The 121896-nt window shown below is 40.1% G+C and overlaps 7 protein-coding genes and 1 pseudogene across 11 annotated transcripts; 3 read left to right on the forward strand and 5 right to left on the reverse strand.

Annotated features, from left to right (window-relative positions):
* Positions 1–14078: 14078 nt before the first annotated feature.
* LOC109203649 (tripartite motif-containing protein 29-like) lies at positions 14079–15254 on the reverse strand (annotated as a pseudogene).
* Positions 15255–18377: 3123 nt separating this feature from the next.
* LOC100702844 (type II inositol 3,4-bisphosphate 4-phosphatase) lies at positions 18378–51762 on the reverse strand. 3 transcript variants are annotated; one of them, XM_003456463.5, is made up of 26 exons: positions 51615–51762; positions 51076–51269; positions 50371–50429; positions 50200–50281; positions 49920–50117; positions 49576–49623; positions 49347–49453; positions 49055–49165; positions 43826–43905; positions 41252–41345; positions 40938–41007; positions 40700–40847; positions 39525–39655; positions 39325–39432; positions 37288–37396; positions 35243–35408; positions 34965–35153; positions 34731–34881; positions 33678–33889; positions 33439–33562; positions 31682–31808; positions 31458–31598; positions 30557–30654; positions 30317–30414; positions 29820–29974; positions 18378–18673 (listed from the first exon to the last, which is right to left on the reverse strand). In XM_003456463.5, exons 2-26 carry the CDS (start codon positions 51194–51196, stop codon positions 18553–18555), a joined length of 3048 nt encoding a protein of 1015 aa, XP_003456511.2. In that variant the 5' UTR covers positions 51197–51269; positions 51615–51762; the 3' UTR covers positions 18378–18552. The 3 variants fall into 3 exon arrangements, with proteins under 3 accessions (XP_003456511.2, XP_025761771.1, XP_025761770.1); XM_025905986.1 differs by having other exon boundaries at positions 34737–34881; positions 41252–41366; XM_025905985.1 differs by having other exon boundaries at positions 41252–41366.
* On the forward strand, positions 24730–28069 carry LOC109203650 (tripartite motif-containing protein 16-like). Its single transcript, XM_019363302.2, has one exon. The coding sequence runs from the start codon at positions 25033–25035 to the stop codon at positions 26704–26706; it is 1674 nt and encodes a 557-aa protein (XP_019218847.1). The 5' UTR covers positions 24730–25032; the 3' UTR covers positions 26707–28069.
* A 62-nt stretch (positions 51763–51824) lies between the features above and the next one.
* On the forward strand, positions 51825–65097 carry LOC100703110 (arfaptin-1). Of its 2 annotated transcripts, XM_005461203.4 has the most exons (9): positions 51825–51990; positions 52057–52147; positions 54124–54224; positions 59157–59253; positions 60095–60207; positions 60291–60512; positions 60952–61109; positions 61253–61427; positions 61962–65097. In XM_005461203.4, the coding sequence occupies exons 3-9, from the start codon at positions 54153–54155 to the stop codon at positions 62115–62117; spliced, it is 993 nt and encodes a 330-aa protein (XP_005461260.1). In that variant the 5' UTR covers positions 51825–51990; positions 52057–52147; positions 54124–54152; the 3' UTR covers positions 62118–65097. The 2 variants fall into 2 exon arrangements, with proteins under 2 accessions (XP_005461260.1, XP_003456512.1); XM_003456464.5 differs by lacking the exon at positions 52057–52147 and having other exon boundaries at positions 51834–51990.
* Positions 65098–69013: 3916 nt separating this feature from the next.
* On the forward strand, positions 69014–100499 carry LOC102077743 (FH2 domain-containing protein 1). Its single transcript, XM_005461205.3, has 14 exons — positions 69014–69168; positions 82088–82554; positions 82747–82917; positions 83050–83111; positions 87087–87189; positions 87557–87642; positions 88306–88406; positions 89707–89777; positions 93769–93876; positions 95233–95303; positions 95577–95694; positions 95804–95968; positions 96647–96742; positions 96824–100499. Exons 2-14 carry the CDS (start codon positions 82264–82266, stop codon positions 99227–99229), a joined length of 3849 nt encoding a protein of 1282 aa, XP_005461262.1. The 5' UTR covers positions 69014–69168; positions 82088–82263; the 3' UTR covers positions 99230–100499.
* Positions 90325–110425, reverse strand: LOC109203651 (tripartite motif-containing protein 16-like). The gene is made up of 2 exons (XM_019363305.2): positions 110163–110425; positions 90325–93163 (listed from the first exon to the last, which is right to left on the reverse strand). Exon 2 carries the CDS (start codon positions 93128–93130, stop codon positions 91457–91459), a length of 1674 nt encoding a protein of 557 aa, XP_019218850.1. The 5' UTR covers positions 93131–93163; positions 110163–110425; the 3' UTR covers positions 90325–91456.
* LOC100696044 (tripartite motif-containing protein 16) lies at positions 108248–110153 on the reverse strand. The gene has a single exon (XM_019363304.2). The coding sequence runs from the start codon at positions 110127–110129 to the stop codon at positions 108456–108458; it is 1674 nt and encodes a 557-aa protein (XP_019218849.1). The 5' UTR covers positions 110130–110153; the 3' UTR covers positions 108248–108455.
* Positions 110426–115607: 5182 nt separating the features above from the next.
* Positions 115608–121511, reverse strand: LOC112843054 (uncharacterized). 2 transcript variants are annotated; one of them, XR_003215169.1, is made up of 6 exons: positions 119563–121511; positions 117992–119026; positions 117707–117862; positions 116749–116841; positions 115821–116391; positions 115608–115762 (listed from the first exon to the last, which is right to left on the reverse strand). XR_003215169.1 is itself a non-coding variant. In XM_025900763.1 (5 exons), the coding sequence occupies exons 2-5, from the start codon at positions 118928–118930 to the stop codon at positions 116071–116073; spliced, it is 1509 nt and encodes a 502-aa protein (XP_025756548.1). In that variant the 5' UTR covers positions 118931–119026; positions 119563–121511; the 3' UTR covers positions 115608–116070. The 2 variants fall into 2 exon arrangements, 1 of the variants encoding a protein (XP_025756548.1); XM_025900763.1 differs by having other exon boundaries at positions 115608–116391.
* Between the last annotated feature and the right edge of the window lie 385 nt (positions 121512–121896).

Here is a 121896-nt window from a genome sequence, read left to right on the forward strand (position 1 = left end):
TGATGTCCCAAAGATGCTCCACTGGATTTAATTCAGGTCAGCACGTGGTCCACTCAGTGATATCAATTCCTTCGTCCTTCACAAATTGCCTGCATACTCTTGCCACACAAGGCCGGGCATTGTTGTGCAGCAGAAGGAACCCGGAACCCACGGCATTACCGTAGGGTCTGACAATGGGCCCAAGGATTTCATCCCAATACCTAATACCGGTCAGGGTGCAATTGCCTAGCTTTAGAAGTCTGTGCATCGCTCCATGGATATATCTTTCCAGACTATCACCGACCTCCACCAAACAGAACATACTGAATGATGTAACAGGCAGGACAACATTTTCTAAACCGTCTCCAGATCCTTTCACATTTGCGACATGTGCTCTGGGTGAACCTTATTTGCTGTTGTGTGGGGGAGGGAGATCTGTTGCCAATGTCGTGTCTATTGTTTTAGATGGTTAGAGATAATAAAAGTGTTCAAAAAATGTTGAATGAAACTTTGTTTTAGGAGGACAAAAGAGCTAATTCTGAAAACTAGTTAGGTATTTTGGAACAAAGATATCACAAGAAGAATTTACCACCTAAATACTGAGTTAAATATGACACTTTTTAATGTGCTCTGTTTTTTGAAAAAGGTTAAACATTCTTGTATGCTTCAAACCACTCCTTTTCTGTGAATGAGATAAAATCTGGCATTTGTCCTTTGCGTGAAACCTTAGCTGCTTTACTCTATCTGCATATTTCAGAAACTCACACAGTCACTGACACTGAGAGGAGAAATGGCACAAAAAGGAGTTCAGCTCGATCGAGAAACCTTCTCTTGTTCCATCTGTTTGGATCTACTGAAAATTCCAGTGGCTATTCCCTGTGGACACAGCTACTGCATGAACTGTATTCAAACCCACTTTGATGAAGAGGACAGGAAGGGAATCCACAGCTGCCCTCAGTGCAGGAAGACTTTCACACCGAGGCCTGTCCTGGAGAAAAACATCATGTTAGCAGCTTTAGTGGAGCAGCTGAAGAAGACTGGACTCCAAGCTGCTCCAGCTGATCACTGCTATGCTGGACCTGAAGATGTGGCCTGTGATGTCTGCACTGGGAGGAAGCTGAAAGCCATCAAGTCCTGTTTATCTTGTCCAGCCTCTTACTGTGAGAAACACCTCCAACCTCACTATGATGCAGCTCCATTAAAGAAACACAAGCTGGTGGCCCCCTCCAAGAAGCTCCAGGAGAACATCTGCTCTCGTCATGATGAGGTGATGAAGATTTTCTGTCGTACTGATCAGCAGAGTATCTGTTATCTCTGCACAGTGGATGAACATAAAGGCCATGAAACAGTCCCAGCTGCAGCAGAAAGAGACCCTGCAGTAAATGTTTTTCTGTCACAACCAGAGATCAGAGAAGGATTTTTAAAATATTCATGTGAAATCACATTGGATCCAAACACAGCATATAGACATCTGTTGTTGTCAGAGGGGAACAGAAAAGCAGCAATAATGAGGAAAGAAGAGTCTTATACCGATCATCCACATAGATTTACTTATTTTTATCAGGTCCTGAGTAGAGAGAGCCTGAGTAGACGTTGTTACTGGGAGGTGGAGTGGAGCGGAGAAGGAATTTGTGTTGCAGTTTCATACAAGAATATCAGCAGAGATGGGAAATTAAGTGAATGTAGACTTGGATTCAATGCCGAATCTTGGGCATTACGTTGCTACAAAAACTGTTATAAATTTTTCTACAACAGCATCCAAACTGACCTCTCAGGTCCTCGGTCCTCCAGAGTAGGAGTGTACCTGGATCACAGAGCAGGTATTCTGTCTTTCTACAGCGTCTCTGAAACCATGACTCTCCTCCACAGAGTCCAGACCACATTCACTCAGCCGCTCTATGCTGGACTTTCTCTTTTATATCATGGAGTCACTGCAGAGTTCCCTACACTAAAATAGACAGAAGTCATGGATGGGTTTTAGATTCCAGTTTCTTTGGTCTCCATCTTTGTTGCTGAGAGCTCATTGTTGTGCCGTTTCTTCTCTTGGCACCCTCCTCTAACCTGCTGCACATTCTTTCCAACTCGATCCCTCTGCCTAGCCAATTGGTCCAAGTCCTTTTCACTCCTTCCTTCTCTATTGACAAACTTTCATTTATCATTAATTTTTATTATGACTGTCTGAACTTGAAACAAGCTATATTAATAGCAAACTGTATGTAGCAAGCTGACATGTACTGTATGAGGAATATTGTGGTTTTTGTTTTAATCTAATAACTTTTTCACCTCAGATTTGCTAAAGTTTTGTTTATTTTGTTCTCGAATATTTTTGTTTTTGTAATTATTACTCATTAATTTATTTATTTATGCATAGTATGTAGTCACTTGTTCTTTATTTCTGTTATTGTTTACACAAACTATGTTTTGGAAGAACAGGTGAGCATTTAAAAAAAACAAAACAACTATGGCGTTACATAAAAACAAAAAGATTCCAACAAAAAAATTAACCACATAAAAACTGACCAACATTTGAAAATTTATTTGTTTAAAAAGGTAAAACACAGATTGTCTGTTTCAAATCCCTCAACTTCCTGTAATGACTCTGTGGCAGGGTGTGGTTTGTGGCTCAGCTGCAACAGAGGGGTGAAGCAGTGGGTTCAGAGTACCTAGACCAGGGGTCGGCAACCCGCGGCTCCGGAGCCGCATGAGGCTCTTTAGTCTTTATTTTGCGGCTCCACGTGGTTTGGGAAAATAAATTAGAAGTATTTAGCTGAAGTGTATTTTATTTGTGTTTAGTTCTTTTTTTAACTTGTAGTTCTAAATTGGAAGGTTATTGTGATATTGAAATGTAAAAATAAAATTATATTCTATTATTTTTTTCATCGCTCAAAATAAGCGTCACACTCGCGGAAGCCGGTATACCCGCCGAAACGCCGTGCATTTATCGAGACTTTCGACCCCAGATAGGCCAATTATGGATCTTCAGATCCACATTATGTCGGCAGCTGTTCTCCACCATGAACTATGTTAAAAACAAACACCGCTCACGCCTCACAGATGACAGCTTACAGTCCTGCGTAAAGATGAAAGCCCCGATTTGCAGACGCTGTGCGCAGAGGTTTGGGACCAGAAGTCTCATTGTAAACACATCACGGCAGACCCGACGATGTTTGCATGGACATGCTTTTCAGCATCTCTTTATTGAGCACTTTTCACACACGGTTGCTGTACGCATACAGCCGGCTGTAGCTTTTCAGCTCACAGCCCGACAACACAACAGCAGAGAGAGCACAGGCTTCAAGGCGGCGAGGCGCGATTGCGGGTGCCGCTCAGGTGCGTCTGACTCCCATGCAGCGGCGCTGCAGACCACGCCCCGCCACACACATTAACCAGGTAAAATACATATTTAGGCAGAATTTTGCAAATATCTATTTTTTTTTTTTTAGCAGCATAGAGCTTTTTTTCCAATTACTTTTTAAAAGTCAGGTCAAGGCTCCAACAGCCCAAAGGAGATATAAGGGTGGCGGCTCACAACTGTTTTTGTTTGCTACATGGATCATTTTAGTTCAGCTGGGTCTCTTTCCTTTTGTTATATTTCTTTAAGAGTTCAAAATGTGTTATTCACATAAATAAAATGTAATTTTCTCTGTAGCACTTCATGGATTACATAAGCAACACACCTTAGTTGCTCTGTGGATTCTTTTAAAAAGCAGTTAAAAACCTTTCTGTTCAAACAAGCCTGTTGTTGATCTACGTATTTTATATTCTTTACATTATTTACATTTGATCTTTTACATTGTGTATAATGTCTATTGATTGTATTGTTTATTTTAATATTTGTGTACAGTGCTTTGTGACTGCCTGTCTGTGAAAAGCGCTTAATAAATAAACTTTACTTACTTACTTTAGATGTTCGCACAAAGCACAAAAAACAATATATACAGTGTTATCTTCATTTTAGATTTCAAAAAGTATTTGCGGCTCCCAGTGTTTTCTTTTGCGTGGAAACCGGGTCCAAATGGCTCTTTGGGTGTTAAAGGTCGCTGACCCCTGACCTAGGCTGTGTCCCAATCCAGCGACCGCACGCTTCGTAGTACGTGCCGTTCGCAAACTACGTACAGCGGGTACTATGAAGTACGAGAAGGGCGGAAGTGAGAGGCTTGTGAAATGGGACGGTCTAGCCTTCGTCGCGCTAGGCTATATAAACAATTACAGCAATATGATGCAACAAACACAGCAGTGCTACTAATCCAAAATACTCAAAGCTTCATAGAACTGAAACAAACATTTATTTTTAGCTCCATTCTGCTGCTGATACATACTTTAGGTTTCTGAATATTAAACTTGTTGCTGCCTTTCATAGTGTGTAACTTGAAGGCCCTGAGTACTTTCTCCCACACTGAAAACACTGGAATGATAACATTATTTGAACATTACCTAATAAGACTGATTCAGGACAGACAATTAGTTATTTTAAACTTTCCTAGCAGTCCTTCACAAACAGGGAACAGTCTGTCTATTCTCTCCATCTGTCAGCTGCTGCTGGCTCTTCCTCCTCCTCTTCCTCACACACTGCTGAGTTTGTCCTGGTGGATCATCAGGGGTGCAAAGCCTCACAGATGATGTGCAGCAGTGGGTCCCTCAGTCTGTCCTCACTCTGGACACTTGCAGTTGTCACACATGGAAATCAAATGTGTGATAAGCTGCAGGATTCAAACACAAGTGTAACTTATAAATACATGTTCATACTTTTATTCCACAATCAGAGAGAAAGAAACAGAGAGAGAGTGCAGGACAGACAGACAGGTGACAGTCTCAGGTGTACACACTGCTACAAAACAGCACAAGAGAAGGAGGATTTAGTGTTTGTGTTATTACGAGTGCTAAACAAGAAGAGTTCCCAGATGGTCCAGTGGACACATGTGTGACTCCTGTGATTAAAGCATCTTTCTTTCAGCTTAACGAGTGAACCGTCAGCTCGTTCAAACACACGTTAAAGTCCGTTTGGCTCCACACCACCGAACAGAGGCAGCAATATAACATAGCTAACATTAACAGTGCAGTGAATCCTGCTTGTGCCGTCATATTCAGGACTGCAAACCGAGCAGCATCACTGACTTTCAGCTTGTTGTGTTTGTGGATATATGACTGACTTTAATTATCCATAAAATCATCACATTCTCTGTAAGATTAAGGTCGACTATATATGTATTTAGAAGTAGAGGCTTTAAAACCAAGTTACCGCTGAAAGTACAAACATCACCAATGTCACATAACTTTGCCGACATGTGGCCAACAGTAATGTTTTAATGTTCTTCGTTATTAAACATTTGCACATAAATAAGTGACATCATATTCAGTACTTACTTTTGACAGTTCACTCTTTGGCTGCTCCCTTTTGCCGTATTTTAGGGCAAAATTATCCACACCCACCGCCACGCTATGGATTGTGGGGGATATATGGGACCACGAAGCGTGCACCTGACCACGCTTGATATTTGGGGAAATCGACGGCACATTTGGAGTATGCATTTGAAGTACACTTCGAATTGGGACAGCCGTCGTCGCGTGGCGGTGACGTAATCACACTTAAAATGTGTACTTCAAGCGTGCGGTCTCTGAATTGGGACACAGCCTACAACGGACCAAACTTCAAATTTGGGGAAATGAAGGGCGCATTTGTAGACCGCACTTGGAGTACACTTCGAATTGGGACACCCTTCGTTGCGTCGCTGTGATGTAATCAGTCTCCAAATGCGCACTATGAACAGTGTTGCCAACTTAGCGACTTTGTCGCTATATTTAGCGAGTTTTCAGACCCCCTTAGCGACTTTTTTTCTAAAAAGCGAATAGCGACAAATCTGGCAACTTTTTCTGGTGTTATTGGAGACTTAGTTATGAAGACTTTTTGACGTGAAAGCGCGAATCGCTCTTACTCTCAACAAGCAGCGGGTGCTGCCGTGGGCACCTCGCCCATGCCAAAGCGCTCACAGGCGGAGGATAGTCCTCACGCAGCTGCTATCAGGGCAGGAGATGTTCACACCTATGCGTCCAAACGGCAAATGAATCGCGCATGAGCGAAGCCGCTGCTGCCGCACTGACTGTAACGCAGTCAGATATTCTTTTACTCTTATGCTGTTTTGTGGATCACAAGGTTTAAAACTACTAATAAACACAAACACACACACACACACACACACACACACACACACACAAAGTAACTCCACCAGAGTGCCAATTTCGGGTCACTTTTGCTGGTCCAAGGCCGGATAAAGGAGTAAGGTTGGAATTGTGACATTAAAAAACAATAATTGCTAAAAGAAATTTAATTTGTAGTTCTAAATAAATTCTAACTGCATTTAGGACGTTTTTTACCCACTTTATGTCTCCTCCACGATATTATTTCTCTCTCCAACAACGTAAGTTACAATTACATTAGCGTGACCAATTATGCAAATTAGGCGATGACATCATTTAGCGACTTCTAGCGACTTTTAGGACAGCCAATAGCGATTTTCCTTACTGAGGAGCAGTGTTGGTCAAGTTACTTGAAAAAAGTAATCAGTTACTAATTACTGATTACTTCCCCCAAAAAGTAATCCCATTACTTTACTGATTACTTATTTTCAAAAGTAATTAATTACTTAGTTACTTAGTTACTTTTAAAAAACACGATTTACAACCTGAATAGGTGATAAAGTGATAGATCTTTCAGCCCAATTCTACTTTTTCTGCATAATCCATCATACAAAATGTAATCAAATGGAAACATCTCTTTTTAAAACGTTAAATCTTTTAACTTCATGCATCAAGCAAAAACTTAATTATATGCAACATTCTCTGACCGGAAGAAATTTGTTTAACATTTAAACCTATTTTCTGCACATTCCAGCACATAAAATAAAATATTTTTTTGTGTTTACACTCACTCTTTCAAATAGATGAAAGTAAAACACAGCAGAAAATAAATAAAATCAAAGACTAGCGGTCCTGTTGCTCTATTTTCACCTATAAAGCAGGACTGGGGTAGGCGGAGGTTTACCCTGGTGCAGGTGTGCCGCGGCGGTCAGTGGAAGAATCCGCCAGTTTCGTAGTACACTCGGTGCTTGCTTGGAAGTTTAGGGGTTTTTTTCGCTGTAAAAAGAAGTTTTCTTCCCACGCACAACGGACACTAATGTTTTTGTCACTTTTTACAGAATCAAACTCAAAGTAAGGTCAGTACTTCCACGCTTTAAACGCTGCACGCTCATACTCTCTCCCGCACTCGATATATTGGCCGTTTATCAATGCCCAAGTACGCGAGTACGTACTCGCGTGCTCGGTGAGTACGTACTCGCCGAGAACGCACGGGAGTACGTACCTGCCGAGAACGCGAGCACGGACTCGTGGGATGCTTCTCAATTCTCAAGTACGCGAGCACGGACCTGTGATTTGTACAGTCGGAACACCTGCGTACGTGATGATGTCACAGGTCCGGAGTTTTTACTGCCGTCCCCTCCTAATTTAACTGTGAGTAACATGTTATGAAGCTTAACTTTAATCACAGCCAAACCGGTTTACTCAGGAACAAATAAAACACTGAAATGAACCAAACATTAACATTTAGAAGTGATCTAAGTGACTTATATATCATTTTTAACCTCAGTAGTGAAACCTCTATTAATAAAAATAGTGTACATGTACATACGTGTACATACCTTAATAAAAACAAGCAGGTGAGATGTTAGAACGCTTTTATTTCTATTCTAGTGGACACTCAATACTATAGACAGCTGCTGGGGTTTCTTTAACCTGAGTAGAGAGAAGTCCGCGAGCGGGGGGGGAGGATGTGCCGGGAGTCCGCTGTTGAGTTTTGGACGAAATGCATTCTGGGATATTTAGCTGTCCCAAGTCTACACCGATGCATGCTCGATAAAATGGGCGGATCGAGAACACATCCGGGACTTTTTCGCGTTCTCGGCGTGATGCGTACTTCGAATTGGAACAGTACTTGGTCTCCGACTGATGACGTTTCACGAGTACACGAGAACGCAAGTACGCACAAGTACGCATATTGATAAACGCCCATTATCCATTGTTGATCTGCACACAGCTGTTGTCACGAACGTCGCACTCGCTTACGTCACTGTCATGAGACATTCTCGCAAAAAATCACGGTTTTAGTAACGCAGCGTTCCTACGGGAAAGTAATGGTAATCTAATTACCGTTTTTGCAATAGTAATCCCTTACATTACTTGTTACTTGAAAAAAGTCCAAAAACCAATTCAGCAGTGCTAAAACCCACGGACTCTTGTTTTGCTTCACGAGCTGCAAAAAGTAGGAAAGGTAGCCCTTCATTCCAGTTCCTTTCAGTCTCAAGACAGTATTTTTGCATCATCACCTTTATAATCTGATGCCATCTTTCTAGTGCTCCTTGTGACTGAGGGTGGTAAGGGCTGAAGGGGATATATAAAATCCCAAATGTTTGTAAAGTCTGCTTAAACAGTTTTGACTGAAAATTGCTGCCTTGGTTGGTTTGAATAACTCTGGGCAGACCAAATGTTGAGAAGAGTCTAAGTAGGGCCTTAGTTATGGTGGGAGCAATGATTTTCTGAAGAGGAATGGCTTCAGGAAAACAGGTTCCAGCACACATGGTCGTCAAGAGAAACTGATTACCAGCTTTTGTTCTTGGTAGGGGACCCACACAATCCAGCAAGACACGCTCAAAAGGCTCACCAAGTCCTGGGATGGGTTAAGGGGAACAGGTTGTACTAACTGATTAGGTTTACCCACAATTTGGCAAACCCTGCTTCTTCTACAGAATCTGGCAACATCTTTCTTCAGACCTGGAATAAATGCTGAAGAATGCGTTCATAGGTTTTAGTGATTGTTAAATGACCTGACCATGGGTGTTCATGCGCAAGCTGCAATATGCCATCACGGAATCCCTTAGGAATGACTACTTGGTGCACCACCCCCCAATCTTCATCGATCCCCTTCTGCTGTGCAGCAGGTCTTGAGACCCATTTCCTCAGCAGTAACCCATTTGTTACCTCGCTTACCCCTTTAAAACATTTAGTGAGTGTCTCATCCTTTTTGCTCATCGAGCACTGATTTGAAAGGGCTAGCAGCTGGCAATCTGTCCTGAAACAAATGCAGGGCTACAGTGATTATCTACTCTTAACAATACCTGCAGCATATTAAAATTCAATCAAAATAGATCAATAAAAGCTTACCTTGTGTTTTACTTTTACTTTGATAAATGTGGCTAATTCATTATATTTTAACATATGGAGACTCTATGCATGTACATTTACAGTAACAGAAATAATTATTTGATCTCCTGTTTAATTTGAATGTTTACTCACATAGAAGTAAACAATCTCTATTTTTATGGTAGTGTCATTTTAATGGGGAAACACATCAACCAAAAAATCCAGAAAAAACATTACATCAAAGTGAGAAAACAAGAGTCACTGAGTGTCAAGCAGTATTTGATCACCTACAACTCAGCCAAAGTTCTAGGTCTCACAGAGTGGCTGTGTTCCCATGTGGGACAAATTACTATCAATTAATCACTTTCAGAGACTCCTTCTCCCAACTCATCCCAACTCATGAGGATGAGAAAGGTGCCGAATAGCCCAAAACTAAAGAGCAGGAACTTGTTAATAATGTGTGTTGGACTATAGTCACCTAGTCACTGTAGGTGTTCAGGGTCCCCCTACTCCAGATGGCACACGTACAGACCAACCTATGTTTGCCAGTGACATCTAAATGATTCAGTGAAAGCTTGATGGAAAGTGATGTGGTCAGATGAAAGCAAAATCAAGCACCGAGGGATCTTGCACCATGAAATCTTCAGTGTTCGTGAACTCAGTCAGAACACTGAAGATGAGTGATGGATGGGTCCAAAAACGTACCATCAAGCCAACAAAAGACTGGGTAAAGATGAAGCACATTAACATCATGGAGTGGCCCACGCAGTCCCCACACCTCAGTCCTATATGAAATCTGAGGAAGGAGCAAAAGCTCCTCCAAGTGGCAGCCAAGAAAACTACAGGATGTAGAAAGCTTCTGTAAAGAGGAGTGGGCTAATATCCCTCCTGAGATGTGCACAAATTGGGGGCATAGTGGAAGTGTCAAACATGCAGCCTACTGACCTTTGGAGAAAAGTGAAGTGATGGCAGCATTATTACTGAGGAGTAGATATGTTTGGAAAAAATTTCTAGATTAAATGTTTGGATCAATGTCAAGGGGTTGTTTGGCTGCATTTGATATTTTATTTTATTAATTAATTTTTTGCTTTTCCTGATTTCAGACGTCCCCAAAGGATTTGTACCTTCTCCCAGGATCAAGCTAGGGATATTTTGATTGTTTGGCACTGCTATGACTTATAGCCACTATTTCTTTTTCTTTGTTTAATCTTTTCTATCCATCATTTTTTTTCAAGCAGAATTATGGTCTAAACACTTTGTTGTCCCAAACACATTTCATTTGCCAAGAAGAGCACTGTAGATTCTCTATAGGTTCTTAGTGTTAGTCTTTTCTTCCCTTTTGCTTTCTCTTGTTTCTTTTCTTTTATCTTTCTTTCTTTCTTTTATCAAGCAGCAATGACCAGTGGGGAGTGGTAGGCTGTGGATTATTTTTCTAAATATACATTATTGTGGTTTTATTTCTTTAGCCTACTTGCAGTTAAATTGGGCTACATGTGGTTCACAAACTAAAATGAGTTTGACACATCTGCAATAAAACATGCAGTTTATATCACGTGAAACTTTATTTATCATTCTACTCTTTGATATTTTTTGATGAAAGAAAGATTATGGTGCATCCTTAACACTGTTCATAGGTAAATAGGTGAGAGATCTTTGAACAAAGGATTTAGGCGTGGAGTCCAAAATTATATGAATAAACTTAACCACACCTCAGGACAGCTCAGGCACCGCACCCTCTGCTGTTCTCATTACATTATATTTCTCATCTTACATGGGCACTTTAAATGCAGAAACTATTATACATGTACTCTTATGGTCTCAAACTCTCTCTTCCTGTGTGTTTATACTCAGTAGAAAAACTGAACAGGCAGACTGCAATTGTTAAACACATGATTAGATTTTGATCTGATGTAAGAAAATAATTAAACTAAACTCCAACAGTTTTTGTTTTGAGGATTTTTTTAAAATTATCAGCTGACAACTTCTGTGCTTGCAAAATCACATCAAAATAATTTGTTTGCTACAGCCAAAAAAACCCCACTCAGACCAAATGTTATGCACTGGATCAGAAAAACAATATCAAACTTACACAAGAAGAAAAAGATGTAATCTAAAGTACAAACAATTATATTTAAACATATTGAATCCATATTTGAAAATTTTAATTTTTCAGATCAGTCTGTTATAACAATAATCTGAAGTTTGAAGGTAAATAAGTGTTACCAAATTTACATCTGCTATGAACTACTGTAGTTGTTCACATGGAGCAAAGTGTTTCCTCCCAGTGCAATGATGGAGTTTTTCTTATATATGAATGAAACTATTTTTAGAAAATATGTGGACAGACTGGAGCTCCTGTATTTCTGGGAGATTAGAGAGGACTTAACAGGTATTTTGAAGCAGACACTGAGCTTAACCCTTTTTATACAGCAGAGCACATTTATAAAAGATCAGTCAGCAGATCAGTAGGTGGAAAAATTGCTTTAGGGACCATTTTTGAGTTTAGTGTCACGAACTTGTGTTGAGCAGGCAGGATTGGACTCAATTGCAGACCCAGGCAGGCAAAAAGTACCTCAAAAAGAGCTTTATTGCTGAACACAAGGAAAACCAACATTAACAAAACTGAGAATACAAAATATACTACGCCACACGGGAAGCAAAACCAGACACACCGAACATGGAAACACGACATCTTCACAATAAAACAGGAAACGGAGGGACATAACACAGGAGTGGAGGAAATGCAGACGAGAGGGAGCGAGGGAGTGAAAGAGGAGACAAGAAAAACATGACAGACTGGGGAAACATGGATACGCATGGCAAGCATTGGAGAACAAAGAATGAAACACAAGGAGGGAAACAAGACACAAGAACTCAACATATATAAATAGAGCACAAAGAGAGAGAGAGAGACACAGAGGGCAAAGACACAGGCGGGAGTCTAATAATCAAAAGCTAAACAGGGAATAAGAGAAACTCACAATAGAATAACTAAGACTATAAATGAACCTGAAAATAAACCATAATACAAAATATTACTAGAATACAAGAAACTCAAAATGCTGGATCAAAAGGACCCAGAACCATGACAATTAGGGTTAGGGTTTCCTGATTATGTCTTCTGTATTCTCAAAACCAAGTTTGATTAAACTATTTTGAAGTTAAGTTATTAAAAATTTAGTTACCGGCATAATAATTCTGAAAATGTTTGTCTCAAACTGGAAAAATCAACATTGCAACAAACGAATGTGTAAGTTGTACGAGCTAATGCATAATGTATAAATTGTTTGTCAATGTTGGGCACATGCAAAATGAATAGTTTGTGAAAAGTTTTTATTTGAAAATCTTCACTATTGTTTTCATTTTTTTTCAAACAATACTTTTAGATAACTCTTATTTATCTAAGTTAATTCATAAATGTAGCCTGTAGTTCTGTTTGTCCTTCTTTCTTGCAAAAGCTCTGATATCAATTGTATGATCCAGTGTAACTTTTGTCTGTGAAAACTTTGGTGGTCTGCTAAGTAAATTATTTTGATGAGCTTTTGCAAGCATATATGTTTTCAGCTTATTTTAAAACCAGTGTCTCCTTTGCATTAAATGTGTGTCTCTTTTCAAAGGACATAACTGCATCAATGTTTATTTTATAGTGTTAGTATTCATTTAATTGACTGAACAAAAGTAACAATACAAACAACAGTAATGACCAAGAGACAATTATACACAATAATAATACATGGTTACAGTTTTGCAGATTCCCTATTTAGAAGAGTAACGTGAAGTTTACTGACACAATATTCCTATTATATTACTGTGGACTTCTATATATAAATATATCAGAGGGAAAATGAATTCCAATATAACTATTGTATTAAACTATATCTATGAGAAAGAATAAGCTACACTTATGAAGTTCCATTTATTGAAGGTAAAATTACAAAAAAGCTGTTTACTGAACATCTTTTAAATGTAATCATGCTGGTTAAGAGTTGATCCAATGACTGTAGTCTTGTATCTATTTCCTTGCTGATAACATTGGAAATAAAAATAACACACTTAAGCATATATGGCAAAGACAGCAGCTTTAGACATCATTTCAGTTTGTCAAACACACAATCAGCAAAGTAGGGAAAAACAACTAAAAATCACGAGCAATGAGAGACTCTTTGGCTAAACAGACAGTAAGTAGTGCCAAATCAAACAAAGACAAGCATTACCTAGAAAACAATAAGATATAAAAATAGAATTCATAAAGAGTGAATGACAGGTAGTCTATGTGAAGATGAAACACCACAACAATGAAACTGGAAACTAAAAGACACATTTAGACTAACTGCCTCTACTGTCATTTACAGTTTAATAAATTCTGCAGTGGTTCTTTCAGAAAGTAAAACTCCAGCATAGAGCGGCTGAGTGAATGTGGTCTGGACTCTGTGGAGGAGAGTCATGGTTTCAGAGACGCTGTAGAAAGACAGAATACCTGCTCTGTGATCCAGGTACACTCCTACTCTGAAAGACACAGGACCACAGACAAGAGTTTGAACTCTAGTGTGCCAAAATTCATAACCATCTATGTCACAGCGTAGTGCCCAAGATTTATTATTATATCCAAATGATGTCCTTAATCCGGTGACATCCTTGTATGAGACTGCTATATCAATGTCTCCCCCTCTCCAATCTACCTCCCAGTAACAACGTCCAGTCAGACTCTCTCTACTCAGGACCTGACGCCATTTAGTGAATCTGTCTGGATGATCAGAATAAGACTGTTGTTGTTCAGTTGACTTTGCTTTTCTATTACCTTCCCATAATACCACATTTTGGTGCACTGTTTTTGGATCCAGTGTTATTTCACGTGAAGATCTTAAGAATCCAGCTCTGGTCTTTGGCTCTGTTTGTGTTGGTGACAGTAAAACATCCACTTCAGTCACTCTCAGTGAGATGTTTGTCCATTTGTGTCTGATAATGTCCTGTACTCTGTCTCTGGTCTCTGACACAGCTGTTGTGACATCCTCAAAGTACCTCAGAGGACGAATATTGATGCTGGATGAGTGTGTAGACTCACTGAGTGCTGACAGTGAGGGGTAGTTGTGTAGAAACTGGTTGTGATCCTCTGTGTGTGAGAGCTGCTCCAGCTCGCCGTCTTTCCTCTTCAGCTCAGCGATCTCCTGCTCCAGCTTCTCCTGAAGCTCTTTGACTCGACTCACTTCAGTTTCCTGCTGGGATCTGACCTGCTGCTTCACATCAGAGCTTCTTTTCTGGAGGAGACGGATCAGCTCAGTGAACATCTTCTCACTGTCCTCCACTGCTTTATCAGCAGAGCCATTGATGGCCTCCACCTCCTGTTGAAGCAGCTTCACATCTTTCTCTCGCTCCTGGATTCTCTGCTGGATGTTTAGTCGTCTCACCTCGAGCTCCTTCTGCTTCTCAGTCCTTTCTGCTGCAGCTGGGACTGTTTCATGGCCTTTATGTTCATCCATTGTGCAGAGATAACAGATATTCTGCTGATCAGTACGACAGAAAATCTTCATCACCTCATCATGACGAGAGCAGATGTTCTCCTGGAGCTTCTTGGAGGGGGCCACCAGCTTGTGTTTCTTTAATGGAGCTGCATCATAGTGAGGTTGGAGGTGTTTCTCACAGTAAGAGGCCAGACAGACTAAACAGGACTTGATGGCTTTCAGCTTCCTCCCAGTGCAGACATCACAGGCCACATCTTCAGGTCCAGCATAGCAGTGATCAGCTGGAGCAGCTTGGAGTCCAGTCTTTTTCAGCTGCTCCACTAAAGCGGCTAACATGATGTTTTTCTCCAGGACAGGCCTCGGTGTGAAAGTCTTCCTGCACTGAGGGCAGCTGTGGATTCCCTTCTCATCCTCTTCATCAAAGTGGGTTTGAATACAGTTCATGCAGTAGCTGTGTCCACAGGCTGTAGTCACCGGATCCTTCAGGAAATCCAAACAGATGGAACAACATATATTTTCTCCATCCAGCTGAACTTTTTTGTCTGCCATTTCTCCTCTCAGTATCAGTGACTGAGTGAGTTTCTCTACCTTATAACTGAAACTAGTCTGAGCTCTGATCTCACCACAAGTGAATGCAGTCTGTCAACTCTTACACGTCATACATTGGTTACACCCATCTTCAAACTGTAGATCTAAAAGGGAGGGAACAAAGATATACATTTAGTCTCGAGCTGCTGTGTTTTAAGAATAAAAGGGAGGCGTTATCAGCCTTTCACTTATTCCAGGAAGAAGAATGATTGGAAGTGGACTGTGTGTCTTTAACCTGAAAAACAAATTAAAGTTCAGTTTGAAGATGGTAAAAATATTATAGTTGGTGCCACAGTTATGAAAATTATCTTCTGTAATACAAAAGACAGTTTGACCAAATATTTTTGAACATCATTATTATCTTTAACAATCAGCAAAAAAAATGGAAACAAAAATGTTATTATCTGAAGGGAACAGAAAAATAACACTAATGAAACAACAACAGTCTTATTCTGATCATCCAGACCGATTCATTGTTTATTATCAGGTCCTGAGTAGAGAGAGTCTGACTGGACGTTGTTACTGGGAGGTGGAGTGGAGAAGGGGAGAGGTTGAAGTAGCAGCTACATCAAGGAATATTGGGAACTAATTTGGATACAATGACAAATCATGGGCACTACATTGCTACACAGACTGTTTTGGAAAAATGTGTAACAAAGTCCACACTGTCCTCTCTGGTCCTCAGGCCTCCAGAGTGAGTGTAAGCCCACTGAGAATCACTGATGTAGAGTTTGAAATTTGATGGTCACGACAGTGAAAATTGCATCCACATGTTTACTCTGCTGTTAACCTGTGTGGTCACTAGATGGTGATGTTTGATGTATTTGTGTATGTAAATGCTGCAATATCACTTCCTGAACTCACTCATCATCATTGTGGATTTAATTCCTTTTGTTATTGCCATATTAAATTTAAAACTTTGTAGTGTTACATTTTTACCTTTATTATTGATTCATGGTTGAAGATGTGCTATTCTGACCACCCACTGGTTCCAGATAAATGACTCCATCTATTCAGAATTTAGTTATTATGGTTTTCCTCCACTAAATTATTACAAACAATTCAAATATCCAGATTACTAATACTTGTCTATTTTAGTCAACATCATAAACATTAAATTGGCACAGTTTTGCAATTGAAACTAAAATATAGTACTGATGTTTGCTTATATAAAGAACTGCAGGGCCGTGCAGAGATGTTTAAAGGGGCGGGTACTACAAGTTAAAAAGGGGCACATAGAACAGCAACCCACATTCATCAAGAATCTGAGACTGTGTATAGATTTTTTTTTTTGTTACATTGTTACCCTACCAAGACCACCCATTTCTTTTGCCCTCATAATATTCCAGTTTCAGTTCATTTCCCACAGTTTTTGAAATTTGTTGCTGTATGATTCCAAGCACTGTCGTCAATCTTTGCATTTTATTATTATCTCATAACACCTGTTTAATCAGCTCCCATCTTTCCTATGGACTTTTTACAGTCTACAGTCTCAGATCAACACAGCACAGCCCTCCAGCACTATCAGCAGCAGGAGCAGCAGTAACCCCTCAACAGCAACATTGTACCCATCAGGTAAAACTTAGGCTACGTTTGGTTTGCATTGTCCCCACCTGTTGACAGTGATATAGTATGATGAGATCCCATATTAGATTCTTGATGAATGTAGGTTGTTGTTATTCAGCCTGGTTCCATGTGCCCGTTTTTAACTTTGAGCACCCGCCCCTTCAAACATCTCTGCACGGCCCTGATGTCATTCGTGCAACCCACCTTCTCCCCATCTCTACCTCAACTGAGTTACTCAGACCTCCATCCAAACCTCCATCATCAGCACCACCAGTCTCTAGACCCTGGAGGTTCATGTCATAAGTTACCAGTCTCAGTTTATGCTATTTATAAATTGATTCAAAACCACCCATAATAATAGACACCAAGAGTTTGCCACTTTTTACATTTTAGTCCTCTAGTGAAGTTAACCTCCTGAGACCCGAACTCTTTCATGGCATGCAGTTTTAATTTGTCCTTGCTATTTGGGCTCATTGGGACCTGATGAATGTAAAAACAAAGAATTATCTTCTTACCTGATTTTGCTCCTCAATGGCCTGATATCCACATATGAGGACGTTCATTTTAAATTCCGATAGAACAGTGGCAGAATAATGTCCTCCTAAGTGGATATCAGGCTCTTGTAGAGCAAAATTTAGTATTGTGGTCTAGACAACCCAAAATGTGAATTCCACATATGTGGACGCCAGGTCCTAGTAGGTTAAACAAATGTGGGAAAACAAAAACAGCAGGTGTGACTTATGCCATTTCCAAAATGTTTCACTCCATTTTGTTTACTCGAGAAAAAATGTTTCTTCCTCACAACAAAAGCTCAAAAAAAGCTTAACCAATCCTTAAACAGTCCGTGGGAATACCTAAGGCTACTTTAAATTCATAAAACAACAAAATATATCATCACTTTACACCAACCAAACCTGCCAGGCAGCATTTCACGTCCCCTCTTTTCAAAACTGAAGATGAGTACTTGTGCTTTGCACGCTATTCTGAAACTCAAGACAGTAAACACTGAAACACCCCACTGTTGGCCCTATGACAGGCAAGATAGACGCCATCTTCCACACAACACTGAACTGAATAAGCAATTTAAAATTGGGTGGATGGATTCAACATTATGACAGGGAATTAACTGCATATTAGTGGAAGTGAAAGCAGTGATTACATGGAAGTCTTTGTGTGCATAGAAATAAAACTACAAAAATATCGGCCCCAGCATGTTTCAATGGCTAAACTTGTATACAACAAACACTCCTGACCTACATGGCCAAATTGGAATTTATAAGATGAATATAATTCAGGGATTTACTTTAACACCAGTGTTGTATTCTGGTCAATGCAGGAAGAGTTTATGATCAATGATATAAGTTATTAAAAGCAGGGATGATTTTAGTAATTTTTTCACATTTGATCAGCTACTGAACTTTGATACTTATCAATATTTAATGTTTTCAGTTTACAGATTTGTTTCTGGGGTAAATGAAAAAGTGGGGACAATTTAGCAGATTCATGTGTTATTGGAGCCCCAGACTACAATGACTTGTGCTGCTGCATATATCATTACCCATTTGGTTTAATTTAACATTAGACAGAAATAAGTCGAGTGTTTAATTGTTTATTGTAGAAAAATGTTTGTCATTCAAATTTCTACACCCACAATCAACATTTTTATGAACACAGAAATAAAAATAACACTGTCGTCACATTATAAAACAAATTAATGATAAAAAAAATTATATACACATATATGTACATAGATAAAATTTATTCATTCTTATCCATAGCTGCCATCTGGAGGTCGGTAGAGTTTGGGGAAGGTGAGAAGCTGGACACTGCTGAAGGCGAACTTCCTGCTGCCAATGTTTTTCTCCACGTTCTCCATCCTGCAGCCATCCCTGCATACATACAGAGCAGGGCAGAAATAGACACAAATACACAAATTAACATTGAGGCATGGACATATAATGGTTTAACATTAGCATTTTTCATAAATATCTAAAACCAGTGGCAGTTTTGTTTAGCGCTGCTTGTTTAAAAGATTCAAAATCAAGAGGAAAAATAAAATAAAATGTAAATCGCTGACAGATAGGAAGAATAAATGAAATTAAAAAAGTAAATAATCACTCAACCATGAATACATTTTCAGGAGAGAATAGAAACAAAGACACTGGACCACATGAAGAACCACTTCTATTCATGTTTTGTAGGACATACAAGAGATTTAGGAGACTTTCACCACTTTTCTCATCCATCTTGGAGCAACTTTAACCTCATTATTTACTCAGGGATTATTAAACTATTTGTCATCAACAATTTTCATTTCATTTTAAACTTCAATAACAGAACTGAAAAATAAATACATAAATAAATAATTTAAAAAACAAAAAACACACACACAAAAAAACAAAGACAAAGGGAGGTTATGCTATTCTTTCTTTGCACACCAATCCCCACACCACCACTCTCTCATTACTCCTCTGTTCTTCAAGTTACAGAAAGCCAGCTTGTAAAGGGGGACCAAATACAATCAGATTGATGCAATTTATCTAATAAACCATAAGTCACTTTTTCGTAAAACGCCAACTTAGCCATCGTCATTAGCCACTCTTCATAGGGAGGGGGGTCGCCAATGTCCCGCCAATGTCTTAGCAGGACCCGTCTCCATCAGAAAGTTCTGTGGTTATACCAAGTATGGACAGTTTTGGTGAGATACCAAATCTCCTTTTCAAAACACTGAAAATTACCTCCATTATGTTTTCCCACCAACCCCGAAGTGCCGAACAGCTCCATACGATATGTAAAATCGAAGCGTTTTGACCATCACATCTCCAACAATCGTCTGTGGGGGCCAAGTTCCATTTATACAGTTGTTGTGGTGTTCGATGCCACCTATGGATCATCTTAAGTTGGATAAATCTACTGCCTGTTTCTTTATACACAGTGTTAACATTATGAAAACATGAATCCCATTCAACTGAAGATATGTCCAATGCCATGTCCTGGGCCCAATAGCCCTTAACTTTAAGGAGAGGGTCAGCTGACCGTTCTTGCAATAAATGATAAATCTTAGAAGTGATACCTTTACCCAAGGATGATCTTGAGAGCAGGACTTCCACAGGGCTGCCCACAGGAAAACTCAAAGGGGTTCCCAGCTACTTCGATAATGAACTATGTATTTGAACATATCTCCAGAATTGATTACGCTGCAACTTATATAACTCCACAACTTTATCAAAGCTTAAAAAACATTTGGTCCCACAGTCAAACAAATCTGATACATAAAGGATGCCTGCCTTGCGCCACTGTAACCAGTCAACTGATGTCCCTCCAATTAAAATTCTTTTATTCCCCCATAGGGTTGCTGAAGGAGATTTAATAAAGTCCCAACGACCCGCCCTATGTAATTTACACCACAATGTCTTCGCATTTGCAATTATAGGATGGGTAAGTTTGTGACTGGTATCAAACAGCTCCCTCCAAGGAGAAATACCGCCATTAACTTCCGTCTCTATTTGGGACCAAATGGGTTTAACTGGTGCAGTAGGTAACCAAGCTCTAAGTTGTTTCACATTCATCACCCCCCAATAATACCATTTGAAATTAGGCAATGAAAAACCTCACCTTGGGTCAACACACCTGAATCACATGATTAGTTCATTACCAGGCCTCTGGAGAACTTCAGGACATGTTGAGGAGCTAATTTAGCCATTTAAATCAGCTGTGTTGGTTCGAGGACACATCTAAAACCTGCAGGGACACCGGCCCTCGTGGACTGAGATTGCCCACCCCTGATCTAGATCTTTGAAATACTTATCTGGAATGTGTAATGGAATATTGGATAAAATATAAAAGATCATGGGTGCAGTCATCATCTTAATACAGCTAATTTTCCCCCATATTGTGAGATGTACTCTGGACCATCAACCAAATTCCATTTTTATTCGTTCAAGCATTGGCCCCATATTTGCTCTAACCATCCTAGTGGGGATTATTAAACTATTATGATTCTGATTCATAACGAGGTTCATACCTTGTACTCAAAGACATTCTTGGTTTTTTGTGGGGGGGTTTTTATTGTCAATGTAGAGGAGATACAGGAGACTCAAAATAGTGCTTCTCTCTCATGTTAATATAAAAGAATAACTAAGAAAATATAACGGACACTCCTGAGTATAAATATAAAAATCAAACCAATACAATACAACAGAGGTAAAAGATATAGAAAAAATAAATAAATAGAGCAGCTTGTAAAATGTACAAGGATAGAAGTGTAAGAGGCCAAGAGCAGCAGGTATGACAGAGGTGGAAATAACTGTGCCAAAGACAGTCGGCAGCATTAAAGATTTGAATCCAACTTGTGTGAGAGACAATCTAGGGATACGATCTTACAATGTAGGGGTAGGGGGCTGATGGGGAATGGTAATGAACAGAGTTCAGCCTTCTGACAACCTGGCGAATGAAGCTGTTCAACAGTCTAGTGGAGCGAGCCTGAACACTCTGGTACATCCTCTCCGAAGGCTGAAGAGGGAGTGTGAAGGGTGTATACTGATCATGTCTGAGTTAAGAAAAATAAATACATAAAATAATAAAATCACTTAAAAATAAAATTGTTTAAAAAACTTCCCCCCCAAAGATAAAGATAACATACATTGAGAAAAGAGGGGAAAACAAAATACATTTAAAAAAAATTTAGAACAACACTGGTTTAAAATACAAAAAATTGTTTTTCAAACTGTTTTAAAGATATCTAATGTTGACGACCTCCTGATGTGAAGAGGCATTTTGTTCCCTAATTCAGAAGCAGCCACTTCTACAAACCCATCTCCTCTTTTAATCTGGATCTTGGGAGACGGCCAGGAGCATTTTCTCAGCAGACCTTAGTGATCTAGCGAGAGTGTGTAGGTACAACAGCGAGTATCCACAGCAAAATTGCTGGAAATACAAATACCATCAGGTTTCGATTCACTGCACCCTGCGATACCATCAGCAAAGCATCTGATTGGCAACTCCTTCATTTTTCAAAATGACATTGATCCCAAACACACTACCAGCGCAGTAAAAGCATATCTGGATAAATTAACACACTTATCAGTCATGGAACTCAAATCCAATTTGGGATCACCCAGACAGAGAATAGAACAAAAGCCAACATCCAAAAAAGAGCTTTGAATGTCCTTCAAGTAACCTGGAGAACTATTCCTGAAGACTTTACAGAAATTACAAGAAAGTTGCCTAAGAGAGTTCAGATTGTGCTGGTCAAAAATATGGTTGTACCTATTATTCACTTTTAAGCTCATTACACTTGTATAAACTCTGTTTTTCCCCATCTCTACTGTAAATAGCTGCATTTGTTTCCCATTTTCCATGGTGTTCACAATAGTGCCGAAACCCAGCCGCCATGTTGGACTCCGAGCCTGCACAACCAGCACAGCTGCTCCAGCTGTTAGTCCAAATATTGGTGAATATCGTGGCCATGCACCATGAGGAGGTGGCGGTCTACAAAGTACAGCTGGACAGGCTGCAGAATCAAGTGAAGTGACAGACCAAGGTGCTGGAAAGGCACTGGCGGTGTTGATGCATTGGGGAGGGCGACGACCCGCAATCATTTCTGGAAACCTTCCGGGCCAAAGCAGAGGTATGCCAGTGGCCTGCCACGGAATGGGTACCATGGTTGCTGCCACTGCTGTCGGGGAAGGCTCAGACAGCACCTTTGAGCCTGTCACCTGCTTTACGGGGCAGTTTTGAGGACATCAGCCATGCGGGGCTCGATTACTTGGGCCTCTCCCCGGAGGATCACCGCCGGCGGTTCTGGGTTTGTCAGCTGGTGGGGGAGGATTGGCCGTTTGTGTGGGCCTATTAGCTCCACTATGCAGGGGCTATGTGGCTGCATAGCCACCTGGCCCGGGCCATCGGAGGGGGAGGCATGCATGCTGGCAAAGGTGGTCTTGGAGCAGTTTGTGGATGGTCTGCCAGGGAAACAGCGGTTTGATGCCTACCATGCACTGGGGCACCAGTCCAGGGAAAAGACGGCCTTCTGTTCGGCTTGTTTGGAGCCCCTGACACTTTCTAGCGTCACATGTACCAGGTAGGGGGACACACAGTGCACAGGCTGCCACCTACCTGGATGATGTTATCATTCACAGTAACACCTGGGTGGAGCATGTGCAGAAGGTGGGCGTGGTTCTGGAGTCTCTGAGCCAGGCAGGGCTCACAGCCAACAGTATCTGGGGTACCACTTGGGGGGTGGGCAGGTGCATCCACAGGCAGAGAAGACAGCCGCCATTACATCTGGCCTGTGCCCCAAGACCAAAAAAGAGGTGAGGAGGTTCCTGGGGCTGGTTGGGTACTGTCGCCGGTTTGTGCCTGGGTCTGCGGACCTGACCAGCCCCCCATCCCACGGGGGCTGGTCAGATCTGGTCTAGTGGACGAAGCGGTGCCAGGTGACGTCTTGCAGATGGATGCCTCAAACATAGAGCTGGAGCCAATTTGTCCCAGCAGGATTCAGCTGGAATTAACTGAGCTCCAGAGGGGGACCCATTCTCTCATGAATGTTTCCAGAAGCAGTTTGTATGGCTAGGTGCTCGATTTTACACACCTGTGGCAATGGAAGTGATTGGAATACCCAAATTCATTGATTTGGAAGGATGAAAAGAATACTTTTGGCAATACAGAATATCTTATAATAGTCAGGGCTATGAACTGCAATGTGACTGGTTGGCAGTGTTGGGGAGTAACGGAATATATGTACCGCCGTTACGTATTCAGAATACAAAATATGAGTAACTGTATTCCGTTACAGTTACCGTTTAAAAAGGTGGTATTCAGAATACAGTTACTTTGCTACTTACTTTGCACGGGGCGATCGTGGCTCAAGAGTTGGGAGTTCGCCTTGTAATCGGAAGGTTACCGGTTCGAGCCCCGGCTCGGACAGTCTCGGTCGTTGTGTCCTTGGGCAAGACACTTCACCCGTTGCCTACTGGTGGTGGTCAGAGGGCCCGGTGGCGCCAGTGTCCGGCAGCCTCGCCTCTGTCAGTGCGCCCCAGGGTGGCTGTGGCTACAATGTAGCTTGCCATCACCAGTGTGTGAATGGGTGAATGACTGGATATGTAAAGCGCTTTGGGGTCCTTAGGGACTAGAAAGCGCTATATAAATACAGGCCATTTACCATTTACCATTTGCTGAAATAAATGGATTACACGGCGGTACTTCCCTGTTTCATATTGTCGCGGGTCAGGACTGTTTGGGTTGGTTTGACAGCTACGTTCTGTTGTTTCAGGCGGCAGCGTTACGGTTGCCATGGTTACAGGGTGACGCTCTCTCTGCGTGTTTCCTGGGTGAGAGAGCACCTTTTTGTTGTTGTTGTTGTTGTTGTTGTGCTAAGCTAATAGACAGAATGCTACAGGCATAGCTCTAAAGCATGTAGCCTGATGGGCAGTGTAGTCCGTGCTGCAGGGAGAATGGACTGCCATACCCGTTATGTGTCTGTGAGCGAGGGAGGGAGAGAAAGGAAAAGTCCGAGCTGTCACGGAGCAAAAACGGGAGCTGGAAGCATGTAAATATAATAATAACCACTGCAGCCAAGTAGAGTGCCTGACGAGCCCAGCTGTAAGTAAGCTATTAAGACTCAACTGTACACTGTGTTTGTGTTTTCCTCCGGAAAAAATAAGTTCCGTTGGAGCAGCCTTTCAACGCCTCTCTCTGTCTCTGGCAAGCAAAGTTGACCCAGACAACAAAGTAAAGCTAGTTTTCGGCTACCAGCCCAACACGAACCCGACGTATTAGCCAGAGGTCCCTTTACTACGGTTCGGAGCCGCGGACCTTCAGTAACAGTAATAAATCACAGCAATAGTACATTCACGTAGTTGTAAACAGCATGATAATATATTAAGTAATCCAAAGTATTCAGAATACGTTACTCTCATTGAGTAACGTAACGGAATACGTTACAGAATACATTTTGGGGCATGTATTCAGTATTCTGTAATGGAATACATTTTAAAAGTAACCTTCCCAACACTGCTGGTTGGCAATCACAAATAGCTCCATAGGAGCATGATCACATGACCAAGCATCAGTCTTTTACAATTTGAAGGAGGGGTAAAACATTTCAGCAAAGTTCAAACTGATGATAATAAAAATATAAAGTCATAAATGCTGCTAAAGTCCAAACTGTACCCTGTTCTGTAGTCTAAATGAAACAACCTGTCTGACAGCTTCTTTCTTATTAAAATATCGTGTGTTGCTGAGAGGAGAAATGGAGCAGAAAGGATTTCAGCTGGATTCAGAGAAATTCTCTTGTTCCATCTGTTTGGATCTACTGATGGATCCGGTGACTATTCCCTGTGGACACAGCTACTGCATGAACTGTATTAAAACACACTTTGACGAAGAGGACAGGAAGGGAATCCACAGCTGCCCTCAGTGCAGGAAGACTTTCACACCGAGGCCTGTCCTGGAGAAAAACATCATGTTAGCAGAGTTGGTGGAGCAGCTGAAGAAGACTGGACTCCAAGCTGCTCCAGCTGATCACTGCTATGCTGGACCTGAAGATGTGGCCTGTGATGTCTGCACTGGGAGGAAGCTGAAAGCCATCAAGTCCTGTTTAGTCTGTCTGGCCTCTTACTGTGAGAAACACCTCCAACCTCACTATGATGCAGCTCCATTAAAGAAACACAAGCTGGTGGCCCCCTTCAAGAAGCCCCAGGAGAACATCTGCTCTCGTCATGATGAGGTGATGAAGATTTTCTGTCGTACTGATCAGCAGAGTATCTGTTATCTCTGCTTGATGGATGAACATAAAGGCCATGAAACAGTCCCAGCTGCAGCAGAAAGGACTGAGAAGCAGAAGGAGCTCGAGGTGAGACGACTAAACATCCAGCAGAGAATCCAGGAGCGAGAGAAAGATGTGAAGCTGCTTCAACAGGAGGTGGAGGCCATCAATGGCTCTGCTGATAAAGCAGTGGAGGACAGTGAGAAGATGTTCACTGAGCTGATCCGTCTCATCCAGAAAAGAAGCTCTGATGTGAAGCAGCAGGTCAGATCCCAGCAGGAAACTGAAGTGAGTCGAGTCAAAGAGCTTCAGGAGAAGCTGGAGCAGGAGATCGCTGAGCTGAAGAGGAAAGACGGCGAGCTGGAGCAGCTCTCACACACAGAGGATCACAACCAGTTTCTACACAACTACCCCTCACTGTCAGCACTCAGTGAGTCTACACACTCATCCAGCATCAATATTTGTCCTCTGAGGTACTTTGAGGATGTGACAGCAGCTGTGTCAGAGACCAGAGATAAACTACAGGACATTCTGAGAGAGGAATGGACAAACATCTCACTGACAGTCACTGAAGTGGATGTTTTACTGTCAGTACCAAAACCAAAGGCCAGAGCTGGATTCTTAAAATATTCACGTGAAATCACACTGGATCCAAACACAGCAAATATGCATCTGGTATTATCTGAGGGGAACAGAAAAGCAACATTAAAAAGACAAAAACAGTCCTATTCTAATCACCCAGACAGATTCACTTTCTATTATCAGGTAATTAGTAAAGAGAGTTTGACTGGGCGTTGTTACTGGGAGGTGGAGTGGACAGGGAGAGGAGTTTGTGTAGCAGTGGCATACAAGGATATCGGTAGATCATGGTACTCAGATGAATGCGTTTATGGAGGAAATGATCAATCCTGGGCATTACGTTGTGACACACATGGCTATGATTTTCACTTCAAGAATCTCTCAACTCCTGTCTCAGGTCCTCGGTCCTCCAGAGTAGGAGTGTACCTGGATCACAGAGCAGGTATTCTGTCTTTCTACAGCGTCTCTGGAACCATGACTCTCCTCCACAGAGTCCAGACCACATTCACTCAGCCACTCTATGCTGGACTTTGCCTTTTAGACTACAAAGTCACTGCAGAGTTTATTAAACTGAAATAGACAGAAGTCATTGAGGGACAGTTGGTTAAAATGTGTGATTTAGGTTCCAGTTTCTTTGGTCTCCATTGTTGTTGCTGTGAACTCGGTGTCGTGCTATTTCTTCTCTGCACAGAGATCATCTGTCAGTCACACTTCATGTGCGCTACTTTGATGCCTTACCATGTTTCATCTAGATAATGACTGAGTTTGTCTGGATGGCTCTACTTCCGGTGTCTCTAACCATTACGACTCTCAATGCTCATGGTGAGTTTTATTCAGCTAAACTTAATGAAACCGCATAAATATGTGAACCTCTCTCTGCTTGAAATGTTTGAGGAATATTTTTGCTAATGTATATTTTTTAAATTCAATTCAATTTATCCATGGACCGTAATAGAAAAACCGGCAGATTCATTAATTCATTGCACAGAATTTGTTCTCACTTTGTAAAACAAACAAACAAACAAACAAAAAAACATTTAGAATTACATTCACATTCATTTTTAGATTTTGTTGTTCACTGTAATCGTCATGATCATTCAGTACATTAATCATTACTTGATTGTTCACAGCTCATATTCTGAGTCACGATTGACATGACTGAGTCACTGATTGTGTGAATGTTGAAGTCTTGAAGTGACTGCTCTGATTTGGTGTTATATAAATAAAAACTGTTTTGAATTTAAACCAGATTGAATGATGCAAATCTAAAAGTTTACTCTACGTAAACATCACATGATGTCAGAGTGAACTGTAGGATACAGACGACTTCATGTTAAAGGATGATTCTGGTTGATTTCAGCCTGCTGTATTTCCCATTATGTGTCTGTTGTGATTTAATGAGTCATGAACTTCACCCTCCACCTGTGCTGTGCAGTTACATAAAAACAATGAAAGGCCAAGCAATAATAATAATTTTTAATATATATCATTTTAATGAATTTATTATGACCGAAAACACACACAAATAAAAGGGTTTAAAATATGGAGATGATAGGTGTCAGGCACTTGATTTATTGCATTCTGTGTATTTTTATGCATAGCTCAGGTGGGCCTGAGCTATGCATAACCTCCTCAGGGTTTCTTCTGATGTATTATGGGTAGTAATATACTTACTACCCGCAGGGGGCTTACAGGACTTTTTAAATAGAGTGAGGGGGGGACCCGCAGGACATCACAATATTTGATTAGTAAAGACAGATGTATTACAATGTGTTACATTGTTGCACAACAGAAATGTCTTTTCTATTAAATTATTGTTTTGCAAAATAAGTTCACACATAGATCCTTTACTTAACTACTTATTGGTCATCATACTCAAGTATGTGTACTGAGGTTTTAGGATCAAAATATAAACTATTCATTAGATTACAGTAACAGTAGATTACAGTAACTGATCATCAGTAAGTATAAAAGCAGAAGCTCTGGCAGTGTGCTGCTCAGGAGCATTCATGTCTGTGCTGAATGAAAACACAATGCCACAATCTTCCCAGCAGTGAATGTTTCAGTAAATTCACAGCAATGCCAGACCGTCCAAAAACTACAAAACTGCAAAAAACAGAGCTACATCTCAGACTCTACAGGCCTCAGTTAGCATGTTAAATCTCTGAGTTGCCAAGTAGCAGCCAAGAAACCTAAAGTATTTAGAGTATTTCTGTAAAGAGGAGTGGGCAAAAATCCCTGCTGAGATTTGTGCAAACCTGGTGACCAACTACAAACATCTTACTGCTGAACTTGCAACAAGGTTTTCTCCACCAAGTAGTAAGTCATGTTTTGCATGTTCTCAAACACTTGTTTCACTCAATGACATGAAAATTAATTTATAACTTTTATGTTGTGGTTGTTATGCTGCCTCTCTCCATTAAAATTACAGACTGTTCATTTCTTTGTACAAATGCACTTCAGTAAAGTACTAGAGTAAAAGTTGCTGCTACAAATTAATTGTATCCTAATCCTCGCTCTACATTTAAAGATAAAAAAAAAGCATTATCAACCTTGTCTCAGTCACAAACTGTGGTCTGGTAATAATAAAGTCAAAGGACAAATTTCAAAGCCATAACAAATAACCGGTCTGCTTTTAAACTTGTTCCTCTGTTGGTCTCTAAACAGAATGAGTAGCATAGCAGAGAAATGATGTGCGACAGGGAAGAAGAGTGGGGTGGACTTTGAGGAGTGGTGCACATTATTGAGTGAACACTTGAGCCCAATCTAAAAATGTTATTTTATTAAGATTTGTAACTTTCTATTTTATTAAAGTGAATCTAATTTACTCTTTTTTTGTAGACACATGGTTCCTATGACTGTATATATACATATACAGCTATAAATAAGCAAGAACATTTCCCTAAAAATGCAACTACCCATAACTACCCCCCCATCCCCCCACCCCAAACTGTAAAACACACCCAATGTGGGATGTACATTAGAGGATACTTACTGACTGACATATTGTTTGTTTTAGTCTTTGGCATCATTCTTGTGAATAAAACTTTCAAACAAATGAAAGAGAAAAATAAAGAAAGCAGCTCTCCTTAAACTGAGTTAAATCTCATGAACACACCTCGTCTGAACAAACCTGACAGAAAACAGTAAGATTAATAGTGATGCAGTCCACTTCCCAGTGTTCCAGTCTGTGCTGCTCTACTGGTATTTTGCCAGCAGTATAACGAGGCTGAGGATGAGCCAAAGAACCAGGAGGTGAGAGGTCACCAGTAGAAAGGCCACCGGGTAAAGGTGCCGTCTGGGGGCTTTGGGGGCCAAACACTGTGGGAGTTCTGAGGGAGTCTCCCCTGGATCTAACCCAGAGACAGGGAACCCTGACTGGGTGTAACAGCCCAGCATCTGCCCCCAGGACAGACGAGATCTGGAGGATGAGCAGGGGTGTTTGTGTGCAAGTGTGAATGAAAGCCGGGGGGGCAGAGAAGGAAGAGATGTGACGAGAAAGAGAGGGAATTGATGGCATGAAGTAAAAGAACAAAGAGAGAAAAAGATTAAACTGAAAAAGTTTTGCAACATTTACAATAAGCAGAGAACAAAACAGGAAAAAGGAAAGACAAACGAGGTGAAGAAACAGAAATAAAGGAAGGCAAGAGGAAGAGGATTGTTGTGTTTTTAAGGTGTAAACAAACACGCACCTTCTCATCCAGTCCAGCGCGATACTGAAGTGCTGCTGGCTGAGTGCGTGTCGCTCCCGCAGTAAGGCGCACTGCTCCAGCGTCACCGACATCGCAGTGCGGTCCTTCGCACTCTTACAGCTCGTCAGCCGCACGCCGTTCACCTTACGACACACCTGCACGTGACAAAAACACAAACACTTTGTTAAAAGGCCTGAAGCAGAAAAAACACATTAATATTATGTGAAGTGTTGTAGCAGAGGTCCTAGTGTAAATGCCCATTGAGTAAGTTCAATGTTCCCAGTCAGGTGAGCCCTTTCTGTGGGGCCTGGACATTCTTCCACTATACAAACATATTATTGCTTGTGAGGTTAACTAGTGGTTCTAAACTGGTTACATGGAGTAAAGCAGTCCCAGATCTGGAGCACTGCGGTATTTCCCGGTGGTTCCCACCAGGTGATCCCCACAGAGTCAGGTCTTAAAAATCTTACATGAGTAAGTCTGTTTCAGGTGCTTACCTTAGCAGCAATCCACAGAACCTCCACGTTCTTCCTCTTCTTGGCCTCAATGCTGCGTTCCAGAGAAGACAACAAGTCTGCCAGCGACTGGATACCAGCTGACAGAAGAAGAAGCAAGTTCAGTCATTGTTTCACTGTTTGCGATCAGACAACCCTCTGTGAGCAAGCAATTAGCAAGAGTGGGAAGGAAACGCACCCTTTTAACAGGAAGAAACCTCAGCAGTGATAAAAAAGCCTTACCCATGTCAGGCAGTCTGTCCCTCAGTGTGTTACAATAAGCTTTGAGACGCTCACAGCTCTGCTGGTTTATTCTCTCCTGCAGCGAACAGTCACCAAACCTGAAAACAAACATCAACTTCTGAGTAATTTTACCTAAAATGGAGAGAAATTTTGCAGCTTACATGAAGCAACCATCTAATTTTTGTTGTTGTGATATTATAATGTTTAATGTTCATAATAAAAGTTGGCTAAAGTTTCAAATAATGAGGGATATGTCAAAAACCAGGTATGAACAGTAAATGTTGCTTTCAAAACCTTTTCTCTACCTAAACCTGATCTCTACTTGCAGATTTCCTCACAAAATACAACCACTACATCTTGAAACTCCTCAGGGTTCTTATTTGGGCTTTTAATTTGAAGCATTCCAGAAGCTCACCAATCAGAAAAGAGTGGACTTTTGAGAAGGTGTGCCTTAAAAGGGCTGCTTGTTTCAAATGGAGGATGAGCTAAGGGGCTACAGAGAAGGACAAAGAAACCAAAGCTAGTCGAATCCTAAAAAACGAATGTGCAGCTTGAGATAGCTTAAAGTCATCTAATTAATAATCTCTAATGAAGATTAAACTGTTGATGAAGATGTGCACCAACAGCAGACACATTAATAAGTCTGAATTATTTTCCTATAAGACCTCTACTATCAGCAATTTTATTCGGAGTTAAATGCATATTTTTTAAAAATATGCATTTTTTAACTGTGACTCTTCTTATTAACCATAAACAAAACTTGTTTGTTTTTTCCACAGTGACGCAGAAAATACAAAACACTAAGGTCAATTTTTTTTTTTTACAGATGTTCACAGCAGTTTAAATTATGCACATTAAAAAGGCAACAGGAAAACAGTCGAGTGAAAAACGGTTTGTTTACCTCTCAGCATAACTCTGATGCTGGTTGATTCCAATGTTAAACAGAACAGGATCGACTCGAATCAACAGTCCATCTTTTAGTTCCTGTGGCAGTGAGCTGAAGGTCTCTGGAGGCAACGGGACTTCAACAATAAAACTGCCCCTGGTTGGAGATGAACGCACAAAGTGAGGAAGCTGCACACTCACTGCGTGTATAGATGTGTGTGTCTGTGTGTGTATTCCCACCATGTTCCACTGAGTGTCGGCAGCAGGTCGTCTGGTTGTTCCGTTTTGGCCTCGGTGATGGTGAACGATACTCCCTTTAGGTCAGCCACACCCACTTCCATGTCTTCCAGCATCCCAATCTCATCACCTGACACACAAACACACCTTAGATGTGTAAGCACTGCATGTAGAAGAAGTGTACATGCATGGCTCAGTCACACTAAAATAAAGGACAGCACCTTCCTTGGGATTGGCTGCCCCGTGATTGCACTAAAATTTTCACTTTCAGTGACCACTTTCCATCGCAAGGCCTGACACGGACCTTACTGCAATCACTTTCAGACTGAGTGGCGAAGATTTCCAAATCAGAGACAGACTGCCAACACACTGCCATCAGTCTCAGTCAGTCTGCACCAATAACTGCAACTTATTTGCAACACATCTTGCAATAAGAGACTTGAATGAACTGGTTGACAACTCTTTGTTTTTTGGTTACTTTCCCAAATAAATCTATGGAATTTTCCCAGATTAATCACAGTTAATCACTGTATTATCACAAACAGATTGTGTGTACCATATTTTTCAGACTATAAGGCGCACTTAAAATCCTTTCATTTTCTCAAAGATCGACTGTGTGCCTTATGTATGAATTCTGATTGTGCTTACTGACCTGGAACGGATTTTATGTGGCACACGGCGCTCAAAAATCTGTCAAAAAAATGTTTTAGTACGACTTTGGTAAGCTACGAAGCTGCACCGCTTGATGGATTATCACAGCATAATGGCTACCATAGTCAGGAGCCTCGCGGAGTAATCTGGGTCCAAAGCTCCATCCGCTTCAGGTCCCAAAGTCAAACGAACACTGCGGCATCACTGAGAGTTAAAAACTGTCTAAATTCTTTCATCTTTAATAAAATGTTTAGCGTTGCTGCTTTACCAGGTGTAACAATTAAGTTTAACATCCAGGCATCCATGAAAACAGAATTTATGAAATTTAACAGAGTTAGAAGTTAGCAGGAAGTTAGCTCATTAGCTTCCACCTAAACATGATATAGCATGTTCTGACTGAGAGATTTCTGAAAAAATTAAAACGTACAGCTCTGCTATCACTTCTGACATAAATGAAAACAGAAAACTAAACAGCAGTGAGTTTTGTCGGGTTACTGAAGTTGGGCTAGCTGGTATATAATGATGTGCTACGTGATTGCTAGCGACACAGCTATGTTAGCGTAATATAAACACAGTGAAGCTGGAGTATAAACGCTAACTTTTTTCCACTCGATAAAAGTTAACGGGAAGGGTTCGCGATGGTTATGGACAAATGTAATCACATGGCAGGATGCTGTAAACGGACCAAACTTCAGTCAGGAGAACAACTGAGAAAATCCATCCACAATACGAGGTTAGTCATTAATATACTGCAACAACATGGTAATAAAGCAGCTGCAAAAGAATTCAACATTAATGAATTAATGGTAAGGAAGTGGAGGAACCAAGAAGAATGAGTTGAATAAAGTTTGACTTATCTGACTGTTTTGTTTCGCTTAATGCGCCTTATGGTGTGAAAAATACAGTAATTGTCAACTTGACCCCTTTCAATTGCAGACTGATAGCCGAATAACTCCACAATTACCATTTTAACACATCATGAGACCTGGTCCCCGTCTTTAAAGCAACCATGTCAAAGGCAACAAGATCTTCAAACATGGTAACAATAATTTGGTCTCACCAATGACTGTTTTCCGTAGTGTGACTGTGTGTGACTAGTGTGTATTTACCGTGGGTGCTCAACAGGCTTTCAAATTGAGCCAATACTCCTACAGTGTGAAGTTGCCGTAGAAAGTCAGGATCCTCCAGGCCTCTGTAAAGCTTCAGCATGACGCCACAAACTACTGCTGAGAGCTGTTAGACAAACACAGTTTCTTTAATACAGAAAACTACAAACTTCCACTAAAATTACCCCCCCCCAAAAATCCAAACCAGAATATGTTTCCTTGTAAATCTCCATCATCCTCACCGCCTGGCTGAAGGCGGCGTGACGTCTCTGGGCTATGTGTACAGGGCCCTGAGCGACTGTCGCATCCACTGCCTCCTGCAGGACCACAAAGGTCATAGCCACTTGGGCCTTCATCACTGCCTCACGCACGCAGTCTCTGAGAGTGACCACCAGAGGGAGAAGGTGCTCTTCCCAGGTGCACCCAGAGAAGGAGGAGAAGGAGGAACGAGAGGCTGGAGGGACAGCGTGACAAAGTTTGGTGATTTAATCAGAAATTTTAAAAAAAGAAAACAAAAAACAGATATCCAAAAACGAGTTATCTAAGAAGAAGAAGAAGAACTAGCAAAACTAAGTTAACAGGAAATGCAGCACTGATGAGTGAGATGAAGTGATCTTTCAAACAGAAAGAAAGTAGTGAAGCATTAAAAATTGTTATTCAAACGTGCTCTGTGCATGTATTAAACCCTGTTCATTGTCAAAGTCTGATCAGAGTTTAAAAACTGAGGCGTTCTCCGACTGTCTCAGCACGTGGACTGATTTTGATTTGAAGGACTCGAGATGAAATAATCCCGAGGTTAAATTAACCATCACAAGATTCATGCATAGCCAAGATGCACATCGCTGGAAAACTGTTTCTAGCTTATTAACGTTATTGCAAGCATAATCTCAGTGAGAATGCTGGTTGGCAGCTAGCATAATCCATGATATTAACATTAATTATTTATTTACATTATTAATGTACAATGTCAAATAATACTTCAAGACTTCCTCCTCCAGAGTAATACACATGGACACACAGCATACTGACAGCCAAGGTAACTATCGACTGAACAGCTGAATCTACTAATGATGAACACCAGTCACAGCACTTGAGGTGACTTGGGTAAAACCTTATCAAAAACCTATTGCAAAATAAACAATTGACGAATCAGGGTTTTTTTTATCCCTAATTTAGTGCTAAATTTAGAATTTTTTCAAATATATTAAAACATAAAGTGTATAAAAATGATTTTATACGCAAACAGTAGCAGAAAAATGCACTTGTCTGAAGAAGTAGTCTGAAACGTGATTTACCGTCACCTGTGTTCTGAGAGTTTGTGTCCCCGGTGCCTTCCTGCGGCTCTGCTGACATCACTGTCTGAAGCGTCTCCTCTTGCTGCTGCAGTCGGTCGACCATGGCAACAATGCAGTTGATGCTCTTTCCGACATTCACCCACACCCTGTCCTACACAAAAACAAACGCATATAAAAACTGGAATCATACAATGCTATCGGAAACACGCAGACATCACACACACTCCAACTTGCCCACTCCTCCTCGTCGTACTCCGTGTCGCGTCGGCCACCGTCCTGCTCCTGATCGGCAGGACAGTTCTCACACAGCAGCCCGTTGCTGTGGACGTGGCTGCTGTTGGCATTTGCGATGCACTGGTTATGGATCTCCAACAAGGCACATTTTACCAACTCCTCTTTGAGCGCGTGCACAAACTGCTCGGTCTGGTGGACGACAAAGTAGGGGGAAACATCAGATTTCTTGGTGTCCAAGCGACTGCTGGTTAGCTGTATTCTTTTTCTTCCTTCCTCACCTGTTCCATCAGGCTGCCTAGGACCTGCCGCAGCCGGGCGGTGTTCAGCTCCTGCGCGACGGAGAGCAGCTCCTCTGCAAGTCCGAAGACCAACGGCTGCAGCTGGGCCATCCTTGTCAGCAGCTCCTTGGCTCTAGAGCTCTCCTCCTGGGAGTAAGACACACAGCTGGAGAGGAAAGAAAGGAGGACGAGGAAAACTTTACCAACAAGCTAAACTGAAAGAGACTGAACAGTTCAGCAGGTCCACCTGTGTAGATTACACACTCGGGATGTTTACAACAGATAACAACATGAATTTGTATTGAATCCTTGACTGCAACATTTTGGCTTTTTAAAACCAGATGTGAAGGACATGGGTTACATCCAAGACTACTGCACGCGCGTAGTCTAGCAGATTTAGCCTAGGCGATCTATTTAACTCTAGGTGGGGCCATTATTTCCAAACTAAACATGTTGTAATCAAAAAAGACGATTGATGCTATAAACTGATCACAGAGTTTACTGGGGTCAAAGTGAGAAGTAGGATTATTTTTGCATTCTATAAAATCGACTTCCCCAAAGCTCTGCCTGAAAACGTGCTCTGCCTGCGAGCACCGTGATGCACCCCTATGGTCAGGACATTTCTGTTCTTAAACCTCAAGCTGAGCATTTTTGAGTTAAAGTTCAACTTTAAGTATTCATCCTTCATGACGTGCTTGTTAGACTGATATCAAACCTCAATGCAGAAAAAACACAGCAAATTTGATTTGATTGGTTTGCACAGGCTGCAGTTTGCACATGTGGACACACAAAAATCAGTTTTTATCTCGAAGAATCAATAAAGACAGACCAGAGCTGGAGACGCCTCTTTATGCAATACAGTGATCGCTCACTGTAACGCAGTTCACATTTCACTGATTTTTTTTTTTTTGTGTGTAATTTTGCATGCTTTTTTTTTTTTGTTTTTTTATTAGCACATTGTGTTCTACATCCTGATTGGCTGTAGACCATTGTCAATCAATCTCGTGCCGTGTCTCCTGCACAGTACATAATGCATTCATCTTGTCAAATTTATCTAAATCGTCGATCGCTCGCAGTGTGACTCTGAAGTGCTGTACTCTATGTTTGTAAGTTTTCTCCCCAACAAACACAACAACGTCGACAAAACGTTTTGCACCGTCAAAGGCAGCTGCGGGTGCCTTTGGTTTCATTCTATCTGTGGACTTATTTTTCTACAAAGGTTTGAACTTTGAGAGTGTTTAAACAAGAGAGAAAAGTGTGAAAATGTTCAAGCCTGTCAGAGAAAAGTGTATAAAGTGTGTAGTGAGGGGTTTTACAGCCTTAAAACATCTATAATAATTATAAAAAATACAGTTGGCTACTTCGCAGATTTCACCTATCGCTGGTTATTTTTGGAACGCTACTCCCGTGATAAACGAGGGACCGCTGTATAACACTGACTAACACGTAGCAATGGACAAAGGTTTTGTTAGTGGCACAAATTTGGTGTTTCACACACTAAATCAGATTAAGATCTGGGGATGAATCCAAAATGTTCATTCGATGATCTCTGTGTCACTTGGTTGGACCTTCTGCCTCGTTACAATCTTACATTGTGCTGGAAAATGCACAGACCGTCCCCAACTTCCTCCTGGATCGCTTTTTAGTGTCCACAGTGTAATTTTCTTAATGCAGGAACGATCATCACCAATTATTTGTGATAAATTGTCACCAATTTGTGGCAATGAGAAAACTTTTGTCCATGAGTTCATGTTTAGAGATATTTAACTTGTGTTCAGTTCAATTTAATTTACAGCAAGCATTTACAATCTCTTTAACTCTAAACGTACATAACCGCCATTCATCCCTCTGCTGTGTGCAGACTGAGATAATTCCATAAAAATTAAAGCATCAGTGCGCCGACTCTACAATGCAGCAACGCTAATCCTGACAGAGTCGAGATTATAGAGATTAACCGACAGCAGCCAACAATATTATGTTTGAGTGTGACGCTGTTGGAGGAAGGAGGAGAAAGAGGAAATAAAGAGTGGAGGTGGAGACGTTACCTTTCCCTGAGGTTTGTATGTTTGCTGAGGAGTTTCTTCAGCCCTCCGTGTTTGAAGGCCTGGTGATGATCGGCTGGAGCACCAAAAGTTATAACGTCATACCAAACACCTGAGGACAGAGATGAGTGAGTGAGAGAGCGAGCTTTGTAGCATCTAAAGCACAGAGAGAGAGAGAGAAAGGTGAAGATGGGAAGCAACACTTTATAATAACCATCATCAGTAAATCATAATGTGGTGTTTACAGCTGCTACATGATACATGATAATGTTTACTAACTGGTAAACAATTCCAATTAAACCAGTTTAACCAGCCACATACAGTTTATAGATGATGTTTAGGAATGTTTAGTACGGAGTGGTGGAGTGGCAGTAGTACCAGTCTGTGAACCCTTGTACCCCGTTTCTCTTACCCGTTTCATTTTTACTTTTGCTTTCAGCGGCTGTTTACTTTAGGAAAACCTGTGGTGTGAGTTACTATAAAACAGCCTCCGACTGAGCGCTGTCTCGCTGTTTATACCACACATGCACCACAGGCCTGAAGAAAAAAGGAAGCCGCAGACTGAGACAACAGCCGCGTTGACATAAAATGTTATTTTCTCCTTTTATTCACACAACCAACATAAAGGGGAATTACAACACTACTGATGATGGCAAACATTATTTATTATTATTAACAGTAAATTAACTACTTGATAAAGTTTCAATCACGATTGTTTGTTTACATGCATGTCTGATGGTTATTGTAAAGTGTCATCAAAAGACAATAAAAAATACACAACAGAAATAAGAAGCAGTTAAAGAAAGTTCGGTTATGATTTAGAAACACTTAAATAATATTTAAATATTTGAGCATTTTTAATTTACGTCAACATAACAAATGCATCTTTTTATTCTTATTTATCAGCATCGACTGGGATGCAACAAAAACCTGCAGGAATTTACCTGCAAGCTGTTCACAAAACACCATTAAAATTAGAAGGACACGCTTGTAACTGCTGCAAACGGGAGCAGGAAAGCGTGCCGCACTGTGAGACGCTTCATACTGTGCAAACAGGACACAGCATCAAAGATGGCTACTGCTGTCAGAAAGTCCTATACGGTACTCTACAGGGCAAATCTGCTACGTAACACTAGCATGATACAGTTCTGCCACAATTAACCACAGTCAATGTGGAGCGGTTACCACCAAATACTGTTACGACTTGACTCGTAAGCCACAACTACAATTAGAGACTGATGCTACAGCTTTTAACCCAACAACAGTCTTATTGAAACCTCTAGATGTTCAGTTTTACAGGTAACGTGTATATCTTAAGCTATGATTAGATACATTCATGGGGTGCACTTTGGTCCGAGTGGAGCACAAGAGTCTGTGCAGATGTCCACAGGTCTGTGTGTTTTTTTAAACCTGTGACCTCATCTGCAGAGAATTTAAATCACTATCCAAATATGTAGTTCCAACCTTTAAACCAGGGGTGTCAAACACAAGGCCCGGGAGCCAGAATAGGCCTTGAAAAGACTTAAAGCTGGCCCACTGAATGGCTTTGGAAATGAGTTAGCTTTTTTACTTTTAACTGTATTTTCATTGGTTTTACAGCTTTTTCTATTGATATGGGACCCCACCCCCGAGGTAGTATGAATTCATATCACACACTACAGCAGAGTAATTAAGTAATCGATAAACAAGGAAATGAGAGTTAAGTTCCTGTTTTTTTATTATTTACCACAGAAATGTCTTTTTTTATTCTTTATATTGAGTCAACAGGGGGAAAACAAAAACCCCAAAACAACCTTTTCTGTGAATTAATTTCAATTCTTTAATTAAAGGACAATCTGGATGATCCACTATCAGAACATTTTCTGTAATTTTACATATTTCTCATGTAGTTTCACTGAGCTGTATGAGCCCACGATTTAAAATGAGTTCGACTTCCCTGCATTAAACAGTCTCTGTGAGGCCAGCAGCAGTTTCAGACACCAAATCATATGTTAGCTTTGAAATGCTCATCTCTAAGAAGCAGGAGGCTCATGGATGTACCTGTGCTGTCGGGACTGGTGACCTCCATCCTCTGCGTGTGTAGGTTGGTCGGAACAAACTGTAGGTGTCTGTCTGACTTACTGGTGCTCGGCTTAAAACAGGATGAAGCTGCGGATATATCAGGATATATCAGTGCTGTGTACTTCCAGTTAGTATCTGTGGAAAAAGCTCAAATCCGCATGAAGATCCCGTGACCTCACCTGAAACTTTTTCAAGCTCAGTGAGCAGTTCCTGATAGCAGCCGGTCAAGTGGTTACAGTGGCTGATGACATCATGGCGAAGGCCATCCCAGTGGGGTGAAAGGTCACCGAGTTCCTTCACTTCCTGAATTCTAACAGGAAAAAAAAAAAAAACTTCAGGCTGAAAGAAACAAAGAGTTTCAGTGTGTTTTTTCTACTCTTGGATTTTTATGATGTCATAGGCAGGTGATATCCTTGACATGATGATCTCACAGAAGCCCCGCCCACCTGCTGTTGTCAGGGGCAGCAGAAAACAGTGGTTGTCTAACTTTTGTTGCGTGTAATAACATTACACCCACACGTATGTCCCTCCATACATTTCCCCTGCTTGTTCATCTCGTATGTGCAGTTGCTCTGCGCCCTCTGGATAAAACGAGGGAGGTCCACAAAGGGAGGAGCTAAAACATCTTGTTCCTTACAGAGGATGACCTGGGGTGTTGCAAGAATGCCCAGAATAAGATAAACAAGGAAGAGTTTGAATTACTAAAGAATAAACTTCAGTTTCAAGTTGATTTTGATCCGGTACCTGAGTTCAGGTTATTGAGATAAAGGGTCGTTTTCTTACAGAGTTTTATTTTTGCATAGGTTGTGGTTTTTTAAATTTCTATTTACATATATATGTAAACCCAGCCAAAAATAACATCATGAACAACTTCCAGGAAGCACAGTGTGAAAACATGCACACCACATTATCTCATCTCTGCAGGGATGCACTAATCTAACGTTACGCTGGATCTGTATCAGCATGCCGACTTATGGACACGTCTGTTTCAGTTCTATGTTGTCTTGTGTTTGCTTCAGCATGTAACAGCAGCTAGCAGAGAGCTAACATAGCTTGGAGGAAGTTTAGAGCAAAGACTCAGCAGTTTGGGCTACAACATGGTAAAGGGGCTGCACGGCTGATCTCTCTGTCTCTTCAATCTGTATGGTGGCCAAACGTTTAGGTGATCCTAAAATAAGAACTTTTTCAAGTTGTTTAAATGTACATTTTATTTACACAAGTATAGTAAACATGTCTGCTTATGTAATCATCAGTAATAAAAGTGAAATGCATATACTGTCAAATAAAACAAGACTCAAATGTTAGTAATCACCCCCTGAAGGCCCACTCTGAGCAAAGAACAAGCCCTGCATACCTGTTTGTATGCTCCTGTATGAGCAAGCTCAGTAACTGTTTGGGTAGAGAGAAAGAAAGCGGCGTCTCTGACATCTGTTCCCTGACCAGCAGCCACCTCTGATCTTCTGTCTTAAACCTGTTCACCTTAGAGACCTGAGCACAAAGCACTGCGCGCACACACACACACAGACACGAAGGTTAAGGAAGGAAAACTGATATAAAAGCACAGAACATATCCTGTAAACTGTGCGCCTCACATGCTCTCATCATTGGACTGTTGTCTTTGTCGTGGACAGAGCCGTGAATACTGTCACACAGCGTGGAACACTGGAGCAGGAAAACAGAAAGAGAGAAAGTAGGTCAAACATTATTTGTTATTATTTATCTCTTTTCTTGCATTTTAAAATGAAAGGTAGACTGGGCAGTGACAAAGCAGCTTCACTGTGACTCATCTACCAACCTAGACCTCAAATGTGCCAGAAAGGAAACCACAGAGCCAAGAGTCGACTTGAGACGAGTCCATGGTGCATCAAACAAGCACCACTGAAAGAGAAAGACAACTTTGTGCTACCTTGTGTTCAGAAGGAGTTTGACTCTCGTTGTCTCCCTCCATCTGCACGCGGGACACCCGCACCTCCCCCACCTCGTTCACGCCATCCATCGTCCTGATGAAGAAAGAGTGGACGCTTCATATTCAAAAAAACACAAAAAAAGTAAACGCTGAGCGGTGAGGGTACCATGAATAGGACATTTAATGCTAATTAATTCAACAGAATTCATGAACATATCAGAAATATGAGAAGTAGAGCGCTGTGGGAACACAGACTCTGCCTTGTATGTGGATTTGCTCACATGGACAGTCACTCCTGAGAGGCCCACTGTAAGCCAAGAAAACCTGATCCCCTTTCAGTTCCTCTTCATAGTTCATATTCATAATTTGGAACGGACCAGGTGAACACACGGGGACACGTTAAAATATTTCAAAACAAGCCTTCTGGGAAAGAAGACAGCAGAGCAACTAGTGGGAAAAGTTAGAGAGACTGAACAAAAAGCTAACTAAAAATATGATAACTAGCAAGACTAGCTTCAATCACCTGCTACCTGATTCACCAATGAAGCAAACGGGAAGAAAAAAATAGAAAGCTAGGTAATACAAGGCTAACCTGAGCCTGAGAAAGACGAAGCAACTACCGAGAAGACAAAAGTTACTCAAAACAAGATTACTAGAGCAACTTAAGGTGGTCAGAAACCAGAGAACCAACAATCCAACGCTAACCATAAACATAAACTGTAACTAACAAAAAGAAGGTAGTGAAAAAAAACACAACTATCAAGGAAAGGCACGTTAGAGTCCATTAATAAGAAAAGTTCAGGAGGGAACATGTTTAAGACGATAAAGTAATGATTAGCTGGAAATAAAAAGTTGCTTAAACAAAATAACTAAGTAGATGCTAAAAACAGAAACCAGTAAAAATACAGATGGAAGCAAAAACTAATTATTAACTAGAGAACTGAAGCTCACTAGAAACAAAATTACTGGCAATACACGGCTAAACAGAGCAACGAGGCAATGCTAAAGAGCAAGAGAACAGGGGTAGAAATAGAGACTGCACACTTTTTTATGGCCTCCAGACGTGATTTTCCTGTTGTTTTTTTCCACTGATGTTTCAGAAAATTCTTATTTAAAGAGTTTTAAGCATTGAAGTAACCCAGAGACTGATCGGGTAACATCTGGCAACAAGCAACATGAGGGGGGAAAATGTGCATTCACTTACTGGTTGAGGTCATTCACATGACACTTGTCACAGTAAGGCGCACGGTGCTGCACCAGGATTTGCTTTTTGCAGGGTTGCATCACAGTTTTTCAAGCTGAGTGTTTGAGAGTATTTGCAAACAAGTTGCCATCTTCGACACAAACTAGAACAACCAAAGCAATGACAAGTAGGTCATTGTAACCTCTTTGTGACCAGTTTCAATTAGACAATTTCGTGGTACATGTGCATAGACAATAGCGGGCTATTCTTTTCTAGATAACCCGTATTCACCAGCAACCGCTTGCCAATACACATTCTTCCTTAAGCTTCAGTTACACAGGACTACACAGGACTAGGGACCGGTCCGTGACCTCCTGACCCCCTGATAACCTGACCCTAAAATTAAAGCTAAATATTAACAACATAACTAGAACAACAACAAAAAAGATACTAAGAAACAAATCACCATTAAGGTCATCAGGAACCAACATAAATACGAAGTAATGGCTACCAATTACACAATAAGCACCGGGAAAGTTAACTAAAGACAAAATAACACGACGAAATGATAGAAGAACCAACAACAACACACATCTGAAAGACTAGGTGAGAAATTCCATTAAGGTGGTAACAAATATTTCTGGATAAAGATGCCTTGCTTTTGTAAGTTTATTTGAAATGCTTCTTTATGAAAAACACAAAAATCTGCAGTTCTGCCAGCCTGCATGAGGTATGTGTTAGTAGCGAGGCACACCTGGATACAACATGCCAGCACAGACACACCTACTGCACTCCGCCTGCTCATGCCTGGACCGCGCTCTGGATCTATGCCTCTCTCTCCTCGTCTTCATTCTTCCTGTCCTCCTTCGATCTCTCGGAATTTGCTTTTTCATCTAATCTAGTCTTTACGGCTGCTCGTCTGTCTCTCTAAAGATGCTGTGGTGACAAAACAGGAAGGAGCTGCCTTTTTCTACTTTCTACAGAGGTGGAGCCCCACGCTCTCTCCTCACTTCCTCTTGTGGTCTACAGTATCTAAGCAACGGACAATCCTGGAAGTTTTTTATGACGTGCAATTCATTGACTTCAAAACGTTTCTATGATAGGAAATGGGGTAAAGCTGGGAGAGAGCATGCACGGTGAGGAAAAGAGTGCGTGCAGATCAGATAAACTTAAAATGAACTTCGGATGCCTGCAGGGTGGATTTCTGGTGATTTCACTGGTGGGCGGGGGAGGAGCTTAGGTTAGGGAAAGTTTTTGATGAGTTAAACCATGCAGAATAGTGATGAAAGGTTAGCAAAACTGGATAAGGGGGACATAGGGTAATTATAAACTTTATTTTAAGAGAAGATCTGATGAATATGGTTAAAAGGGGAAGATTTAAGTGTGTTTACCTGAGGCTAAGAGAGACGTGAGGCTCCTTGACCCTGAGCAGATCTCTGATAGAGAACGAGGTGAAACCCAGGAAGCTCCTCTGAGACAGAAACAGAGCAAGACAGTCGTTTCATCTCACATCAAACTGCTTTTTCATTGTTCAAAGTCTCCTTGTGATTCACATCATAGGTATATAAATATATCCAATTTCTGCTGACAACAAGCTCTATGTGAAAACATCAGCTCTAAAGATTATGATGATAACTAAAAAAGTTGCCTTTTTTTAGAATCAGGTTAAAAACATTGACTACACAGTTTCACAATTTCAAACCATGTATAACATTAACACTTAATACTATTAATAAAGCCGTAACATAAACTCTAGTAGCCTCATCTGACAGTGTGGCTGCAGACTGAGAGACTCAAGGACAAAACCTTCTTCTTTTAGAGGCCTGATGGTTTTCCTTAATAATAAATAAGAAGCAGAGAAACGGGCGTTTGTTTTCTTAACTATATATCTCAAGTCACTGGAGATTGAAGCTTATCCTGGCAAACACTGGGTGAGAGCCAGGGCGTACCAGAGGAGTAAAAATACCCACAGTTTGGTTCAAAACTCAACTTTTAGGAACAGTTTTGGTTTGACACGCGGACTTGATTATAAACAAGTTTCTGATAAATCTCAATTCACCGATCACAGCTTCCAACAGACCAGCAGGCCTTTACTAGGCCTTAAAAGCTACAGTAATACCACAAAGAGGACCTTTGTAGTGTGGTCACAATCTCAGTTTCAGAACTCTTACACCCTAGAAAGCCTTCACAGGCCACTTTGGAATCAGCACGTAACTGTGGGAAGAAGCCAGAGCATACGGGGAATTTCACAAACTGGTTTTGTGGGCAAAATATAGTCACTGACTAAAAACTTCCAGCTGCCCTGTCTTTTACGAGGGGTCACTGCAGCAGGCATGTCCTTGTGTCTGACTGGCCAGATTTTTACACAGAATGACCCTAAAGGGATCTGGGTTGTAAACCACTACACTATGGAGCCACACACTCACAGAGCCAGAGAGTGACAGAGTAATACCAGTGTTACGGTTTCACTGTGCATTTTATCTGCACCTAAAAATGAAACAGACCTTTACAGCACTATCATATTTGACCTATTTTAGCTCTTGAACTTTCCAAAGAACTTCTTGAAAGCCTCTCTTTCCTCTGTGACTCCATACTCTTACTGCTGGTTGGATTCAAATACCAAAATCAAGATTGTAATGATTTCTGAAAACAAAAGCTGTCTAATGGTGAATGGATAAACAGGCCTTCCATTACACTTGGTAAAGATGTGGGGTACTCAGTCTTCTCAGCTGAGACTATGTGCCTGCAGCATCATCTTTCCCTTTAATTGAATTCTGTGTTAGGCAGCTTGTGAGCTTGCACCGTCACTACACAAACCACAGCTGCAACTGCACAGGCCAAAGTTTATTAAGAACTTAAAGCGATGTTCAGACCAGATTAAAGCTGTACAACACGTGCCCTACGATGTCAGAGCCAGGCTGATATCGTGCAGTCTGAACCCGACGTAACAGAGCCACAGAGTAAAGGCTCGGCTGTGAGTATAAACCACAGTGATGGTGAAAACTATATAACTCTTAGCTAAACAGCCCCCATAGGGAGGATGTAGTCCACTCCAAGGTATGTACAGAGCTGTCACACAGCTTAAAGCTTCTCCGTCACACACTGGAATATGAATTAATAAAGGACCAAATACACATCCAAACTCATCATCTCCACAAGGTCACGGCCCTGTTATCAAAAATCCCCACGGCAACGACACTGAAATCATTCGGCTGCCATGGCGATAATCGGAAGCTCAGAGGATTACCTTGACGAGTGAAAAGCACTCAAATCACCCAAAACACACACAAACACACACAAACACGCATCACACTGAAGACAAAGTGAGTGAAGTAAGCTGCATTTACTTCAGTCTGATATCTTTTATCACATCAAACATGCATACATGCCAATACAAGCCAATATTCAACAAGAGAGGTGACCATCAAAAAATAAAAATAAAACGTACACAAATAAATAAAAACACCAGACATAAAAAGAGACCAATCCACACAGAAAGTAGCTCCCATGTGAGGATTCATTCAGCTCAGTAATGTTTGTACAAACATCTAATGAACTTGGATATCTGGCCAAACATTTTGTGGCAGGTTTTCATTTCTGTGTGTAATGTAAGACTGATAGTTTCAGATGCATCCCGCATCTGGACCACTGCAAGCAGCAGTGTAGGCGTACTGATGCATCAACTGCAGCATTCTTGGCCGCCTAGCCGAGAGAGATAACGGCTCCCTTTTAGAAACCGAAAAGGAGGTTTACCCTTTTCATTTTTTAAACAGGCTGATTTGCTTTTTAAGTTTCTTACTCAGTTCTTACCTTCCCTTTCATTTGCTGGTTATTTCTGGGTCATATAAATTAGTCCGTGAGTTTGTGCAGTGAAACTTGTCGATGCGAATCAGGCAGTTATTTTTTAAAAGTTCTGAATGTTGAAGGTTGTTTTTTGTAAAAAAAAAACATTTTTGTGTGATTACTACATTTAGATTATCATAATGCAGGACATATTAAAGCAGACATGCTATGACATGTTCTGATTGCTTCCCAACAGCAGAGCCAACCTGCAAACAAACTTTTCCTAAAGCCTTAAAACGTTCTTCAAATAAGTTAATCTTCATCTTTGTCAGAGCCCCTCGTAGGACGCCGAAAAGAGAAAACCACTAGAAGACAGGCAGAAACTCGGAAGGAAACCGGATACTGATGGGTTTACTTCAGTCATGCAAACTGTTGCCTCATTTCCTCGTTTGCAGCTCAAGGTTAGGGTTACAACACACAAACATGCAGACACACACCGAGCTAATCTGTCTCACTCAGTTCTTGGGAAAAGCAAGAGGCTTTTAAGATTAAATGCAAATCACCATCAAACCTTGACACACACACATGACAATAAAACAATCTCTGTTGTGTTATTTCCATAATAATGACATTGAACTGATGCATCATCTGCACCACCAGCTTATCAGGAAACAGCATCAGGACTATGCGGCGATCACAAACAGGGCCAAAGCAAAACCTTGTATTGCAGAGTGTGAAAGACGAGGAAGTTTCACATTTAAACCTGAATAAGCATCAGCTGCAAGACCTAACATGTATCAGTGTTTTACCAAAAAAGTCCCCTGTCTAAAACTAATTTCCTCTGGAATATCCCTTAAAGTTAAAAAGCCCACTCAAGACTGTCAACCTTCCTCTACAAATACAGAGCATGTTTCCATTCACTTAGTGTGGTCTTAGTCACTATATAAGAGTGCTGGGGGCTACTTTTGGAAATTTCCCGTCTCTAAACTCAGCTAAAGGCTCGTAGAAGGCTTTGATATCTGCCTCAAAGGCCAATGACGGAAACCTGCGATAAACTGTACATTTGCTTCTAGATATGCAGCTGTATTATGTTTGCGGTTCAAAAGTAAAAAAGTTCAAACGATAAGAATTGTCCAGTATTTGATGCCTGGCCGGTCAGGTCTGTGGCTAAAGTAGCTGACTGTAGCTCAGGGATGGACGGCTATCTATCAAAGCAGACACATCTCTAAATTTAAACCTTAACAAATACCAAAATAAATAAAGTTATATTTAACCCTTTACAGTTGTTTTGAAACGATCCATAGAGACTGAAACTAATTTTTGTAGGGCTGTAAGCGTGCTTATTTCTGCTGCTAGTAAGGCATTCTAACATGGGAATCTATGGGGTTTGATGCATTTGGACTTTCCCCACCTGTCCAGCAGAGACGCTGTGGCCGTCTCCTGGTGGTCGGAGACAGTCGGTGCATGCCTTCATGGCCCTCTGCATCCTCAGAAAGTTGGTTTTTTAAAAAGTGACTTCCTGTTTCTGCTCTGACTCTCACTATTTCAGTCTCTCCGTTCTGTATTTCTTTCTAGGATTTCCTGCTTTCTAACATCAGCTGAAGATTTGATTAACCAGCTGAATCTATACAATGACACACAAAGGAAGTGAGTCACATGTACACATCCCAACACAGTAAGCATGTGAACTTCCAAAACAACTGAACTTTTCTTTATTCTTAATATCAAACTGACTTTTTAAATAAGTCTCTGTAAGCTGCTGCCACCTCACCTGTGTCTGCTCATCAGTCTTTAAGGACATTTATTAATAGTTTAATATCACTTTTCTAATTTAATGATTCCATATTGGCAGGTTCTCACTTCATGCAGGCTGCATTTAGATATATCTACGTCCTACTGCCAGTACAATGCTGCGATTTGGTTGCAGTCTCAAAACTGTACACTCATTATTAACAAATATATTTGAAATAAATTTGAACCCAAAACAAAAGCAGGTAAAGTTTTACAAATCTAAACTGAAGCTGCTGCACAGACACACTGCCGGACAATGAGAAATACATCCCAGCTACAGCTCCTGCAACACTCATCTGCACCTGAACGCATACTCGATGTTAAAGCTTATTTGATATTTCAACGCTGACTTTGGCAGCAGCTGTAAGAGCAGATTTCTCCTGCTCGTGATGCATTTGCAAGGAGCCGTTCAACAAAAATGTGGATAAAATAAGAGAAAGGTGAAGCAGAAGGAGAGCGGGTTCATCCGTTGGTCCAGGAACTAAACGTCTCAGAAAACAATAATCCATCGAGCACAAAAAATAAACTCAATGTCGCCTTTGGTCGTCCCTTCTGATCCGTCTCCAGCTGAAAAGACCAACACACACCGGCCGAGTATCCTCGCACTCCCTCGTCCCTCCCCCTCCCGTTTCGTCATGGCCGACTGGATTAAAAACACACGCCCCTGAGCATCATGGGAAACAATTGAACTGGCTGGCAGCTTGGAGTTTGGCAAAGAGGACAGAGAGAAAAGAGCTGAAAACGGAAATATCTGCTTTTCTGAAATCTCACTTTCTCTCTCAGCATCTGTGGCTGTTCGGGTGTTACTCTTACAACCAGCTCTGTGTGTGTGTGTGTGTGTGTGTGAGTGTGTGTGAGTGAGAGAGAGAGAGACAGATTAAGTGACCCAAAAGAGAAAGTGAGTGTGCATGTGCTGAAAAGCTACCACTGCTGGTATTACACATGCACGTAACCACACCACTAATCCTCTTAAACACACAATTTTTCAGACACATTGAAAAAACACACACCTGGAAACACACACTCATATATACACACACACTCACTGTTGTGGAGTCGTCTGCGTGGTAAACAGTGACTTTGATCCTGCAGTGCCGGTATAGCGGGAAGTCGTCACAAAAGCACACTGATGTCAGAAACACACCATCATCTGATCCCTGAAACACACACACAGAATGCAGCTTGATTAATTCAGAGGAAAATAATAACCCTAACTTGAACCTAACCTTAATATAACCCAGCTCACTGTGCCACAAATGGTGTGTGAAAGAGGTTCTCACAAAAAGAGCAATAAAAGCAAAGAACAGGACATGGCAGCCTGTGTGTGTCTGTGTGTACCTCTGCTATCTCTGCGCTGCAGTGCTTCCTGACTGTGTGAGTGTGTGTGTCGATGACAGAGATGTGAAGCTGGATTTTATCTCTGATGATGTCCAAACCGCGACACTCTGAGAGAAGAAGGGCCGTGGGAAAGACGTAAGGAACAAAAACACACAGTATGACACCGAAAATCAGCAGTGTTATAAATGAAAGCTTTAACGGTGTGTGTGTGTGTGTGTGTGGGACATACCCACTGTCAGGTGCAGTGGAGATACCAAACCAGCAGATTCTGCTCCACCTGGTGGCCATAGAACAGCATTACATCAGCTGTGAGCTATTCAAACCTGTTAGTTTAACACACATCCATGTGCTATTTTTATAAACCCTATGGCAGCTGGGATAGGCTCCAGCCCAACCGCAACCCTGATAAGGATTAGTGGAACAGAATGGATGGATGGATTTGTCCACTGCTTATCTGGGTTCAGGTCATGTGGGCAGCAGTAAATAAAATCAGTTCAATAAAAAAGTATAATGTCTCTTTGAAACTGAATTAAAACTCAACAATAAAAACTTACTTGGTACCCACTCACTCACCTGCACCTCCATCACTGTCAGGGCTGTCCGTGGTGGTTTTTGTGTGTTCCTGCGTGTGTGTGTTAATGAGCGTGCGCAGGTGTGTGATGCGTCTCCTCATCTCCTTGATGTTGGCGTCTCTCAGGCTGATGAGCCATGACGTGCACTCTGCGGAGCTGCTCGACTGCAGGAACACGGGAGGGTCGCCGCTCTCGAAGCCTCAACACACACACACACACTAACACATTTTACTGTGCTCACATAGTATGCGAAAAGGTGTGTTAATGTGTGTGTTACGTACTGACAGCAAGCCGTCTGCTATTGTGTGGAAGCTTCATGACGTTACATCTCTCCAGCAGCAACACCTCCTCCAGCTCACCAGCCTGTGTTAAAGTTTCACATGTTTTCTCTTTAATAAAGAACAAAAAGACACATTTCCTGTTTTGTTTGATGTCTTTATGTTGAGTCTCACCTGCTTCTTCAGGATGAACAGCAGGTTTCCTCTCAGACGACAGAACCGCTCTGTGAGAACTGTGAGAGCACAGAACGGCTCTTAGTGCGATTTCTGAACACTAAGATGGAAACATCTGTCTAAAGGGAGCTCTGCAGAGCGTGTTTAACTACAGCGTTTTCTTTCAGGACCTTTAGATTGTGAGTCAGGAAACTGTTCTACGGATGCAGACTCAGAGGTTCCAGGAAGTAAAGTTAGAGTGAGTCAGGGAGGAGATGGAAACAGACGAAGATGACTGCAGAACAGAAAAGAAGAGAGATACAAAACAAAGAAGAAGAAAATATCACAAAAAACAACAGAAACATGAGAGATCAGGAGAGAACAAAAAACAGAACAAAAGATCAAAAAAGAGAACTAGTAAAAAAAAAAGAAGAGGATGAAAGAGAACGAATAAGAAAATGAAGATGAGAGGCAAAAGATAAAAGAGAACAAAATAGAACAGAAGATAATAAGAAGCATAAAAAATTAGGACAAATAAGAAAAAATTAGAAAAAAAATAGAAAAATTTAAAAAAAAATAGCAAAGAAGACAACGAAGGAGGACAAAAGAGAGCAAAACACTGCAGTGAAAGTGAAGTTAAATAACTAAAAATAAGAACAAATGAAAAAAAAAGACTATTTCCATTAGTTACGATAAAGGAGAATAGAACAGATCAGAATCTCTTACCTGCCTCCTGCCGTCCGACCTGCAGCGTTCCTTCTTTCTGGAAGCTCCCAGATGTTTCTTCTTTGGACAGAGACAGCAGCTGGCTGCGGTTCACCCTCAGCTTCATCCTCCTCCTCATCATCGTTTGCCTGCTGACCGCACCATTATCTTCTTCTTCATCACCATCATCACGGTTCAGTGAGCGTCACTGCTTTCTAAACAGAAACACACAGAACGAACGAATGTTTAAAGTTTGCGCTACAAAAAACTGGAATATTCGGAGTACTGTGGCTATATTATATAAGGTAGCAATAATACTGCACACGGTTTACATATTTACATTTTTAAGCAAAGGCTTTATGAAAACAAATACATGAACATAAAGCGGAACAAGTGCACCTGCACGGTGCCAAACCAAGTTAATGCTTAACAACAGTTGTTGACATGACGGGAAAAGTTTTATAAAAACAACCGAAAACTCGACTGAACATCCACACTTGAGATAAAATGCACCTAATGTAACATTCACAAGTGTTTTCAGCTTTTTTCGTGTTTCTTACCGACAGAAAAAGCGGGATTTGGAGGGGTAATGACCAGCTTTACCAGCCGCCGTGTGTTTGGACAGACAGAGCCGAGACCATAGTGGAAGAACGTTTGATTGAATCAAGTATCGCGAGAGTTGTCTGCCTCCCCGATGCGCTACTCACGTAGAACTGAAAGATGTCGCGAGAAAAATATCATTAGTTGAATTATATCCCATCGATTTACTGTTAAAACTATGAAAGCTTGTGCTTTTAAACGTTAGAGTGTTAACGCTGGCTGTGTTGCGGGCTATTTATAAATTCTCTAGTACCTCATATTGCTATCTCCGCCCCTCCTGATGAGGACAGGAGGATAACGCAAGCATCGCCTACAAAAAAACGAAAAAACTTCCGGGTATGTTTGACTTTTTTCCTCCTTCTTGATTTTGCTTCACAACTTTTTAATTAGCCCAGTTTTCAGGTTGTAGCGTTTAAATATGCGGAGCTGACGGCAGGAAGAAAAGCAGAAGCCCAGAAGAAGAAAAAGCAGAGTTTCTTTTAAAGCTGTGAAGGTAAAAACTGTCTGAAGTGTCTCGAATGGGCGCTGTCTGTTTCTGTTTAACTTATTTGATGTCACCAAGAGGGACTTAAACACTCTTTAATCCGCCTTTAACGCGTATAAACTGATGTAAAAACTGTATTTAGTTACTTTGTCATGTGTGAAAATAGTTTAAAAGTTTCTTGCAAAACCTAAAAGACTCCACTTGTATGAGGCTTGTAACTTCCAGCTCGGTGTAGCAATAAACTGGAAACTGAGTGAATTAAAATACAACAGGAAACTATTACTGCAGATACAGACTATAACTAAGATTAATGTCGTAAAATGATGCAGAAATTCATTCATTTGTTCTGTTTTTTTGTTTGTTTTTTACCTAATCTTTGTTAGTTTAGGTTTTCTCTCCATTTTTAACCTGCAAACTTTTCACTAATCCAGCTGCAGAAAATCTTTGGAATTAAATAATATATACAAGATGTCAACAAAGCACCTAGGCATTTGGTGTGTGTGTGTGTGTGTGTGTGTGTGTGTGTGTGTGTGTCTTAATACAGTTTTTATTTATTTATTTTTTTATTTTTATTTTATTTTATTATATTAGTGTCATTTTTATTATGTTTTTTATTGAAGATTTCATTATTAAAAATGTAAACATTTTTAAATAAAGCATATGAACTTGTGCGGTAAACGGGAAAATCGGACTACATTTTATTCATTCTAATTTTTAATTAACTCTGATTGTTACATGAATTTCTTTTCAAGGTTTAGTAAAACTACATTAAAATAATGTATATGCGTAACAGTAGTGTAAACTAAAAGGTTTTAAATTTTTGCCCTAATCTGAGCAACAAACATGATAATGTTGTGTTCACTGAGTTTGCTATTGGTGGAAGTAAAGCATATTACCCTTTTAATAAGCAGAAGTTTAGATTAACTTCATTTTTCCTGTTGCATTGTTTATTTTTTAAATATGGCCTTTTATATCACGTTTGCATAATAACTTTGTCTGGATCATTTCTGCCTTGTGATGTTACACATGAGGTCAAAGGTCACCGTTTGCCTGCTGAACTGTCTTATTGCACACTTATAATGAGAGGTTTGTACTTTGCACGCACAGTAAATAAAGTCTTAGGAGATTTAACTTTATTACCTGTGTTACAGTGGCTATTACTTGTCCATGTCATAAGACTCCCAGGCCCCGTAAATGGCAAACACGTCCCAGCTCGTGAGTGATTCATGCAGCTGTTGGTTAAAGTTGTTCAGTCAGCGTGTCTTTAAACTCCTCTTTAATGCTGCCAGTCTGTTTTAAGATAGCACGAGGTTTGTTTAGCAGGATGCAGGGTGTGTTTAAAGCATTTGGAAGTCAGATAAGCCTTCATTTGTGGACTTTCATTTTTTTTAGAGCTGTGCACTTCTGTGACCAATAGGTGGCAATAGATTCCAGACTGAAAGCGTTGCTGATCCTATTTGTGCTTTTATTCTGCCATGTTTTCCTTTAACTAAAGTAATCTTAGACACAAGTCTCACACTGCATGGCATTTATTTCGACACTTGTTTTAAAGCAATATTGAATATATAAGCAATGCATACACACATTTTGTTTAAGAGGCCACCCAGGCAAAAAAAAAAAACACATCTATGGAATCACCAGTCAAATATTCATGTTGACACTGGCTTAAATAAAAGGTGTACAGTTGTATCACGTCAGTGTTGTCCTGGTTAAACATCCAAAGATGGTTTGACTTTAAAAGAGTTCACTTACTTTTTTTAAATTTATTTTATGGAACACAAAATGAATAACAGTGTTATTACTGATAACAGTATTAATCAGTAATCAAGTAATAGTCAGGTGTAGCTTAGCTTCTATTAAAGAGCTCATTCTAATAAAAACAGGTGGTGAAAAAATTAGGTAGAAACACCAGTCTGAAAAACTTTTCATAACAATCACGTGAACAAGTTTTTTACAGCGGAGATGATTGTTTTCTGTTTGTCTAGTAAAAGAGGAGCGAGGGAGGAAGAGGAGAATGGCCGTGGTGGAGCAGAGAGGAAGCGTCCCCGTGGCGTCCGCTGTCACAGAGGAAGAAACTCCTCCAAAGGTGAGCCTGTTTGATGGCATAAGGAATAAAAGAGTTTAGTAGGACCTGTTTTTTTTTTTGTGAAGAAGAGGGGAAATAGCCCCGTACAATAGAGGGTTTCATTGAATTTAAATATAATTAAAAGAAAAAAAGACAAGTTTAGAGACAAAATTGGTTAAGATGATGGAGGACAATGGGTCATCCATTCAGTACATTGGGCTGGATGAGTAGGTGTAAAGGCTGTATTGTGAGTTCTTGTTGGTACCTGTCAGTCTGCAGCCTCTGTGTGACATCTGTTGTGGCAGATAGAGGCAGGGAGACGCCCTGGACCTGCAGATCTTGTGAACCTTAAGAGACCTGTAATGTAGCCCACGGGAGAGCGATGACGATGTGAAGGTGGCACTAACATATCACATCACTATCAAAAAAAAGTGTTAGGGAGATGGATGTTAACAAGCCTTCTCCAGGTTCCCCTAAAGAGGCATTTTCAGACGTTTACTTGTACTAGCTGGATCCTGTTGACCAATTTTTCCTCTTTGTATTGAGCTGAAATAAACAGCGAGTGAGTCAGGGCTTTTAAAAGTACCAAATATGCGTTGCTGTTAACAGAAGGTCTGTGCTTGATTTATAACCCATAACAAACAAGAGCTTTGTGCTGAAAATAAAAGGAAAAAGTAAATTATTATAAGTGTTTCATAATCATTGGAAAAAATTAAGGTTATCCAGTTTATCGGCAGACCCATCAACTCATGTAAGCTGTAGCCATCCTGCTCAATAACTGATTGTACTCGTCTTTAACAGATCAGGCTGTGGTTTAAAGACCACACCCCGATGCTGCTGGTTTCCAGTACAGTAAACATCAGCTCATTTGTATAATCCACAAACAGCACTGTGGACACTTTTCATTGGAACTAAAAAATGTCCAGTGTACAAACTAGCACATTCTAATTTAAAGCCCTCACTTAAAATACTGGAAAATCTTAAACAACCAGTACAAGTTTCATGTGAAGGACGACAACCTGCATGCTATTACTCCTGCTGCTGCTCAGCACCAAAGCATCAGAGCGATGTGTAGATTTAAAACAGACCTGTGGTTAGTGGACTTGTTTTTACACGTAATGCATGTGGTTATGTAACCTGGCAGGTAAAAGAAATAAATAGAAAGGGGGCAGATTCAGTAATTTTAATCGCCGCTGTCATGACAACAAAGGCAAACTGGCGTGATGAACATTCACGGTGAGCGGGTGTCTGATTCGAAGACTGTTGTTGTGGTTAATATTAAGTGTGTGACGGGGGAGGCAGGAGTGGTCGTCCATGCATCCACATTTAGTTGCTTTTTTTAAACTGAAATGCTCGTAAATACCCAGCAGGTTGTTGTTTTGCTTTTTAGTTTTGTTTTTGTCACGACCGGTGACGCTTGGCTGAAATAGAATAATGGTTCTTTTTTTTCATGCTCTCAGTGGTCACATGAGAAGATTGACACCACACACTTTACACTTTAATCTTAGTAAATTTGTGAATCCTTTTCCTTTCATATCGACTTCAGGGTTTATGCATGTGTGGAGAAAATGTAGGCTGTCATGCTGCTGATAAACTTCACAGGAAGAAATGACAGTAACAACAGAGCAAACTTAAATATTCTAACAACGTATACGGATGACCCTAATTTTATCTAACTTGTAGAAGTTAAAATTGCACGTAATTTCTTCTTTTCTACAACTTTGTTTGTATAGCACGTTTTAAAATACAATATTACAAAGTGCTTCACAGTTTGAATAAAACCTTACATTACACATAAATGTTCTCACATACAAACACAGTCAAACATACGATCTTAAATTCTCTCCTGCATACACACAAAGACAAGAATAATGGGAGAAAGATTAATCAATAAAAATCCGTTCTCAGCAGTCATTTACAATAAGCCACATCTTCAGCTGACCTGATGGGCTCAGGAAGGCTGTTCCAAAGCGTGATCACCTCTGGTTTTTAAAAGGAGCGTGGAACATTTAGGAGACCGCGGTCAGACTATCAGAGAAACCAACTGCTACAAGGTATCAGTAGATCTGCTATATAGGTAAGAATCTGGCCATGTGGGGCTTTTTAATAAAAATTTTTAAGTGAATTCTGAATTTGACTGGAAACCAGTGAAGGGAAGCAAGAATATGTGTGATATGTGAGCCGGACGACTGAGAGATGCACATGAAAAATGGGTAATGACTTACCTTCTTCTACGGCCACCGCCATGGCTAAATAAATTAAAACACCACAGAAGTCCCAAAAACTGCAAATCCTCCATTTCACTCAAACCTGGAATACAAACTTGTTGGATGGTCTGTACCTAACAACAAGCCATACATCAGATACAACTATTCTCCACAAAGAAACACCAATAACATGGTCAGGAGGCCGGGTTTAGTGACGTGAGTTACTGGAGGCTTAAGAGCTGATGGTTACCACAGCTTCTTGTATCTGGAAACTTGTCAAAGTGACCACACCTAACTTTATGCGTTAGAAGTATCCAAATGGATGAGTTACAAAAAAGTACCTCATTGTGCAGTTATGATGGAGGAAACTATCCATAGAGGCCAAAGCAGTATCTGCAAACATGTTTATTTTGGCTATAAAGTTGGACTTTTTAACAGGGGAGCACTTTAGAGCCAACCTCAAGTGGACATTTTACGCTTCAGCCCCAGTGGTTGTTGTGCTGGTTAATCCTGTAAATTCCACATTAAACTGACAAAATAAAATCTCTGGTTCACAGTCCTGGTGGGCCGCCAGTCATGGAAACCTTGATGGCCTGATTCAAGCTATCCAGTGTCACCTCAGATTTTCAAATCTGTTTGGTTTGAAAGTTATACACATAAATGAACCCTTAACTTCAGACTGCTGGTAGCACTAGAGTTCTTGAAGAATAAACATTAAACTTAGAGAAAAGATTAAATAAAAGGCCTCCATCAATCCACTTATCCAATTCAGGGTCATCTGTCAACTTTATGTATCAAACATTGGTAGAAACTACTACAGACTCCATTAGTAAAAGAAAGTATTTAAGAAAAGGTATGAACCCTACAGATCTCTGCACGGCTTAAATCTTAAAATAACAGCATGTCTGGCCTATAGTTAATAGATAGAGAGGATATCTATAGTGGACTGATAAGTGGAGAAACAATTTCTCGATAAACCTCTATGATTGGACCTTTAATAACTTGCTGCAGAAATCTGGACCCCTTCAGTCACATATAAGCTCCTCTAACCTTTGGAGAAATCGAAGGAGGGCACTGAGAGGCTTGATGTGCGTCACTGTGTGCCTCGCTGTCACTTCAATGTGGCACGAAACCTTTGAGCTAATTTTCTGCTGCCCAGTGAGCTTTCCAGGTGTGTGTGTGTGTGTGTGTGTGTGTGTGTGTGTGTGTGTGTGTGTGTGTGGTGTGTGTGTGTGTGTGTGTGTGTTAGGAATGTGAGGCCGATTCAAAAAGCTGTTTGAGGTTTCAGAATCTGGTCGCGTTCTGATATGCGCATCATATTAGTGAGAGTCCATCACAGGAATATAAATAAAAACTATTTTACTTGAGGGCTCTAATGACCTTTGACCTATTGTTGGCAAACAATAACAACAGGGAGCTTCTTCATCGTAACCGAAGCGTTTGTTCATGTGCTGTGGATGTTTTTGTAACTCCTGGTATTCAACCTCTTTACTGTTAAGGTTCAAGAGCAGCTGCAAGTTTGAATTCCATCAAGGAGAAATGCAGCATTTTTTTTTCTAGACTTGCTGCTTCAAAGCACTGAATTTGAAATGAGGTAAATGATTGAAAGTCCAAGCTTCAGCTCTGACTTTAGGTTTAGTTGATTAGTTTACAGTGGGAAAGCTAAGGACTGTCCTTTTTAAGATTTAAACTATAACCTTCAAGTAATGCTCGTTTCTCTCTACTTATATTTGACACTGCTTAGTTTCACAAAGATGAGACTTTGGGTTTGGATTAGCATTTTCAAAACTGCCCAATAATCCCACACAGGATCAAACTGCTAAAGTGGATGTTGCACCCTGTCCCATCAGGCCAAAGCAGTGAGGGCTTTTTCACACTTAAACCTTCTTTTAACAGCTAGCAGGGGGGAAACTCTTCTGACTGTAAATCAGTCTTTTGTAAAACAACCCTACATTTCTCTGCACCCTGAATAAATTCTTTCCTCATGAGTGCATGGATTCAATCACTAGTTTGGCTAGCATGGTCATTATTAGCATTAGAAAGAATATGTAAGATATGCTTACTGGGTGAAGTAACAGCTTACAGTTAGACATTTAGAATCTGTGGGTAAAGTGACCGTCCATTTATACACCCTGGCAGTTTGTCAGAATTAGGAAACCACACTAAACGAAATGACCCTGGTATGTATGGTGGTCACTTGCCTCTGTTTGGGCAGATAAAGGGTGACCAGTGTGAAATTAGTCAATAGAAATGCTTTAATTTCCAGGAGTGGCTTGTCTGTAGCTCACTGGCTAATTATTTAATCATTTAGTTTATAGCAAAACTACTGAAAAGTTCATTTTCAATTAATTAATTGATTTTTCTTAGCTAATTATGAACCGTGTCGTTTCTTTTCGTTGCTGCTGGCTGCTACTGGTTCATGGAGATTGTTAGAAGTGTCAACACCGGGTATTTGGTTTAAGCTAGTCTATGGAGTAAGGTGCATGTTATTCATAGACATGCCAGGTGATGGATTGCTAGCAAAAACAGTTATTTAGAAACTGCTTGATTTGCATTTGATTAATTTGCGAGTATAATTGAGGCCAATCTAACCCCACAGACCAGTCAAAATTTGAATTTTGAGAAGGTCAAACAGATCTGCAAGTAACTTGTAGATACAAGAAGCTGCTTGTGCACATCGTGTCCTCAGTAGACCGTATAATGATAGAAGCCATTAAATAACCTATGTTTTTGATGTTTTTTACAGGAAGCAAACGGTAATGGCAGCCATGCCAGCAACGATGTTACTGCCCCCACAGCTGAGACCACTCCAGATGTTCCAGAGGAACCGAAGCAGAGCAAAGGTAAAGAAGTGAAGGACTTAAAACTGAACACCACCCACCTCTAATGCCAGTGGTGTAGGATATTGTAATCCCCTAAAGCAGTCCACTGGTAGACTATGACTTGGCCCATTTACTCAAGTACTTTGCATTAAGTTTTAATGTACTTTTATTGTGCTTTGTACTCCATCCCACGTATTATAAATCTGTACTTACTATTATTTAGCATTTTTTAAATACAACGCTCCCAATAAATTAGGCAGCAATATTATTAGAGATAAATGTACTCAGCAGAGTATAATTCAAATCATGTCTAACTGCAATGTTCAATTAATATACAAGTTAACTAATCAGTAATAATCAATGTAATGTATATGACTCCATGTACAGTATATTTTTACCTGAGGTATTTTAAGGATATTTCAATGCTCAGCTATGTCCACTAGAGGGCGTTCCAGAGTGTGAAAACTGCAGCAAAGTAATTAATTAGACTCCTGTTTTATCCAATCAAATGCACTGTTATTCCTGCTGATACAAGCATCACAATACTGGAGTGTAAATGTATGCAGATTTGAAGTGTTTTCATAAAGAAGTACAATATTATTATTAATGCATCTTTCCAAAAAGTTAACATTTTAATAACTTTAACTGCTTTTGTAGATCCACATTGATCCATACATTTTAATTGTTGAAAGAGATTATTGAAATTATTATTATTACTTCTTTTTCATTGTCATGTGTTGTGTAAATAGTAGTTTCATTAAATATAATTATCATTAAAAACATCAGAGGAACGTCCTTGTATTTTTATTGCAACTGAATATGACTTCATAAAGATCATATAAATTTTTGACCGCATCTCCAGGTCTCTCACTCACACCTGAGATACCCAAAGGTGTGGTGATTCAAGCCAACAACAGCAACCCCACCAGCGAGAAGTTCAAAAGAGTTCGCGATTGGAGCATCACCAAATATAAGGTTAGAGGATTTTGACTGGACTTCCTGTTACTGTTCTTTGGTACCAGATGTAATCAGTTACTATCGATCTGGTCTCCCCACAGTATACCAGGCAGGCTCTTTCGGAGAAGCTTGGCCGTGGGTCTCGTACCGTGGATCTAGACCTGGAGCCCCGCCTTGAGCTGCTCAAAGACGACCGACAGCGCTATGAAAATGTGACCAATCTGGCTCAGACGCTCGCCAGTCAGCTCTCTCAGCTCACAGTTACCCAGAAGAACCTCGGGGATGCCTTCACAGAACTCAGCGTCAAAACGCCAAGTCTGCACGTAGGTCTTGGGGATACAAGCTGCTACTTTAAATCTACCTGCTAATGCTAACAGGATTACATACAATAACCTTTAATGTACTTAGAATTACTAGATCCAGTACTGATAACATGCTGAACTCAGTTTTCTTTGTCCAAAAATTATATATAAAAATCCCATCTAAGATCAAGATATGCTGTAAGTGCACAATATTCTGATTATTTACTGGCCTTTTTTTTTTGGTTGTCATATTGACATCTTGTCCAGATATAAACTAGAATCCAGAGGACGGTATCACCATTAAAGATCTCAGGTTCAAATGATTTACAATTTTTCTGGTTGTAAAACACCTAACAGATGACTCAGGTTTATTTTAACCAGCTATAGTTCCCATTGATTTGGCTACTATGTCTCTATGGGTCATGCTAAACTTATGTTTTCTAATTGATATAAATACCAGCTGGAGTTCGGCATAAATGCAGATGCTCAGAGGTTCCTCTCCAAGAGTGGCGAAACGCTGACGGAAGCCATCAACGCCTTCACATCTGACATGAACACACTGGTCAACAAAACCATTGAGGACACAATGATCAATGCTAAGCAGTATGAGACTGTCAGGTGGGTTAAAAAGCACACTTCCTTTTTCCCTTCCTCAATAGATTTTTGTGCTGTGACAGTGATTCCACAATCAAACTAACATCCAACCAGAATACAACAGGGAGCTTCAGTGGAAACGTCCGTGTCAATTTCCTGTCTTCCAGGATCGAGTATGATGCGTTCCGAGTCGATCTGGAGGAGCTGAACATGGGTCCCCGTGATGCTGTCACCGTGCCCAAACTGGAGCAGGCCCAGAAAAACTTCCAGACTCAGAGGGAGAAGTACGAGAAGATCCGAGACGACCTGTCAGTCAAAGTCAAGCTGCTGGAGGGAAACAAGGTGAGAAGTATTGCACTGATCTTTCTTTACATGGTGTATCTGAAGTTAGAGAATAAAGTTGGAGGTGATGATGTATGAGTGAAACCATGTGACAAGTGGAATCGTTTTTAGCATCTTTTAAGGTTTCTCATTGTTTCCATGCAGTTTTTCCCCAAATTATTCAACTATAAAATATTCTGTCACATTAGGCCATATTTTGATGATATGATTACTTTTTATTAGGAGATGATGATGATAATAATAATAATGTTTATGTAATAAGTTGATCAGTTTTTTCCCAGTAAAATACTCTCATTTAACTGAAAATAAAATCCTAAAACAAACGATGTACACCGTTTTTATACCTGGTACAACAAATTCCCAATCCAGGGTCACTATTTATAGTTTGGGGTTTTAGCTAGCTTTCTAATCTGCAGCGTTTCCAAGTTGGAATAACAATAAAATAAATAGCCACATATGAATTGAGTAAAATTATTCATCTAACACAGTTGATAAAAACTGACAAAAAGTGCTCTTTTTTCTTTCCGTATGCAGGTCAAAGTCCTCCGTAATCAGTTGTGGATGCTCCATGGCGCCTTTGCAGCTCACAGCTTGTCTTGTCAGAATTTCCTGGAGAAAAACATCCAGGAGGCCGGAGAACATCTCAACAACGTCAGCACAGACGTCCCCTCCTTCCTGGAAGAAAGTTGACACAGCAAAGCAACAACCAACAGGCAGGAGGACAGAATCAGAGGGAGTCGGAGGAACATTTGGCATTCATGGATTCTCTGTGAGAAAAGTTTGGGAGTACTCAGCTAGAAACGTTTGGATGAATGTTAGAGGTGTGGGTGATTAGTTAATTTATACCAGGGTGGAACTGAATTCTTTAGATCTGGGATGAATTTCCAGCTTCACAAAGATCTCTGGAAACAAAGTTGAATGTTTGCAACAGAAAATAGGGAGTTAGCAAAAACAATTTATTTGGGATGTAGAAAGGGTTTCATGGGTTCTGGTGTAACTCATGGAAAGTCAAAATGTGAGTCTGTAATTAGTCTTAAAAATAATTCTGATATTACATTTATGAGAAAAGAGAAATATCATCTGTCATTCATTCAGTACAATGCATTTATTCATATACATACAAACACTTGCACCCTCCTGGGTTTCTCACCTCTGTTTCAATGTGTTGGGGAGTAAATCCATCTAATCCTCCAGGAGTCAGTAAGCCTTTCTTTGAACTTTTCAAAATCCTCAGCCACTGCAGTCACAAGCTCACAGCTCCCGAAGTGCCTCAACACCACTGCTGGAAAACAGTTTCATAGTCAGATAAAGGCTGCTACAGTCCTCCTTTCTCTACCAGCAACATTAAGCAAATTTAATGCCAGTGTAAATGTAAGTGTAAATGCCAAACATCTCAATATATCAGCAGAACCTAACTGGTGTGAAAATATCAGCTAATTGTTTTGGGTTTTTTTTGTCATTTTAAACTTCTGTTGAAGCAGTTCAGTAAGCTTTGGATTTGATGTGCATATTTGTATATTGATAAAAACCAAAATGCCAAACTCAAATCCTAGAACCAACTGGTTACGTATGATTCAGATTTTGTATTTTATTTATTTTTTTGACTGCTGAAGAATGACCACCTCCAAATGTAGCTCTCTATCACAGGTTTAGCTTCCGAATCTTTTGTGTTCTTGGTTGGTGGCCACTTTCTTCTATGGTTTACATCACAAGCAACTCTCACCTCTAAAGGTCATTCAGTCTATAGTGAGCGTTGGTTGTCATCATGCCAGAGATTTTGGTTTAAAAACCCCTGGTCTGATTGGCTGTTGGTCATGTTCTTCCCTTTTTCACAGTGCAAAAACTTGTTGGGCCAATGGTTTGCTAATAGCCAAAACATGTTGGTGTTTATCTAGTATGTTAGCACTGCTTGTTGTTTAGTACCAATCTTTCAGGCTATATTTCACCAGTAAGAAAGTTTTCTTTTTCATTTTGGACATTTGCATTAAGAGTTGCACGTTAATAAAAGTTGTAGATTTTTTAAATAAATGACCACCCAGGTACTTTTTTTCAGTAGGATTTATCTTGCTGTGTGTCGGTCATAATACGTTGTTTGTTTTGTTTTGTTTTGTTTTTTAGAGAAAGCCAGCCATTCAGGTAACATTTGAGCGAAGTGTTTAATGGGAAAAGCTGCACTCCACACTCCAACCATAAATTAAAAATGTTATCCATAGATTTATGTTAAAATATTTCTGGTGTTTCTTTATCAGATTTACAATGTCAAGACCAATATTTGTCTACAAACCAAAGAAAGGTTTGCTGTATGTCAACGATGGTGCCTTATTAGTATAGAAATGTTGGCTAAAAACAACTTTCCAGCATTATTTAACCAGCAGCCAAATATTCGAGTTTAACTAACACTCCTATTAATGTACAGGTTTCTGCACACTTCTGGTTTATTATTTTCATCTGTAAGCTACACAACCAAATAAAGACTAATGAAACCAGTTAAGTTGTAGATTTAGGCTGTTTACTTTCTGTAGCTCAAGAAGTTTTTTTTGATGAGGAAAGGTCAGCTGAAGCTAACATTTTCTGGGGGAAAAGCCAGTGCACTACTTTTATATTTGCAGATATGCAGGGGGAAAAAACTCAGTTCATTTGAGGATGATGAATAAATTTGCTACCTTGTTATTGTTGTTTTTGTGTTTTTCCAAATGAAACCAAAAATCTGGGGACTCTTTCATTGATGGACAAATCAGCAGATGAAATGGTAAAATGATCTTAAAATAATATTAGAGGGTTGCACCTGTTCCTGTTATTTTGTCCATTTACCATATTTTCTTGCACACTTTGCACTCTATCCAAACCATAATCTGCCTTATGTATTACTCATATTGTTGTAGTAGTCTTTATTGAATGACTCCCTTATGCTATGTTGACATGTATGAACACAAGACCAACTATGCAATGACTGTGAGATGCAGTGCAATAATGTCCCAACGACCTTCTTGCATGTAAATGTGTAAACTGCCAGTGACTTGTGTTCCCCTTTCCTGATTTATCTGTGACTTTAAAGGGAATTTCCACTTTTTTGTAAACTGATACTCCTGTGATGTGTTTGGTGACCAAAATTACTTTCAGGCTCAACATCTTTAAGAAATAGTTTGGTTTGAGTTTAGATTGTTAGAGGAAGACTGGATTGTTTTAAATTATGTTTTGAGCTTGAACCCACACTTTTGATCCAAGCTCATTACTTTTTGTGTGTGGTGAATATATTGGTTTTTGGACTGATAATTTATTTTTCAACAATTAAAAAAGAGTAATTTGAAAAGTAATCTTATCTCAAGGTCCATTTACTAGATTATTTTTCTTGAGCTTTCAGTTGCATTTGGGAGAACACCTGCTAATATTAGCTTAAAGAGGGGTTTCTGGGATTGAGCAGTCATCAGTTGTAGGAAATCTGCAAGATAAAGTTGAAAGCTAAAGAGAAAATCTAATAAGATGACCTTGAATTTGTTTTGTGGCTTTGTATTTGATGTGTATATTTTTTTTTTTCTTTCATTAAGTCAGATGGTCTAAGATGTCTAGAAAAGATAAGCCGCATTCTTTGAATGTGCCTGCTTGATTTTTATTACTAGCAGAAAGAGTTTGGGGTTTTCACCAGGCAAATGAAGGTTTGCCCCCCCCCCCCCCCCCCCCCCAAAAAAAAAAAAAACACCACCATGGTCTGTTGTCACCTGGCTTTTTTTCAGCAGTCAGCTTTTTCTCAGGAAATTACCCACAGGGCTAAAGTAAAACTGAAAGTGAAAATGTATGTTTTGCTTTTCATTAGACTTGAAGAAAAAGGACCAAAATCTATGTAGACGCAAGGCAGAATTATTTTACTCTTGTATATGTTAATAAACCTTTGAAATAAAATAGATGAGTGTACAAATATGGCTGATTTTGTTCATGAATTTCTGATTAACGCTTGATTTTGACTGTTTGACTCTCAGTACAATCTGAAGTGATTACAGATTCACCAAATGTTTAATTTCAGTTTCACAAATTCCCCGTCAGATTTTTGGTGTTTTCCACTGCCAGATGCTTTGGTTTTTCTTTCCTTTGCCAAAGTCTGTTTTTTCATTTTATTCTTGCAGACTGAAAAGTATTTTCAGTGATGAAAGGTCTTTTGTATATTTTTTTTAAAGTGCTTATTACCCCTCCTGGTGAAGATTGCTGGCTGTCATCAGATGAAATCAGTCACAAAGAGTGACTTGATTTTTAGTAGATTTCTGCAGCCTTTTATGGAAGATACCAGTTTGACTACTGTACAAGCCCTGACACTTTACTCTCTGAGCTGTAGTCAAACTTGGAAAAAGTGCAGCACAATACTGCTACAACCAGCACATAATAAACGTTCCAAACTTAACTTTGAAGGGGCAGTTTACATCACGCTTTTCACCAATTTTACTATGCAGCTTCCATGCAAACTGCTGGTGACTATGGCAACCTGCTAGCTCCCAAAGCAATCACAAGGAGGTTTTTGTTGCAGTAACTAACACCTAATGACTGCAAGCAACCTCCAGTAAACCACTCACCAACCGGTTGGGGGAATACACATTTATTTTCCTTCATAGCCAAAAATTGCCAGAGAGTCGCTGAAAGATCTATATGAGGACTGAGATGGTGAACATGGTTAACATCAGCAAGTTAATTGTCATTTTAAGCAATTTTATCTTGCAGCTCAAAGTGTAACAATGTATGCAAACCTCTTTTAAAAAAGTGAAAATTGTTATTGACGTAGGTTTAATATCTAAGAAACTATTCAGTTTATTAAATTAACTGAATGATTTTTAGATGCTTTTCAAGATCTGCACCTGTTGTAGAATTGAGACTAAGGCTGCCTCCCTTGTAGATAGAAAAAGGGCCATAAATAAGGTTAGAAATGCTTCAAATAATTATTTGAAGCATAAAAAGCAGATATAATTTTTTTCTTAATCTTTGAGATTAAGAAATATTCAGCTATACAAACATTTTTAGTCTGTGGCTTTATTTGAGTAGCTTAACATGATTTAGTTAAAAAAGAAAAATACTACATAATACAAATACTGTCTGAAACACTCCATGTTAGTTGTATTTTGTTAAAATCCCTGCACTAAAAGTCTGCTTTCATCTCATTGACCAGCATCTGGAAGCCTGCCGAGGGGCAGCATCCAGTGCTTGTAAACTGCTATGCCCTTACTTTCTGGATGTGCAGATGAAACCTCAGCTATTGACTCAAAAAGGCTCACATTTATGTATCTGTATCAAAGTATTTGAAATTTTGACCATGTTTAATGTGAACATCCATCATTTTAATATTATGTATACTGAATCCCGGGGGGGGAGTTAGTATGCAAGCAGAATATGTCTCCTTCAGTCAGCAGACTCTGTAATGATGACAGATGCTGGCCAAACCTCAACTTCCTTCAAGTTCAACTTAATACCAGCAACAAGAAGCATTAAAACATCAAATCTAAGTGTCCACTGTGTTATTTTAGTTGTTTTCCAAGAATAAAATGACTATACTTGAAGCAGGGTGGATTAGTATGCAGTGTTGTGATTCTTGCTTTAAATGGAGGGGATCAGTGAAGCGATTTTCGAATAAGACCCTGGTCTGTTTGTGGTTCTGTTGCTCTGATTACTTTAAAGAGAGGCAATTATCCACCTGGCAACACCAGCACACAAAACTGATTCTACTGTTTGTCTGAGCGAGTCTGTGAATGTGTGTTCCTGCATCCAGGCTCATTTTCCCAAACATTTCAACAGCGGGATAGAGTTCCTCACAACAAAGACTCCCTCCTCTCTTGTCTCAGTTCCAGTTGTTTTTTTAAGAAGTTCAGCCGCAAACTCGATGATTAACTTGTCAAGACTGAAGAACGCACCGGGTAGCTTCAGCTTTGCTTTTCTCGTATTTGTTTGGAGGAGTTTCTTTCTAACACGTTTTGTAACGTTTGTATTAATTCAATATTTGTTTAGTGATGAATTTTTGAATCACAGATTCACATTGTTGTAGGAAGGGTAATATCTGTCTGTTGGCCAGTTCCTGACTGAAATCTCTTAACAAATAACTGTAAGTGTTCACAGGAGGAGCAGATGACACAAATGAAGTATGCCAGAAACACAGAGAGCAAAACCCTAAACCCAAAGCGCTCACAGGCGAACGCTTCCTACAAGAGGCTGGCAAAGGGCAGAAATCCCAAAACAGGGAAAGGTCATACATGAGGAAAAAATTAAACAAGAAGAACACAAAGTACTAAAGAAAGTGTCTGGAAAACACGACTAGAAGCAAGTAATGAAGCAATGTGCCGAGTGAGAAGTGGACAGCTGGTGGTGTATGTAGCTGATTTGGCTAATTGAACACAGGCGATGCTCTCACTGGAGCCTGAGATAAACGTTTCTCAAAAGTGATGTGAGCGTTTTAAGCAATGGCCAATGACAGTGCAGGATATCACTGATTGACACCCAATCTGTGATTAAATGCATTATAGGGTTACCTAGGTAACAGAAGCCTGGAATGTCTTGGAATTTCTAGACAACTTCAAAGTCATGAGCGGTGAGCAAATCACTTCCTGTGTGAACGCAGCTTAAAGCTTCATTTATACTTCCTTATACTGTGTACACAGTATTCTGGGTCTGAAAAGCAAAGCAAATACATTAGAGCCTTAAAGCTGTAGTCTTTCTGCTGACCCAGCTGGGGGAGACTCCTGCAGTTGCAAAAAGAATTCTGATTGTATACAAGTCTGTGGGAAAGCATGCCTTCAGCTTCCTTGCTTTGGGTCCTCAGTAAATACTTTCTAAGGGAGTTTACAGTCTCAGTCACTAGTTTGTAGAGTTGTTGAATCTAACATAGGGTTTACTTTGGAAATGATGGTCCCTATTTGGCTCAAAAGGGACAATAAAGCATAATCATTACAGCTCCTGACTGCTACGAGGAGGTGGATGGCCTGTTTGGAGTGGCTTGTGGAGGCAGGACCTCATCAGCTCTCACAGAAGGTTATTTCTTCACATTTGAAAAGAGAAGAAATGTTACTGTCTAAAACCTTCTATATAAAAACATGATGAAAATTGCCAGGAAAAAAATCTTTACCCCAAAACGCCCCCAAGAATATAGAAATCCAGAGGTTGTAACAAACTGAGGATGTTGCTCATAACTGGCATGCTTTATTAAATGAGACTTTGATGTAGTGATTAAAAACCATAAACTCTTCACATGCTAACCTGAAGAATCTCCCCCTGCTGGCTATTAGAGTAAAAGCAGGTAAATTCAGAAAACACATTCACATTTTATATATTTATGGCAGTATAAATAGGCCTTAAGTAGTAATAAACTACCAAACATAAACTCACTGAAAAAAGCTGTCACCCAGTCTGCTGCTTAACACTGATATGATGTGTTTTTATTTATTTTTCATAAATAAGCATAACCATGAGGAGGGAAGCTTGACTGTTTGCCAAGGGAGGGGCTGTTTGAGCTTATCTGAGCTGCACACACACACACACGCAGCGGAGACAGCTTTCCCTTTCACCTGAGTGAACACGCATGCGCAGCGGCGGCTGGGATTCCCACCTCTTTTTTTGCTCTCTCTCGCTCACTCTGTCAGTCCAGCACTTGACTGCAAACTACACGCTTCATGTGGATGTGACCGGGATCAGTTAATATCGCTTTGCTGAATATTTGGTCATTTTATAACGGAACATTTGCATAGGAGCCTCAGCGCCGCTGGATACGCGCAGTGGGGTGAGTTAAATTAACAGAAATGTAACCCCTGGTTTATATTTCTGATCTAAGTCGATTTTAGTTTGCCAGAAATTTAACTTCAGCGCTGAATATAAGTTATCTGACAGGCTAACGAACTGTTTAACACGGGGGCGCTTTGCGCCAACCAGACTACATGCAGATTTCTGCAAAGTGCCAGTGTTTTGTGCCTTCACAGATACACTGTAACTGTGGTGCGCACACATTGTTCAGTCAGCTGATCAAATGTGGAAAAATGCAGACCTGTTATTGAAACGGAACTTTCCCCCCTCAGGCTGTTCATCCCGTGTTTAAATGCAGGGTTCATTAAATGTAACTGTTTGCAACCGTTAACCAGTCCTCCCACCTCAGCGTTAAGCTGGGTTGCTTGTGACCTTAAACTAAAACGACCCCCGGTTTCGAGGTATACCGGTGGCTGGTGAGATTCTTTGGACTGAGCTTTTATTGGGGTTTCCCGGTATTCTGCTGGTAATGCAGTGAGATTTCTGGAATATGCATTATGTTTGTGCTGTTAGTATCCTTGATAAGTTGATTGTGGGTCTTACTGTACAGAGATACTGCCTTTGCTGTGGTATTAGTGCAGTATTTAGAGTGTTTTCTGCAGTGTACTTGTGGTGCTCATGTCCCATAATATTTCTATAATGGTACTGTAGTGACAGTGAGGCTGTTTTTTAGGATGAATATGCTCTAATACAATAATACTTTACCCCTACTTCAGTACTTCTAGTAGATCTAAACCAGTTACTGTTTTAGTCATAGCTGCTGTGACAGATTATGTCCTTCTGGTGCTTGTTGGTGCTTTTCCGTGAGTGCTGTCACTCTTTCATACAGTGAAATGTAGTCTGCTGTGGCTCTGGCTGCTTTCATTAATCATTAAACTGTCTATTTTGTGATTAATTGTCTAGAACATGCCTTCAGATCCTTTTTTGTCCTTCATTTGATAGTTTTCTGTGAGGAAATGGACAAACTCAGCAGCGCATATTTTAAATAAATAGCAGAAGTATTCATTTTATAGCTGCTTCTTAATGATTGCCTACCACATCAATACACCAACCATGTGCAGAAAACGTCTTCAATTTAAATAATAATACAAAACAAACTAAAAAGAAAAATCTGTTTTTAAGTCTTTGGTTGATATCTTTAGTTTTTTATTTGTTTTTTTAAACCACTATGTTACTTTTAGTTTGTCTACTTTTTGTAAGATTTCATTAAACCAGACTCCATTCACAAATCTGTGAATTTAATCTTATGTTATGCAACAACTTGTGCCACCTGGTTTTTGACTTTGCTTTAGACACAATAATGTTCCAATAATGTTCAAAATCAAGAGCCAAGTTTTATTTTGTAAGCTTGTCTGTTTTTGTGTTTTTTGTTTTGATATTTATTGTGGTCTAAATTAAATCTGTGTCTTATATCGTACCACTTCTAGTAAACAAGCTTCGTCTTTTTAGGAGATATGCTTCACTATGCTTCGGTTTAATTTGCTGCTTAGTGATGCACACAGGATGCAGCTTAGACAGCTTGACCTGTAATTTATTTTGGATTCAGTGCAGTCTCATGGTCAGATCTGCCCCCTTGAAAACCACCAAGCAGCTTAAAAACATGTGTCAGAAAGTTTCTTTGAATTTAAAAGAACCTGTCGAACCTCTGTGTGATTACTGTAAACACATCAGTAATGTCAAGGTGCAGGGCTGTTTTATCTTCTGATTTCTTGGCTTTTTGCATATTTGATACACCATGAACATTTTTTAATATTATACAAAAATAAGTAGTAAATGCAGATGATGAGTTCATTTATTGGGCAGAGAAAAATGATCCAAACCTACCTGATGGTAGGTGATAATCTGAAATATTTAAGTGCAAATAATATGCAGAACGCTAACAAATCAATTGATTCACTCTACATTACGCCCTGTCTTGATTTCAAGTGAGGCAGAAACATTACCCAGGGTCACTAAACCGAAGCCAACTACTAAATGTTGTGTTCAAAACAACTTCCTTTTATCTACCAAAGTCCATTCCTGGATAATTTGTATCCAGCAGACAAACAGCTGGTTCTCTGACCGAGCCTCCCCGCAGACTGTGGCCAGGCCTCGGTGCTCTCTCTGCAGGTTATGCGTTCTGCCTGACCCCCTGACCTGCCCGGAGCTCCGGTGACGACATCACTGGGTGACATTTAACAAACGGGTTTCTGTTTGTCACCGTCTGTCCCCGTCGCCATGGTAACCCCAGAGACCAGGGATGCTCAGCCAGCTCTTTGCTTTGCTTGACCCTCCCCGACTGTAAACCACAGCAGTCTTCCTCAGATAAAGAAAGGAACCATCAGCCCATCAGCAGAACCATGAAAGCGATTTTCTTTTACTTTTTTTACTTGTTTTATTTTTGTTTTTGGCACAATGGAGCTCAAACCCACAGCCAGAAATGGAGCATTTTTCATGCTAATGCTCTTTAAAAGCAGCTCAGATTCCTTTCTGAGATTCATCAGTGTGGGGGGTCCTTCTTGAACCCCCCCCTGCCCCTCACAGTCACTCACACAAACACATGTGTTTACTGTTGTTTCCCAGCTCAATGAGACAGAGGCCTTCTGCTCCTCAGCAGGTTTTACTGGGGTTTCCACGGTGACTAAGAGCGAGTCTTTGTGTCGGGTCTGCTGCGCGCTCTGAAATCATTTGTTGGCCTGTTTTATAGTAACTGATCACTTCTCCTGTTGTAATGCCATTAGCTCGTTAATTGGATGTTGGACAAGTAAGGGCGATTGACCTTTTCTACAAATATGCCAGTAGTTTCTGTTTGCAGATTTTTGAATGGTTTACATATTTATGGATACTTTTCTAAGGTTTTCTGTTAGACTTTTGGTTATTTATTGGATGCTAGTGGCGATGTGTCTGTGATAGTTGAGAACTTTATTTCTAACTGCGTATTTAGCGGTGAGTGAAACAAAGATCCATTGTGACAGAGCGCATAGCATTGTGTTTGCAGGGGGACGTGAACGTAACATATAAGGAAATCAAAGGAATTTATATGATATGACATTTATCATTAATATCCAAGTGTTTTAAAGTGGTTTCTGTGAAAAATGATGGCTCGTTTTTATGTGTACGTTCTTGGACAGTTTGTTCTTCTACTTCTGAAACACTTGCTCAATATTTTTCGACTCGGTCGTTTCGGGAGGGCTTCAGATTCTCTTCCTCCACCCTGAACCTCATATATTTAGTGTGACAGTGCAGTCCGCCGACCTGCTGCTGTAATCCTCAAACTGAGGCGTTAGGAGATCTGTCAGTGCTGGAGAAAGTGTGGGAGCTAATCTGTCAGACTGCTGAGCAACAACCAGCCATCCTGTAAACCTACAGAAATCACAGGAGGGAGGACAAATACATATGTATTTAAAGCCTGCTGTGATTCACATGTTGCCGTCTGGAGCAGTTTCCCCTCCGTTTTCTGTTTAATTTAGCCCTCAGAGCTGTGGCAACAGCTTCACAATGATGCTGTCAGCTTGCTCATCACACTGTACCAACAGCCTGTAATTATCTCAATATGTTTTTCTTTTTTTATCTCTGTGATTGTCATTACATTGGCTGTTTCAGTCCACAGGCACGCAGAGCCGAGAGGAATTTGGCTTTCTTTAATAATCAGAAACAACTCTGTGCCTTTAAACAAATGAAAGTGGATTTTTCTTGCATTTTGCTCAAAATTGCAGATTAAAGTTAAAAAAAAAAAATTATATGAGGACCTACTCAGTTAATCAGTATAAATCTAAAATGTTGAACAGGCTATTAAAGTTAGCCTCTTATGTAGGCTAAATTTTTATATATAGGTTATACTTATAAAGGGTATAATTGTAATAAACTGCATTTTTAATCATTTGTCAGTAAAATCAGGAGTTTTGCAGATAAACAAAACTGTAACATTATGACTTGAAATCACCTGAAATGACACAACAGCAGATTTGATTAAAAATTGCTAGTGATTTAAAAAAAAAATAGGTAAGATTGATTACTAAAGCTTAAATAAAAATAAGTGCATACATAAGATGTCAGTTTGTGCACAAATAATGAAATAGTCTAATTAAAAATTTCAATAAAATCATGTTAAATCAGACGATCCTGCTGGATTCAGAATTAGCACTAATTAAACGTGGTTTACGTAACACAAACAGGCAGGTATACGGTAAATTGCATGAACATTGAACAATTGCACGAAGGTGAAAATGTGGGACAAACCACCTGTGGTGGTGCAATGATCCACTCTTCAAGCAAAACATGGAGTGAAACCAGAAAGGATGGTCTCTATAAATGCATCACCTGCAGAAATTCAGGCAGACGTGCAGATTTTCATGTGCAGACATTCAGCTTTATTGGAAACTCTCTGAGCTCAGCCTCAGTGTCAAACCACCGGGGGGATTAGAGCGCCTCATTTGTCGCATTTCCTTCAGCAAACCAGCACTTATTTTGTCCATTCTCACAAACACTTCACTTAGTTTCACATTAAAATGTCAGTGAGATAATTTTTTCCACAGAATAGCTGAAACCCCCCCCAAAAAACGTTTGCATTTTGGAACAAAATAACCCTCAACAACACAACACTGACAGCACAGAGCTGAAGGAAAGTCTCAGCCCTGAGCTTAAAGTCTTGTCTGCCTTTTTTCTGAGATCTGTCTGGAGCTGCATCCCTGCACATTTACTGGCCTTAAACCTTTATCCAGTTTGACTGAGTTGGAAATGTTCTGTCCTTCATCAGTCGTGCACCTTCACCATGTTTAAGGTCATTAATTTGTTTGTTTCTGTCCATCAATCCAGATCGCCTTCCTCCCCTTATAACCACGCAGGACAGTTGGTTTGCTCCTCTGCTGTTTACTAGAACAACTCGAGGATGTTTTCACTACTGCACCCTGAAACATAAGGGCTTAACATGACTGTGTTAAGCTAACACTGTCACAGCAACAGTGCTAACCACTGCTCCACCATGCTAACATGACTGGGACAGCACGGTGGAGCAGTGGTTAGTACTGCTTGCTCTCACAGAAAGAAGGTGCTGGGGTCTTTCTGTGTGGAGTCTACAGGTTTTCACCGTGTTAGCGTGGGTTCCCCCCGAGTACTCCGAATTCCTCTCACACTCCAAAGACATGCAGTTAGCGGGGTTTAGGTTAACTGGTGATTCTAAATTGCCCATAGGTTTAAATGTGAGTGTGAATGGTTGTCTGTCTCTCTGTGTGTTAGCCCTGCAACATAAGAATAGCCACCTGTCCAGAGTGTACCCTGCCTCTCGCCCTATGGTAGCTGGGATAGGCTCCGCCCCCTCCACGACCCCGATAAGGATAAATGAAAGAGAATGAATGGATGGATTAACATGACTGCTAACTGTATCCAGTGAGCAGTTGTTTTGAGAGCTACTTTTACATGAGACACACTTCAGGTGTTGACAGTGAGCAGCTCGTTTCACATGTTCATAAAGTTTACACTTGCTGCAGAGAGCTAAACAGAGCTCAGTGTGAGCGCGTGGCTGTTATCTGAGCACAGCTGCATGAACCTGACAGACGACAGAGTTTAATTTGATATTTTAATCTAAGGATGTTGGAGATAGCGACGCTCTGGCTTACATCACTTCCTGATGATCTCCTCATCATCTCCTGTGTATTAATAACTTGTTAAATGGCATGAGTCACTGTGAATTAGTCACCACAGCAGTGTGTGTGTGTGTGTGTGTGTGTGTGTGTGTGTGTGTTCATGTTATTTGTTCAGTTAAAGGTTCGCATGCTCTGTTTCTTTTGTTCGTCTGTTCTGTGACAGAGGGGAGGTCAGACGAATTTGTTGTGTAAATATTTGTCACTGCATTATTTCTCAGACAGGTTTGTGGGAACTTTTGTGTGTCTGTGTGTGTGTTTTATAGTAGACTTGCACTGCCGTGTAGGCCTCCCGGCTGCATATCCTTTCCTATGTAAATCAGTGACTCTCATTTAGAGGTCATAGTGGGAACTGTTATCATGATGAGTTATTAGAGAAGTCACTTAGTGTGAAATGAGTGCCTGTAATCTCTCATTTCAAGTCAAAACTACAGTCTCTTAATTTCTGAAAGACAGTCCATGCATGGGCACAGCAGCAGGCCAACAGCTGTCAGCAAATCCACGTTCAGATCCCAGACTTTGAAACGAGAAGAACGAGTTAATGTTGGCTCCAACAACACTGCACCGAACAAGTGTTTAGTGGTCTAACGAGTAAAGGCAAACACATTTATGCTGCTTTTTTTCCACACATGTTGAACATTTTCTTCATGACAAGTTGCACTATTGTGTTTTAAGCAGCCAAAATTAGATAGACAGAGAGATCTGTTTGTCTAAGGGCTTAGCACAAAGTCAGTTCTGCAATTATAGAAAAGATGAATGGGGTCTGGTCTAATCCTTAAATGTTCTAAAAATGGCAAAATTCTGAATGAGGTTTGGTGCTGTTTACTCAAAAGACTGATGGCTTTCAGAACAGGACAGCAGGGATGTGATACTTGAGCGGCGTACTATAAGGCAACATTAATGGGTTAGTGAGGTGTGTCAAACTTAAAATCAGAGCTTTTTATAGAACATAGACCATAACAACCTATCCCGAAGATAAAACATGCTCCAGAGCAGGTTTATGTTCAGAGTTTAAAATTGTCTGGAAGCACAATTTCACTGTTTCTTTTATTTAGAGTGGCTTTGAGTGTGATATTGATTCTGCAGAAGGAAAATGTCTTATAAACATGACCTGTTGAGCCGTATCACACTAACACCAATGAAGAAGGCTGGGAGTTTGCTCCCAGAGAGATTTCTGCATCTCCTTTATTTGACTGTGACACTGAGCAGCCTTTAAAGTCTCACAGCTCTCATGCAGCTGTCATGTCAGAATTAAACAGCAGGTCTGAGAGTGGAAAAACAAACTCATTAACTGAGGAGTTCGCAAGATTAAAGACTGCAACATATACAATATACTTTAGATGTAGTTCTTTGTAGATCTCTTTCACCTTCCCTCTGATGATTTCTTTGACTAAAGTAGGCGGGGCTCATAAGTCCCTTTAGTCCAGAAGGAGAAATAATGCATGAAAGGCAGGCCCATCTTTTGTGAGCACGCTCAGAGCCTGGTGCAGGAAGCCTGGGTCAGCAGAGAAGCTCTGCTGTGATGCTCAGCTGTGTCGAGCTTCATAGTAGACTTGAGATTGCAAACACAGTACTCTGTTTGCCTCACCAGCGCTAATATGACCACACCAGACACACACTGAAACTACAGACATGAATCTAAAATGGTTAAAATTCTGAATGAAGTCTGGTGCTGTTTCAGGAAACGTTTGACACTCTGAGTTGAGACAAAGTGCAGAGGGAAGATTTTTGCTGCTAAAATGATGAGTTTAAGTTCCCAGTGTGTAACCAGTGAGGTTAATTTTTTACCCACATCCAGACCGTCCCGTTCCACCGGCTCTCTGCTCATTATTCACTCAGATGCCGTTCCTGAACTCTGATGTGACCAAAGCAGCAAGGTAGTTTTCGGGAAAATCATTAGAGGAAGAAAAAAAGGAGGAGGAGAGATTTTTCATGGTGGATCAGAGTCTCTGTCAGTTACTCATTCACACTTTGTCTGAGCCGAGCTCTCTCTCTCTGCTTCAGTATTGAGGTCAAGCTGACTCTACTGGAATCTGGAGCAAATGCTAGAGCTGGATATATGGACGGATCATAACTGGGTCAGCCGAGAAAGGCAAACTAAGAAGGAGCGTGCAGACACTAGAAGGGTTTTCTGAATGAGCGCGCTTCACTCACACAGTGGATCTCCCAGCTTTCGTGCGGATTCAAAGTCAGGCTTTTTATAGCCATTATTAAATAACCGTTACACAGGCTGACTCGGGTTCATTTTCCCCAGAGGATGAGCCCCACACTGAGATTTCTCCACCAGTAGGTTCACATTTATGATTTTTAGTTAAAGTTGTGTATAAAACGTTTAGACACTTGATGTAAATCGGGGGATGCTTTCATCACTCTGATCACCTCCTGCACGACTTTTTAATCTTCGAGTTCATTTTTTTGTTCCTAGATTTATTTTTGGCTCATTTTGTGTCCTTTTAAATTTACATTTTTTACTTTGTGTTTCATTTTGTGGGTGATTTGTTTCTCTGTTGAAATTTTATATTTATGACCCTTTTATTGTTATTAATATTTTTTTTTTTTTACTTTTTGGGGAATTTGTTAGATTATTTTGTTGCTGTTTTGGTTTATTTTCAGTTACATTGTCGCTTTGTTGCTATTTTATGTCTCTTTTGTTTATTTGTTTGTGTTTAAATATATCTGTGGATAATTTGTGTCTCTTTTTGTGGCTGTTGTCTTTTTTCTGACATTTCTTTTCTGTTTCTTAGTAGCTGTTTTGCATGTCTTTGTGGGCATTTTACATTTATTTATGCTTGTTTTGTCTCTGTATATTTAACGTGCCTTTATTGTTGGTTTACATATATTTGTAGCTGTTTTGAGGATTGTTGTTGCTGTTTTTTTTCTGCATGTTTTTGTATCGCAGTCACTTATTGGTGCCTGCCTTGGTGACCTATGTTTGGGTTTATTTGTGACATTGTACTTTTTCGGGGTGATTTTGCGGTTGCTTTAATCAGCCGGTTGTCTGTCCTTTTTCTTTATGCACAAATTTAAGTCTCTTGAATTGTTTTAAACCGACTTGTAGCTGTTTTTTATCCATTTGTCTGAATCTTTTTCTTCTTCTTTTTGTGCATTGCTGTTTTTGTGTCTGTCTTTGTGGTATTATACTACTTGTTGGACTATGCTAACTATGTTTCTGGGATTTGTTATTTTTTTGTGGATATTTTCTGCTAGTTTTTGGGTAGTTTGTGTTTATTTATCGCTTTTTGTGTCTATTTGTTAATGTTTTCTGTATTATTGTGAAACATTTTGTTTCTTTTGGTCATTTTACGTCTGTTTGTAGGTTTTTGTTTTGGGGTTTTTTTTCTGGTCGATTGTAGTTCTTCGTATCTTTCTATATTTCCTGTTGGCAGGTTCCTGTTACTGCAGTTGGTCTTCATGGCTATTTAATGACATGTTTAAGTCATGTTTTTGTTTCACTGTCATCCATTTATGTCTGTTTGGAATCATTTTTTATCTTTTGTCTGCGCTTTCCTTATCTCTGGAGCTGTTCTGCTCTTATTTTTGTTCATTTGTGTGAGTGTGGCCATTCTTGTTTGTAGTTTTGGGGCTCCTCCTCCACCGGACGACCCCATTGTCCAATTAGAAACCTTCATGAGAACCAGGTCAACACTTTGTAATTAGGTGGTAATTTTGTATTTTGAGTACTGTGATTGTCATCATCACTCACGTGTTAAATCAACTGCCTGAAACTGTAAAAAGAGAGAAAGTTATCCAAATTTTTTTCTGTGGTCATTTGAAGATGGAGAGTAGCGAGAGGAAAAAAAAACAAAAAAAAAACAGATCTCAGGGTGTGCAGGAGAAAAGGATAATGTATGTCTAGTTTTAACACGCATGCACATCATGACCTAAATTTGTCCTCTGCCAAGTATACAAACTGTCATTGTTCATGTTACCATGACGATCAGCAATACTACGACTAGTTGCCACAGCCATGCATGCCGACTCCAACCCTCGTGCTTCTGCAACTGAAAAACACTAACGACACCAAATAAGTAAATAAAAATTTGCCTGCACATCACATGTTTACTGTAATGTTTGCTCCTCACAAAGATCTTAGTTTCTGAATAATTTTTGTTCAATTGTAGGTTTCAATTATTTATTTGATTTTATTACATTTATAAAATGTTATTAGATTTTATATATTAAAAACAATAATTACATTTTTATCAAATTTTTACAAATTTAATAAAAAATAATGGAAATAAATGTTTTTAAAATAGACGATATGTTATAATCAAACAAATAAAAAAACAACACCTGAAACCAAGAACTAAAAACCAAAAATTAATTTCTGGAGTTAATATCCTGAGAAATTAAAGAAAATATTTTTCTCATTTTCTCACTTTTGATTAATTGTAAACATTTGCACACAATCAATATAAATGACTGAAGTAATTGGGCTGACAAACAACGTTGTGAGATTAACTTATGTAACACACTCATCTCTAATTCAACAGCAGGAAGTGTGTGTCTCTCTGTCGACATGTATCCCGAACTTGTTTGTGTTAAATAATTAATTGGTGGACTTCCTGCCTGTGGCTGTCAAAACCACCAAATGAGTTGTTATTAGAAAAACTGCAATTAACAATGCTCTTAATCATGGTGAGTAAGAGTTACATTAACCATTAAGTTTTCTGCTGCTCAGTCCTGAGAGGAATACATGTCTAAAACACTTGAATTCCCAGTAGTTTATCGAATAACTGTTATTTCACTTCAAATTACAAATGTCACTTGAGGACATTTGTGGGAATAAAGTAGTGGGCTTGAGTCTTACTGTCTAAATGAATGCCTAAAACTAGGCTTTGCATCAATCCTTCTATACTAATAGAAGAACAAATGTCCAGTGCCATGATGACAGTCAGGTGAACAAAACAGTCAGCGGGATTCCTGCTTTGAAGAATAGTCCACTCAATAATTGTGATATTTTACTCAAAATTAAAAATTTCAATCGTATTATGTTGATAGGAAAGTTAGACAATCATCTAAAGAGTAGGATTCATCCTCTGAGGAGGAACTAGATTTTACAGCAATCAATTTCCAGTAATTTTTCCTAAGATACTTTTGTGGTTTTGAGTGCAATAAGTCTCACGATGATGTTAGACAGGTTGAGGACCCAAGTTTAATAGTTACTGAGACATCAGATATCACAAAGAAGCACATGAAACATTATGGTAGTGCTAAAGAAAAACTAAGAGAATTAATAAAATGAGTAGTAGTGATACAACGGGGAATATGAATGTCTAATGCATATTCAGTGCAATCCATTTAACAGTTATAGAGATATTCCATTCAAAACAACAAATGTTAATCCAGGGGCGAGATGCTGCTATCAGAGAATCAACTCAGTCATTAGGATTCATCCTCTGGGGAACATGAATGTCTAAGCCAGATTGTACAGCAATCCACCTACAGCATTAGTTCAATTCAAACAACAACAATCATGTTAATGGTGGTCCTAGGAAAAGAAGGTAGTGGGGGGAAAAACAAGTCAAGAAGATTCATCGTCTGAGGAGCGTGAATATCTAAAGTGCATTTAATTCAGTTTAGTTCAATTCAGTTTTATTTATATAGCACCAAACCTTAGTTGTGTCATTGAAACCCACAAATTTTATCCCCAATAGAGAGGATCAGCTGAGGCCAGCAGGATTCATGTTCTGGTGGACTTGAATGTCTGAACCAGACTTCACAGCAATCCATTTAATAGATAGAAAGTGAATATTGAATGCATTGGGCCCTAAGTGTACTTTTGTACAGCAGATGCTTTGACATCCAGGTGAGGCTGCTGATGTTTAAAGAGGGAATAAAATGTGTGTTAAGAGGAGAAGGAGGTTGAAGAACTGCTGGAGGTGTTTGATTGTTCAGAAAACAAACACAACAGGTTTCAATGGAGAAAAAAGGCTTGCACAAAGACTGTAGAAACACATAAACGACTCAAAAGCAAATGTTTAACTTTATAAATGTTTAATTGCTTTTCATGTAATTACACTCACACAGTCAGTATGAATAATACAGATGAATGTCAGTGTGAGACCCACATGATTACGTGCCAAATGGATTTTTCCAAGTCAGTCTTCTCTCTGCAGCAGCTTTATACATTTTACATTCCAGTGAACACTCCTATGATTCCTATTAGTCCTATCACAGTGACACTAATTGTTGGTTATTACAATACCAAATATAAAAACATCCTCAAAGCTTACTTGAGGTTTTCTATTTTATTTACCCCATACAAAGAAAAAAGTAATTTTCTTATAGTTGACGTGAGTCCTACAATCCAGATAATTCCTTCAATATCTCTGTGCTTCTCTGTGTGTATATTTGCTTAGCTTTTTGGCTATGTAAAGAGAGGGATTATGGAAATTCACTACAGGCAGACCTTAAAAATATACAATAACAGGTTCAACCACAGTGTCACTATGTGGAGGTTGAATGCTGGTTGGCTGAAAAGTTATCATAAACAGGAAAGAGAGCATCAGCTGAGATTATTGTAAAAAGGAAGAAGTGCAAAAAAAAAATAGTCAAAGATCAAAAAAACGCTAGCTTCAGAAGCACAGATAAGGACTCAGAGAACGGTTGGTGTATTCTGCACCTGGTAGCTGAGTGGTTGCTAGAGGTTGCTAGCTGACCCTTGTTTCATTCAGTTGTAAAGCACCAAAAATGTCTGTAGGTCACTACAGCAATCTGCTAACAGTAAAGTCAAAAGCACAATACGCATTTTTGCCAGGGGTTTATTGGCCGGTCTCTTGTGGAAATGTAAATTTCTTTTGCAATAGTTTGATTAGTTATTAAAGTTTTTCCCATAGAATAAATTCAGTCATTTGATATCCCTGCCTGGCTTTGGACCCTCTATTTTGAAGCCTCGGCAGTTGTTAGCACTTCAGCTGCTACCATGAGAATTAGTTGGTGCCGGAAGTGGATATTAAATTAGAGACTGTTCTTTGTAGCAGACTGTAAACATGGCTATTGGTGCTGTACGGTTGAAAGATGTAATGTGAGAGTCTGTGGGGACTTGGACTCCCTCTTGGAACCAGCCTCAAATGGCCGTTAGTGGAAGGGCAAAAAACTGCATTTCTCTAACTAACGTGGAACTATAACTGCTGCCTGTGTAAAATATGTTTTCTACTGTAAACTCAAAATTTGTTTCTGTTTCCTCCTGTGGGTCAAAAATGGATTTAAAGTACCAAGCTTCTGCTAATTCTCTCACTTAAAGTTAACATTAATTTTCTCCATTCTTTTTCTCACCAGCATCTTTAGATCTCGTAACCTGACCTTGGTGTCCTCCGATGATCCAAATGCGATGACCCATCTTCATCCTAATAACTACACCCTTCACAATGGTCAGTTAATCGGCCCACTGATCTTACAGTCCACCTTCAAACCTGCCAGCTCCCCTGTCCTCGACTGCCCCATCAACTGCAGGGATGCATGTGATGGGCAGTGTCTCCCAGGCCAATGCGAGCCAAGATTTGTCTGTCCAACAAGAGGATATAGCTATTGTCGTGACAATGTCCACGCCTTCTCCTCCTTATAATCAATCGAGGTATTCTGACATAGAAGATAACCAGATGAAATCACCTGACATTCCTCCACCACCTCCCCCACCTCCTCCTCCCCTACCGCCTCTGCTACCAGAGCTTGGACACCCCGCTGGTGGGTTGAAGAAGAAAAGGAGGGTGAGGAGTTTTTTCTGGAAAACGATTCCAGAGGAGCAGGTAGAGTTCATGCTTTACATTTGTCTAAGCACAGTGTTTTACAATTATTTTTTATATAAATGTATTTTACATTGCTTTGCTCACTGGAAAACCTAAATGATGACTTAGCACTTCCCTGAAAACGCTCGAGTCCGAAGAGAAGTTCATCACCTTGATAAACCAGCTATTATATTGGTGAAATCTTTGTCACAGGTAAAGGGACGGCTCAACCTGTGGACTCAAGGCCGAGTGAAGCAGAAATACCAGATTGACGCTCAGACTGTCGAAGAGCTGTTTGGCCAACATGACGGTCAATCAAAAAACCTGGCAACGCCCGCCAGGGGAGGGAAAACCAGCAGCTCATTCAGAGAGACCAAACAGGAGGTGTGTTTTTGGTGCAGGGTTGCGTGTGCTGCTGTTTGTTGAAGTCATAGGAGATGGAGGTGAAGTGTTTCCACCAGGGCTTTGACCTCAGATTGGCACCTACTCACCTCTCTCTCTCTCTCTCTGTATTAGGTCTCCATTCTAGATGCAAAGCGAGGGATGAACATTGCAATTTTTCTCAAACAGTTCAAGAGGTAAATAATCTCACTTTGAGACTATGATCACACACACAGATACAGTTTTTTTTCACCCAACAAAGACAGTTGGAAAATGTGTTTATTTCTTTATTTTTTTCACATTTTAAATGGTTGTTGATTGTTGCCGCTGTTTGAATTCCACGATAAGCATCAGAGCATCCAAGTGATAATTTTTGACTCTAAGTAATGTGAAGTGGATTCAATTATGATAGGTAAACTTGTACTTTAAAGGTCACGGGTTTGATTCCCAGAGGAGAGAAGAAAAGGAAGCTTGTGACTATAAATGCTAAATCTAGGCAGCGATGTCATGTCACTCTCTGTTGAGAATAATGTGGGTCTGACACAGCATGACTATGACAAAACGACTGTCAGACGGAGATGGGAATTTTATTAGCTGATGGAGCGTCACAAAGGGTGTTGGCACGTGTCTGCGACGCTGTAATGTAACGTGTTTCCTCACCCTCATCCTGAGGCGTTGGATAAACAGATATGATGATGTGGGCAGGTTATACACGACTGAATACTGACGCGCTACAGACATGTGACCATGTGTCAGATTAGAGAAAAAAAGGCTGATGTCTACAAACAGATTATGCAACAAGGGACCCAAGAGGTGAAGTGAGCAAAATGGCCCCACAGAGTTGCAAAGTGGCAACAAGCAAACAAATGTTGATCACAAAAAAGATGCAAAATAATAAGTTAATGGATATAAAATTATCCTGTCTAGACAAAGACTTAAATTGATAATGAAGAGAAGAAAAATAGCTACAAAGTGACAGGAAAGCACTGCAATGTCATAGAATATGCCATCATAATGATTTAAACTGACAATAAAAGAGTTGCAAAATGGCAAAAATAGGACGAGAAATTGCTATGAGATGCAACATGGCAATAAGAAGACTTAAACCACTTGAAAAGATGGCTACAGGATGAAAAATTACCATAAGAAAACTTGATTTGCCCACAAAATGGGGTAACCTGGTGACAAAGGGGCATAAAGTGGCTATGAGATGCAATATGATCACAAAAAACAGCAGAATGTCTAAAAGTGGACTTAGGTTAAGGATAAAGAGGTGCAAAGAGGCAATAAAGTGGTGTAAAATGGTTAAAAAGTTGCAAAATAGCTACAAGGAAACTTGCATTAACCACAAAGAGAAAATGAACACCAAGAAACTAAAATTGATCGCAAAGAGAAGAAACACGGTGGCGAAGGGAAACAAAATGAGAATACAAAGAAATGCAAAATTGTTACAATTCAATTCAATAAAACATTATTGATCCTGAAAGTTGACCCCGAAGGAAATTGGGTTAGTTAATTTGATGAGAACGATTAATCAACCACAAAGAGATACAAAATGGTGATGAAGAGGCATACAGTGGCTACAAGAGGGCATAAAATGACCAAGAGTCACAGAGAAAGGACAACTTTAATGAAGCTGTGGAATAAATTTAATTCAATGAATGAAGAAACTTCCTGTATCTAAACTCTTCTTCCCTTTTCTTACATTTTCACCTTACTGATGATTTTACATCCTTACTACAGCTCTATATTCAGATCGGGAGGGAAGTGAAAGTCTCCATAAGATGAGTAAGTTGGATTTAGTGACCGCAAGGGAAGCTTAGAGAATGTATTTAATGTGTTGAATCATTCAGGTCACCATGTTCAGACTGAGTGCTTACCAAACACACTGAGGCACATACAGGCATGTGGGAGACGGAGAGCAGGACTGTACAGCAACTATACCTGAAATCACTGAGAGAAGAATCTGGGTTACATCTTTTTATGCTCAGGCTACACAATATCCACGAAAAATCTATCATTCACTTTCAGCTGAAGCCGAAAGTTTTGCAACAGTTTTAACATCTAGAGAGAAGTACTTTTAGTTCGTCCAACAACAAAGTGACAGTTTGGAGAAGTGGGAAATAAAAGACACAGTCCTCTTCTGTGCGAAAGTTTTGAGCTGCCTCCCATTTCTTTATACTTTTCTAGGAAAACGGCAAAAAGGTGCAGCGATTCATTAAAACATGAGAAAACGTACATGGAAATACAGTATATAAGGCAAAATCAGAGTTTGTACCATTCTAACAAGCTTGAAAATCAATATTTGGTAAGACCACCTTTGTTCTACAACACAGCCTGAACTCTCTTAAACTTAAGCTTTCTTTTAAGTCTTCAGGAATAGTTCTTCGGGATTATTGAAGGACATTCAAAACTCTATTGGGATGCTGGCTGTTTTTTGTTTTTTTTTTTCTTCTTTTTTTTCTTTTTCTGTCAAGATGATCTCACACTGCTTCAGTAATGTTGAGGTCTTGGCTCTGGGGAGACCAATCCATGACTGATACTGTTTTAATGTGTTTTTTCTATCCAGGTGTTGTTTCACTCCACTGGCTTGTGGTTGGGATCAATGTCATTCTGAAAAATGAAGCCTATGCCAAAATCTGATGATACTATTCTTGGTTCATAATTTCTTCAATTTTGACAAGATCCCCGACACCACTCGCTGCAGTGCAGCCTCAAAGCATGACAGAGTCTCCACCAGGTTTTACAGATGGCTGTAAAAACTCACTGTTGTAGTTCTGACCTAACGGGTTTGTGCCTAATGTTTTCTCCATAGTTCCCTTCCTTCATGACCCTTCATCTTCCAAGTGATTTAACAAAAATGGGTGAAAAAAAAGCACAGTCAGATACAAGTACTGGACTGAAAATGAGTGAAAAAGCAGTCATTATCTGTTAAAGATCACCTTAAAAATTACCACAAAGTCTGGACCCTTGGAAGCAAAACATAAAGACATCAGTGTTGGTTTCAGACCTTTGTAGAATACTGTAAATAGCTCTTGCAATGCAGAAGCTGTAATTCCACTTTTACACTATCATGCTTTTTCCTGTAATAACCAGTTTTTAGTACTTTAAGCACCTCAAAACGTGACTCCTGACACTGTCAGTGTGTATTTGCTGTGCGTTATTTTATGGTATTGATGATTGAGGACCAACATCATCAAAAGAAAATCATTATTTCCTACATTCTAAGCAAGCACAGCAGCAAGACCATGCACTGAAGTACAACAGATAAGACACTGATTAAATAATTGTATCAAAGGAAAGTCCCAGGTTGAGGTGGGTTGCAAAGAGGCTTGCAGATGTGCGGCCAAAGTAGTCCCCACATACACAGTAGCCAACTGGATGGTTGGAGATCAGCTAAGCCATCAGCCGAGGTAGTATTAAGATCCAGGCCAAGACTAAACTTGATATCTTACCTGAACGCTTTGCTTGAGTAGAATATAGGATATATTTGTATGGACACACATATACTGTATACAGTGTTTTAGGGAAAATAGAAAACTAAACTGAGCAAAACCAAACTGTCTTTCTCAGGTTAATTTAATTTTTTGCAAGGGAACAACCGAGCATGAAGAGTCTTAATACCAGCGCTGATACAGAACAGAAAAGTAGCAGCTCCTTTATACTCGAGTGTGTGTACAATTCTTAACCTGCCACTGTAGGAGTGTGTGTGTCTCATGACCTTGAATACAGCCCACTGGCAGCTGTGTTTCATCTTTGCAAACACGGTGCAAGAATGTTTCTATCAGATAACAGCAGTACAAAAAGTTACAAATTTCCGTTACAGTATTTATTTATGGAGTTTATCTTCAGCTTTTGCTCAGCAGTAAAGTTAGGCCAATTCTTGAATGAATATCTAACATTAAAAAGGAAGATGAAATTATCAATTAAAAGCAAAAGTTTACAGTTCAGTTTCTTACATTATTTATTTTATTTTTTGTTTTCATTTGAACCTGTCAGTGGACTGAGTGTACCTTGTACGACGTGTGCAGATGGTAATTGAATCTCAAATGTTGAGGAAAAACGGATCGAATTACTGATGCTGTTTTATTTCTTCATTTAGCACAAACTGGTTTTTTTTCTTCTTTTTTTTATCCCTGCTCACACTAAATTTAAACATCTTCTTCCTTCAGGTCCAATGAAACCATAGTAGACGAAATCCGCCATGGCAACAGTGAAGCTTTTGGGGTGGAGCGTCTGAGAGAACTGCTGAAACTGCTGCCAGAGTCTGAAGAGGTGACACACACACACTCGTTTTCATGTCTTAGTAAGGACATTTAATTGACTAATGCTTTCCCTAGCCGCCTACTGTAACTCTAACCATCAAAGATGAATGACTAACCATAACCTGATTGTAACCCTCACACCTAAACCACATTTGGAGCCCCAGAAATGCCTTCAAACTCATGGGGACGGGCACTTTGTCCCCTTAAGTGACTGTTGGTTCCCACAAGTATAGTGGGATGACAATTTTCTGTCCTCACAAAGATGTCTAAACATGTGTACACACACACACACACACACACACACACACACACACACACACACACACACACACAGATCTGTTTTTTACCCGGTTCTTCTCTTTGCTCTTTGCATGAAGGTGAAGAAACTGAAGGCACACCACGGCGAAGTCTCTCAGCTCTCATTGGCTGATTCCTTCATGTACCAGCTGATTCAGGTGCCCAGGTGAGCTGTGAACTTTTGTTGAGTTATTCAGTTTTATGCTGCATTAAACTTCCACTGCACTATGTTTCATAAATTAGAATTAAACCTTTATGATCTTTTTTTTTTTTTTTTACATTTCAGCATTCACTGAAATACTGCACCAAAAAAGTACATTTTCGTAGTACTTGTTTACGTTCAACATTGAAGATAAATAGTTTTACATGATGTGTTGGTGTAAAACAGTGTTGGACAAAGACCAGATCTAGCTCTGAGTGGGGGAAAAAATGTTTTTGTATCATTAAACATGACCTTGTGACAGTTAACAGTGCTGACTCACAGTGACTCAGGAATCATAACCGTTAATGTATCAATTTGTGCTCAACAAAACAAACAAATGTTAGTAAGTAGCTGCTGCTGGGGCTCTGGTAATGTGACATCTGCCTTCAGATCATTTCAAAAACATCAAGCTGCGACTCCCCCACACACGAATAACAACATCTCCTTAATGAGATACGCTAGAAATAGTCCCACGGTTCAAACTAATTGCCAGCTGCTGGTATACAGTAACTATGAGAGTATGTAAAGCAGTAGCATTAGCTGTATTTTGTGATGTGTACGAACTTGGATGCAAAATAAAACTGTATTAATCAATTTATTTTCACTCCTGTATTTCTCTGTCTGCAGTTACACAGTCCGCATTGAATCCATGCTCTTAAAGGAGGATTTTCCGGCAGCGTGTGAGGCCATGAAACGGGACATTAAGATCCTCCGCTCTGCCATCAAAGGTAACGCTCGCAGCATCATCGGCGCGCTGATGAGCTGCTCTCTGCGTGCAGCCGCTGTTGGGAGCTCACACAGGCCACAGCTCTGGATTCTCTTCTCTTACTTACTGCCTCTCACTGTCGACACATATCAAAAAACAATATCTAGCACTTAGCGTGTTATGTTTTATTCCTTACCACAAGCAAATGTGCTACAGTAGGTTGGTAGAGTTTATGTGCTTCTATCTCTGTTGTATGAACTGAAATTACTGAGAGAATGGCATGAACACCAACGATGGTGGTGGAGCTTTAAGTTCGAGGGGAAATGGAATTTTAAAAATTATTTTAGAGCAAATTCACCAACTTTTTAAAATTAATTTTACATTTTAAAAAAGTAACGTTTGACTCCTGACACTGGGATCAGGGCACTGAGGTAAAGTGGACTTTGGTCAAATATACAATAAATAATACGTGTTAAAAGTTGCATTGAGCATGTTCATAGTTACAGCTCATTACTGTTGATGAACCCTACCTCTGTGTAACATTTGTTCTTTTTAAAAGCAAGTGTTCGCTCACGACTCGGCAATGAACGAACAACAAAGAAATCACACTGACTCACATCCATCAAAAATGTTAAAAACTTCCAAAAAACTTACTTTGCTTGACTCCAAACATAAGGTTCAGTTTGAGGTCGTCATCAGTGATAAAATCGATCTCAAAGGATTCATTTAGCTTCAGAATCACTGCCCAGAGGTATAACCAAGAAGCTTCTAGAAACACTTTCACAGATTTAGCAGATTCTTTAATGCATCAGTTGTGTTACCATGTCTCAGAATCAGTACTTTCACCTTTAAGTGAAGGAGTGAGCTGTTGTGAGCTAGTAATAATAAGATGAAAAGAAATAAAACACACTAATTCTGGAATGAATGTCACTTTGTCTGTCGTTGGTGCAGAGATACCTGCAGTAAAGCCTTCTGCTCCTCGTTTACACCCTCCACACAATGCAGACTAACACCTCCAGTATTTTTAGCAGTGTGTGTGTGAACTTGATAACTGCCTGAACTGTTAACTAACCTTCCACACTGCATGTGATAATACAAACCCAGTGGGATTTTAGCATCATAAGCTCATTTTATCTGTATCTTTACTGCACAGGTTTTTGTATTTGTAGTTTGCATTCACCTCATTTCCCTGTGTTTTGTTTCTCTCTTTACTCTCTTGTCACACAGTTATTTCCAGCAGGTGATGCTTTTGCATTAGTTTATCCTTTATGTGCTGACACAAATAAAGACATCATCTCTTTTACTTTGTCTCCGTCCTCCAGAATTAATGTGTTGCGAGGAGCTCCATGCTGTTCTCCACCTGGTGCTGCAGGCCGGAAACATCCTTAATGCTGTGAGTAGGAAAAAAAAACAATGTACAGCATCAATTAATAATTAGATGAGGGAGAAAAAAGTGGATAGATGGTGGAAGAAGAAAAAGAAATACACGAAGGAAGTAGCGGCAACAACAGGCTTTTTAGTTTACACCCTTTATTTCTGTTACAGTACCTTTAATATTAGAATCCTGGCTTATTTCTTGTTTCTGTACATAACCTAAAACTGTGCATGGATACTTTTTTTTTTTTTAGAGTGAGTCAAGATGAAAAGGTGAGCTGCAAATTATAAAAGAAATGCTAAGACGACAATAAAACAAAACAATGTTTTCATAAAACTTCCCTTCCTTATTATAATCAGTCTATACGTAATATACTATTTTTAAAAACACTCTCACATATATTAATGCGAGTGTCAAGTGGTCACTGGAGGCTGGCTCCAAAATTGAGTTAGTCCCAACAAACTCCCATGTTCAAATGTTCAACTTTATATAAAAGTTAAACATGTTTACTGCGTGCTACAAATGGATTTAGGTTCATATGTACAGTTTTAACCATCAGATTAACTGTAACTTAGACTTCAAGTTATCATCTAAGTATAGGCTCGTGTTTTAAAAACTGACATGTTGGCGGCCAAAACCATGAATGACAGCATGGTGGCTAAATCCATCATTTAATTACAGTCAAGGTATCACTATGCACAATTTATCACTCACAAATTGATTGGAAATAATGCAGTGTCTTCTAAAGGTTTTATATTTCAAAATGATTTGTTTTTATTTCATAACTGTTGGTTGTCTAATACACAGTATGGAGCCTACATGAATCCATTGGTGAAAACATGTAGAAACTCGTGCAAAATGTAACAGTGACCGAAAATGATGAAAGAAAATCGTTAAAAAAACCCCCATTTATTAATCTGAATAAAAGTTCAAATTGTGGATCTAAACAAAATTTTATGCATAAAACAGGTTGGTGCACTAAATTAAGCCTCCTCCAAAGAGGATATTTAAATCAAGTCATTAATTTTTAACTGCACGGAAATAACGATATGACCAACACAGCTACACATTAATTAATAAAATCAGAGCATGCTGTATGTATATGTAGGTATAATTAAAGGTGAAAGAAAATTAGATCCCAAATAACTGCAAATTCATTCATGAGCATAAAAAGCTGCATTTATCAATGTAAAAAACCCAAAGTAAGCTGTTTCTTAAACTGATTGATGATTTCAACAACAACAACAAATATATGTAAATGTAATGAAAATTTTCTTTGTTCAAACAAAGTCAGTTATTAATTAGACAATAAATGATAAGATATCAAAATAGTATCTGTAAAGTGTGACTGACAGGAAACTGCACAACGATGAGTGCTCTGCAAAAATGTGGAGACCAAAGAAACTGCAAACTAAAACAGACATTTTAACCAACATTGTTTTGTAAGTAAATCAACATTTCACTACATAATAATGAGAATATGCCCACATGCTATCACTTCTAATAATACTGCCTAAGGGAAGTATGTACATGTAAATGGAACAGTGCTGGATGCTACACACACTAGTGTAGAGATGAGTCCCATGTCAGAGGCGACAAAGTGGGCATTAGTGACAATGTGGTCTGAGCAACAATGATGGAGACCAAAGGAAAGTCAAAACTAAATCATATTTTAATCAACTGTCCCTCAGTGGCATTTATTTCAGTTTAATGAATTCTGCAGAGACACCCTCAAAAAATAAAAGTCCAGCATAGAGCGGCTGAGTGAATGTGGTCTGGACTCTGTGGAGGAGAGTCATGGTTTCAGAGACGCTGTAGAAAGACAGAATACCTGCTCTGTGATCCAGGTACACTCCTACTCTGGAGGACCGAGGACCTGAGAGGACAGTTTGGACATTGTTGTGCAGAAATATATAACTGTTGTTGTCGCAACGTAATCCCCAAGATTTATTATTTGCTCCAATAGCACATTCAGTTGACTCTCCCTCTCTGCTGATATTCTTGTATGTGACTGCTATAAAAACTGCTTCTCCTCTCCACTCCACCTCCCAGTAACAACGTCCAGTCAGACTCTCTCTACTCAGGACCTGAGGCCATACAGTGAATCTGTCTGGATGATCAGAATAAGACTGTTGTTGTTTCATAAATGTTGCTTTTCTGTTCCCCTCAGATAATAACAGATGTGTGTTTGCTGTGTTTGGATCCAGTGTGACTTCATGTGAATATTTTAAGAATCCAGCTCTGGTCTTTGGCTCTGGTGGTGACAGTAAAACATCCACTTCAGTGACTGTCAGTGAGATGTTTGTCCATTCCTCTCTCAGAATGTCCTGTAGTTTATCTCTGGTCTCTGACACAGCTGCTGTCACATCCTCAAAGTACCTCAGAGGACGAATATTGATGCTGGATGAGTGTGTAGACTCACTGAGTGCTGACAGTGAGGGGTAGTTGTGTAGAAACTGGTTGTGATCCTCTGTGTGTGAGAGCTGCTCCAGCTCGCCATCTTTCCTCTTCAGCTCAGCGATCTCCTGCTCCAGCTTCTCCTGAAGCTCTTTGACTCGACTCACTTCAGTTTCCTGCTGGGATCTGACCTGCTGCTTCACATCAGAGCTTCTTTTCTGGATGAGACGAATCAGCTCAGTGAACATCTTCTCACTGTCCTCCACTGCTTTATCAGCAGAGCCATTGATGGCCTCCACCTCCTGTTGAAGCAGCTTCACATCTTTCTCTCGCTCCTGGATTCTCTGCTGGATGTTTAGTCGTCTCACCTCGAGCTCCTTCTGCTTCTCAGTCCTTTCTGCTGCAGCTGGGACTGTTTCATGGCCTTTATGTTCATCCATTGTGCAGAGATAACAGATACTCTGCTGATCAGTACGACAGAAAATCTTCATCACCTCATCATGACGAGAGCAGATGTTCTCCTGGAGCTTCACAGAAGTTTTAACAAGCTTATGCTTTCTAAAAGTTTGAGATTCATAGTGAGGTTGGAGGTGTTTCTCACAGTAAGAGGCCAGACAGACTAAACAGGACTTGATGGCTTTCAGCTTCCTCCCAGTGCAGACATCACAGGCCACATCTTCAGGTCCAGCATAGCAGTGATCAGCTGGAGCAGCTTGGAGTCCAGTCTTCTTCAGCTGCTCCACATAAGCTGCTAACATGATGTTTTTAACCAGGACAGGCCTCGGTGTGAAAGTCTTTCTGCACTGAGGACAGCTGTGGATTTTCTTCTTCTCTTCCTCTTTGTCCCACAAAGTGTTAATACAGTTCATGCAGTAGCTGTGTCCACAGGCTGTAGTCACTGGATCCTTCAGTAGATCCAAACAGATGGAACAAGAGAAGGTTTCTCGGTCCAGCTGAACTCCTTTCTGCGCCATTTCTCCTCTCAGTGTCAGTGACTGTGTGAGTTTCTCTAATACTGATGCAATACAGGAAAAGATTTGGGTGTTTTTCAGAAACAGGAAGTGGGAGTGGTTATGAGGACTTGACTTATTCCAAGAGGAGGAGTGGTTTCAAGCAGACGCCGTGTGGTCATTTTTCACACAGCAGAGCACATTTAAAAATGTTTGTCTGTATTAAATTGTTCGGAGGTTGATAGTACCTCAAAAACTCTGCTTTTGAGGTACTACTTTTATTTCTGACGGTTTAGATTGCTAGTTTGAGCAGAAGTTGTATTTTAGTGTTAGATACTAAGATTGTATAAATAAGCTGTCATTTAAAATCTCAGGGTCTGAATGCATGAGCTCATTTGACTGTCATGACACAATGATTGCAGAAAAAGTGTATTTATGTTCATTTAATTGATAAATGTTTAACAGAATGAGCAGATAATTGGGCGATACATGTTAGGTGTACAGTCAAACTGGAGACTTGCTGTCTCTAATCTCTCTTATCAGGTAGACTATGGAGACCAACTGCTTTGTGGGAAATGTAGTTTTATTGCTTCAGATTCTGTTGTTCAAGCGTTTGAATGTTCACCACTATGAGTTTAATTTCTGTTCTATGTACGTTGCAGGGAGGTTATGCAGGAAACGCAGTAGGCTTCAAGCTGTCGTCCCTCCTGTCTCTGGCTGACACCAAAGCTAACAAACCAGGCATGAACCTGCTGCACTTTGTCGCTCTGGTGAGTAACATCATTGTTCATTTCATTTTTACTCATACGCCAGTGTGGCTGAAGACACAAAAACAGTTAAAATGCTCTTTGGTTGTAAGGCACCATTGGTGAATGAGATTCATCTGAATTTGCTCAAGGTTCTGGATGTAGTCGGCTGTGCTGGTTGGCACTCTGCTGAAACATTGGCAGGAGGTCAGGGACACTTCTTCCGGATGGGTAGGCTGGGGATGTGGTCCCCCACTTTTTTTAGGAAGGAAGACCACAGGATGTATTTTTATGGGGAATCACACCTTTAGAGTTTCCTGGGAAGATCTATGCTATGATGTGGTTGTCATCCTAGTGTTGCTTTGGGTGTTTGCCATTGTTACAGGCTACTTGGTACCTGGACAACTGCAACCAGAGCTTGGTTCACATTACAGTCAATAAGTCATACTTATTCCTGGAGAGTGGTGGACTCCGCCACTGCTGGTTTTGTACCGACTCTTTCAGATCTGGTGGTCTCAGAAACACGTCTCTCCTTTTTGCAGATGATACAATCCTTTTTTTGATGAATCTATTAATGAAATTAGCTCTTGAGACAGTAGGAGTTTGAAGCACAGTGTGAAGTGGTTACAATGAAAATGAGCAGATCCACGTCTTGGGCCGTGGTACACCAGAAAATGGTTTGAGTGGTGAAGAGAGACCTGAAGCTGAAGGGGAAGCTGTTGAGTAACTAGTCGATATAAATTCGAACCCTCAGAATAAAATTGCAGATACAACAGGTGGAAATTAGTTTATTCTGACGGGTTGTTGGTTCAGCTTCAGAGAGTGAGATGCTCAGTAGTTCAGGAGGGGCTCAGAATAGAGCTGCAGGCAAGTCCTACTGGTAGAAGGCCTAAACATGCTGATGAGATTATGTCTTTAAGATGGTTTCATGCAATGTCTACCAGAACGGGACCCTGGGGCAGAGAATGGGTCTCTTTATGTGGATTGAGAGCACCTCTGTACCACCAAAATGAGCAAGAGGAGGTAGCTGGAAAGAGGGGGTCTCATGATTGGATGGATGGAGCATCTTTGATATTTTTTGCCCCTTTGCACCATTTCACATGTCTTTGTGGTTATTTTTTGATGTTGGAGATGGTTTCCATTTCTTCGTTAAATTTATGGGGTGATTCTGCCCTGTTGGCTCCTCGTCCATCTGTGTGCGTTTGGTGTTTCACTGTCTGTGTGGATCAGTTAGTTTAGCTCTTTAAACAGAGTGATGTGTGAGAGCTGTATGAATGTTGAGTTTAATGTCTCTAAAACCTAAATGTTAAACCTTTGGGAGCTCAAAAACAAATGAACATTAGATTTTTTCTCATGTTTTGTTGTTTTGTTTTTCTATAGGAAGCCCAGAAAAAAGATGAGAAGCTCTTGGAGTTTCCTCTCAAGCTGAGTCACATCCAGGCCGCAGCCAGGTCAGACATCACTTCATATTATTCACATATTAAATACTACAGTTGTCCATATACACCACTACATTTCTCCATCAACCTGTTTGGAGGGGATTTATTTATTTTACTCCTTCTTTCCATCATCTTATTACATATCTAAAGAATCTGAGTGAACACCGCCCCCTGCTGATTTCCTTTCAGTCCTCCACTTGTGCCTTAAATTACACCAGACACAAAACTGATAAAACCAAAGCAGAAATGACGCTACATTGATTTATGTTTTCCTTCCTTTGGTAGGATCTCATTGGAAACATTGGATGCTGAGCTGCATTTGCTGACATCTCGAACACACTCAGTGGAGGAGAGCATCCAGAGAGACACAGAGCTGCTGCAGCAACTGGACAGCTTTCTGCAGGTAACACACATAGCAGTATTTTAGTTTTATATCATCTTTAAATAAGTGTGTACTTTAAAAAAATACTTTCGTGCCTATTCATGTTTGTGTTTTTATGTTTGTGTCTCAGCATGCCACATCATCTCTCTGCTCACTCCGTGGCAGTCGGCAACAGCTAAAGAGGGAAGGCAGCGAGCTGATCGACTTTTTCTGCGAGGACAGAGACAGTTTCAGGCTGGACGACTGTTTCAGCATCTTCCACACCTTCTGCTCCAGGTTCACCAATGCTGTCAAGGTACGACTATGAATGCAAATCCATTACACGGTCTGTACAACAATGCACACAAGATCCAGTAGATGTGGTTAAAACTGTTGGTATACTTCAACTGATACCTTAGTCTTTATCCCATATGTAATCACGCTTCTGATTTACAGTGTAACACATTATTTTCTAAACCCAACACCTTCCGTTTTGTGTGATTGCCAGCAATGGCACCATTGTTGACTTTTTGGCTCAAGTGCGTCTCCATTGCCTCGGAGTAGGTTGAATTCCCAAATCTCTCTTTCACAATGAGCTGTGGACACAGACATACATGTCAGACCATAAATCAGGCATAAGAGGAGAAGTTGTATTTAAGGCCCAAGGGTTCACTCTATGTTTTAGTTTTTTGTTTTGTTTGCTTTAATTTGTTGCGTTTGTATGCTGAAAGTGTCAGTAATGCTGTATTAATCTGAATGATCTTATTAAAACAATGAACTGATCTGTAAAGTTTATCTTTGGCCAAAAACCAACTTAGCAACAGTGATATTAGATAAATTCAGTAAATGTTCTGAATAAGCTTTCAAAGCAAAATCAAGAAAAGTTTTTAAAAAAAAGGAATTTTTTTTCAACATGCATAATATCTGTAGGCTGTGGAGGACCAGAGGAGTCACGTGCATCAGGAAAATATAACTTCTCTTTCTCTTTTTGAAGGAGAACATGGAGAGGGAGGTGAAGGAGGCAGCTCGTCGTCAGCGGATACAAGAGCTGGAGGAGAAGAAGAGGCACTCCTGGGCTGGAGGAGAAAAGGTAGGATGACGTACGCAGACACTGTAAAACAAAGACAATCAAAGATATCTAATGATTATCCACTCTGTGTTCCCGTTATAGGTGGATGGAGTCTTTGGGCTGCGCTGCCACAGTGAGCTTGACATGTCTACTGCTTTGTCGCAGCATGATGAGGCTGGACTGCTGATGGAGCTCCTGACCCCTAGGTCCCACCCTCGCTCACCAGTGAACAACTCCCACAGTCCTCTGGGACGTGCTGTGAGCTTACGTCGTTCCCGAAAGTCTCCATCCTGCTCACCATCTATTGCTGCTGAGCGGGAACTAAGCACTTTCCTGGAAAAGGCGACTGATCGCAAAAACATTCAGCAAAGAGGCAAAGGGAGCAGTTTTCCATCTCCCTCAAGTCCAGGATTCCCAGTGTCCACCCAGACAGCACCACAAAACCCCTCATCACCTTCCAAGAGGAGTCCAAAAAACAAAAACCATGCAACTGCCACTTACCTCAGCCAAAATGCTACCCAGACTTGTGCAAATGCCACTAATCCTGCAAATGAACTTGCAGTCAAACCTACCTCTGACTCAAACCAGCCATCTGAACACAACAACAACAGCAGTGATCAACCTGGCATGGGTTTAACCAGCCATGCAACACCTACAACAAGTAAAACAAAAGACGTTGAACTGGTTTTAACTCAGCAGACTGACTGCACTGATGAGAGGTTTCAACAGAGCACCACTGCTACAGGAAACATGGTGGTGGTTTTAGAGAAATGCACGTTGGTTCCTGAGCTAAAAGTGTTTGACAGTGGCGACACCCTCACAAGTCATAGCGATAACAGACATGTTGGTCTTCATCAAGATGATGTGACAATCACAGATTTGGAAGAAGAGAAAGGGGATGAATCGCAAGTTGATAAGGTGCAGAACGGCCAACTGATTGTAAATCCAAAACAATCTGATGAGCAAGTCGGTGAGCTCAGCTCTTCTTCAACACCAAGAGAGGACGATGAGGGGCAAGAGGATAAGGTGGTTGTATGGTGTGTGACAGGTGTGTGCGAGGCTACAAGTGACACACAAAGCACCTATGCAGAAACTGAAAAAGGTCAGCATAAGGGTGATAACCAAGGAGGAAACAAACAAACTTCCTCCACCAATGACATGCCTTCAGAACCTCAACCAGCCAATGAAAAACCAGTGCCTGTACCCATCAGCAGCCAACCAGTGCCTGTCTCCCGCTGTGAGGACACATCACTGCTTGTTTCTTCCTCTGTGTGGCGCCCGAAAGAACCTCCATCACCTAATATAGTACCTGCCCTCACAGCAGATGCTTCTGAGAAAGATAAAGAACTGGACCATCAAGAGGAAGAAGCAGAAGCGTCCACCAACAAGAACAGTGATGGAGTGACCGTCTCAAAAGAATCAACAGAAGAAAAAAGCAAAAACAACATGGCTTCTAAAGACTTAACCAGTAAAACTGCAAAAGCAGCTTCTTCCACCAAAGTAAAAGCAGAACCAGCAACTCCATCTAAACTATCCAACAAGAGCCTTCCTACGTCTAAAGTCCAAACTAATGGGAAGAAACCTGCTACCCCGAACACTATCTCTGCATCTGGCAAATCTAAATCTATCCGGACCCTCACAACCTCCGAGAACAAGGACATGAGGAGGGTTGTGCCAATAACCAGGACCAACAGAAGTCCATCCAGAATCAAACATACAGAGAAGTCACAAGCGCAGAATCGAGGCTCCTCCAGCACCGCAGTGCCCACCAGTCTGATTCCCTCAAGACGAAGCAGTGCTTCCCCTCGACAAGTCGCGAGGCCTGCAAATGCTCCTTCATCCCAACAATCTGGGATCCCCAAGACCTTGGATCCAAAGGACTCAAAGGACCAGAATGTTTCAGGTACTCAGCCATCTGCCCGAGAACAGAACAAGGACTTTCAAGGAAAGCTGTTCAGCCAAAAGCCATTAATGAAACCTAAAGCCCAGCAGGAGGAGAAGATCTGTCGCTCCACACTGCGGGCACTCTCTCAGGGTGGAAGAAGTGGAGGAGGAGGCAGCATCAGTGCTCCTGCCACTCCTTTGCGCAAAGCCACTAGCTCCTCATCATCTGTACTTCCGGGTTTTGCACGGAGCACAGCCTCTTCTTCTTTCAGACGTACTCACACCAACCTTGCTGTTCCTGCTGCTTCTCAGTCCCCCAACACTGGGTCGGACCCCTCCCCAAAATCTTCTCCCAAGACCCCCTCCTCTGTTGCCCCATCCAGGACCTCCTTGCCTATTACGCGATCAAGATCACTAAGAGTCCATGCCTCAGCAAGATCCTCAGATGTCCAAAAACTCTCCCTCTCCTCACAGAGGAAGTCTCAGAGCGTCAAATCATCTCCTCGTGCATCGCGCCACGACTTGCTGGCTCCCCCTAAAGGCCACAGATGGAATGACAGTGACAGTGACAAGTCCACTCATTCTCAGGACTCTGTCTTGCCCACAAGGCCGCGCTGGAGATAAGCTCTTGGTTGTTTTGTTTTGATGATTTTTTCCTAATCACTCCTCCTTCAGCAAAGTCAGGAGATACCCTCCATTATGAAATGTAGATACCTTTTAAAATGTTCAAGTTTAATTTGAGAAACAAAGGAACATACAATCCAATGCGAAACAATGAGATTGTCTTGTATGGATTTAAATCTTGTTTGTTACCTTGTTTGTTTGTTATTACAAGGTTTAAGTGCATCAGAGCTGAAAAGTTCACTATGTTTTCTTTGTACTATATTGTCCTTGTAATGTACTTTAAACAACCACAGAGGGAAAAAACAACTTGTTTTCAAGGTATTTTTTTATTCTTTCTAAATCTTTTGATTAATTGAGAGTACATTCCAAGATTAATGACAATAATGACCTCTCCTGACGACCTCAGGAAAGGCGATGTCTTGTCAGAAATCACAGACCTTTTTGTTTTGGTCAGAGTGAAGCTCTGAGATCTCTGGATGAGTCGAGAAATGACTACAGCCTGTGAAGTGATGGCTAACAAGCTTTCAGTCAAAACCACACTAACACTAGCAGTTCTGAATTCTTTGGTGGCCCTAGCCATGACTTGATCTCTCCTATTAGGCCTACAGACTCTTCTGTCAGTCTGCCCATTAATCCACAGACTAAAGGCTCCTACTATGAGAGTAAGGGGTACACCGTATTGTATGAAAGAAACTATTACAACCAACATACAAACCGCAAATTTAAACACTGAATTGAAAAGAGAGGAGACAAAAGAGGCAAACAGAGTGAATAAAATCTAATTTCATTTTATTTATACCCCCTTTGATTTATTCCTGTGGTACTTTTTTTTTCTTTTTTGAAAGAGAAATAAATATCTGCAGCTACATGCAGTACATTTTTTGAGTGTCCTGAAAATTCTGCATTTTTTAAAGGTCATGTGACTGAATGCCTTTTCGATTCACAAGCACCTTTAACTGCACTAACCATGCTGAAAAATCTCTTTAATCCAGGCTGGACTAAAATAGAAATAATAATATTACTACAATACTAATTGTGTTTTTATAGAGCCTGATATAATTAATCTTTGAGAGCGGTGGTGTCTTTTTTTTAAAACAGTGATCAGTTTAAACAAGGAGATATTTATAACTCTGATTAAAAACAGACACTTTCTGACTCTCTTGGAAAATTCTGGAGCTGTGTGTTTTCATATGAGGACATTATGTTTATCTGTCTTTATTTATGTATGTAATGTTTCCCCACTAATTAATAAAGTATTGTTCCTCGGTCACTCTGCACACTTCATTCAAAGACTGTATTGCACTTTTTCCTGCCTGAAGACAATGTTTTAATTGAAATAGACTGAAATATCTTGCTTCAAGTGGATGAATGTCTGGAATCATTCACTTTAAAACCAAGTACATTTGAAACTATATACACATTTCCTGTTCTTACAGCTGCATTTTGTATCTAATCTTGAGCAGAACGTCAATGTGTGTGCATCTCTCATTAATTCTGGTCTTGTCTCAAATTTAAAATGGAGAAACTAAAACAATCAAAACCATCATCAATCTCAAAATCATCCATTTTTATAGTTTTTAGAGTTCAAGAAACAAGCACAAATGTGTTATTGCTTCTAGGTTTTCTGTAGTGATGTAACAGAACGCTGGAGCTAAAGTAACTGTAGTGATTTGTGTAGAGGAAAACGTCTCTATGGTAACATCACTGCCAACGTGTTCATCTTGAATGTGTTATTGCACCAAAAATATGTACGTGTGCTAAACTGCTGAAGTTTTAAAGAGTTAAAAAGATCCTTTCACATTTATCTTTGATTTCTTTAAACACTGTAATAAGAATTGTGCTTTCATTCGTTACTGCTGTTCTCTGAATATTTGTCAAGTCTAAAACCTTCTCTGTAAACTCCTAGAGATGGCTGTGTGCAAAAATCCCAGTAGTTTCTGAAATACTCAGACCAGCCTGTGCAATACCAAGAACCAAACCTTTTAAACTTCTATTCCATATCTACGTCCATAAATGCTGGGAGCTACTGCTATGTGATTGGCTAATTAAATATTTGCAAATAATTTTGGATCCACCTCCACCATCCAGAAAATCAACAGCTGCAAATCATAGCATGCTGGGGGAAAGCAAAAAGAAGTCAACTAGTACTGCATTGCCAAAGGCACATATTCAGACTTCAGTGGCAAAAGCACCATTTTCCATTTTAATTCCTCAACTAATACAACATGCATGTGTTTAGCAGTGTTGGGTAAGTTACTTTAAATTAGTAACTTAGTTACATTACTAGTTACTTCTCTAAAAAAGTAACTCAGTTACTTCAAGTTACTCGTTACTTTCAAAGTAACTAGTTACTAGGGAAAGTAACTTTGGTTTTACTCAGAATTCTCTTGTTAATGTGTTGCTTCTGTAACTGGATACCCAGCAAGATTGTCAGTCTTCTATCTTGCTTACATGCCACAAGTGCACTGTGCCACCTACCAATAGAAAGGAAAAAATAATGTGCACATTTCCACGAGAGAAATCCCACGCCTGGACCGTCGTTGACCGCCGCCATGATTCTAGCCTGCTTTTTACATCCAACACAAAAACTGCAGTCGTGGTGCTTTCGATTGTACTCAGAACTTGGAAATTCTGCCTTCTGAATAGGAAGATGTAGGTAACACCAGACTGCAGATGAGCTGCATACAGAGCTGGACTGGGACAAAAAAATCGTCCCGGGCATTTTGACTAGAGACCGGCCCACCATTATAGGAAAAATCATAAAGCCTTTGAATGAAAACAAACACTGTTGTGACAGTGATGTACACTGTTCTGATGGTATATATGTATCAATCTATCAATTGTTTGTTGTAAGACTCAGATAATTATTTTTTTAAAAGCGAGACATTTTAAATGAGAATAATAAAGAAAAGTATTTCTTTGTGCCCCCCTTTCCCTGTTAATGCCCTACCTGGCCCCCTGGCAACACTTTGCTAGACCCGCCCCTGCACAGTTACCAGCTGTCAGCTACGTAGAAAAGGATCCTGGTGTTATTTGTCTCTCAGAAACAGTTCATAACTTCCCTTCAACTCATTCATGTCACCTAAAAGGTAAACCTGTTTCTCCATCACCTGTTCAGCTCTGATGATTCAGTAAGGACATCTCCTGGTTTCATCTGCATGTTTCCCTCTCACCACATATCCAAACCGACATCATGACCAGCAGCTTTACAGCTGTGGCTCCAGCAAACATCAGCTGATACTAGCAATTAATATTAAATAAATTCTAACAACAGCTGATCAAGCTTAAACGTGCTGCTGTTGTTTAACGCGACATCCGCTGGTTTCCTCTTTCTGGCGCAAAGTGGGCGATAAATAAACAAGAGAGAAAAGCCGATCAGCTGATCATTGATCAGTTTCGTGATTGAAGTAGAAACGGGAGAGAATGAGAGAAGAAGAGGCAGCTGTGCAGCTTCAGCTTTGTGTCTTTTTCATTGTAGCTGAAGTCCGGGACAAACTGTGTTCCTTTTCACCTCAGTACGAAACGCGTAATATTTTCTCTGAATACCAGACGATTCTGTTTTTTACGGGACGGTTGGCAACTCTAATAATTAACCGTATGAACAAAATAAAGTTCAACATCAGTAACATAGCACCCACACAGCTGTATAGAAACTCCGTCATGCTAGCTAGCACGCAGTACGAAAATGTCAGCATACCGAAAATAAACTCCACCTAAACTTGGTTTATATCTGACCCAGACAGACTGCAGGTCATAACTTCTTACCTGAAGTTCAGTTCACCTGACACGCGGACCGGCGGCCGCTTCGGGTCTCTCCTCTTGCCTCCCTTTTCCTTCATCCACCTGCTGGCCTCCACCACTTGCTAATCTTATTGAATCTATGGAAGCAACGCGATATCCACCACACGAAGTAACGAGTAACGAGCCTATCTAAATCCCAGTAACGAGTAACGCGTTCCTGGTTTTGGCATAATAACTAGTTACCGTGCTCGTTACCACAATAATAACGTAGTTACTGTAACGCGTTACTTAATAACGCGTTAGTCCCAACACTGGTGTTTAGACAGATTTGAAAGAAACAACAAGGCATGTTCAGTCCAGCGGGAAGCTGAAAGAGCATTACAGTTTTCAAAGACCTGACACGGTGCTTTGACAACTTGGCAATTCTGTCAAATATTTGTCACTATAAGAATTTCCCCCCTACATTACACAAGTCAATAAGATAAAACTTTATTAATCCTTCAGGTGGGTTCCTCTGGGAAATTCGGTAAAGATTGACACACAAGGACTCTAACCCTGGACCCTCAGATTAAAAGTCTGTTGCTCTACCAACTGAGCTATCCAGGCTCAATATGCAAACACTAATAACATATTAATGTAATAGTCTGACTCTGCAATGTATAAGCAGCCATAGTCAGCCAAGTCATAATGAAACCAACAACTCATGTTTTGATGAAACTGCAAACCCTCCTGGTCAATAATCACATAAGCTGTACATGCAGGAAGCAAAGGCTGATAAAGGAGCACAACATTCAGACAAATCCAAGACATAATGAAATGAACCACAGTAACAGTGTGTATGCATAAATCAGGTGTCAGTGAACACTTAACGATCACAGATCTTTAGAAACACAGACAAATAACAATTTATTCCCCAAATAAATCTGTAGATTTTAGCTAAATGTATATTACAGAATCAACACCATGGGCATTTCAGATTTCACACAGGTGGTTGGTTGTTGCACTCTGGAAATGTGAGTGTTATGGACCCTCTGTGTGTATGGGGGGGTTAAAATGATGCCACCTTAAAATGAAACTGAAAATAATTAACACGAAAATGTTGTATCGAAAGGGAAAAAAATGAATCTGAAAAAAAGGTGAATTGAAACCGTAAATGTGGGAATTAAATTTTTTTTCTATTATTAACTAAGTTTTGAAACCTACATCTTTGTGGGGTTTTTTGCTTACATCTTTTTTTCCTATTTCAGTTTGCTGACGAATGAGTATTACGGCCACATTAAGAAAAACTATTATAGATAACATTGAAAATAAAGTTTCAATTTTGAGGTTAAAATCGTAATTCAATTTAGAAAAAAGTCCAAATGTGGAGATTACAGTTGTTTCAAGACAAACTGCAACAGTTGCTATACCCTCTGAGTTAATGTAATTGTGCTTCAGAATCCATTTAGTCTCAATGCAGGAAATGATTTCTCTTTTAGCACATAAACACAGTGTGGTGATCAGCATCAGATCCTTAAAAAGATGGTGTGGAAAGCTGCATCTCATCAAATGGAAAAACACACAAAATGAAATCGACGGTTACAGCCTGAAGAAAGAAGTAATGAAATACAAATACTTTGTTACTGTACTAATGATGTCACGGTTCACTGAGGACTCACACGCAGGACTCTTCACTTTGAGGAGAAACAGTGGGGTTTATTACACCAGGTATATGTACAGACAGTGCAGGGAATTGTGGTATATACAAGTGTGACAGGGTCCAGGCTCCAAGAAATCCAAGGTGGGGAGGACAGGGAAAGCACTCACTTCTCTTCGCTCACTCACTGCTCGCCATAGCCACTCTCCAATCATTCACAACTAAGGATCTGCTCCGGGAAAACAGGGACAGGTCCAGGGGAACTAAACACAGAGTGTACACATCAGAATGAAGGCACAGAAATAGCAAGAGTCTAATACTAAGAGACCTTTAGGAGACCTTCATTACTTTAGGTTTAACACCTTTGAGGGGAGTTATTATTTTGTTGCTGCGAGCCTCAAATCAAACTGCTTTGAGGTTAAACAGTAACACATTAAATTCATTCCTGTTGGTGTATTAATCACCAGGAATATCACAGAAAAAGAGATAAATGGAGATAAAAGTGGCAAAACTATGTGTCATAGTCAGGGCTTAAAGTGTTTCCTTTTTCTTGTTTTTGGCCCAACGACTGATTGTAAAGCTCACATGTAAGTCCTCATGTTTTCAAATCACATATTGGTTCTGTACATGTGACATTATGTTTTTTCATATTGTGAAACGTGCTGCTAAACAAACTGAGGCAAACTAACTGTGCTATTTAAAGGCTGCAGGTTAGTGCAGGATAAACAGGTTCGTTTGCTGCACTGTGATGGATTTAAAGTAAAGAACAGTGTGTGACTGGTGACAGTGGCTGTGGTTTCATGCTCAGAGTTTGGTTACATCAAGTGTAGCAGAGATGAATTTGAGGTTAAGATGATGATGCTTAGATTCATTCACTGAATTTCACCTTCATACCAGCTGAATAGTGTCTAATATAAAGACAACATGAACAGTTTACTGTCAGTGTAGAGGATGGAAATGAGCCTGTTGAACTAATGAAACATCTGCTGACATCTGGTTGAATTAACTTGTGTAAATTCACAAAGAGCAGCAAGTCAGCTGATCACAGCCTGTACACTCAGAAAATCTACTGGAGCTCTTAGCAGCAATTATTCTGAGTTGTGAATGTTGAATCCACTTTAACCCTGACTGCTCATTTTCCTGTTTAGAGGAAAAGTCACCCTCTACAATGTAGGCAACAAAAAATAGAGCCATTTTTTTTTATTTTCCTAGAGTAAGTCCAGAAACTCACCTCAGACATGTTATTCTTTTCCTCACTCCGCTGCAATCCTGGAGAAACCCCCCTCTCTGTAGCCTTGCTTCAGCATTTAATACAAAGAAGACAGTGAGTCCTGCTCCCGTGGAATTCCCTCCATGTCTCGCCTCACCTTCACTATCCCTACCATAAATAAAGTTTTCATTCAAATCAAACAGAGACGTGTGCTGAGTCAGCTTTTGGCTCCAACCTTTGTACACCAGCTGCTTGGCCTTGACAGCACAAGGTCCTGGACCACGTTTGCATGTCTTCATAACTTAACAGATGTGAAGTATTTTCACATACGGTCCTCAAAGCTTCTGTTAAATTGTTCCACAACGCTTGGTTTAATCTGGCTTTATGCAGAGAAATGTGTGATATTAAACCGAAATGGCTGTGACAACCAGCCTCCCCTGACACCACACCGTGAACCCATTGCTCCACCCATCCACTGCAGCCAAGCCACAAACCACACTCTGCCACAGACTGCTGCTAAGAATCAACATGAACACGACAGAATTAACCAGCAATGATAAAAGAACAATTATCAAGGAAATACATTTCCTGGCTGTCTTTGCTTGTTATCAGCTCCCAACACACACTATTGATACTTTTTCACACATGAGTGTTGTGAACACAGACCTCTCTACCTTACCTGGGAACACTGGGTTGTGTTTTAAATCACAAAACACAAACAAGGTTTTTTTTTTTGACAGTTTCAACAATTTACTGGAAAAATTTACATCTAGCACAGAGAAATTCCTGCCTCTGTCACACAAAAAGTGGAAAATATATTTGTTTTACATTTAATCAGAGAAATAAACTGTTGGTAGATCCACTTTTTACAATAAATCATCCATCAGTAAAAATCGAACTCAATTCCAATACAACATTAATATGGTAAATGGCCTGTATTTATATAGCGTCTTTTCTAGTCCCTAAGGACCCCAAAGCGCTTTACATATCCAGTCATTCACCCATTCACACACACAGGTGATGGCAAGCTACATTGTAGCCACAGCCACCCTGGGGCGCACTGACAGAGGCGAGGCTGCCGGACACTGGCGCCACCGGGCCCTCTGACCACCACCAGTAGGCAACGGGTGAAGTGTCTTGCCCAAGGACACAACAACCGAGACTGTCCGAGCCGGGGCTCGAACCGGTAACCTTCCGATTACAAGGCGAACTCCCAACTCTTGAGCCACGATCGCCCACATAAAAAATCCAACCCTGCAGGGATCAAACATCTGATCAAACACCAGGGTTGGACACAGACTTTCTAATCTGACATCAAAGTTATTCTGAAGCTGTGAATCTAATTAAAAATTCCCCAAAACTACTATGAAAAAACCCTTAAAAGGTTCAATGACAGAAGAAAAATCCTTTGCATATAAAATCAACAGAGGTTCCTGATAAATAGTCTAATAAATGGGGAAAAGCTGAACAGTTTCTGTGTCTTGAGTGAAATTTCAGTGAATATGAATCATCTCCAGGAGGTAAAAAGGGTTGGAGCTCAGCAGCAGTCAGAAGACGAAGATGAGGTGATGAAGAAGAGAGTGTTGAGTGGAAAAAGGCCAGTGAGTTCATGTAAATGCTGCTTCTGCTGTAAGACACAGACCTAAAAATGCATAAATGCTCCATGATTTTCATTTCTATCCATCATCTTGAACACTGACTATAAATGTGTTCATTTCATTATTGTGTGATTTGGTTTCTTCACGTGTCTCCTTCAGTGCAAATAAAGGACTGTTAGAGTGTGTGCTGTGTGTTTTTCTGAAGCATGACAATCCTTTCCAACAAGTATTTCCAGCTGTTTGTCTCCCCTCTGCACTTTAGTCTTTCTTCCTGTCATGTCGGTGTTTGTCCACCAGGTAAATGGCCTGTATTTATATAGCGCCTTTATGGTCCCTAAGGACCCCAAAGCGCTTTACATATCCAGTCATTCACCCATTCACGCACACATTCACACACTGGTGTCTCCCTCAGCTCATTTTCTCCAAATCAGAAGCATCAGATGCTTGATAAATGATCGAGTGTGATCAAACATTTCATCTGAAAAATGACATTAAATGTCATCACTGTAGACACAATAATAATAACAATATCAAAAACATCAAAGATTCAATTTTCATTACATTTTAAAAGTTCAAACCTCAAGGACATTAAGTTTACAATCATATATGATCAAGAAAATCAACAATCTTCACATTTCAGAAACTGGAACCAGCTTTAAATGTGACTAAAATAATTATAAAACAATCAATTCTCTAATCATTGACTAACTGATGAATCACTGCAGCTCCAATATATTGTTGCATTTGACAACCCACTACAGCAACTACAGAATAAAACCACTAACCAGACTGATGAAAGATTTCAAACATGCTGAATATGAAGAGTAGTATCATTTAAACTCACATGATTATCAGCCATAAGAACAAATTCAGATTTATATTGATGTAAGGTATATAAATGTAAGTACAGTTTGAATCAGTGCAATATTATTTTCACACATCAATGGACCACTGAACTTCTCAGCTTCTAAAATGTAAAGCCTCATTTAGAAACTACACAAGTACATATAATGGTCAGGGATCAACATGAACCTGTCTTCTCTATTTGACTTTAATCAACTCTGCAGTGTCTCCAAGTCCATAAAGAAAAAATCCAGCATAGAGCGGCTGAGTGAATGTGGTCTGGACTCTGTGGAGGAGAGTCATGGTTTCAGAGACGCTGTAGAAAGACAGAATACCTGCTCTGTGATCCAGGTACACTCCTACTCTGGAGGACCGAGGACCTGAGAGGACAGTGTGGATATTGTTGTGACGAAATTTATAACTGTTTGTGTCACAATATAATGACCAAGATTTGTCATTGTATCCAAATAAACATTCATTCACTCTCCCTGCTCTGTCGATATTCTTGTATGCAACTGCTACTAAAATTCTTCTCCCTCTCCACTCCACCTCCCAGTAACAACATTCAGTCAGACTCTCTCTACTCAGGACCTGAAGCCATCCAGTGAATCTGTCTGGATGATCAGAATAAGACTGTTGTTGTAACCTAAATGTTACTTTTCTGTTCCCCTCAGATAATAACAGATATCTGTGTGCTGTGTTTGGATCCAGTGTGATTTCATGTGAATATTTTAAGAATCCAGCTCTGGTCTTTGGCTCTGGTGGTGACAATAAAACATCCACTTCAGTGACTGTCAGTGAGATGTTTGTCCATTCCTCTCTCAGAATGTCCTGTAGTATATCTCTGGTCTCTGACACAGCTGCTGTCACATCCTCAAAGTAGCTCAGAGGACGAACATTGATGCTGGATGAGTGTGTAGACTCACTGAGTGCTGACAGTGAGGGGTAGTTGTGTAGAAACTGGTTGTGATCCTCTGTGTGTGAGAGCTGCTCCAGCTCGCCGTCTTTCCTCTTCAGCTCAGCGATCTCCTGCTCCAGCTTCTCCTGAAGCTCTTTGACTCGACTCACTTCAGTTTCCTGCTGGGATCTGACCTGCTGCTTCACATCAGAGCTTCTTTTCTGGATGAGACGGATCAGCTCGGTGAACATCTTCTCACTGTCCTCCACTGCTTTATCAGCAGAGCCATTGATGGCCTCCACCTCCTGTTGAAGCAGCTTCACATCTTTCTCTCGCTCCTGGATTCTCTGCTGGATGTTTAGTCGTCTCACCTCGAGCTCCTTCTGCTTCTCAGTCCTTTCTGCTGCAGCTGGGACTGTTTCATGGCCTTTATGTTCATCCATTGTGCAGAGATAACAGATACTCTGCTGATCAGTACGACAGAAAATCTTCATCACCTCATCATGACGAGAGCAGATGTTCTCCTGGAGCTTCTTGGAGGGGGCCACCAGCTTGTGTTTCTTTAATGGAGCTGCATCATAGTGAGGTTGGAGGTGTTTCTCACAGTAAGAGGCCAGACAGAATAAACAGGACTTGATGGCTTTCAGCTTCCTCCCAGTGCAGACATCACAGGCCACATCTTCAGGTCCAGCATAGCAGTGATCAGCTGGGGCAGCTTGGAGTCCAGTCTTCTTCAGCTGCTCCACTAAAGCTGCTAACATGGTGTTTTTCTCCAGGACAGGCCTCGGTGTGAAAGTCTTCCTGCACTGAGGGCAGCTGTGGATTCCCTTCCTGTCCTCTTCATCCCAGAAACTCTTAATACAGTTCCTGCAGTAGCTGTGTCCACAGGTTGTAGTCACTGGATCCTTCAGTAGATCCAAACAGATGGAACAAGAGAAGGTTTCTCGGTTCAGCTGAACTCCTTTCTGTGCCATTTCTCCTCTCAGTGTCAGTGACTGTGGGAGTTCCTCTTCCTTATAACTGAAACTAGTCTGAACTCTGATCTCAACAACATGTGTTTCTGCAGTGAATGGAGCCTGTCAGCTCTTACACGTCACCACATGTTGGTTACACCCATCTTCAAACTGCAGATCTGAAGGGGAGGGAACGAGGAAACACATGGACAGAGAGGAGGTGCTGTGTTTAAGAGCAGGAAGAAGAGGGAGGGTTATCAGGCTGTGCTTCACTCCAGGAAGAGGAGCAGTTTGAGAGCGATACTGTGTGTTTAACCCTTTTTATTCACTGTTCACATCAACCGTTAAGGTGGTTAACGCTTTTTATAAATAGAGAAATAAAATTAAAAAATCCAGCATTAGTGAACTCTGGACATAAATGTCTCATGGTTGTAGTCACATGACCAGATTTTGAACCTGTAACTCTCAGAACAGCAGAAGCTGCTGCATTAATTAAAGCATATATATACAGCAGGGTTTCAGAAAAAAAAAAAAAAATCTCAAAAAAGTCTTGCATTGTGTTTTGTTTTGCATTTATGATCACTGCTACAACAGAAATAACCATGCTCTTTACATAAAAATACATTTTTTCCACCTGTTGTGAGCAGCACTTTGTTCCCTTTAACTCCATGTGTTCCTTCTTCATATAAACACAAATGACTCTTTTAAGAGCCATTCCTGTTCTTATCTCTGCATTTCTCTCTCTCGCACACACATACACTAACACACACACACTTTCTCCCTCTTGTCTCTCTTTCCCAAGCTTTTCTGGAAGCCTTGCTGATTTCATGTAAGTATTATGTCCACTTTACTGTCTCTCACTTTCAAAAATACTTTAATTCTTTGTGAGCATGGAAGTGCGTTTGCCCGCTCTACATCTATTGTTTGGTCTGGGTTTTGGGGTTTTTTATTTTTATCTTTCCAATGAGTTGAATTGGCTGCTCAGTGAGACAAACGGAGAGCAGAAGATGGCATTTTTCTTGCAGACTTGCTTGTGGTTCAAGGAAAAGTGAGTATTTGTGTTATATGATTTAGACAAAAGTTAACTAACATTGTGATTTCTAGAGTGAAATTTGTGTAATAGTCTGAAGAGTATTTCATGGTTCTCATGCAGTGGTCACTTTTATCATGAAAGGCAAAGGAAACTAAGTGCAGAGCAGCATCTGTTAAAGGCAGTAGATTCCATGTTGGTTGGGTGGAGAGAGATCCTGAAGGACGTCCGCTGTTAAAAAGAAGCAGAAGAGGAGAGACACGAAAATGGTTTTCATCTAAAGCTTCTCCATCTTCCAGAGATCGTCTAACTTCCAAGATTATTATTGCTAAACCAAATCAACATTCAAGCATCTTTTGTCATTAAGTGTATTTTAAACTAAATTCAGTTTCTATTAGCTAAGCAGCATATAGTACTGTATTTATTTACTCACTGTGGAAACATGGACCCTCACACTGGGTTGGGCTTATAGTGCATATCCCTCCTGTATTCTGCTCTGTGTTGAAAATAATAGTCTGTTTTTAAAACATTTTCTATTGAAATGTTTTAAATGACGCTGTTAAGACAAGTGGATGAATCTGTTACATAAGTCATTGACTTCATGTGTTTTAAATATACTTTTACTGTCAGACTAGAGCACTGAAAACACATCATGAGATGTTCACTTGAATCTCAGCAACTTAAGTGCTCAGACAATCAAAAGATATCAAGTAGAAACTTAGTGTGAAGCAGCAAAGTTCCCATCATTATTTTTAAAGTGATTGAACTTTGAGCTCAAAATCTTCTTTGTCCATTAAACCTGCTTTACAAAAACCCCACTTAACAAAGTCTCGTCTTATTCTCACAGCTTTGATCGAGACTTGTTAGACATGGTGATTTCTGTTTATTATGTAATAACTTTTTTACCATAAGACAATGTAAAAAACATCTGTTGTAGGAATGTAACATTACCTTAAATCATGAGGAGACCACTCTGTGTTATTTCTGTAATCAATATTTTTTTGTCCTTTCAGTTCAGAGTCCACTGCAGAGGTGCCCATTGTGTCCCAGTCAAACAGTGCTCAGCAGTTATTAGGTAAGATGACGTCTTTCTGTAGTTCATTATTCTAACAAGCAAAAAGTATTAAAGTGATGTTTATGTTGTGTATTTCAGACAGTGAGATGCAGAAACTGCAGGATATTCTGGACACAACAGATGTTGAAGGAAACTTCAACACACTTTTGATCCATTTGAAGACAATGATGGCCTCACAGTATAGATTTATTCTGAGACCTTGTTCATTTTCTTGAGAGACAATCCTAAAATATCCAAAAGGCCACAGGGGAAATGTAGTTTTCTGTAGTTGTTCAGTAACTAGAGGATACGTGTCAAACTCGAGGCCTGTGGGCCACATCCAGCCCAGCATACATTTATATCTGGCCTGCAAGATCCTTTTTATATAGATTCATTATTATTGTTATTCATGGCCCGACAATATGAAGTGCTAATGAGACAAAAACTACAGATTTAATAATTCAGAGCGTCAATCAAGTCAAGTTTCTGTTCTGTGTCAGGGTCAGGGTCTGCAACCCATCTTTTTGATTTCTTTTTATAGTTTTTTCTTCTCTCCCATGATAATGAACGTATGTTACGTTCTGGTGTTGATCATCAGTTAGGTTTTAGTTGAGTTTCATTATGGTTTAGATTTTCTTCTATGCCCTTGTGTCTGTTCTTGTTCACAATATTATACGGTCTGTCTGTTACTTTCAGTATGCTTGTGTTTAAGTCTCCCTTGTTGGTTCGTCATGTCCATGTTTCCTATGTTGACAAGCTTCTCGTGTGTGTGCGTGTTTTTGTTTCACTTTCCCTGTGGTGTCATTATGCTAATTTGTGTCAGCTGTTTCCTCGTGTGTTTCCACTTTCCCTAATCTGCTTTGTATGTTTGTCTGTGTGCCTTCTTTCTTTGTCGGATCGTCTGTGTTACCTCCTTCCATGTAGTCACAGTTCTCATACAGAAAGTAGAAGAGCTAAAGGGTTAAGGTTAACTCTAACGGTAACCCAGATATTGGCAAATGTGAGCTTGAGTAGAAATTCAGTTGCTGATCAGTTGCTGATTAAAGTGATGTTTATTTTGTGTATTTCAGACAGTGAGATGCAGAAACTGCAGGATATTCTGGACACAACAGATGTTAAAGGAAACTTCAACACACTTTTGATCCATTTGAAGATGATGATGGCAATCACAGATGGATTTATTCCGAGACCTTGTTCATTTTTTTGAGAGACAATCCTAAAATATTCAAAAGACCACAGGGGAAATGTAGTTTTCTGTATTTCAACAGTATCTAGAGCATATGTGTCAAACTCGAGGCCCGCGGGCCACATCCAGCCCAGCATACATTTATATCCGGCCCACGAGATTATAGATCCATTATTATTGTTATTCATTACAGATCATTCAGAGTGTCAGTCAAGTCAAGTTTCTGTTAATTGTCATCCGTTTGCAAATTCTGAACAAATTTTGATGACCACTAAATCAGTGTCATTTTTACTATCTATGATAATTAGGTAAAACACAAAACAGACTTTTCAGCTTTTTATAAAAAATTTTCTGTTGTTGTTTTATGGAGATCTGTAATGTAAATGTTACGGTCTTCACTTTGGGATAGCTTCTGTTTTAAATGTATTATTTGAAAATGAAATAGACCTGACAGTTAACAAAAAAGGTTATTATATTCTGACATTTTTCATAGTTCATGTTTGAGGTATATTTTTTCCCAATAACACTTGTAGTAACAATAACAAATGCTGATGAACCACCACTGAAACATTTCTTTTACCATTATTTGAGCTACCTGGATATTCTTCGCCTCTGTGGAAGGATTGTGATTAGTCATTTTGATGTATTTGGGGTTGCATCAGTTGTGACATGCAGAGCTATCCACTCGACTGATCACTTGTGGTATGGGAGGAGATGAAAGTACAAAGACAAGCACAGAGACGAGTCCACCATCAGAAGCCATGTGCCAATAATTTTCAATTCATTTTTCACTGGTTATGTTTTGGTTCATTTAGTCATAGTTAACTCCTTGGTTACTCAGTTGTAGTTAGTTGTTATTAGATCCTTTTGTTTCTTCACCCGCAGTGGTTTAGTCTCCTTTGTTGGTTCGTGTTTCTAACCTTTGATTTTTCATGTCTGTGTGGTTCAAGTTATCAAGTTTGTGTCATGTCTGCGTCTTGTCATGTTTATATGTTAAGTTCTTGTGTTGGTATTGTTAGTTAGGATTCAGTTGAGTTTCATTCTAGTTTTGTTTCTACTTTAGCTTCTAATTTATACGTCTCTCTTTGTGCTCCATGTTTCAGCTCCAGTTCCCTTTTCCCTCTGTATGTTCTACACTCCTCGTCAGTCCGCCCTGTTAACGCCACATCTTAGTTTGTCGTGTTTTTCTTGTTGTCAAGCCTGTGTTGTCATGTCTACATTTCTCAGTGTTTCCTGTTTTTATTTTGAAAGTCTTGTTTCTATGTTCATTGTACTGAGTCGTACTTTCCCAGGTGTCATGATGTCATTTGTGTCAGCTGTTTCCTCGTGTTAGGGTTAGGGTTCTTCTCATAGTTGTCATACTTACCACAGTCTTGTCACAGTTTTCATAGTTTTTTAGTTTTCCAAGTTTAGGCTCTAGTTTTGTTTTCGCCACTGTCCTTGTTGCTTTATTTTGCTTTCTTGTAATCAGCCATAATAAAGGCTCATTTTACGTTTGAAACTCAAGTCAACTTCGGCCTCCCTTTGTGTTTCGTTTGGGTCCACAATTCACAGCACGCCAGCGTACGCCGTTGTGACAAAAAAATGGTTTCTTGATTGATGATGATCAGTAAGAGTACATTTTGCTTCCATTTGAATAAGAAAAACAATCACCGTAATTGTAGGCATATATTTATTTGCTCAAGACAGTTTGTTACTTGTAGAAAATGTGCAACTGTTAATGTAACCAAGATTTATCATTTGGAAAAAAACAGAGGAGTTTATGAGATGGCAGGTGGCCCAACAACTTCACTTACCTCAGCTGGCAAAAGCTCTGCACTTACACTGTAAAAAGAAAAACCCTATTGAAATTAAAAAAATTGATGTCCAATGGTCACATCCAAAATATTTGACTTCATAGAATCCAAATTGAGTCACTTGATATGACCTGATACTTTTATGTTGATATAAACAATATTACTAGACTTGACTGAAACTTTAAATTTTGCATTGATCCAAATTGATTTTTTTACATGGAACCATATTTTAATTATTGAACCAAGCTAATATATTGAAATTTAACCAACCTAATGTATTCACATCGAACCAAATTAACATGAACTAATATGTTTGTGTTGAAGCCAGGTAATTGATTTACATATATTCAAACTATATTTTTTACATTTCATTTTATTTCAGTTCAAAAATGCTCTGCATTTCCTATAAAAAACAAGACAGTTGGCCAACCAATTATTTCAAAATTATTTATTGTTCCAAACCATTTTAACTATAATCAATAGAGAGGATTAGTAATATAAAGATTTAGTGCTACGGCAGAAATGATTAGAGAAATGTTTGTTTTATAAAACCTGCAACCTTTTGAAAACCAGTATAAAACCTGCAACCTTTTGAAAACCAGTATAAAACCTGCAATCTTTTTAGAACTGGTATAAAACCTGCAACCTGTCTAAAACTGGCATAAAACCAAAACTCTTTTTAAACCAATTTGCAAGTACTCAAAAATGTTTATATGTGCACTGTGCCTGTACAATGTAAAAAAAAAAATGTACACATGTATCAATGAAATCAACTTAAATCTCCCTTTCAAATGGGTGTTCTTATAACTTTTGAATGTAGAATACCACTGCAGGCCAACCAAGCAAAATAACCAAGCACACATGCACATGCATGTGCACATACACATGCAAACACACTACTGTGCAGTGTTAAGTTCACAATTAAGTTTGCGAATCTTAGAGGTCATCTTGTTAAAGTCAAGCTCCATCATAATCTTTTGAAGAGCCTCAAAGGTGAACCTGAATCCTCGTGGATATTCCATATTAAGAGCATAACAGAGTCCAAAGACCATTGCCACTCCAGCTGCCACAGAAGGCAACTCATTCAGGACTTCCACACCATCAATGATTATCCCGATGTCTCGAGGCTGATGTAGGAGGCTTGAGTTGTCCCTGAAGACGAAGAGTGCCATTGTGGTACTCTGCAGCTCTTCCTCAGCTTCATCTTTCTGGGATATCTTGAGGTAAAATATGGAACAAAATGTACAAGTGAAGAACTGAAGTCTGGCACACCTGATAAACCATAATAAACTACTATTTTGATAGTTGTTTGGTCACAGACTATTAGAACAATTATTTGACTAATCAGATTGTGAATTGCATAATCATTAAATTAAACCAATGGTGGAACATTTTCATAAATGTTCCACAAAGCCCAAGAAAAAAAAGAAAACAATACAGAACCCTAAGATATTAACTTGATGAGTTGATTAATCGTTGCTGTTCTACATTAATCACTGCATTTAATAGCAGAGTTGTCAAATTTACATCAAGAGACTGCATCTCATGTAGAGACAGAACAGATATGGACATACCATGTATTCTTTTATCAAGTCCTCAACACGTTCTCCAAGGTAGATAATGAGAGATTTAAGTATACACTCCCTCCTAATGTCAGCATCAGCACCCTGCAGGAACAGTTAGAATTGTTACTATGCAATATGGTGAGTATGCTGCGTGAGAGGAATTTTTTTTCACCTCTCTATCCTCATGAGGTGACTAATGCCCCTTTTCTACCGACAAATTGGCACGGTGCGCTTGAGAGCAGTTCAGTTTAGCGGGGATGAACTCGCTTGTTGCGGTGGAAACATAAAGCGGACGTAACTGGGAACAGGGGCGAACCCATCTGGCTATGAAAAGTCGCGCGCAAAAGTCTTTGTCCGCAACATCACAGCCCAAAGAACAACAACAATCGTGATATATGTGTGTTTTTGTACTTTGCTCTGTCTGTGGTTCATTTTGATTGGTTTGATTTGTGGTTCTTGTGGAGGAAGTCGCCATGGTCCAAAGTCAATGGAGTATGGTTGCTGGGAGTTTTTTTTAAAGCCTTTTGTGGGAGCGCTTCTATATCACATCACGTGGACACCACACACACCCAGGCCAATGAGGTGTAAAGGCGGTAGAAAAGCGTCCGCAGGGGGCTAAAATGAACTGAGCCACACCGTGTTCTGTCGGTGGAAAAGCGGCATATGCTTTCTTGTCCCTAAATAAAAGTTTATACGTATATATGTATGTATGTGTATCTGGCGAGTGAGAGTGAAAATGTGTCTCCAAAATAAATTTTGTTGTAGTTGTGCTCTGTACTTGTATAATGACAATAAATCTCTTCATTCATTCAAGGACAAAGCAAACACTTCTTTTCAACATTTTAAAAGGTCACAGCCATAATCACTGACGTTACCAAAATAAAACTGTAACAGGATACAAATTCTCATTAGATACAGGGGTTAAAATGCTAACTGTCATGTTAATAGTTAATTATATATACCCTACCTGATCAAGAAACTCTAGGATTATGGCAGTTTTTGCTTTGGTTGTCCCTCCTTTCTTTCTGATTATTTTAAGTAGCTGTGGGGAGTGCTTGTCCAGCTGGGCCATGAATCTGGTTAGCAAGGAAACTGCAGTAACCCGCAGAAACTCTGCATTAATCTGTACATGAGTAGACAGTGTACAATACATTTTTTAAAGACCAAATTCCAACAAGAAAAAGTCAAAACATATATTTCCCATTTCCAAACTATGATAAAAGGCATTAGTACAAAAAAGTTAAAGTTATACCTCTTCCATCTGAAATAGACCTGGCCATCTTTCCAAGAGGTTCTTGATGTCAAGCTTCTTATCCACAACCTCTTTCCTCCTGAATTCGAAGGTCCTGGCCATCTTCTCTTGTACAGTTTTCTCATTGTTTCTCTTCTTTAATTCGGTCAGGAGAGATATTTGCTCTAGTTCTAGGCTTTCTGGATTCTCACTGCTGGTCTGAGGATAGTAATTGGCCTCACCTCTTCTTGCCTTTTTGTTGTTCTTGGCTGGCTTGGGAACAGGATCTTCTCGTGACTTTGATTTGAGGGTATTTACTAAGAGCTCAGATGCAAGTCCATGTGACTTAAGCTGAGTGCGGTAATTGCTCATCTTAGTCTTTAGTCTGAGTTTCCATCCGTAGCTCTCATTGAAGGAGTCTGGTTGCCTCAAGCAGGGATGTTTCCTTGTCAGAGCCTCCGCAACGTCACTCAGGTCTCCATCACTGGGGTACACCTTGTAGGAGAAAATCTTCTCTGCCAGTCTTTCCAGAATGTCGGACAACATTTTCGATGTAGGTGTGAGCCTGGTTTGGTCCTTTGTGTATTCCGCATTCCCTTTCTCAAGTTGACCTTCTGTTTCAAAAGAGAATTGTGGGATGTTGAACTCCTTTGGCCAGGGCTCTGTGCGGAGTTTCTCAGAGGAGCTGCTGCTTAGTATGACTGTGTCATCAGTGTGTGTTGAGATGGAGCTTGTATCTAGGTCACTTTCTACAAATTCTAAAATTAATGTTTCAGTAGCAGACGGTATGACCTTGATGGTGGTAAGATCCTTGATCATGGAGGTTGAGTTCAAGTTCACAAATGTTCCACCAAAGTCTACATCTTTATATTGCAGCCTGATACCTCCAGCAACTTTGCATGACTCTTTAACTTGTTCAATGAGCTCTTCAACTGTGTCTGGCACCCTTGATAGATCCATCCTCTCAGAGCTATTGTCACTCAACAAAATGAGGAGTCATATGGGATTTGCCATATTTGTGGATCAAGTTGCCTCTCAGCGCTAGTGTACATAAAACTTACAACATAAAATAACACAAAGGAAAGAGACACAACACAGTTATCAGCTCCCACTGCAGGTTTTTGAACATATGTTATAAGGGTACTGTCACAGAAGACTGCAAATTTGGATTGCATGTTTAGTGTGTACAACCACACCTTATCCTATACAAAGGACATTTTCCAAAGCCAAAAGTGGTCCAGTTATGTCATGGATTTTTCTAGCCTGTATTGCACAGAAGATAAAGTGTGCTTTAAGTCCAACCTTGACTTTTTAGTGGACATGCAAGTTTACACAGAAATGTCAAAAACTGCCCAAAACTGAAAGATTGCATTGTAAAAACCCATTTCAATTACGAAGACTAGAAAAGGGGAAATGGGGCACATCTACCTACACAACCAGCACTGAGCACACACCTGGGTGAAGCCGAGAGAGCAATTATTGCACACAATAGTGCCAACACATCAGCAAGGTGAATGAGAGGATAATGAGGGAGGGTCTAGATTATTATGAAATGTTTAAAAAGGATGTGCAGTGTAAATGCAAAATGATACCTGTTCAGATTAAATGAAAATGTATGCTTCAGCCATGGAATGGATGGAGCGATCTGTGGTTCTGAAAGCATACAGAAAAAAAAGAATAATGTTACTTCTCTATAAAACACATAACATAGAAAAACCAAGAAATACGTAACATGACATACACATCCTTATAAAAAGCTAGTACTATAATTTGATTTAGGTTTACCAAACAGTCTACAGACCAGCCATTAGCGACTAAGTTTGGCATAGGGTCAATTTTTTGAAGTTAAAATTAAAATTTCTTCAGAAAATGCACATTTTTCCGAGCCGCGCCTGAAAGTCAATTGAAGGAATTAGTCTTATGTCATTGATCTTATATGCTGGCGTGTTATTTCTGTCTCTAAATCGTGCACATTAATAATTATCTTTTGCGCTCGGTGTACAAACACATAACACACAGATATTTATATGAAGAGAGACAGAGACAAATGTGCGCGCACAAACACAAGCTTGTGTCTAGAAACCGCGAGCTCACCAGAAAAATTCAAACGAAGCGGAGCACGGAGTTACACTATGAATGTTATGAACTATGAACTTATGCTAGCTAGCTGTATCCACCACCGATGCATCGTGGTAACGCTAGCTAGTTAGTATACTGGTAAAATACGGCTTTTTGCCTAACTTGCATTCCCGACTGTGATGGTCGGTTGCTGGTAACCAGTTCTAACGTCGCGCCGGATAGCTAGCTAGCTTGTAGCTAGCAGCTACAATCATGCAAAAATTCGGGGTGGCCGTCGACCCAGCTTAAATGGGGTTATTTTCTGCAATTTTGGCAATACAAATTATAAAAGCTTTTGTAACACACTTGGCTTTACTTACGTTTATTTTCAGATGAAATTAATCAAAATGTGACACGATGTTTCCAGCAGCCATGCAGAATAAAAATGGGTCCCGGTCTATTTCTGGTGGGCGTGTTCAAGTACAAATCACTTTGACTCAAATTAAAGATATTATCTGTTCAACATGGAAAGAAATATATGTTTTGAGAGAAATCAAAAACTTTGCGTTGTGTCCTTTGTACAGATATTTAGTTTCATCCAAATCAAAAGTGGTATTTTAAAATGCAAAAAGAAAGGGTTTCACAATCAAATCAATGATTTTATTCTGTTTTGAATGGCACTTATTAGATTGAATGAATGACTGCATGTTAGACTTTTTTCAGTGTAGAGGAAATCTGATTAATTAATAAGTATAAACACAAGGTATTTAAAAGAAGCCCATAATTTATATCTCAGAGTGTTGTGAAAAGATAAATGGTGCGTTTCAAGGATATTGCTTAATATAACTTTTGTTAATGAATGTTAGCACTGTTTCTTTATCCATTTGTTTATTTCGCTGTCTTTATATAGTTAAAATTTTAAAAACGAAAAACTGATGAAGAATTTGAGGAAACTGAAGACAAATGACTCCTCAGTCGAAATATTTGAATGTAATTTTATATTCCAGGAAGAAGGAATGTGTAAATAGGTACACTTTTGCGACGGCATAAGTCACCATTAAATATCAATTTAAAGCTGCAAATACATGTAAAAAACAAACCAACAAAACAAAACAAAAAAACAGGAGTAGGACAGTTAACTCAATAAAGCCTTTTGCAGTTCTATATCCAAAATGAAGCAATGAATTTTCAAGTAATGTGTAAAAACACAACATCAAAGAACTGTCGCCCAGCGACTTCTGTCTATTTCAGCTGACTGAACTGTGCAGTGTCGCCATAATCTAAAAGATAAAGTCCAGCATAGAGCGGCTGAGTGAATGTGGTCTGGACTCTGTGGAGGAGAGTCATCGTTTCAGAGACACTGTAGAAAGACAGAATACCTGCTCTGTGATCCAGGTACACTCCTACTCTGGAGGACCGAGGACCCGAGAGGACAGTTTGGAATTTGTTGTGCATATATATATATTAAAAAAACCACCCATCTCGCCCCTGCGGGCGGTTTATCCTTCAAGCTTGGGTCCTCTACCAGAGGCCTGGGAGCTTGAGGGTCCTGCGCAGTATCTTAGCTGTTCCCAGGACTGCGCTCTTCTGGACAGAGATCTCCGATGTTGTTCCCGGGATCTGCTGGAGCCACTCGCCTAGCTTGGGAGTCACCGCACCTAGTGCTCCGATTACCACGGGGACCACCGTTACCTTCACCCTCCACATCCTCTCGAGCTCTTCTCTGAGCCCTTGGTATTTCTCCAGCTTCTTGTGTTCCTTCTTCCTGATATTGCTGTCATTCGGGACCGCTACATCGATCACTACAGCCGTCTTCTTCTGTTTGTCTACCACCACTATGTCCGGTTGGTTAGCCACCGCCATTTTGT

Source organism: Oreochromis niloticus, linkage group LG3, assembly GCF_001858045.2.
Source record: "Oreochromis niloticus isolate F11D_XX linkage group LG3, O_niloticus_UMD_NMBU, whole genome shotgun sequence".
NCBI lineage: Eukaryota > Metazoa > Chordata > Actinopteri > Cichliformes > Cichlidae > Oreochromis > Oreochromis niloticus.

What these genes read in the sequence shown, in the direction of transcription:
- LOC109203650 (XM_019363302.2), top strand. Translation starts at nt 25,033, where the DNA reads ATGGAGCAGAAAGGATTTCAGCTGGATTCAGAGAAATTCTCTTGTTCC.
- LOC100696044 (XM_019363304.2), bottom strand. Translation starts at nt 110,129, where the DNA reads ATGGCACAGAAAGGAGTTCAGCTGAACCGAGAAACCTTCTCTTGTTCC.
- LOC100703110 (XM_005461203.4), top strand. Translation starts at nt 54,153, where the DNA reads ATGGCCGTGGTGGAGCAGAGAGGAAGCGTCCCCGTGGCGTCCGCTGTC. An exon ending in GGAACCGAAGCAGAGCAAAG is followed by an intron (nt 59,254 to 60,094) that starts GTAAAGAAGTGA and finishes CCGCATCTCCAG; the next exon opens with GTCTCTCACTCACACCTGAG. An exon ending in AAGCAGTATGAGACTGTCAG is followed by an intron (nt 61,110 to 61,252) that starts GTGGGTTAAAAA and finishes CCTGTCTTCCAG; the next exon opens with GATCGAGTATGATGCGTTCC.
- LOC109203651 (XM_019363305.2), bottom strand. Translation starts at nt 93,130, where the DNA reads ATGGCGCAGAAAGGAGTTCAGCTGGACCGAGAAACCTTCTCTTGTTCC.
- LOC100702844 (XM_025905985.1), bottom strand. Translation starts at nt 51,196, where the DNA reads ATGATGAGGAGGAGGATGAAGCTGAGGGTGAACCGCAGCCAGCTGCTG. An exon ending in AAGCCTGTTGAGCACCCACG is followed by an intron (nt 31,809 to 33,438) that starts GTAAATACACAC and finishes TTTGTGTGTCAG; the next exon opens with GTGATGAGATTGGGATGCTG. An exon ending in GGACAGACTGCCTGACATGG is followed by an intron (nt 30,415 to 30,556) that starts GTAAGGCTTTTT and finishes TTCTTCTGTCAG; the next exon opens with CTGGTATCCAGTCGCTGGCA.
- LOC112843054 (XM_025900763.1), bottom strand. Translation starts at nt 118,930, where the DNA reads ATGGATCTATCAAGGGTGCCAGACACAGTTGAAGAGCTCATTGAACAA. An exon ending in TCCTAGAGTTTCTTGATCAG is followed by an intron (nt 116,842 to 117,706) that starts GTAGGGTATATA and finishes CTGTTCCTGCAG; the next exon opens with GGTGCTGATGCTGACATTAG. An exon ending in ACTTGATAAAAGAATACATG is followed by an intron (nt 116,392 to 116,748) that starts GTATGTCCATAT and finishes TTTTACCTCAAG; the next exon opens with ATATCCCAGAAAGATGAAGC.
- LOC102077743 (XM_005461205.3), top strand. Translation starts at nt 82,264, where the DNA reads ATGCATGTGATGGGCAGTGTCTCCCAGGCCAATGCGAGCCAAGATTTG. An exon ending in CAGCTGATTCAGGTGCCCAG is followed by an intron (nt 87,643 to 88,305) that starts GTGAGCTGTGAA and finishes CTCTGTCTGCAG; the next exon opens with TTACACAGTCCGCATTGAAT. An exon ending in AACTGGACAGCTTTCTGCAG is followed by an intron (nt 95,695 to 95,803) that starts GTAACACACATA and finishes TTTGTGTCTCAG; the next exon opens with CATGCCACATCATCTCTCTG.